The sequence below is a fragment of the Anguilla anguilla genome, chromosome 3 (genome assembly GCF_013347855.1).
Source record: "Anguilla anguilla isolate fAngAng1 chromosome 3, fAngAng1.pri, whole genome shotgun sequence".
NCBI classification, from domain to species: Eukaryota; Metazoa; Chordata; class Actinopteri; order Anguilliformes; family Anguillidae; genus Anguilla; species Anguilla anguilla.
Window position 1 is genome coordinate 56,079,250 of NC_049203.1, and position 144,179 is coordinate 56,223,428.

The following is a 144,179-nucleotide window of genomic DNA, read 5'->3' on the forward strand; positions in this document are numbered from 1 at the left end:
CTTGTGTATTATAAAACATTTATTGTCAATAGGTCAGATGTATGGTGAGCTATTTTGTGCTTTTGGAGTCATGTGACTTAGTTGTAGAATAGTAGTTAATAATAGAGTTATTTACGTTGTTGCTGAAAGGCATTAGCACCTGAATGCCATTGACAGCAGGGTTCTGTATTATGTTCCTGTGCTTTGCCTCCAGTCAATCCATTTTTCAAAAGGGTTCTGGGTTGATACTAACTACGATGCTGACAGGCTTCCTTTGAAAACAAGAAGTGAGCCTCACCAGACGTGTTCTGGCCCTCACCATTTTTATTATTTGTTTCCTTCATAAAAAACATTACTTTGATCTGATTACCCTGGAGGTCCTTGGCCTGAAAATGGATTTTGGCAGAATGCAAGCCAGAGAAGGTGGAAAAAAAAGAAATGGAAAGAAAAATGAAAAACAAAAGAATTCAAATAAAAGGGGGTGGGAGTGCTGGTGGTTCAGGAGTGTTTCTTCTCGGCTGTTTGAAGCACTGGAGTGGGTCAGCAGGACCAGGAACAATGGGAACATTCATGGTTGGCTTTTGGGGGGAGGCAGATGTTTCTGATCAATTACTTCCATGTGATAAGACTTCAGCCACGGAGCGCATAGTTCTTGATAAGATTAGAGTGTTCGGCGACGTGTGCTGCGTCAGTCCTCCCCCGTGCAGGCTTCTCTTCGGGCCACCGGAGTATCATGCTGGGCGGAGTGGCTTACACAAACATCCAAGCTGGCCCAGCTCCCTTTTGGGTGGGGGAAACCAGATGTGTAGGGGGCGTTTTTATATTTGAAGAAGAATAGGGCAGAGCATTGCAAAACCGGTATATGTTTCAACATCGGAATTGCACAGACTGGCCAGCACAGCTGTTAAAACTGCCTGCTCTTAAGCTTAGTGTTCTTTAGAGTGGTTTTACTCCATAGTTTATTGTTGCATTCACGTTCAGCTGAAAGAGTATCAGCAGATTTAATATGTAAAAGAGTGTGAGGGTTGTAGGATAGCCATGTCCTGAAGATGCAGCCAGAGCTGTGGTTATGGACAACCTACCTGGCTGGAGCAGGTTATGTTATTTGTATTCTTGGTTTATTAATTCTACTGCTCTGTAAGTCATCACGAACAAGGGCGTATTATCTTTATTGTTAAAACACTTAGCCTACTTTAGGCTCAAATGAAGGCTATTTAAAATAAAGTGAAATTACTTAAGTTTAATATGCGCTAGGAGATAGTATCCAAGCAAACAGCTATCATTTGGTCACACCCGCTTGATTTTGTATAAGCGATTTGCATTTCGCTCAGCAACGTAGCCAGCTCCTAACTGTTGCAGAAATACAGCTCAGCGCAAAGTCACGTTCAAAGTCTGGTATTCTACTATGCAGCTGTCGGAAGACATGGAGATTTGAAACTTACAGGTTTCGATTTGGAAGGAATGCGGCGTCCGCTGAAGAGAGCTCCGCGCAGTGGACAATCAATTGTAATGCAAAAACGAAAAAAATGAAAATACAGTACAGTAATCGCAATTCTTAGCGAGGTTCTCCAACAGCACCGCGAGCTTGTTGCGCCCGGAGTACTCGTGTTTTTCGGAGAGGGTACTTCGGGAAAGGCGGGAAAAAGATAGAAAATGCCTTTCTGCAAGAGGACAATAGTCCCGAAAGATGTCTGTAAAGGTGACACAAAGCGACAGAGCGCAATTTTCGGGGACTTGGTGGATGTATGCGGCTTCACTCTGTGCTCAATACTCAGGCAGCTTTCGGATTTATCAAGGCAGTCGGTCAGCATCTTGGAAGAGCTGGAAGGGGAACTTGTGTCCATTTATCACCGGTCGGGAACGCTTGAGAACAAAGTCATCAGTTTGCAAAAACACATTTCTGCACTGGCCACCAAACCACCACAAAAGAGTAAGAGATGCAATTTAATGCAAAGTAGCCTACTTTCCTCTTTTCAGCGTTTGCTTGTGGAATAATTTGTTCAGATTTTGTAAAATTTGGGTTGTTAATGTCTCGTTTTAAAATAACTGAATACAGCAGGACTACGTGTGGGTGTGGATATAAAATGTCATGCAGTCTAGGATTAGGCGAATCTACTTGTGTAGGCTACTCCAGTACCTGCAAGCTTTTTCTCATCGACTTTTTCTTTAGCAAGTGATGTTGAAAAGTAAGTAGAGAAATATTGTGTAACTTGCAGGTATTACAGCTGATCACAAACTTATAGTATAATATTTAGACCAGCTGCAGTGGCATTTTTATCCGCTGACAGTTTGTGCAGCATGTTGATTGCACGTTTACGTCACACACACACAAACCTTGAATAGATCAGTTACACACGTTCCTGCTAGTTAAAATCAAGTTCACTAAACTGGCATAACAAAACCATTACATGGAGAGTGCTACATAATTTACTTTGGTAATAAAACCAGCCCAAGACTCTGACAGGAAAGAAAGTGGGTAGGGTTATGTTTTATTAAACATAATTTGTTGTGAAAATAGGTATTATTGCAATACAAACAACAGCGGGGTTTTGCAAACTGACCCGTTTATAAGAATTGTCTCTATGGGTAGCCGAGTCATAGAATGATTAAATTCGAAGTCGTAGCCAATATTTACTACTTCGGCAGACGCAAATGTAGAAACTACCAATTCTTAATACAATTGAACATATCCGTGGATAGACCACTTTTTTTGCAATAGGCTACACAAATTCTTCGTAATATGGAATCAGAATTAATGCACGAGTAAAGCATATTTACAACATTCTCCCCAGCGGTGGTCTCATCGTGCGTATGCACTTTCTGTGAAGAGCAAATTGTGCATTTGGGTGTCCATGATGCGCGTGGGTGTTTCCTATTCACCAAGATGGGGAACCCAACTATTAGGTCAGTCGCCGCGAAATTACAAATGAATGTCACGTAATAATTTATTTTCCACAATCGTCTTGGTTGTTCTTAGAACACACAGGTCCTGTTCTATTTCAGTATAACTTTAAAAAACGCATTGCTTTGACCACTGATAAATTCAAAACTTTGCCAAAGGTGCATAGTGCTAATTACTGTAATGCATACCCTTGTTTATCAGTTTTCGTGATATGTTAACTGACACTTTTTCGTATTTCATTCTTGTAATTTTTCTCATTTTGCATTGCGGTACTTATGGTGGAACCGTGCAAAATGAAGATATCAAGAATATTTCTTTTGTCAACTTCCTTTTCCTTATCAGCCTTCAGGATGTGACTGGCTGAGCCTCACACAGCTATCCAGTTCTAAGCCAGATCAGGATTTTTGCTTTTATCTTCTTCCTGTAAATCACAACAAAAACAGAGCAGTGAGTTCTGTGTAAGGACAACGAGGAGGGGAAAGTGCTTTAATTGCACTTTTTTGAGTAGAAATCCATGGCATGATGTTCCTCTGTTGACAGCTGGTAACACCCCCTCTCCAAACCTCGTGGTGAAAGGATGAACTTGCCCCCAGTAGCTGTCTGTCAGAGTTAAACCAAAGGCTCAACGGCTTCTTATAGGTTTTCAGCCCATCTTGGCTGTTGGCTTAAGGCACAGGGTTCATGTGAATGTCAGAGAGAGGCTGAGTCACGAGACTCCAACAACCGTGTGGGAGACAGGATCAGATCCTCTTAACCCAACACCATCCTGACTTTCCCACGCCATCTACAGCAGGTTCTCCATGACTGGAAAAATTTTGTGTTTTTGTGTTTGGAAATCTGGTTTGAATATATCAATTATGACAGTCTGAACAGTTTCAAGCACTTCTGTGGTCTGTAGTGTTGTTATTAACCAAAACAGTGATATGCAGCATATACATTTTGGAGGCTTTTATGAAAACTTGGTTATACTGAAACCCACTTGTTGGAATACTGGATGTAAGAATAGCCCAGATGTAATGATTACAGTCCGTAGGCTGGAATCATTCCTATTCGAATGCTGTTTAAATACTCTGCTAGTTATAATAAAATTCTTTGTTTCAAAGAATCGTTTTCAGCCCAGTGAAAGCATTAACAGAAAGCGCAATCTATTAATGGCATCATAATTTTCCACTTTAATTTTCAGTATAATAAATGAGCTAATAGAAACCATTTCATTTGAAATGTGTGCCTTCTCTTGTGTAGCCTACTTACAATCTCATGGCCTCACATAACATGTTCAAGTAAACAAGGTCACATGGAATAAGTGTATGCTTTTCAACGAGGCAGCTAAAAGAAAGTTTCTCTGCCAATGAAAAGCCATCTTGAACAAATCAACAGTCTGTGAAAATGAACAGTAAAGCCGCTGAATCTTTGTGCATTCCCCAGGCAGGGACAAAAATTATGCTAAAACGAGGGAGACAGGGAAAAAGAAAATGATCGAGGACTGACAAGACTAGTTTGAGTGCATCAAAAAAACGCCTGAAGGATTGTCTTTAACACTGGACAGGCTTATCAGAGAGTAAAATTTACATCACATAATTATGCGTGTGAAATGGTTCATGTATGTTTGAAAAGTGGGAGTGGGAGCAGTGGTTTTTGGTCATACATCTAGAATAAGTTGTAAGTCCAGCGACATAGCTCTCAAATGCAATGATTTTATGCTTTACTTGAGTGAACTATGCATGTGGTTGATACATTTTGCTTTAATACATACAGTAAGTTCAGATGCAGCGTTGCCATGATGTTTTTATGCTAGAAATTCTCATTCCTACTAAGCGAGTGAGGTGGATTCATTATACAGTAATTGGTACATAACTACTGTATTCGCTTAAGGTTATGGCAGAAACAAGTACACCATTGTAGACTGATATTATATTAATAGACCATGCTTGTAATTGAGTTATAGATTTTCTTATAGAAATTCACTGATTCCATTGCTTTTGATTCACTCCCCTTCTATTACGTATACTGCTTGTAAGAATAAAACCGTGTGTGGTGTGGATGCTATTGTTACAAGGTGGTTGAATTCCATTTTATCCGTTTTATTTATTGTGGCCTCGTAAGGTTTTTAATAAATCCAGTTCTAATGTTTCTGATGAGAATTTGACACTTAGCTCCAACTGTTTTTGAGCTAGTGAGTTTCAGATTTCTTGGAGTTGCTGTCAGAGTGAGGTGGAGCAGTGTGTCTTCATGGGCTTTAGCATCAAGGATTAATTGCTGTTGCAAAGAGAGGGGTAAGTGGGGGGAATCTGGGGGAAAGATAAATTCAGGTGAAATGCTGCAGAAACTAGCCTACTAACAACTTCCTGTCTTAGCTCTGGGCCTTACCTTTCTCTAGAGATACAAAAAGTTTTTTGAAAATGTCATGCCTTTTCCTATCAACTCCCTCCTGACTTCTCCCTGGTTGTCATGGAAATGATCCAGATGTGAAGGCTGGAAGTGGAGCCCCCTCCCATTTTCATCATTTGTTTTCAATTGTGACTGGAGAAGGAAGTATGGTCAGCAGGGCCCATTGGTTTCGGGTTCATTCTCTCTGAACTTCAAATACTCAGTTTCTGTTGGTTCAGAACTTTGAGGAGGGGCAGATGTTCTCGTGTCATCTATTGTAATGGCCTTTTTTGATTTGTTTGTCCTGACACATCTGTTCCTTTAAAATAAAATAAAGGAACAGATGTGTCATTTGTCAATGAAAGCTGTAGTTGTGCAACTATTGTGATGTTTGAGAGCGCTCGCTTGTTCTGTTGTGTGTTTGGGAGACTCCCATGGGGTGGCAAGCCTGGGAACTGTGGTGAAACTGGATGTACACGGCAGGATGCTGTCCTGCTGTCTGGATGAGTCAGAATGGACTGAATTCAACCAGCCCCGTGGGGCTTTTCAGCATGTGATGTATTCTCTTGCTAGCAATCAGGTTTTGAGTTTGTCGTTCGGTTCTCCAGGTGAAATACTGCTCCATTTTCGTGCGAATAGCTCTTCTGGATTTATGTGTCCCGGGTCACCAGGGTCTCTGCGTGTGTGGAGCAGAAGACCAGCACACATTTCCATCCGGAAGTGTCCGCTCAAAGATTTTCGTTCAGCGACTGGCGTCCAGCAGCGGACTGCAGCACAGCTGTTCTTGGCCGTGGTTAGGGGTCTCTCGTCGCTGGTGGAGTTCGCCCATCCATGTGTTTTCCCGTACGGCCGCAGTTCTCCCGCGGCTTTGACGATTCCCGTTGGCCTGACTCCGAGCAGACTGGCAGGCTCTCTCGTGGAGGCGTCCATTTCCAAGGTTTACTCGAAGCCAAGCTCAGATGGGAGGAGGGGCTGGACTTCCTCTGGGTCGTCCTAGGTTTCCAATACACACTGTAATTGTTGACATATCCCCTCCGTGCCTTACGTCATGCCGAAAAGGCATTTGCGTAAGTGTGCCCCCACCCTCTGCTTTTTCTTCTTCTTCTTCTTCTTCTTTGTCTCTCTCTTTTTTGCGGCGAGGAGCCTGGCTGGTATTTTCTTTTTCCTCATGTGGCTCGTGGTCTTTGTTGCTCGCGGCATGCTGGAGGTGTTGTCGAACCAGCTGGATGGGGTGGCACTGTGAGCCTGGCCAAACTTTGGGAGAAACATTCTCTCCCACAGAGAATCCCAGATGTTGACAAACACCCTCAGGGTTTTCATCATGGCAGCAACAGGTCATGCTTTCGTTGCACTGGACTGTGAGAAAAGCACCGTTAAATTGAAAAAATTGCTGTTGTCTTTCACTTTTTAGTTGAGAGATGAGGCCTTCTCAAAGGTTCATATTTATGTGTGTGACCTCCCTCTGCTCTTCCTTATATGTGGTCTGGCAAGGGGACTGGAAACTCACATCATTTACATTACACACAGCATTTGTACAAGTCTTAGCACTGTGCCTAGATGGTGTTTAACCCTCCTCCAGCAGGATGATGGCAGAGAGAAAGGCAGTATGAGCCAAGACCTAAATCCACATACGCTCCTAATTCAACAAGGTAACTAAACGCAGGCCCAAGATGCATGTTGCCATGGAGACACCACGCAGCTGTGTGATAGTGTTGTGACAGCTGCGAACTGTAGAGACTGCTGCTCTGGCCTCATGGTGTTTGGATTTGGGCCCTGGGACAAGGCTGAGGAGCAGGGCAGATGTTTAGGAGAGCACATTCAGAGACACCGGCGGTCTCTCCAACTCTGCCACCTCCAACCACAGTCACTGTTGCCGTGGGGACTGTACTGAGTCAGGGTGCCAGACGAAAGTGGGTGTTAGCCCTATGCAGAGATGCACAGAGGCCCCTCCCCTATTTATTCCACTCTTACCATATGTGTCTGAAAGCATGCGGGGGGAAAGCCAATGAAAACACATCATCATATTATTCCCACACACAAGTTGAAAAAGTTAGAGCGAAGTTCATCCATAGCTGAAATACAAGAGAGAAAAATATGAAATTTAGGTACAGCACCATGTGCAGTGATACCTCATAGAGATGTTATCCCTGTGTGTTTTGAATCATAGATTTGTAATTGGCAGAGAAATTCTATCGGTGAAGAATGGCCCCTTGTTAATGTCAACAAACAGACTCGTCAGCCAGTGCCATAATAGGCTGGAGATTGTTTCCAGATGGAAGAGGTTTGAGACAGGAGAGAGCTGCTGCAAAGGTTGCTGGGAGGTTGACTGGAAACCTCGCAGAAAGGCCGGGCGCTTGCTACCGCATTGCATTGTGGTAAAAAAAAAAATGTGTGTGCTGGCAGCAGTGACGCACCCAGCCCTGTAATAGAAGACGTTAGCAAACAAGCTGGGCTGGAGTAGACGTGCTGGGTTTTAATTTGGCTGTGATTGGAGCGGCACGTGAAGCCCGCCGGCTTTGGCCTTCCGCCTCACCGGAACGCCGCGAGTGCTGCTTCGCCACCTCTGCGCGTATCCCGTGTGATGATTCACACTGCGAAAGCCTCTAATGTGAAGAACATTACATTATTTTGTTAAATTTCTATGCCTCATCTAATCTAATATACATTTTAATCAGTTGAGAAGAAAAGAATGTTCAAAATTACTGCATAAAGTAATCTTATATTTCCTTTCTATTGTCAGGGTATTGCACATTGCTATGCAAACATTTTGGAATACCAGGGTTTTGCTGTGTAAGTTATTTTAAGAATGTTCTGAAATGTCAATTGTGAAGATATATCAACACAGCTGGATGAGCAGTTGTGGCTCACGTGTGCATGCACATGTGTGCACGTAAACACACACACGCACACACACATGTACACGCAAACATATCCAGGCCAGCTTGGAACCGCAACCACAGAATGTTTCCCAACAATCTAAGTGACTTATGGTGGTACGGACTGACCTGGGAAGGGAGGCAAATGGTGGCAAATCTTTACGTAGCCTAACCTGTGTGTTAGTGTGGCTGCGTGGTATTGTTTGTGTGATTGTGTGTTTGTGTGTGAGTTTGAAGGCTGCCGTTGAACAATGTGTGTGCTCTCATGCGTGTAAGCAGCTTGAGTGTTTCACGGCAAGAGCGCCAACATGTGCGTCCGCTTGAGCCGGGCGTCGCGTTGCCTGCGGGTCTGCAGGTTCCGGACTCACGCAGCCTCAGCCTGACGAAGCAGAATGCGCAGTGTGGGGAGATGCGACGCCACGGAGGGACAGGCAGCCGACTCGCCGTCTTTTTATAAATGTGAGTGGGTGTGAGGAGTCTCTGCGGATTTGGCGACTTCCTTGGAAGGAGGGGACGGGGGAAGAAGAGGCGCTTGCGGCGTTGGAGCGCGTTTGCGTTCGGGGCTCCTGGCGCCGACCGCGGGCGCCATGCGATGGAGGCGGAGGAGAGCGACGGAACGGGAAGGGCAGGTGGAGGAGAAGAGGGCTGGCGCGTCGACCTCCATGCCTCTCCTCAGAGGTATTTCTGGCCAGCGTTCTGGTTAAGCGTGCTTGTGTTGAGGGAGCCGCCTTTTTTCTTGCCCCCGAGGACATTGGTCTGCGTTCTCTGGGGTGGTTCATTTCAAGTTTACTCAATTCAGTTTACTGTGGCAAATAGATGTTGTACCGTGGAAATCAGGAGCTAGGATGGCATTGGATGTTGCCGTGCCATCCGTAGAGTATTCTGTCCTGCGTTCTGTCCTGCATCCTCCCTTTCCACTGTGGGACAAATGATCGGTACTGCTGAAATTTTGTAGCGGGGCTTAGCCAGATGAAGAGGGAGCCTATAGCACCCAGCATTGATCAAAGATCCATTGCTTTTTTGAGATACAGCAATCTGAATAACCACATTTATTTAGCCTATTCCACAATACGCTTCATAGGAAACCCTTGACTGTCTCCTAACTGTCCTGCTGTGATCAAATTGTCTCAAAAGGCCAGAGAGGCCTTTATCATTGGCGCTTGTGCAGAATTAGAAGTTTAACGCTTGGATCACTTTAAAGAGGTCGGATGAAGTCTTGTGCGTTAACCTCTTTTCTGCTGATCCCTCTTTTTCAGCAGATTACATTCTCTGCACAATGCTGAAGTTTCTGTGATGTTTAACTGTGACTAATTTAAAACTGCAAGCAGGGCTTGGTGGTAAATTAGCTACAGTTACATTTTAATCTAGGTCACAGTATCAAGAGACAGGCTAACTCAAGAATTTAAATAATCTTAATAATTAAATCATATTGAATCCATATTTTGCTAATTTACATATTTGATAAACGAACACATATTTTTAATTGTAGTTCTAGTTTTGGGCAGTGAAATAAATGTAATATTTATACTGTAGGTATTTCACCTCTGTGTTTATCCTCATGGCTGACAGAGCTCTGGCCTTTTTCCACTGTTTGTAACTGCAGAGGTTTCTGGATACTTTCGCCTTGACTCACCAGCAGTAGCTATTTTTAATCCTTTTTCCATGTAAATACACCATAAAAGAGGACTTGTTTGTCCATTCCCTCAGGCGATAAGGAAGAGAAAAGCGACTCCATATTTGTGTGCTCGAATGACATTTGTGTAAAGTGCAGAGAAGGATCCAGATCCGGGCGAAGGCTCCCGAAAGAGACACAGGGCCGCCCGTCGGCGGACACACAGGTATCCGTCTGTCGATGTCGCCCTTCTTTTTGCTCAGGCTTTCACGTGCGTCTTTACGCCGTGCATTTGTACAGCTTGAACTCCGCCACGGGCACGCAGGAATCTGAGCCTAAGATTGTGAAAACAGCCGAAAACAAAACAAAGTTGTGAGAGGGGGGGGGCATCTCACGGGTGATCGAGGCCAGCTGCTCCCATCACCAAATACATTTTTCATGAAATGGTCTTTCTTCAAAGGCTGCGGTTTCTGGGGACAGGCTCCACTTCAGACAAATGGAGGGCATGCTGTTTTTAGGGGCCGTTTGTTTTTACTGCCAGAACATTTGTGTGAAAGGCGGCAGCATGCGCAGTTTTTCAGCTGCACGGAACAGTGAAAATCATGCTTTGCTAACGAGAGCAACTTCAGGACGTCCTAAACTTCAGGCCCTCGATGCGGGGATGGGATTGCCAAGACCCCTCATAGCTGAGTGAGTGGTCACAGTAAAGGAAGAGATGACACCCATTGCCAAAGTCAGGACTTGTTGATGCAACAGTACCTCTGTGATGGTTAGCTGTGGTTTGAGGACCCATGGGAAGTGGTTGTGTGGAGATAAACCCTGCATTTTCTTGGTACCATTAACTCTCGACAAGTCTAAATACCACCTGTAGTTGTGGACGCACCTGTAGGATCGGAGCTTTGTGCTATTTTGGTCTTTGTCCGCTGAGGTTGAGCGCGATACAGGTTCATCCGGAGTGGTATGAGTGCCACTGACATGCTGGTTGGCTGGACACAGCGCTGTGCGCTGGCTTATCTCTGCCTTGCTTCCAGCAGTGACTGAATCCTAGTGCCATGTTCTGCCTCTTCCTCATCCTGCCTGGGACCGCTGGGAGCAGGAAAGGAATTTCAAATGACATTTGGAAAGAGTGAACACCATGACAGAATGTTCTGCTGTGGAAATCTGTTTTGAACGCTTCACGGCTCGAGGGGTAACACTGGCCTCTTGATTTACAAAAAATAAATAAATAAATAAAACATGCCGTGGCCGATATTTCACGAACTCGATGCCATTTCTGCACTGTGATTTAATAAGTAAGATTAATAATGGTAGCTGTACTGGAAATGTTATTCCAGTTTTATCCTGTTGAAGTTATTATTTCCTGTCAGATTTACTGTGATAATCACTACGCCTCTTAGCTTTATATATAGAGCCGCGCACTTGACCGAGGCCTTGAACACTGTCCAAGACCACTCTCGCAATGGGAACAATTTACCGAATCGTCAACTCTGCACCGGGCTGAGTACATATTTAGGCGCAGTCTGAGGTGCGGCACGTGTCAAGGTTGGGTCTTTTCTGAGGAGGCAGTGAGGTATTTTGGTGCGGGTGGGAAGGTGGGGGATGGGGGGACAGGGAGAGGCCTGAGACAGATTCCGCTAACGGCGCGGCCGGCCTCTCGCACAGGAAATGAGCGCTGCGTCGACTGCGTCCGCGAGCACTGCGTCTGTGCGGGGTGAGTAAGAGGCGTCCCCGTAGCCCCGCGCCCCGTAATGAAGAGCAGATGTTTTCCACTTTCTTCCTCTTATTAATTCGGAGTCATGTGATCCGGAGGGAACTGTGCCAAAACAATAACTTCGACTCCAAATTTTCCCCTCTCCCTGCCCCATAACTCTGCTCTCAGACGCTCACCGTTCAGTTTGTCGGGATTTATTTACCCGTAAATCAGCGATAAACTTACGTGAGGGGCCGCAACGTGTGCAGCATTTTCTGCTGCTCCCGGGTTCTGAATGTGCCTACGCTAGTTATTATGTGGGGTTTGTTATTATGATCCCTGTGAGGGAGACTTGGAGAACATGGGCATCAGCGCAGTGGAGACACTGTAGGTCGGAACCGGTCTGGAGCCTGAGATCCAGCAGAAAACTGTTTTCCCAGAACATTCTGAGGTCTATTTCAGGGGGTTTCGGGTTTTGTCGTGTTTTGATTCCTCACATTGTGAGTGGCAGGAATGTTCTCCTGCGGGACTGCATGGCGGCTTTTTTATGTCAGATTTTCGGATCGTGTGCGAGTTCATCTCAAGAGCCGTGCTCTTTCTAGTTGTTTCAAGTCAATAACCCTAGATTCCCTCAAATTTTGTTGTTCTAGATTCTTAAGCAGATTTGGAATGTTTTACCGCCAGTGTGTGTTTACTTTCCTGCATGTGTGTGGCTGGACATGCGCTGTAGTGTTTTCACTGTAGCCGGTCTGGCAAATGAAGTCATTCTGAAGCCTGTAACCACACATTAGAGAAGGCTGGTGACCGCGCTGCACCTCCCACTACTACTGAGGCTCTGTGGGTAACGCGTCTTTGCCAGAACTACCACAATGAAACCCTGTTGCGTAACTGGCTGGCTTGGGTTCGCAGCAGTGGATGGATGTGATATAACCCCAGACCTGGTGCTATGCCGATTTGTTTATTCTCTTCCTTCAGAAAGACTGGCTTGTATGAAGATTGTGGAGTTTTGTGGCTCAGACTGAGTTGCGATTTTTTTGGAGGGGCAGGGTATTGACAGGTGGCTGTCCTGTAGTCGATGAAGCGTGATGTGACAGACAATGGCAGTCTTATTTCCTGCACGTCACTTCCTGTTTGCATCCAACCGCAGAATGCAGCCCTACCCAGTTATTCGTCCCTGAAGGTGTTTAAACAGGTGCATTCTGTGAACACTGCTGTGTAATGCTGCTTGGTTTTCCATTATTAAAGAGTTTCTGTTCATCAACCTGTGCTCAAAAACGGAGCCCCTGCCTCCACCCGCCCCTGTCAGTCACCTCTTTGATTTGATAGTGACGACAGGGCCCCTCACTACGAAAGCTGGTTTATACAGCATTTGGGTGGGAGGGGCCTCCATGTGCCTGGGGAGCCAGTGAGTATTGAGCACAGAGGCGGGATGCTCTGAAACAATGGGCTCTTTGGGGCGTCACTCAGCACGTTCTCCTTTAGATCTAGTTCAGAGGTAAGTGGCAGCGCTACAGTGCTCGGGACCACCGAGCCTGAGATCAGAGAGAGAGAGAGAGAATGACAGACTAAACACCGGTGACACTGCACAAGGCACGCAAGAAAGAGCCCTAATTCAAGTTCATATTGGATGTGTGAAGATTGAGCCAGTGAAGCTGAGGTTGTCAGGGCCAAGCTCTGCACTGGTTGGCTATTGCTGTATTAACAGGCCTTAGGCTTGACTATGGTAGCATGCCTGCTTGTCTGCTTGTGGTGTGGGCATGCTGCGATCCCACTAGAGAACCACACCGCCCTCTAGCCTACTGATTCAACCTGCTTAAGCTAAGCACGGCTATGCTTGGTCTGTACTCAGATTGGAGACCTCTTGTGAAATAATTCATTACTGCTGGAAGAGGTGCAGGTGTACCAGTAGGTGGCACCCTTCCCTCAGGACCAAATAAAATTCAGTGCCCCTGCACATTTCGAGGGCACTGTGATGTAGGTGCTGCCCTTTAAATGAGATGTTACACCAAGCCTGACTCTCTGTGGTCATTAAACATCCTGTGACACTTCTAGAAAGAGCAGGGATATTAATCCAGGTGTTCTGATCAAATATCTGCAACACTGGCTCTCTACATTTGTCTACCTAATCATCCCTCCATCTACATCTGACTGGCTGCAAAACCCCTTGAGTTCCTGTTCAGCTGTTTTAATTTCCTTAGTAATCACAGCCAGTGAAAATCTAGTTCTCAGTCGACCTGTCTAGTTGTATAAAAGATACATAAAAGATGAGTAATGAATTGATTTAATATCCAGTCTGTGTGAAGTGGACTGAATTATTGGGCGACTTTTCAGAAGTTTACTTTTGGGAAGGGGAAAGTCTGTGTGTGTGGAGCAGTGTGTGAGTGCCTGAGCGTATTTCCACCTAAATTCAAAAGACTGGTTCTGCTGAAACTGGGACTGAGGAATGTTACCTGTCTGGAACTGAAAAGAGAGCTGCACTTGACAAACACTAGCACGGAATTGCGCTCTTTGCCTGCTTTGTTTATCCAAATACAAAGCAAGATCTGCTCCTGACTCAACTTATCTGGGCACATATTATTTTTCTTTAGCATTGTCTGAAAAACAGTTCCCAGTGTAGCCACTCTGAAGGCTGTGCAGGAATTCACTGGTTAGTTTTCCATTTTGGTCTCTACGAGTGCTCCAGTCTGAAAGTGCATGAGAAGAGGACGGGAGTTGTTCTTTATGGGAATCTCATTCCAGGTGCAAATTCTGCTGCTGTACCCTGCAAGCAGGTAAATGCATTGATTGTACTGACTGATGGCAGAATCTTGTGGAGAAATGTACATTTCTTGGTTTGACTGTGGTACTGTCTGAAAAGAGGGTGTCACTGAGTGAAGCTAAAACCCAGGATTTTACGAATTAGCTTTGTGAGATCAATTGATTATTCCTCTGCTTGGTACATCCAACCTAGCGACCCGGGGTGCAGTTTTTGATACTATATTTTTTCCGAGAGCAAGTCAAAATTTATTTGGGCTTCTAAACAGCTATGCATGTTGAAGAGAACTTTACTTTACTTTACTTTATTCAGTTTATTTTTACAGGGACAATTCACATTAATAAACATTTCTGTAAATGTGCCACTTTGGCCAGCGTGGCTAATTTTCAACTGTAGTCCCTGGGCAGGTACATTAAAAACAACAAATACAAAATACAAATTCAGATATAATACAAATACGTTAAAACAAAAATTGTTATGGATAAAACAGACAGCACATATGTTGGGATTTTACAGAGCATTCATGAGAATGTAACACAATCAAGTTATATTTCTTATAATTTTACAGCAGAAAGTCCTGTATGCCATTTAAGTTCAAGTTGTAAAACTGTCTTTCAACTTGGCCTGTGACTGTTCTCCTGGTAGATTGTTGTCTTGTGGGTGCAGGCATTAATTGCCTCCTTGTCGCTAACCCCCCAACCCCACCCCATGAGTTGAAGGAGGGAGCAGGGGATGTTGGCATATGACCGTGACCACTCTTTTGTCCATATCAATGTCAAATAGTTGTTGTGCTAATGTTCTCTGAGTGATCTTTAAAACAGTCCTGATGCGCTTTCTTTTGAAGTTGCAGACCCACTTGGCAGCAGTATAGCATCAGAAACAAGTCAGGGGACAGAAAGTACTTCTGAAAATGGATGTGCTGTTGTTTGTCAGTGCTGGCTAACCGGCCAATCGGCATGCTGCGTTTGCTCCCGTGGGTCCCTCGCCTGAGGAGCGTTTGTTTCTTGCGAGCATAATTAAATTGATTACTGTGGGCAGATCCAAGACTGATAAATTATTTTGAGTTATAATCATGTGCATCTCAGAGCTGCCTGTGGCCCATCTGGATAGATGAGGGCCTGCGAAGCCTTCACAGGCTTACGTCATCGCCGTCAGGTCATTAATCTGCAGCCCTTTACATAAAACATCCCTTTTATTTTTAAGTTTGTACGCAAACATTGACTTATTTTTTCCAGATCTAGGATGACTGCCAACAAGACTCCTCCTAATATAAATGGCATTGAAATTCACACGCAGATGTGTTTTTTTTCTCTCTTCTTTTTGTGTGCGTGCGTGTGTTTAATTTTATAATAAGATAAACTGAACATGCTGCTCAAAGGTCAAAGGCCACACGAAAGCATAGCCTATGAGCAGGAGGACACAGTGAGAGGTGAAAAAGAAAGGGGCTTGATTTCATGCCAAGAGCCGAAACTCCAACTGTTTAACTCTTAAACTTATTTACACTGGTTTGGCGTTAGTTAATAAAAAGTGGGAGGAAAGACAGGGAGAAAGAGTGAGAGAAGGAGGGGGATGAAAGAGGGAGTGGGAGGGACAGAAGGGGAGGGGGAAAGAGTGAGTGAGTGGGAGAGGAAGAGAGAGAGAGAGATGGAAGTATGGAGGGAGACAAAGAGCAGTAACTGGCCTGCATTGAGCAGAAGCTGCCCGCTGAGAGGAGATAGTGGCATCTTTATGTGTGATGGGACAGACAGGCCCAGTGCTTTCTGAATGGGAGGCCAGCTGGGTGATGCTGTGGGTCCCCGTGAATGGCTGCCCTGAAAGGGGTGCATTAGAGACCCCTTCCTCTCTGACTGTGGGGAATGGGACCCAGCCACCGCCCTACACACACACGTGCGCGCACGTACACACACTCGCACACATACACACTCTCACACACAACCTGCTTTCTCTCCCCGGCCCTGTGTGTGCTCCCTCTCCCCCTGAACGCGTGCAGGGCTTAGTCTCCCTGGGTCTGGAACAGCGCACGGTTCTTAGGGCTGAGGAACTCCCAGCCGTTTGTCCCATCTTTCCTTGCTGAGGTCATCTGATATCTCCAGAGTGGCCGGACTGGCAATCTGTGAAGGGGGGCCAAGGTGAGGCAGCTATGCAGCTACGCGGTTTGCTATTTCTGTGTGGTGTAAGATCGTTATCTGTAAGATTTGTCTTCCGGTCAGTGGGGTGGCCAAACCTCCAGCTGGAAAGGCATGGCAATATCTGCTGAAGATATCTAGTGGGCAGTTGCTTTTCTGGATAAAGGTGCAGCGTAATCTATTCCCTGACACACTGAATTGGAAAGTTACGGGGGTGTAATTCAGACTGTGATGTGAGTAGTGATCTTTTTTCTGTTTTTTTCTTCTGAAAATTTTTCCTCATTTGCGAATTTTAAATGCACGATCACAAATCTCAGACCGGAGCTGGAGCAGAGGGTCATATAGGGATATAAAATATCACTTTAGGATTCCCCTGCCTTGTTTGGCTGTGTTTGTCGGGTCACTGCCTCTCTTATCTCCCATTTGGCAGCTGCTTGTTATCCCTGAGATAAGACAGAGGCAGAGTCCAGTGTTCCAGAGGGAATTAGGGCTGTCCCAGTAGTGGTGCTGATAGATGGAGAGCTGAGGGCATCCAGTGCTGACTCCTGCACTCTGTGTATGCTGGGTCTTATATCACCTGTTGAAGGCGAAACAAAATGGCGATCCAGGATTTAAGTGCCTGTCCCTGCAGGCTTGAGAGCAAGTGCTAATGCTAACTTATTTTCTGTCAAGGTAAATTTTTCTGTTGTTGTTGTTGTAATTCTGGATGCCTCTTACGGGCTGTTCAGAATGACAGGTGAGAGTATTTGGGCCAAGTTTAAAAAAGGAATCACATTTCCTCTTTGTAGTGCCTTCTACAGCACCTTGAAGTGAAAGACTACTCTTCATGCGCAGCTGCCAGAGACTGACTGACTGGCCAGAGAAGTTTGTGTTTGGTGAGATGAGTACAGTCCCACTAACTGAAACCTTCCCTCCCTCCATGGGGATGTGAAGCACTTGGTAATATGACTCTGGTTCATTTGCTTTTCATCTTAAATAAGATGAAGCTCTGTTTTTACTCTGTTTGCAGATACTAGCACTAGGACGCAGCCATCTTGGAAAAAGCTAGGTTGTGACGTCACTAGGTTGGTTTGTCTTGCCTGCTGAAACTATTCCTATTTTACTTGACTGCTGACTTTCAATGAGCTCATTGATATGTGAGGAAAAAACAAAGGCGTTGCTCTATGTGCTAACTGAAGAAATATTTTAGCAGCACATCTACTGATAGGGATGTATTAGTGTGCTCCTAATTTTTTTTTTAACCTTAGATCTTATCTAAGGTAAAAAGCAAATGAGCCAGAGTCATATTACAGAATACATCATGTCCCCTTTAAGTGACACTGTAGCTGTGCGTTCCCTGTAGGGCTGCTGACCTAAGCTGGCACCGTCATGGTCAGAATTTTACAGTCTGTGGAGTCCATGCCGACATGGTGTTTTTAGCAGAGTTAAGCATTCCGCTGCCCTTGTCAGTCTCACAGAATTACAACCAGTCAACTGTTAGTGGATGGAGGCACTAGGTTTGCTTTGCCCAAGGCGGCTGTGGGTCGCCTCAGCGTGGCCTGACTTCTGTCCTGTGTTAGGACACAATAATGACATTTGCTACATCAGTATCTCTCAACAGAAGACTGTTTGTGAAGCCTCTGAAAGAGCTCTTATGGCTTCCAGGAATGGAAGAGTTAAGCGCGTATTGTAGGAAAATCAATTAAGCGGGAGGGACAGCGTGAGAGAGAAAGAGAGAGGGAGGCTGCAGTTGTCTTCAGCCATTCAATGCTGTGCAGTGCGTTCCTCCTCCACGCTTGTACATGCCTCAGAAATAATTCTATACAACTATATAGAATCAATACATCGTTCATTCAGTTTGACAGAATGGGCTGAGGTTTTCACCCAACACTGTTTATTCAGCTGTAGATGATCAGGCAGTGACTTGTGTTTCAGTCAGTTGTTCAGGTGCCCATGTTGTGAACAACTGAGCCTCTGTTGAGAGTCTATGTTTACAGCTGAGCACAAAGATGGATGCCATGTATTGACAGATTGAAAAATATGTGCGGTTCTACACTTGGCCACTAGGGGCCATGAGTGCATAATAAATTGTCTGAGGGTTGCCTATGGCATTGGCTACTTTGTTGGTTACCATGCTGGGAGTTATTGTCTGATGGTGAAAGTCATTGTGGGCAGTTGTGTGGGTAATTAAGATCATGTGCTTTATTTCTACAGATAATTCTTTTTTTTTTTCTATTATTTTGTTCTCCCAATGGAGAAAGTTTCAAAATCTGAATTCACATCGTTTGCACAGACCTCTGTGTTAGTGGGCACATAGGGCAGACTGTTATGGTTTAAAAAAAAACTGTTTTAAGGGTTTTTCATAAATTGCAGAAAGAGCTGGCTTTGAGATTGGGTCCAAAGTAGAGGTGAATTAGGAAGAGATGAAAGGCTCTTCATGTGAGATTTAACTGAGGTTGCTTTTTTGTCAGAAGGAGCGTTGCATATTTATTTGGCTCTTTAAAATAGTTTTAATTGCATTTCATATTCTGCCAGCGTTTCGCCTCCCAATATCATTGGATCCTGATGTGCTATGTCTATGTGTCTTAAAGCTCAGCAGAAAATCTGCAAAGATGGAAATCTGCAGAACTGTAGCAGGATGGCAAGCTGTCTGGCTTTGCACTATAATTCTCCCAAAGTCAGGAAAGGGAGAGAGAAAGAAATGGAAGAGGGAGAAGGAGGAGAGGCTTTTAATTCCTCCTCCTCTCTCTTTTTTCAGTGGGTCATCCGCGGTCACCTGATTGGAGACTGGGGTAGAGGAGAGTAGGAGAAGAGGGCAGAGGACAGCTATGACCCCCCAGGGCCCTGTAGCGCATATCCAGAACTTTCCTGGCAAATTTACAGGATGCTGCCATGGTGTCTGCTTTTGACATCTGTTAATGTAACCTTCAAAGTAAATATGCTAAAGCAGCTCCCTCTGAGTACAGTGGAGATAAAGAACATCTCATGTAAAGATGAAATGTTGGCAAAGTTACAGACAACAGGTCTTGTACATGGCTGTACAAATGCTATAATTGAAATTATGACATTCGAGCCTCACTTTCTTACAAGGATAATATTTTTGTGTAGATCCATATATTTTCAATCTGATACATTCAAGTCTTAAGGTTGAAAATTATCTCATGACTGAAAAACATCCTGGATACATACCCAGGTGTTTTTAAAGTTCATTAGGCTGTAATTAAGTATATTGATGCATATTTTGCCACATAGAATCCACGTTTAATCACCCAGTGTAAGATTGAAATAACAAATACACTATTCTTTTGGATAGCTAAGTAACAGCAAAAAACAGCATTTTAATAGTTTTTTTTTTTTTTTGCCGGTAGGGAAAATCTTTAGTGACAGTGGCCTGTGTGTCAGTCCCCCGTGTGGAGTTACAGGTGTGACCAGCGCCCCACGCCTCGTCTGCATCCTGAATTGTCCACTCGTCTCCCATAGAGGTGCAGACTCTGGACTCACAGTCTGGACTCACGGTCTTTATAACCATAAAGATGGAGATGAAAGGGTCATGTGGTCCCGGCGTCACCGCCCTGACCGAGCGGAACCATGGTCTCTGGCTGTTGCTTTTGTTTTCTCTCTCTTTTCACTCGCTCTCGCTCTTTCTCTCTCTCTGAATGGTTTTCCTATCCGAGTCCTCGGGGGGCCTCTTGGGGATATGGCGCTCTGGCGCTGTTAAAATTGCCCGTCCCGAGGAGCACAAACCCACCCTGGTTTAAAACATTCCAACATCTGGGCTTTGCATGGCGGTGGCTTACACTTTCTGAAAAAGAAAATGTAACCCAATGAGGCTTGGGGTTTCATAGACAAGAAAAAGAAAATGAGAAAGATATGGGATATTTGCATTCTGGGTTACTGGCATACAGTTGTGCGGACAGGCATGTAAATCAGTGTTCTGGGGTCAATGTTGCAGCCGAGATGCAGTCCTTCACGCATAAGGGATTAACCTTATAACTTCAGAGAGTAACGGTTGGCTTGAGGGCAGGTTAATGAAATGCCAAGCTGGCGAGAGAGTCGCTGCAGGTGTTGCACGCATGTGGGTGAACTGGTCTTGCAACTCCATGGTTGTAGGTTTGATTCCCAGGAAAGACACTGCCTTGTTGTACCCTGAAAAAAAGACATAAGCATTGTAAGTTGCACTGAATCAATCTTGCAGATGTGATGTATGTTGCTTGGATCTGAGTGTTCCATTTTAAATGCTAAAAAAAATAGGATGCTTTCATTTGACATTGATTTTCAATGATTCTATAACTGATCATGTGTACTTTTATCTGCACTTACCATGTGTCCATCAAAGGTGTACCACAGAGGCAGTGTTGGCCTGCATTAAATGTGCGTGCCCCCGACCCCAGAGCAGGCTTTAGTCCAGGCAGACTAGTGAATATAATTTAGTACCACTCAGCCGCTTGTTCATTCTCTCTTTCCCTTGCTCATATTTCCTCCCTCCCTACCTGGTGAGAGATGGATAGGGGTTGAGAGCTGTGCTGTGGGAAGATGTGCGCCGCGGAACTCGGCCCCACCTCTCACGCGGTTTGGTTTGCCAGGTTCCCACATGCCCTCCCTCTCTCGAATTAACAGCGCCATAACCCCCGTAACACCGAATGCGAGGACCCCTCCCCCCCACGGCTGGCAGGGCGTTCTCCACATGGAACCATGGGCGATACCGGGAATTCATCTCTGGTTGCCAAACGCAACGCTGCTGGCTCCTAGCGTGACGGGCTTCTCGGATATGCCAACCCCTGTATGGCAGAACCAGTCTCGCGGGCTGTTAATACTCTCTCACCGCCGTGCTTTCTGAGCGCTTCATGTTTCTCAGCCTGTGTTTCTTCTGGAATGGCCCCTTGATGAAGCAACATCACGCTTCCATGCGGAGCGGATGAAACGATGTCAGTGGAAGGCAAATAGCATATTGGCCTGCCAGCTGTGGCAGAAAATGTACGAGCTCTGCAGAAACAGAGGATTCCGATCCACGCTAGAAAAGTGAAGGGAAAAGGGGGACCGAGCTCACGTATCGCAACAGTGCAGTAACAGCGGTGCGGTGTGTCAGAAGAGCGCTGCGTGCGCGCTGTGTTCCTACAGGTGTGCTGCCGAGCTTGAGTTTGCCGCCCTGGTTTGTCATTTATTTTTTGTTGTGAGGGGGTTTGAGCGACTCATTTCTCAAACCCACCTATAATACCCTCTCGGTATTGTCAGGAAACGGCTCGCTTGGATAGAAGGAGGGAGAGGCAGAGAGAAAGGGAGAGAGGGAGAGGGGGGGAGGCTGTGGAACAGCCGTTCTTCTCCTTCAGCTGTGTTCCTGTGGGATTTGGAAGTCTGGGTTGAGTTAGGAAAGCAGAAAAGAGGCGGAGCTTTCCCTCCCGCCCCCTCCCCCTCCCTCCAGCAGCCCCCCGACTTTAGCTCTCCCTGTCTTTGCGTTGTCCCCTCCATTCTGAAATTCAGGGACGGGAGACCTGCCTTCTTTCCGCACCCCCTTCTTCATCCTCTCTTTGTGTTACGGTTTGGCCAGGTTGCCCTTGGAAGCTGGAGCAGCAGCACAGGTACGTGGTGCCAGGTGGCTTCTCCTGCACGTGTCTTCTCATTGGTGGCTAATGCTGTTGTAGACCCCGGGCCTGAAATAAGATCTGAGGACAGCCACTTTTGAGTTGTACATTCACCCTTGCATTAGAGTGTGGTTTGGTCTCCACAACTGCAGAAAATTGCACTGATCAAATTGCACTGATCATTAGAGTCTGTGGAAACTGTCATTAGCATTGTTACGATGCACTCCGAGATGAATTAGGTCATTCTGAAATATGTGGCTAAATGAGAAATGTTTAAAAAAAACTCACCAACCCACAGGATTTTAACAAAACAGACGTGGGATAATGGATGTTGTGATTACTCCATTAAGGCAGTGGCTTCCACCAGTACCGAGAATCCATTTGCGAAGTTTACTGTGTATTTTAAGCAGACACAGCATATATAGCTAAGGGGCATACTGGCTGGCCTTGAGCACATATGAAACGTCATTTATTGAGGAACAGTAAGATTGATGGTTATATTTTCATTTTGTTAGGGTCTAACAGATGGGTTCTAAAAGTAGAGATTCTTCTTGGCCTTTTACGTGTGTGACCCAGGGTAGTAGCCACGGTTAACATCCCAGTTATGACAAGAATGGCAATGATGTACCTCAAGGACAGATTTCAGATGGGTTGTTGCTGTGCATTACTGTGTTATTACTGCAACCTAAATACTTTGAGTTGAGTCACAGTTGGTGTTGTGTGATAAAGTTGGGCAGTAAGTACTCTGAACTAAAATGTTATTTCTGTTCAGTGCCTCAGTGTTATGTACTTTGCGTTAATAATACATGCTTTTATAAATATTGATTAATATCTTCGCTCTTTAAATGTTTAAATGCAGTTTCTTCAAGAGGGTTCTATTTTGCATGATGGATCTGTAAGTCAGCCTTATTATTTTTTCCTGTAAAAATAAAGGAACTTAATAAGTACCCCGGGGCACTGTATTTGACATAAGGCTATACGATGGCATCTTTGGGAGCAATAGCAGTGTCTTACCATTAAAGTCTTTGTAGAGTTGGTTGTATTGGTCTTGGGGGTCTGATTGTACTTGTTTACTGTTGGATGTTTGATGATTGATGTTTACAGTTGTGGAAAACATCTTGTTTACCGCTGGATAAATGTTTTCAGACATGAACGTGAGGAGTACTGGGTACTTCTTTCAGCAGCTCACGCTTCCCTGTCAGTGCAGTTTTGGCAGGACCAGACAGCGGAACCATCGGTTCCTCAGGTCTCCTATTGAAGTTGTCCTCATTAAACGGTAATGCTGTTAGAATGCCAGTGGAGGCCATCTGCAGCCTAGGCTGCGTCCTGCTAAGCCAGGCAGCTGGGTGCTTAGCACCAGGGAGCTTTGCCCGTCTCTAGCTGGCACACTAAGGACATCTTTATGCTTCAGTGCTTTAACTCACTGCGCTGCCCTCCAGGCAAAGCCCTTTGGAGCACAATATAGACTGCATGGTCGACTAATGGCTAACGACTAGACTAATAATTGCTTTTCAGTTGTTACTGCTACAACCTGTGTAATATTAAACGGAAGTGTTTTTCCTTGATAATTGGCGTAAGCATTTGCTTAGCGGTATCGCCATGTCTTATGTCCTAGATTAGTCACATTCTCTGAAAATAAGCAACTGAATTATAGTAGAACAGTGCAGAGCAGTATCAGTTGCTGAAACGACAATATGTATATTGTATGTACTGTGTATTAATATTTACAAATGCAAAGCATTGCTATGATTATACAAATGTGTCTTGTGACTGTAACTGAACACATGGTGAGCTGGTGAGATGTTACTAGGTCCTGAAAGGCGAGTTGTCTGGTTATGGTGTCCACAGCAACAGAGAGGGGAGATAAACAAAGAGGATGCTGGGAGGTGAGGCATTTCTCTCTTTGCTGTGCTGGCTCAGTATGTTTTCAGCAGCCATTGAGAAATGATGGAGAGGATGGATAAAAGGACACACCCACAGGGACTCTTGAGCAAGTTGGCCAAGAAAAAGCTGTCATGCAGTCATGCAGAAAGACACCGACCACAGAACATGGAGGTCACTCTCTCTCTCTCTCTCTCTCTCTCTCTCTCTTTCTCTGTCTGCCTGTCTCACATATTCAATCAGCATTTGACCACCCATTCTTTTACACTCAGAATACAATTACTGGGGTTAATGTGAGAGCAGAGTGAATGTGAGACGCTGGAATTCTGGCCCTCTCCCAAAATGGTGGATTTATAAAGGAATCCTTTACTACAATAATTCTTAGCAGAAAGTTCTGCAGTCTGCTAAGAATAGTACTGTAGAAATGTATTTAAAAGATTTTTGTCAGATAAAATAGGCAATTGATGGAAACTTAAAATATGTTCAAATATTGTGGATTTTAGGGCTGTTTGGTGCCTTAAAAAGCTACAAGGACATAGCAAGTTATCACTAATCAGACTACAAAGCTTACAGTTCCTGACATGTAGCATTGGTTTATAATGTGGCCTAGCATTATCCCGCTTATCCACACAAAAGAACAATACCTCCAAATTTGGCTACATTTACTCATATTTCTTTCCCGTATACAGATAAGAGATAAGCTCATAAAAATGACAGAATTCTGCACAGCCCATATGCATGCTGGGAACCATAGGTCAACATGGAAACTGCATCATGTACCTCACTGATAGAAAATATTTAGCATTTTACCAACGTGTAGCAACATTTTTCGCACCTCGTTTCACACCCCGAGTGAGTGATACATCGGAAAGCAGTAATACTGAATTTGAATGGCATATGTGAGTGTTCTCATTAATGTACCATTTCCTGACAGAACGATGATAAACCATGATGAACAGAATATGATGCTACTGATTTAAATTATGGACTTGCCATTGTTTCACATCTGGAGTAACACATGCATTATTAAGATCAAGACATATCTTACCTTCTCATTTTTAATGGTTGTTTGTTTACATATTTGTTTGGAGCGTAAACAAAACACCAGCTGACCTCAGAGTAGTCAGGGACACAACCTTCTGTCTTTTCTTCTTGGTTGTCATTCAGGTATGAATTTGACTGAAAACATCTAGAGACATTTGATCCTCACCATGAAGTGGTTGATGATTTCATGATTTCCTTTGTAACTATGGGTTCAGAATGCAAACTGAACCACTAGCGTGGAGTAGAGCTGAGGGAATTATGATGAAGAAGGAGACGGAGAGATCAGATGAGAAGGCATAATGGACTGAATGTATTTCCTGTGAATGGCCCTGGTTAAGGCCTCCATGCAGCCCTTGCATTAAGAGATTAAAGCCCTGTACATCCTACAGGGCGCCATGCAGGGGACGCGTAAAAGCCTGTTTAAAGACGGTACCTCTCGTCTCCCCCACTGCGGAGTGATGGCCGCTCCTCTGCAGTCTCCCTCAAGGACATCTCATCATCATCATCATCATCAGAATCAATCAAAGTGGCATGCGTGGAGTTTCCACTCCTGTATGCCCAGGAGCAGCGCAATTCTTTAACGCGGTTGTTGGAGTGGCTAAGGAAATTAGCGCCATTTCCCTAGGAGACCTCTGTGCCCTGCTTGGACAACCTGATGAAGATCACGACATTAGAGACATTTATCCTCCAGCAAATTCTGCTTTGTTAGTTTGGGGAACCAGTGGAAGATCCATAGATGAGCAAATGTCCTTGTGTTTAGTATCTCACTGTGGTAAACACATAAGATGAGTCTCCAGTGGTGAGGTGGGAAACTGAGGTCAAAGACTGTGGTCATTCTGACACGGTCAAATGAAGTAGGTGTCAAGAGCACTACAACTGAAAGCTTTGGAAGGGTATTTTGAGTCATTTTACATTGTACTCTTAGTTACCTTAATCCTTTAATTGCCCTTTTCTGCCTAAAAAAATGCACCCAAGCATCAAAAGCAAACATGTTGTCAGCAACTGGACACGTATTACAAACCACAGTTTATTTTTCAGAATAGAATTTGCTCAGATGTGCCCCTGAAAAAAACAGGAATTACACAGCTGTAATCCACTGCTGTGGGGGGTGGGGCGGATTTGAGAGGGAGATAAATAAATAAACAAATGGAACCGAAATAAATAAATAAATAAATGGAATGGGATTACAGAGTAGGAATTTGCGGGGCGGTTTGTAATCCAGGGCGTAATCTCCGGGAGGTTTCCAGCTCTGTGGGCCGGCGAGCGAAGCTGCATTATTAAAACGCAACTAATTGCCCGTAATCCCAGGAGGCCAGATGTCTGCGGCTCTGAGTTCTCTGAAACGGGGCGATACCGCACGGATCCACACTCGTCGTCAGGGAACCCGCGCGACAGGCCACCTTCTCAGCTGCACCTTCAACGGCAGAACGTATACCGACACGCAACAGTCTTCTGGAGCCAAGGTATCTGTAGATGATTACCGAAGTAGTCGAAAGTCTGTTCTGTTGTCCTGGAGAATCGTGCAATCACTACTGAGATTAGGGGCAACTGTTAGAATTACTCCGCTCTGTGGTTAGCTTTCCAGAAATTAACTGAGATGTACAGCAGAATAGTTTTTTTAGTGCAGAAGGTTGTTTAGTGCAGAAGGATGTTCTGGAGTGCTGGTGTACGTTTCTGTTTTTTGCTGTTCGTGGATTTGACGTACCAGGATCTGGTGAGGAATAGCTTGGATTATACAAAGAAATATGTTGGCTGATCTTGCAGTCTTTGTGTCGAAAGTAAATCTGGTATACTGCAGTGGACTGTTATGATAATATTCAGTATGGGTGTTGACAGGAGTGGGTTGCATTGGAACAAAATGGTTTAAATTGGGTGAGCACCACATGCTTCCTAATCTTGGCAATCATTCATGTCTTGACAAGAATTGCGAAACATTGAAATGCTTTTGTGTCATGACTGTCCTATTTTAAAAGCTGCTTTGCATACTTTATGTACTTATCATCGCTAAGCAATTTTACAGAGAAATGCAATATTTTTTTCACCAGTGGCCCATGCACTTTATACACAAATGTCAAATTTGTATCCAAATTACTTTTTTCACATTTACATTCAATATGCAAATATACACAAAGATAAAAGGTCACAAAACTGGCTTGTTTTTTTTGTGTGCAGAAGTAGGCTTTTGCAACAGGAGGGAATGAGGTCAGAGCTCATTGTGTCTGTGACAGAAGTGTTAAGCACTGTAACTGGAGCCGAGGGTAAATACACACACTCGGGGGGTCTTTTCTGAGTGGGATTCTGGTTGTGATAGGCCCTACTTGTAAGGACTGTAATGCTTAGAAACAAAACAACTGCTGCTGTCTTACCAACTTTGACTTCGTTTATTTTGGTTCTGACCTGGTTGAGCTCTACCACAGTATTAGACATTAAAGACTGGTGAGCCCTGTTCAAAGCCTCTGAAGAACATTAGACTTACTCAGTTTGTGGATAAAACGTAACCTTTGTTAAGCTGCCTGTAATGGACTGTTAATGGAGTGGAGGCTGCCTTTCTCTGCTTTGAGGAGAAGCTATGGAGATTTAACTGGAATGACTCTATGCAGCTATGTATGGTTGACAGAGAAAGGGCTATCCTGTTCCACAATGACATGTAACTGACAGATGTGCCTGGTGCCTGTTGGAACCCACAACAACTGACCTCGTGAAGTACAGTCTCACTACTGTGGAAAGCAAATTTGTCAGTGTAGCATGATGACAACACGTTTGAAAACACATTTGTACACATTTACTTCTGTCCCCATCTTACCTGTCCCCTCCCTGTTCCCTCTTTCTTTTTGTTGAGAGGTGTGTGCACCTCTTTCAGCTTGGCCTGTTGCCAAAAGCCCATTCCATGAATTTATAACTTACAACATTGTTTATGTCGCCCTGCAAAACCTCCATAATTGAGGACATGGTTGTTGGGTGGTTCAGAACCCTGTACGTTTATGGTATTATTTCCTGGATTATAGCCTTTCGGTGCCTCACATGATTATTTTTCACATATTAATAATTTGCTGATCTGAAAGAGCATTTGCTGGGTATTAACCCTTTCCTGTTACGGCTTTAGTGATAGGTCAGTCAGAGCCAGTCGGAGTGATTTTTCCATGGTCGAGATCAGAGGTTATTCTCGTGAGGGAAAGGGCGGGGATTAATTTATTTGATGTTTAGGTGTCGGACGCATTGATTTCTGCAAGGTCAGAGGAGTGGGAGGAGGTGGTTGTGGATGAGTTTTGGGAGGTAGGGGGGGGGTGTGATGTGCTGAGTTCACATTGCTGTGATCCCTCTGCTGTGCGGGGAGCAGCAGCTGAGCAGCTGCCAAACAGGACGCCGGACCGGATGGGGCAGGCACCGCCCGACCTTATTTTCTTGTTTCGGAAAGCTGTTTACCCACGTTCACCTTAGCGAGGGGCGACGTTTGTGTGTAAACAGGGGGTCCGACTCGCCGAGTGACCTCACTTTGCCTCCCCTGATGCAAGATGTCCCGTGCCTCGGAAATGGCCGTTCTGCATGCTTTCAGCACCATTTCCTTCCTCCTCTCCCTGTTTGTTAAGGAAAGTTCATAGAATTTGTTGTGGGTTCCTTAGTGAAAGAGGAAGAGGATTGTGTAGAGAGCTTTTGTTTTCAACCAATTCATACCCCAATTTTTTTTTCTCTCTTAACTGGTCGCATAACTTTGACATAAAATCATCTGCATAGGCAAGTGTGCGATGCCTTCCAAAACACTGTGTGCTTGTATGGGAGCAGAAAGGAGAACTTCCTGGAGATCTCACACACCAACCCCAGTCTGAGAGAGTGCCAGAACACAGGCTAATGTGTGGATTATCTGGTTTATCCCAGCTACAGCTAATCTGTAAATAGATGCGTTAATGCATTCCTGAACTGTTTACTGAGACCGCTGGTGCAGCTCCAGGGAGCAGGTCACAGGTCTGACGCTCATCCATCACACCAGCGGGTGAGATCAGAGTCTCGTTATGTCGCATTGGCCCAGCCACTGTAATAACACGCCTACCGTACGCCCCTCCCAGGGGTTCGGTCCATTTAAAACAGGTGCGTGATCAGTGCCTTAAATCGAATCACAAATGAGCCCCCACCCCGCCAAGTCTCGACGCTTCAACCCTTTGCTGTCTTCCTCCCGATTATCAGCTCCTTCTCCCCCACCCCCCCCGCACGCGTGGTGGATGGATTCTCCCGTTCGCGGTGCCGATCGCTAACCCGCCGGCCCTGCAGCTGCCGCGCGCGCCCGGCTCCCGCGCTCGCGCACGCGCGCGTTTGAGGGATCTTGACCACCGACCGCTGCGAGTCACGTGGTGCTCGCCAGACAGATGCCTGTGATGAATTGATAATGGAGAGCGGCGGCGTGGTTCGGAATGCTAAAGCCAGCGTCTGCAGCAGAGGGTGCTGGCTGTGGGGGGGGGTTGGATGGGGGGGCGCGCTGGGGAGCTGTCCTCTGCTGCCTCCCTTCCCCTCCGCCGCAGAGCGTGGAGCGCGAGACGCAGCGCGGCACGTGCAGCCCGTTTATCGCCTCCTGCTGCCGCCGGTTATTTACGATCGCTCCTCTCCCCTCTTCCCTCCGTAACCACGCTCACGCGTCCTTGCAGCACGTCCTGCGACGGGCGGGCTGATCCCCTCATTTCTGCAAGCTTGCTGTTTTCTTAGTGACAAGGTGTTTGTGTTTGTGTGTCTGTGTCTGCGTGTGTGCGTTTGCTTCTGCGGTGACGTAGGAGAACACACATGCTCCTGCTGCCATCACCTTATTCCCTTCTGCTCTCTCTTCTCTTTCATCTTCATAATCTGTCTCCTCCCCTTTCTCTCCATCTTCTCTGTGCTTGTGCTTGTAGCCTGTCTATCTATTTTCTCATTTCTTCCTTCGCTCTCCCTCTCCCTCTCTCTCTCTTTCTCTGTCTCTCTCTTGCTCTCTCTCTCCCTCTCCCTCTCTTCCTCTCCCTCTCCCTCTCTCTCTCTCTCTCTCTCGCTGGGTACGGTGGCTCCTCCCCTCTTTGCTCCAGCCACACAGCCCCTCTCCCTCAGGATCACTCTTCACTGATAAGCCCCCCCCCCCCCCCCCCCCCCCCCCCCGAAGCACATACACCCCCCCCCTCCCCTACCCTCCTCCACCAATCCACACACACACACGCGCCACCTTCCCCGTCTTTCAATGAATCGCGCATCCACTACAGTGCGTAACCGGCCGGAGCCGAATGCGGAGGAGGACGGCACGCGTTCCCTCAGTCGCGCTCGCACGCAGCCCCCCGCCGAACGCCCCCGCCGCGCGGACGCACGCGCCGCTCTCTCGCTCTCTCGCCCGCGCCCTCGCTCGGGCTCCCGGTCACAGGAGGAGGCAGGAGCACGGGGGATGAGGTGATGTTCTGGGACAGGAAGCACGGACTCATGGGCAATTCCCAGCGCCGAGCCAAAGGGAGGCACAGAGCCAAGGGGGCAACAGGTACCGATTCCTCTGTTCCACACACCCCACCTCTCCCATCCCACTGCGACCCTAGCCTGTGGGAGCAGGAGGAGAGGGAGGGAGGGAGGGAGGAAGGGGGCTGGGGCTGGGGCTGGGGGTACGCTCTGGTCCTGCTATGGTCCAGTCCATGATTTTGTAACCCCAGCTTTGCAGCAGTTGTGAGGGGTGGGGGGGTGGTGGGGGGGGGGTGGTTGATATTAGTGGAAGGATGTGCTCTACTGCACTGTACTGCACCGCATGACTGAATTGGATTACTGTTGGGTTTTTTTATTAATTACATCTGAGCAATGGCTGTTCTCTGGAGTCTAATTGCTGCTTGCCGGGGTTTCTTGTTCAGGAATGTGCTCATCATTTTCTTGCCGGTGTAGCATGGAGGGAGAAAGGAATGAGAAAGGTGCTGACAGCCCCTTATAAGCGCGTCCCACGGCTCGTCGGGAGAGATGAGGGAGCTGTTGCAGGGGACAAAGAGGGGGGGTGTCGCTGAGGAGACGTCACAGTCGCTTTCCTCGTCTGTAGCGCTGTGGAGGTTCTGGAGTGCTTCACACACACACATAGGCGCACATTCACTCACACACATTAACGCACGCACACACGCGTTCACGCACGCACACGTGCAGGCACAGACCGGGGAATGGCGGTGACCTGCTCTGTGTCTGGGTAACCGACTCTTTGGGAACGGACACGTCCGCTTGTGCAGTCCTCCCTCCCTCAGTCCCCTTCTTCTCTCCAGGTCCCAGCCCCGCTGCCATTTCGCCATTCTGAAAATGTGCAGCTCCTGGACGTGGTGGGTACGTCCCCCACTCAGACGGCCGAGAGACAAAGAGCTCTGCTTATTTCCCACTCTCTCCTGTGAGGTCCTTCATTCATATTTTCTGTGGTCGATGACGTCACTCTCACAGAGAACCAGGCTGGCGGTGAGGAGTGCGGGGATGTAAGACCGGGATGTGGTTGTCACGGCGACTAACAGGTGTTGAAGCAGGCCGAGTAAACCTTTCTGCTCAAGCTTCTATATGTTCTTTACCACGCTGGCTGACCAGATCATCCAGTAAATTAGCCACAGCAGTAGACTTGGGACACCTTCAGTCCTCTGGGAAGGCAGGGAAACTACAGGGGAATATTGCATTGACAGACAATTTTCTGCCAGTAAAAAATTGAATCTCAGAGCTGCTGAATCAGCTTTACTTTGGGGCACAGTGTTTTTGCAGTGCTGGTCCTGGGTTTTTTGGAAGTGGCAATTGCCGTTGGCATGCACTGTCTGTGAGCACACCTGTATATTTGTCTGCTTGTGTGCATACAGGGTTATACTGTGTTTGTGTGCTGCACATGTGTGTTTCCACAGTCTGATTGGGTCCGTGGAGATTTCATACTCGGAAATGGGAAGTATACAGACACATCCCTTTCCGTTTTTCTTGGAACGTCTTGCCCTCGTGTGTCTGGTACGAGACCACTTGCTTGTAGGTTCAGCCAGCTGTCACGTCTCGCGTATACAGCTGTGGTCTGTTGGAGTGAGCCGCATCTTTAGGTGCAATATGAAAAATTGATCTCTGTGTAGCTGTCGCGTGTGAAAGAATTCATTAGCAACCTGGTGTAGGGCGGTGATGTTGCTGGGGCGACAAATCAGCTGTTTTTGTTATGTTTCTGTGAAACAGCGCCATGCGTGAGGTGCTGGTTTTCCGTTGGCCCCCGAAAGCCCAGAGTTCAGTTTCACACGCCTCTGCCCTTGCGACAGGTTTGCGCAGTCGCTCGCGTCCCATTGGCTGGCTCCCCCTCACCTCCAGTGCGGCAGGAAGGGGCTCCGGAGCGGGGAAGGAAAGAGCCGCAGGGCGCTGACAATGGAGCAGGAGGAGGGGGCGCGCAGAAACGCCGGCTCCCTGCTCGTTTCCTGCCTTTCTCCCCCAACGTGGTGAAGGAAGCATGCTCTCCTGCAGTCCCCTGCTCTCTCTCTCTCTCTCCCTCTCTCTCTCTCTCCCCCTCTCCCTCCCTCTCTCTCTCCCTCCCCCTGCCTCCTGCTCGATCAGCGACACACTCGCTTGCTCTCCCAGCCCCAGTGATTCTCCGGCTCTCCCGCCTCTGGTTCTCCTCTGTGGCCGGGGCTCGGACTCTTCCAGCGCAGGGTTCCAGCGTAGAGAGCCCGGCGGGCGTTCTAGTCGGGTAGCGGTGCGGGGCGCGCAAACATGGAGAAAATCGAACTTTTCAGGAGCAGGGGAGGTAAGCGAAAAGCCTACTATCTGTATCTCCCTTCCGTACGGACCGGAGCCCGGTCCCGGTTTTCTGAGGGGTGAAGGAGATAGCACGAGCGCAGTCCCTCAGATATCGTACCGTAGACTGTTTTAAAAGAAGTGAGCGTGTACTTTCTGTTTTGCTGTGGCATAGTCCTCCCTTTTTTAAACCGTTCGGTACGCCAGGGAAGGTCACCCTCAGGTATGTGGCAAAATCGGCAGGCAAACTCTGATGATGTTGATGTTGCTGTAATGAGGGTGTAAATGTTTTGGTAGCCGGCCAATAGGCTGTCATCATGCCGTGGTCTCACTACACGAGCAACAAGTTTCTGCGGCACATTACTAATATGCTGTGCGTCCGAACGAAACATGCGTGTTCTTCACATGACTGAGGGGAGCATGCGTGTTGGGCTGTGGGCGTTGATGGGCAAGCTCTACGCGCATGAGGAACAGGCTCGTTTTTTTCCCGTGGCAGCGGTGTTCTCACCCTGGAACATGGAATCTTGTCACCCCAGTGCGAGAATAACTCACGGTCTGCTGAGGGCAAAGCCAGCACGCAGCAAGATGCGATACAGCAGCAAGTCACTTCTGTTCAAACTCTCAACGCAAACCAGCAGCGCTGAGGTCTGATTTCGCTTCCACTGGCCTGATTTTTTTACCACAGAATTCCGTGAGCGCAGCTCAACTCCACGATAATAATAACCCGCTGGAATCCTGACTTTCCCGCGCATCGCCACGGCAGCAGAATATTTCACTCTGGACTCGGAGAGAAATTTTCCGAGGCGCGCTAATTGCCGGGGAATATGAATAGGAGGGAAATTAAACCTCGCCGAAATATTATGCAAATGAGCCTCCGAACGAAGGCTGTTTCACCGTGGCCCGGCGCCCGTGTCTGGCAGTGTTAATAACGCTGATGGGAAATAGTAATGAAATGAGAGCTGTCAGTCATGCCGCGCTCGCTTCAGTGGGGGTGCTGTGTGTTGCGGTTCGTGCAAAAACGTGTGAATAAATTCATAAACGGGAGTCCTGCGCCACGCGGAGGCTTCTTGCCCGGCCCACTCATCAGCTGAGCTTTCCAGAAGGTTCTAATTTAGGCTTGCATATTAATTCATTCCCTTAAAGGGACGCATAAACACATAAACGCGCTCTCTCCCTCTCAAACGCACATATCAATCGCATATCACGTGCTGTACTAATTTTGACAGTTTTGGGCGCTGTGTTGGCACAGCGCTGGGGAAAAGTGTGTATCGAGAAGATGGATTTGACCTTTCGGTGGCATGGTTTGGAATATGTATGCTTCTGGCTGAGCGTGTCGCGGAGTGTGCGAGCGAACACGCTGGGCTGTAATTGGAGCGGAAAGAAGTGGTCTCTCACTCGCGGCTCTTCAAGGCTGTCTGTGACTGGTAGACTGTACACTGTCACTCTTTCCATGCCCTCTCCTCTTCTTCTTCTTCTTCTTCTTGTATTCTGAGGCCTTCTTTTTTGGGTTTGCAGCGAGTTGTTTTATTTGCCTTTGTGACTCACCCTGGATTACTTTCAATAAATATTTCTCCTGAAGTTATGCAGCTGGGGTTTTTAAAGCTGCTTTGGTCAAGGAAAAGGTCAAGACAATTTAGCGATACCCGTCCCCATATCCCCCCTTCCCCTGTCCTCCACCCCGCTGCCCTTAGCTTCTACTCCTCTACTTATGCCAGAGGTGTGGAGCCATGCACCATCGGACAGGGGCGGCCGCACAAAGGCCTCAGATTTATTAAAGCTCTCTGCACTGTGGCAGGAAAGAGATGAAGTGCCGTTTCCCCTCAATTTCTGCCAGAGACAATGGGCCCTGGAAGTAATCAGGAGGGCTGCTCCCTCTGCCACATCCAATCTCACTGAGAGAGCCTGGAAGGTGCAGCAGGGTGGCCTGTGTGTGTGTGTGTGTGTGTGTATGCGTTGTACAATCGCTAATATTGCCTGAACATTTCCTTATATTGCCTGAACGCCAGCACCGGAACATTTAAGCTCCCCATTAGGAGTTTTCATTGTATTCTTTGTTTTGTGTTAGCTCACGGTGGTTTACATTTCATAGTTCTCCCTCATGGCAGGTTGTGTGTTTCATTGTTGCTTTAGCACCCGTGTTTGAGCAAATCAGGTTCTTTGAAAACTTCTTTTGACAGAGTCTATTGCTTACTTTGCTCGGTTCGCTTGGTATTGTTTGGATATTGCTTCCTTTTTGAGGGCTCCTCTGGGCGCTTTCTCTCAGACCTGGCCTGTTTTCTGTGGGTTTTTTTAATGTTCTTTCACCACAGCGTGTGATGTAGAAGGCGAGGGACTCTTTTCCCACGGGCTAATTAACTGCTCTGTGGCCAGCTGACTGGAAAACAGAGAGGGCGCGAGTATCAGGTTGCAGAAACCAGGGCCGATCGTCGACGGCGAGGGCTGTGGAAGCGTGGAGCGGCCCGGTGCCGCGGCCCGTGCGGTCAGCGCCGCGCTACAGGAAACAGCCAGGGATGACATCATTACAATGCTTTTCCTGGGGAATTGTTCTGGAAGCTTTGTGTAAACACATCCCGGGCGGGAAAGCTACCGACTCCGCCAGTCAGTCACCGTGGACTTTCACCCCAGTTTTGGCTTTTAAAAAAAAGATTCCGCCTGGGTTTTCTCATCTCCTGTAATGATTCTTCTAATCCACCGTGAACAATCCAAACTATGTTCTCAGTGTATTTTGCAGCTGTTTTTGGTCATGGGAGCATGATTTAACTGTGTACAATATTCACACGTGCAAAAAAAAAGGGATTGTGTTTGAAGTAGGCGGTAAATGACATTATCTTTGAAATCTTCCAGACAGCTTGCAGGAGCCCTTAAAATTATCTTCAGACAATAAAATTTTCTCACGTGACCGATGATGTCAAGGCCTTTACCAGCAGGAACTTGATACATAGCACTGTCAATCTCATTATTGCAGATGCTAATGGTGTTTACCACAGGAAAGTACAGCCTGTGTGTTTGGAACAGAATATCTTCAGTGTTTTGAATCTCTGTCTAATGCTGGAGTAATTTGGTCTTGTATAGTTGTGCTGCTATTTTTGCGTTGTTTACTACATCTCTCTTCTGACAGCAAGCAGGAACATGCACAGAAGGTAATGGTAATATTATTTCCCAGCCAGGTGAAGTTGTATTTCCTCACAAAGATGCTTTCTGCCAGGAAAAAAACACTAATCCCCAAATAAACAAACCAATATTAGCTTGGTACTTTGTATAAAAGTCTTACATAATGTATTTTTTAAAATCCACAACCAGGTCACTGAACATTTTGAATTTATTTGACCTGACATGATGTCCGTGTGTTCACAGGCATGTGGTTTCAGCTAGTTAATTTCTGTGGGATAAATGGTAATAATTTTTTTATTTAAAATGCCAAGCTATTAAATCTTGAACTATCTCCAATTTAACATGACCACATTGCTTGCAGGTGAAATGACATCAATATTTCATAGGTGATTAAAGCAGTCATTAGCTAGTATGCTTGCTTTAGCTTAAAATAACCTTAAAACACCCCTGAAGATGTCCCGAGGACACTTGTGGAAAGCTTAAATCACCATGGCAAGAAGCTGATCTTGGCAACGGCGTAGTCTATTTCTACAGCATAAATGCTTCCATTTGCAGTAGTGTGCGCATTTCAGTGTGGAAGCCACGTGACTCTGTAGGAAGAGCTGTAAGAACTGTAAGAAGATACAAAATGCAATTACAGTTCAAAATAACATTTCAAGACATCCTTGCCAGCACTTTCTCTACAGCAGCAGCAGGTGATGTCACCATGTAGAGGAACACTACACAAGAAAGGGGAGCTACATTAATTTGCAGATGTAGGGATGAGTTTCGAGCATTTATATAAGAGCGCTTGATATAGTATTTAACAAAAGGCTGACACCCTAATCAGGGCACTTGTGTGACTAAGCTAATGATAACCTTACATAGAGTCAGTTTTAATACCATTCAGCTACTCTTCACATACCAGAAGGAAGGCGTAGAGTCCTGTATTTGGAACATGCGGTCAATTTGTTTTTCTTGGAAGGACCTCCTTTCCTGTCTGATAAAGCCTAGCTGCCCGCCAGTCCAGGAACTGCCCAACACAGCCGGCAATGCATGCTGTTACCAATTGATTAAGCAGGCGTGCATCAGCTTTTAAGCACCATGAAACAGTATGATTGAACAGGCCGTCATACCAGAAACAGCTGTAAAGCTATCTAATTACTTTTCTTTCAGCAGAGACCACAGTTGTTTTATAGTGGTGTTGAAAGCCACATTTGTCTCCACAGAAGTCCCCCTTTTGATGCTGTGGGTAAAACTGCATCCCTGTGTTTTTCTGGGTTTTATTCTGAGGCTGAACTCTCATCGGTTTGCAAAGTTGTGTCAGAATTAGATTATTGAAGCTGAGACGGTGTTAAAGATGGAGGTGTGCTTTCGGATGAGTCATAATAGACTGTCTGGAGAAGATCGCGGATAAAAACGTGACTTCTTGTCCTCGGTGACTGCGGGTGACTCAATGTGCGATTCTTTCAGGTGGGTGCGAAAGCACGAGTGCATAACATTCCTCCACAAAGGCCAATGTGTTTTTTCACCTCACTGTGCTCAATGGCTGCTTGCAACTGGGACTGTGTATAAAAACACAGGTGTATAAAAACATGCTAAATTTAGTCACAATAATGGAGTGACTTGTGCACACAGCTTAACACAAAATGGAATCGTGTCCTAAAAAAATAAAGGTTGGTTGTTGAAACATACTTCTCCTTTTTTTATTGTACGGGCACTGTGTTGAAATGCACCAGCGCAAAGTATTGAAAAAATAAAACTGCGGGCTGTTTTGGAGCTTACGGTCACCTGGTTGGGCGATCCTGGCGGAGGTTAAACAGGTGAAGTCCAGTGCCATCTGTCCATGCCTGTGTGCAGCTGCCATCTGTGCAGCAGGCCATGCTGGCGGGGTCTCCCCTGTGAAGCCGGGTCAGGGAAAAGGTGCTTCCCCGAGGGCTTACTGCAAGCGCGTATCCTTACCCAAGGAGACCCTGCCCGGGTTCCTCAGGCTGTGCCGGGACGTATTCTCCTCCGGGCAGGCAGGGTTTTAGGTGTCACTGAGTGCGGTGGCAGGGACAGCCTTCTCTGTGGGCCTACAGGAAGTGTGTACGCCCTGCACTTCCTTTAGCACGGAAAAGACAGGGACGGGCGCCTGAGCGACCTGCAAGCTTGCACTACGCTAACGGGCATCTGCTCCACACGCGCATCACTTCCCCTTCTGTTCCAGCGCTGGCGAAAGTGTCAGCTGCTCGTTTTCGATTTTCAGAATTCGGGCGTTACTGAATGGAGGCGGTAGGAAGGCTGGTCCGTATACGGCAGTCTGCGTTTTAACCGCGGCGCTGTTTCTGCGTTGCCAGCTGAAACGTTTTGTCCCCATTGTCATTTCTTTTAAATGGAAATAATAATCCTTTTGTCGTGAGAAATTGGATTCACTTCATGCCCTCATTCAAATTAAAGAGGTGCTTTCTTCTATTAATGTGGATTATGAGAGACTTCAGCCACAAAGGGACATGTGTGCAAGTGGGTAGAGTCAGCATTGTGGTGTGGGTTTAGAACTGTATGGATATACAGAATGATCTATTTACATAACATGTTTGACGGCCACATATTATTAGTTTTGTGAATCTCCAACAGTGACTAACCAGACTAACAACTGATTTACACCATCATCATGCCCCAAATAAGAATGACCACATTCCTCCACTTCTGCATGTATTTTTTTTTTTTTTTTTACTTTTACAGCTGAAAAAGCCAAACAGAAACAATTCACAGAGTGAAGGGATGGAGCAGCTGTGTTGAAAAAAAATACATGGTATTGTTGTTATGTTCACTGGAGAAAAACATGAGCTTGTATTGTGACTTTATGATAAATTGAGTGCACAATATATTTGTTCCTACAATCTCCATTTAAAGCAAAACAAAAAGAAGAAAAGAAAAACTTCTGGCCAGTCCATTGCTTCAGATAGGCATTTTAATCAGTTGAATTCACAGTCTCTTGACCCACACAGTCTCTTGTTCACAGTGGAAAAATAAGTATGCACACTTTCTTTGTTGATAAAGTTGGAGTTTGAGAAAACAATAAGGTAAGAAATGCTTGTAAAAAAAGACTTCATGACAGGGCTCAATGCTAGCATTTTTTCCAAGGAGCACATATGCTCCTAAGTTGAAAATTTTAGGAGCACACTAATGCATTCCAGTTACTGTAGTAGATGTGCTTCAAAATAATTTTTCCAGTTAGCATACATAAATTTTCTGGAGCAAATGCTCCTAAATTGGGAGCACTGTAGATCCCTGCATGAAAGGGTAAACATGCCTTTCGTTAGTGCCGTCCATTTGACTGGATCATATGTGTACATCCTATTTTCCAGCCGTCCTCTGTTGCTCACTGAGTTTGACACATTAGCCCATGCCATCATCAAAACCCTGAAATCCGTCACACCGCCTAAGTATGTGCTGTCTAGTTGCTCCTTCTGCAGCTACAGTGAGCATTCACAAGATGAATGTGGCGCATAATATTGGCTAGTTCCGATTGCTTCACAAGCTGGCAGAGATACGGTTTTTTAAATGCTGTTGCCTTGACGATACTCCTATTTTTAACCGTGGTGACAGTTGAGTTGTTGTATTTACGTGCGTGTGATGTGATGAGTGTGACGTGATGACCAGCACTCCTCTCTCCATATAGCACAGCTCCTAGTCCAGGCCCCGGTGCTCTCCCGCCTTGACTATTACAGTTTCCTTCTCGCTGGTCTCTCTGCTTGCACCAGTAAACACCCTCAGCTGATACAGAATTCAGCCGCCCAACTAGCTTACAGCCTTCCCAAGTGCGCTCCTGTCACACCTCTCCTCATCTCACTCCAGTGGCTACCTGTTACAGCTCACATCAGGTTTAAAACTTTGGTACTAGCCTACAGGGCAGCGAATGGAACAGCTCCACCGTACTTCCAATCAGTCTTCATGTCTGACACCCTGACCATATCTCTCCCTGACGTCTCTCCATCACGATGCCTGTCTGTACTGGCCCCACAGCGGTTGAACGATATTCCCAAAGTGGTCAGTACAGCAGTACTATCTTCTATCTTCTGATGGAGACTGAAGACCCAATTCTGGAGTGGTTTCCCTCCCATCCACGCCCCATAACACCGCAAACTGTTTTCTGATTCAGGTTATGGTGCTTTTATGGTTTTTAGTTGTATTTTTTTGGTTTTGTGTTTCTCTTCTAAGGCCTTGTTATGGCTGCAGTCTGTTTGTATTTGGAAATATGTACTTTTGTTCATAGTTAGCATAGTAAACTTGCATTGGTGATTTAGTGATGTTGCATCTTTATATGCGCTGATCTGGGAATGTTGTTTGTCAGACCTGGCTCTATTGTTCATATTAATCAGGTGAGATGACTTATGTTTCTCCTATATTGTAAATCGTTCTGGATAAGAGAATCTCCTAAATGAATATAATGAATTGGAGAAAGAATAACTGCAGGACGGTCCATTGCTTTGGATAGGGAATTCACAGTCTATTGACCCACAGGAACAAAGAGCATGCAAGCTTATTTCGTTGTGATAAAGTTGGACTTGGAGCAAACAACGAGATAAATGCTCGTAGTGGGCCAGTTCTGGAAAAAAAAAACTTCATAAAATTTCATAGAAGGACATTGAGGGAAAGTCAGACTGAATTGTAGCATTTGGTAAAAAAATAAATAAATGTGATGTAATGAACTGGAGAAAGGTCAGTTTTTGATTCCACATGTGAAAGAGAATCATCAGATATTCCTACCTGTGCTGGCATTTCAGAAACTGGGTGGGTCTGTGTTTTCAAAAAGTTTCCAACTTCTGATGTCATGCTCTGGCACGGAGTTCTTCAAAATCATCTTTCACCTTTTTGTTTCATTTTAGCAGGCATGGCTGACCGTCTGTTCCCCACTCCTCCCAAACAGCTCATTTGAATACAGCATGACAGACAAGTGCATGTAAATTTTTTATTTTTATACATTCACAGTTGTATATAATTGCTTGTTGTAAAATTTTCTGTTAGATAAATTTGCATACATTACGTGATTAGAATTCAAGCTTTGCTCAATAATAATTTGTTTCAAATAGATATGTGTGCTTGCTTGAAGAAAATGACTGAATACAGCTGTTAAAGAACACTTTACACGCAGTCAGCAAAACATTCTTAATTGCAGCAGTGCTCACAAAAAACAGCTGTTTTATCCAATAACTTAATACCTTTCATTACATAATTCCGCAAAAATTCCTCAATGACATTCAACTGGAAAGAATATTAATTTTCAATTTGTCAACATGTGGAAAGTAAAACGTCCATATTTTACAAAGAGAGAACGAAACCACTTTGGTTCAGCTTGGTTTGGTCACATTTGAGCTCAAGGTCAGAAGGTTCACTACAGTGGCTTTTCTTGGCCCAGGCTGACCTGTATTTCAAGTGGTAGGAAAACCACTGCATGTGGAGTGGCTTTAGTTTGGCTGCTGTAAACACTGCATATTCTATTGTGGCTAAATGTTTTCAGAGATGCGGTCAAGGACAAATTTCCCTTTCATATGTAAGCAAACAAAAGAACCCCTTGCCTCACCACTTTTGTTTTCAGTGTTCCTGTCGGCATTGTTGAGATTAGGAATTACTGAAAGGCTGCAGGATGGAATTTCTAGTGTGACAGTGCTGTTATACCCATTGCATTGGCCTCAGTCTTGAGTGTCTTTAAGTAAATATCCCATTTTTGCATGTATAACATGTAATGTAAGTTGCTTTGTCCTCGGATATGTAATGCTGTGTAGGCCAGTCAAGTGGAATGATGTATGCCAGTTGAGTTGAATGGTCAGCTTTTAGCTGATCCACTAGGTGAACACTGGCGTAATTTGACTTGTAAAGTTTCTCACAGTCAATTGTAGTGCTGTTCACCAGATTTAACCAGCCCAGGGGATGAAATATCAAGATTAAGAAAAATCCCTGTTTCGTTTCACCACGCCTGTTGCTGAATTTCAGCTTCAAGTCCCATAAATGTCTTTATGTTGGTGGTAATTATGGGGTGGAGTGGTATAGTGGCTGGATTTGCAATCAGCACATTGGAAGTTTCTCTCTCAAATATGAGGCACTGCTCTTCTTCACGTGACCAAGACCCTTAACCTCTGTTGCTTAAAAAAAATTTGCAAATATGTGTCAGTGTCATCTACAGTATGTACATAGCCCTGGCTACATCTGGTCAGCCATACATGATGTAATGTCATCTCCCGTATTGTCTGAAATTGACCAGCAATGTTCCATTGTGGACCACACACCTGGAATGACTACCATTGCTGTCATATAGTCACTCCCCAATAGGGCCATTTTGGCTTACTCTGGAATGCCTGCTGTACTGCGTGTTCTATGGGATTTGGTTTTGAAGAGCACTTTGGAGTGGGGCTTAATTAAGTATCAGAGCTGACACAAATCATTTTGGGTTACTTAATCATACTGCTAATAGGCTGTAATACATTTGGTTAATTAGGTGTCACGTCTACTGTTAGGCACATGCATGGACACATCTCCAGTGTTGGGTGAGATGGAGAATAGAGGTAGGGCTATGGTATTGAAGAGGGTAGCCTATGTGAAGCCTAGTAATGTGGCATGATTTAGTGAAGCGTTCCCCTTAAACTCTCAGGTAGCTCATGCTTTTTTGTTTTTCTCTGTTAAAAAAAAACTAATTTGATCAAATTTCATGCTTTTACGCACATTTGCGCCTGAAAAATCTGTATGGTCAACACTATGGAAATTGTCATTGACCTATGCTTAGAGTATGAGTTTATACAGTATGTCTTCTCAGTACTCCAAACTCCAAATGTCCCTCTTGCTGTCCTCTGACCCATCTTAGGAACAATGAGGCCAATGGGAAAACAAAGTGAGTCGCATCAGAGCCGATCTGACCAAGAGTTGCCTTTAAAGGGATCGTCCAAGCTTTTTGGCAATCTTACCCATAGTGGGATGATAAGATCATAACCAATTTCATCCCTGTGCATACGGTACAAAAATATTAGGTGATATTTACACACTGCATGCTAACTGTGCTACTTCTATGAATGCTTGTGGATGGAAGCAACACTAGCTTTGCCATTAGTGATGGAAATACACATTCCAGCATCTCCAAAAGCTGAGTTATTTACACTTGCATCTTCTGTGATCATAACAAGTAAAAATAAAAACAGAAAAGCAAGACCTTGTTGGTTTAGAGGCAACTAAATTCAAAATTATCATTGACAAATAACCATGTATCCATCCACTAGGCACAGTAATTAGCTGTGCAGTGCCGCTTGAAGTGTGAGTTTGGGGTTGCCAGGTATGCAGCTCCATAGGCTGCAGTTGGAGTGGCAGCGAGAACGCAAGTTTACAATCAGTGACACACACCTGGCAACCCCCAACTAAGGCAGGTATTTCCGTCACTTAACTTTGCAAAGCTAACGTTGCTTCCATCTGCAGCCATTCATAGAGGTATTAGCACAGTTAGCATGCAGCTTGTAGATATACAGTAGCTCATTGTATACTATTTTTGTACTGAACGCACAGGGATAAAATTGTTATCGATCTTATTGTCCAACTATAAGTAAGATAGCCAGAGAGTGAATTTACCAAAATGTTGGACTATCCCTTTAACATGGCTTAATAACTTAATAACATCCCTATAACAGGCTTTTAGATGGCTTGCAATATATACCTGTCTTCTGCTTATCCATTCCTTACTCTGTGTTATGGGGCACAGTAAACACAAGTTTAATAGCTAATATTTATTTTGATCTGTGTCACCCTGACTACCTCACTGTCTCTGAAGTCTTTTTAAACTTTTGAGTTGCACAAAGGCACTTTCAAGCTGTTGAGAACTTTTCAGCTTCAAGTCCATTATTGAATTTTTATGCTCTGCATCATGTGTGCTGTGAAAAAGCACAAGGTGGAGTTACATTACAGGTCCTCACAGGCACCATAAAGCTTACTTAATGGTTTAATTCATTACTCATATAAAACAATGCTACGAAATGTGATAGGCTTGTGTGTGCTAACAGATCCCTTACTAAAATCAGGAGGCCACAATGCAGACTGTGTTGAATTTCACTTGCACTGTTTTGACCCTCTTTTAGTATGAGAAATGCAAATCCATTCAAAAAAAAAGGCTGTGGTGCATCACCTTGTGAAAACCTCAATTGAGCGATTAGTTGGTTAGTTATTTTTATTTGCCGGGCCCTGTTGACAGGCTCCTTCCCCATTTGCTTTGAATAATGAAAACAAGTAAGGTGTCCTACAAACATACGTACAATATGTAAGACCCATCCTTTTTTCCAGTTTATAAATGAAGTGGTAGCCTTACACGGGCCTGGCCTTAGAAAATTGGGGTGTGGTCTCAGAAGGAGAAGGTGAGGCAGGCACGTTTGGTCGCCCCTCAGATGTCTCTTTTCTTCAGAGGCGTGGGAGCTCTGGGGACGGACACCGCGCGGTGCAGTACCTGAGCCTCCATCCAGCGCCCGTCAGCGTGCTCCACACAGCCGCAGACAGGCTTGTTTTTCTTCCTCAATCAGAGGAAGGAAGTCAGTGAGAGGAAGGAAAAGCGCAATAATTCCTCTCTGGAGAGATGGTGCTGAAGCTGTGGTTACGTTCACACGGGGACTCACTTCCACGGGTTCTCATTTTTTAGAATTCGTTTCTGTCACTCTGACGGTTGCCCCCTGTACAAAGACTTTTGTGAAAGCCCAAATCGCTACGGAATGACATGGATTCTGCGCTGCTTTGCTTTGAGGCTGTGTCTGTGACTGGAAGAAACAGCTGCAGAAGTACTGATGTGTCTCACCTCACTCACTGACTGACCTACTGACTGACTGACTGACTGACTAATGTGCATTGATGGAGACTCTCCACCAGAGGCAGTAGAGGGAGAAAAGCGCGGCAGCGGTGGTGCTGTCAGAACGAAGAGTTCCGATTCTTTTTTTTTTTTTTTTCCTTTGGAGCCGTGATTAAGTCTAATACAAATCACAATTCCTGACAGCTGCAAGCTAGTGTGCTGCAGTGTGCGGGAACTTGGGCCACTGCGGAGTCAGAGATGTCAGGGTAGATGCGCCGCACGTTTTAAACCAGGGGAATGGCATTGAGTGCCGCCGTTGCAGGGCTTGCTGGTGATCTTGGAGTTGGTCAGTGATGTTGTCCTATAAGCAGGCTTGCAGAAATGTTTTTATTTTTTTAATTTTTTTTTTACTGGAACCACTTGCCTTCTGGGTGCACTTTCTTTCCGATCAGGATAATTGTGTTCAATACTCCACTAAATTCAGATACACCAAATTCGCACCTGTCAATCAGCTGATCATTTCAAAAGTATTCTGCATTGATGGACTCATTGTGTAATCGTTTCAGATGGAATGTTTCCTGCAGTGCATAGCTGCAGTTATGACTTCTACAGATTACTTACAACAGAGGTCATAATTTGTGTTTCAAGCTGTCAGTGAGAATATTTTACATATCTCATATAGCATCATCCTGCAAAACAGCATATTTCAGCTCTTACCATTGCAGGTAATGAAAGATGATGAAAGTTTGTCCTAGTACATGATGTGAATGTGGTTTGGGTTAGTGTTGTGAAATAGTGGTAGAGATTCGAACAGAATGTAACCGTGGCTGTTATCAATGCTGCTTTGAGCCATGCATTTCTCTGTAGTTACAGGAATTTTCCTCTCTACAATCTGATTGGCTGACATTTTCCCACCACATGCAGTTACCACACCTGCAGCTGCGTGTGTTACTCAGTGCCTGAAAAACATACCACACCTCTATTTATTAAACTGTTACTGTAGTTGTGATTATCTGTATTATTTTTTTCTGTCATTCGCAAACTAGTTAGAAATTTATTTAGAAGGTAAATACGTCCTACCATTTCTATGGTACCTCCCCTACAATTCTGCATTATCTAACAGCTGTCCCCTGGTATTAGTTATGCAAATTCCACGTATTTATATTTATGTCTGTCTCTCTCTCTCTCTCTCTCTCTCTCTCTCTCCCCCTCTCTCTCCCTCCCTCTCTCTCTCTCTCTCCCTCTCTCTCTTCCTCTCTCTCTCTCTCTCTCTTCCTCTCTCTCTCTCTCTCTCTCTCTCTCTCTCCCCCCCTCCTTTCCCAGCCACCACCAACTTGGACTCGGAGAACAAGCGAACGGCCCACTTCCGATCGTCATGGCAACAGCATGTGAATGTGTTCGGCTCGTGGAGTAGGCCGGAGTGCGTGCAGGAGCTGCATCAGGAGGCGCAGCTCAATCTCCAGAGCCTGCTGCAAGGTAGGGGCGGACACAGGGGGCCGGCTTGCTTTTCACCGGCGAGCTCCGCGGTTCGGGGGGCTCCGCGCTCCCTTTCCCCTTCATCCATTTTATTTTTTTTCCCTCCGACCAGCGATGTATACGCGGGCGTGTTCGCGCGAGCGTGTGTATTAGTCTTGCATGTACTGTGTGTGTTTACGTGAGTGTGTGTTTGTGTATGCGCGTGCGTGCGCACGTATGTGTGTGCATTTATATGCATATGTACATACACTGTTAATGAATGTTCCCTGTCTTCGTTCCTCTCTCATCCGTTTCTCCAGTCGTTCGGGAGACATGCGGGGACTGCCTCTTTTACCTTCAGATTTTTATCTCTCTTCCCTCCTCCCTCTTTCTCTGACTCAGTTTACCCTGTGCCTGCCCTTCCCTCTCATCAGTTTGATGTATTTTGATTGGCATGTCAAATCGTTTTTGAAGGACCTATGCGTTTATTCATTCACCCATCCGTTCCCTGTACATGTATCTATTCTCTCGTGCACGTGAGTGAATGAATGAATAAATCACTGACTGAATGAATGAATGCAGATGCTCCATAGAGCACCTCTACTTGTGCGTTCGGGCTGAATTTCCCTCTGCTCTCTCTCTCCCTTTACTGTGCTCGTCGGCGATAGCACGGAAAATTTCGAACGCTCGGTCCGTCCGTGCATGTGAGCTGTGTCGTGGGCTTCGCTTTGTAAATTTTACTGCCCTCTGTCTCGATGAGACTTGCCGTGCTTCCATCGGCAGAGCCGATCGTTTCTCACCCCGTTTTTGTGTATGTGTGCGTGAGGGTGTATGTGCATAGTAAGTACAGTACTGCTCCTGTGCCTAACAGGAATGTGGAACTGACTGCTTGATTACCTGCTTCATTCAGCGCCTTCTACATTACATGCTGCCTACTTCAGACCACCGCCGCTGCAAAACCTTTTTTTGTGTTTTCAGTGTTTCACTTTGTCCGGATTCAGATTTTGGAGACGAGCGGTGAAATGGCACTGAATTTACTGTTGAATTTACTGCTTGTTCACTCGTGTTCCTCCTTCTCGTTGGCTCGGATTGCTCTGTTTACAGATTAGTGTTGAAACAAAGTGTTCTGAATGCGGGGAAAGAGAGGTTGTGGGAACGCAGTGCGTGGGCTGTGGGCTCCGCACGCAGTTGTAACGTTGTCTGACCCCTGCCCAGTCGTTGGCAGAGTCGCGTGTCGGTCTGTAGCACCTGCTGTGCGTTCGTGTGTACGCGACGTTGCGGTGGTCATAACCTGCTATAAGCGCATGTGGAGCCAATGTGTGACAGATGAAAGTGGGAGGGGACAGGAAATACTTTAAACAAAGAGGGGGAGATGACATCAAATGAGACGAAACAAAAAACGCGATCGCTTTCGATTTTCACGCTTGTCGCTGATCCCTCGGTGTCCTGTCAGATTTCGATGGCAAAGTCTTTCATCTCGCCGTACTAGAATGGCCGTCCATCACAAGGGTAGTCGGGTAAAGTGTGAAAAACATCTGCCCGTTAATCCTCTGAAGTTGCTTTCAGGGGGTTTCTTCTACCAGGTACACGCGCCCTAGCACGGCTCCTCTTATCTACCCGGATTGGAAATGGCCAGAGGGCCAGTGTCCACTGAGGCCAGCGTGTTTTGTGAAGAAGGTGCCCCGGGGTCCACTGTGAAGCACAAACAGCGCCTTGCGAAGCATTGCGTGGACGGGGTGGGGGGCGGAGCCATTGTGGGCAGCTCTGTGGAGCGCCGCCTTGGTGAAGTGAGTTCCCAGTGGCCTTCTCTGGATTTTAAATGACACGCCTGCAATCTGTAGACGGCTCTGCGAAAGGAGCTGGCTGGTTGAAAAGGTCAAGTATCTAAGTTATGCAGAGGAATAAAGCGGCGCGAATGTTCTCCCCCTTTTGGCACGGGGACGCGAGCCTTCGGAGGGACCCGGACGCTCGGAGAATGAGCCCGCTTGTCCGGCTGGGCAGGTGGGCAGCACCGGCCACGAAAAACGTGAGACTTATTTGTCAAGCGTTTATAAATAGCCCCGTTCACGTCTCGGATATTGCAGAGGGAGCAAAATCCAAACAACCCCAACCAGCAAAAAAAAAAAAAAAGAAAAAAAAAAAGGGGGCTATTGTTTTCCCCCTCATTCCTTCTCTGGAGGACAAGAAAAGATGACCCATTTTAGAAGGGAGGGGGTGCATCTTGTTAGGCGCTTTAGTGCTTATTAATGAAAGGGCAGTGCTGGCGGGGTGTTATTAACGCATGAGCGCAGCCGCGTCGGCTAGCAGCTTGTTGGGACGCGAGGGCTGATTGGAGCAGAGTTGTTTGTGTGTCATTAGCGCTGCTCTGACAGGGCTCATGTTTTGTCTTGCTGGGTCAGGAGAGTGGCAGTCAGTGAAGGTTTGGTGGAATACCTTAACACAGCGCCGCTCACCTCCACTGGACCCTCTCTCTCTCCTTCTGTCTTTCAAAATCCTGCTCCACCGTCTCTCAGAGGAACTGCTTTACTTGCATTTGTGCGCCTCTTGTGAGTTTTCCTTTTCTTTTCTACATATGTGTACAGATTGCTTGTCTTTTACTGCGAACTGCAGAAGTTCACGGAAGTGTGCGTGACTAATCCAACTGTACCATTGCACTTAAGGTCTGCATTTTAGATTCTGGTTCAGTGAATTACTCAAGTGTGCTCCCATTAAGTGGACAATGTTAATTAAAATTTGATTAAATGAGTTTCCACAGGAATTCTAGCCTGAAGGTGAGCAGGGATAGCCCTTTGGCTGAACATATCTGTAATACAAAAAAATGTATGTTATATGGGAAAACTGTGTGCTAGTACCTGCTAACACTCAGACATGTTATGCATTCGGTCAAGATTTCATTCTTTCTCTATATAAGCATGCACATCGACATGCATTTTTATTGACATCAACATAGTGAAGCTGGTGAAAGACATTTGGAAAGAAGCAGATACATGCATGAAACATATTCTCTTCTTATAAGGAAAGAAGAAGGTACTGCTACTATGTAATGATTTACAAGCTTTCCAAAGATATGGCATCAGAATGGTGCCAAAGGGCTTTACTGGTGTCAAAATATTTCACACACTTTGCCAAACTAAAACAGCCTGCACGCTGTGTAGCTCCTCCCCATATTCCAAAGACAAACAAATGCAACCCTGTCAAAAGACATAGTATTTTGTCCCAGCCCAGTACAAGAGACAGGTCCTCTCAAAGTAACCTGGGGCTTTGCTAGAGGCTTTTGTTGACTCAAGTGGTTTGCCATTGTCTCCGAGCGCCCAACATTGCTAGGCAACCTGGCACTAGGAGCCAGGCATCCATATTTTTCCAGAGAGCAAGTTCATTTCTCCGTGAACTGTCTGAGGGAGTGGGAGGCATGTGAGGGCACTCGGTGGGGGTGTAAGTTGGGGGCTGTGGGGTAAGTGTGGGGGTAGAATGGCGAGTGGGGGTGGGGGAGTTTCTCTGGGGGTGTGGGGAGTGAAATGTGAATCAGATTGTTTACAGGGCCCTGAGGGCAGCCCTGTAAGTTTCCATACTGAAATGGAGGGAGAGCGGACAGACTAGACTCTAGACACTAAAGAGAGGCAGATGCAGAGGAAGTCAGTATGGAGGTGGATGCCATTTTCTCTCATTGATGTGTGTTTTTGTGTCCTCTATGTGCTGGGAAGACTTTGAGGAGCAGCTCTATGACCCCAAAGTTACGGGACAGACTTTTCGACAGCCCTCTTCGCCGGGTTCAGAGGACACTTCGCAGAGCAGATCTCCCATTGCAGCCAACAGCAAGAGACCGGAGTTTGTCTTCCTGGTGAATGTTAACTTCATTCTTGTGCTTTTTGATTTGTACAAACCTTTTTCTTGATCTGCTCACTAAACTACTAAGTTGGTGAATTTTTTTTGCTATTGTTTATAACTTTGTGTTTTGCAGGCTGTCCCATTGTAATCAGTGGGTCCGAAACTCTTTTCACGCCACAATCATTTGACAACCATGAATAATTAACAGCAGCTGAATGCTAGAAATGCTAATGAAGGCCCCTTGCTCAGTTATATTTGTCTTTGGTCTGTCTGTAGTGGTGTTTACATGCATTCTGGGTAGTCAAAAACTGTAGGGTGAACGATAATTAAAATGCAGCTTATAATTGTTTTGCACTTTGTATGAGTCTTGTATTGGTCTCAAATGGTGTCCTGTTGGAGCCTACTTGTTTTTTAGAAAACTGTGATCATGAAGTTTGCTTTTAGCCATCAAAGCATAACATATTTCAAGTACGAGTCAAAGTGAAATATTTGGCAGTTGAATTTTAATGTTAAAATTTTATATAATGTGTATAATGTAAAAATAAAATGACAGGGTGTTAAATGATATATTAGATATAACTATTCCTGACTCTGTTTTAATAATTTCTAATTCTTGAGAAGGACTTTTCCACAAAATGCAATTTAATATTATATAATATAGAAATTACGTCCCTAGATGAATTATTCAGTTTACGGTACTTTCATAGTTTTACTTTTATCTTTTTTTAGGCCTTGTCATTTATGAATTGTGAATTTGTATTTTGCATCCTGGTTAGCATAGTTAACTTGCTAGGGTGCTTTAATGATTTTGCATACAAAATTTTGATAACCAGGTTTTCACTCTTACTCATATAAATAATGCCAACACACATGATGATCTCTTGCACTGTAAATCCCTTTTGATAAGAGCATCTGGTAAATGAATGATAAGTAGATAGGCTGAATGCCCTGTTCTGGTCATTATTCAACTTTATATTTTTATGTTCTTAAAATGTAAATGGCAGTGCATGCAAAGACGTGCTATATGGCTTGTTCACATGATCAGTCTGCACCTTGTCTGCTTCAACTTGACTGTTAAATTGATGTTCCCACCCACAGCCAGCTTCCAAGCAGGTGTGTGAGGATGAGACCACATCATTAGGGATCCGGGCCCAGGATCCATCGTCAGGCTGTGGGTCAGAGCGCCCCCTACTGGGCTGGAGCTCCTCGGCGGGCCCGCCTGTTGCTGAGAAACCCCGCTGGTACCTGGGTCGCCACACCCCAGCACACCTGGTGCCCATCGATGTAACAGGTATTCCATAACTAGCTCTTCACTGCCATGGGGCTTTTGCTCGTGTCCCTGTGCTACGTCAGGACTTTCAAGACTATTTTTGTTATTTCGCCTTTCATCTCTTTTATCTATGTCTCTGTTGTAGTAGTCTCTTGTTTCCTTGTTAATCCTGCGCAGTGTGTACCTCCCTTCATTCTCTTTCTTGTGATTCTTTGATTCTGTTTGTACCGTTCCATTTCTCTTTTTCGTTCCATGTGGACAATTTTCTTTTCATGCTTATTTTCTGATACCAATTCTCTCACCGTTTCATGAAGCCGCCCTGTCTTTTTCCTCCATCCTGTCCTTCTCTCTTGCCCTTTTCTTCCCCTTTACCTTGTATAGTACAGTAGGTCAGGTACACAAACAGAATCGATACCGCCATGGTCTTCCTGGGGCCTGGTTCTCAGGAAGTGTCGTTCTGCTCCCTGGTTGCGACCAATGATGAACAGGTAGTTGTTGCCATGGCAACCTCTAGCTCTTCCTTTGTCAGGCGAGGACAGAGGGAGGCTGCAGTTAGACAGGGGGATATTTTTTTCCTCCCTTTTTCTCTCACTCTTTTCATGAATGGAGCAGGCACATACACAGACATGTAATGAGTCTCCAAAGGCAGGAAGCTGATTCATTTATTTTTCTTTGCGGCAATTACATATAAAAAAACACATTGGGAATATTAGCGCACGGTGAATGCATCGTATTGTTACAATATCATAAAATGCAGTGGAAAACACTTCTGCACGTTTTAAAATGGATTCACGTGGTAGATTCCTTGTGCTTTTGAAGAGATGAGTCATGCAAGGAATATTAGGAAATGAAAACTACAATGTTTCAAACACAATCAGCAGCGTGGATTAGATCAGGTAGAAAATGGCCACAATCAGTGGAAGCTGTCATGTTTCCTGCAGTCACTGTGCCTCATTCTTGCATCTGATTTTGTTCATGAGGCCACACCCCAAGTTTAACAACTAACCCGCCATCCCATGCAAGCCGTAGCTTTTCCCTAAACACAGAGGTATGATAACAATGCCATTGCATTTAGAAATATCTCATGTCTCAATTCAGGACAGAGCTTTGATAAGCATGCCTGTGTGCTCCAGTCCCTATTTAACATTGAGACTGCAGTCAACCCAAAGACTGCCTACAGGAGGAGGCGGAGCCTGATTGGAGGCCCTGACATCATACTGCAACATCAAGGTGACTCCATAGCTCAGACAGGAACTCCCTAAATGGCCAAGGTTCAATTTCTTTTCACCTGTACCCAGTATACATTTATATGTCTACTTTGACCGGCACTGACATGTTGGGAGTAATGGAAACTCATAGAATGGGTTCTTCTGAGTTTTCCTTAAAAAATACATATTGGTATGTCCACTTTGGTATTTGCACCAAAGTTATCTCCAATACCATTTTCATTTATCTGGAATGACAAAATGAACTGGTGAAGTCAGATGAACAGCATAGTCAGATGAGTATGTCTTCAATGGGATTCATGATTGATTTGAGTCTGCTTGTGCCCACTCAGATGATGGGAAAATTCTGGCTGTTGACCTGATTGAAGGCACCTGTTCCCCTGGAGCCTCGCACCCCAGACTTCTAACACCATCGTCTGAAACCCTGAGTCACCATTTACCGCTGAGGAAAACCTGCAGTAACTTGGACCAAAGTCTGCCTCAGTCACCTGAGAGTTCCTTAGGCACGATGGAGCAGGCCACGCTGATGTGCGCCAGTCCTTCCTGGAACGGGCCCAAGGGCTCCACCTTCTCCCCGGCGTGGAACAACTCCTTCAACTACGTGCTGGCGCCCAGCCCCGTCGCCAAAACGCCTTCGTCCCAACACGAGGCCGGCGTGCTCGCCTGCCCCTCCCAGGGCAGCTCAGGCCTGTCCATGAGCTCAGGGTCACATTCCAGCTCCTTCACCTCCATATCAATGGAGCCGTCCGCCAGGGCCCAGCACGCTGCGGCCGCTGCCGCCGCAGCCGCCTCTGTGGGTAAGAGGATGGAGATGGAAGGAGACACGGCGAGCCCCGGAGAGCGGGAGAAGAGGTACACGCGCGCCAACGTCTTCAAGTTCCGGGAGCGCTCCCTCTCCACGCCCACCGAGCCCCCTCGGGAGGGCGAGAGCTACGCCCTCCTGTACCCAAGCGGCAGCTCCGAGGGCAGCGCCAGCACCGACAACGTCTCTGTGACGGCGGCCGACTTCTTGCCTGACGGCCGGCTTCGGATGAGGTCCCGCAGCATCTCCCTGAAGAAGCCAAAGAAGAAGCCGCCGCCGCCGGTGCGCAGCGTGTCTCTAATGAAGAACCTTGGCGGCGAAAGCCCCCGTACGGAGGGGCACTTCCGCGACGGCCGGCCCAAGAGCCTGTTCATTCCCAGGGACCACTTGGAGGACGCCTTCCAGCCAGACTTCCTTGTTAGCTCCAAACCCCTGCAGGAGGAGCAGGACCTAGCTATGTCTGGCGGGCAGACGGTTGCAGACTCACAGGCACCGGACAGAGAGCCTGAGCTGTCGTACCCTGGCCACTGGCAGCTGAATGACTGGAAGGCCAATGACCCCTACAGGTCGCTGTCAGGCTCTAGCACGGCTACAGGAACCACAGTGATTGAGTGCATGAAAGTACGTGGCAGCTCCGAGTCCCTCAATTCTCCCTCCACCTCCCGTGCTACCTCGCCCTCACAGCTCTCTGTAGAAGCAGAGGCCAAAATCTCCCCCTTCAAACCTCTTGGCTTGATGTCTCCCTCCAGTGGCTACTCTAGCCAGTCTGAGACTCCAACCCCCACCATACCCAACTCCCTCACTTCCGGACCCTCATCGCTGGGCTGCAAGATGCGACCGAAGATTCCAGAGAGGAAGTCCTCCCTGCCGGCCACTTCCCCCGGAGAGAGGGCTGCCAGGTCACGTCTTTCCTTTGAGCTGCCTGTGACTTCCCACCTGGATCTGTCCTCCGTCAAAGCCAAGCCCAAAGCCAGCAGGAGGCACTCTGACTCCTCCACTGCCGGTAAGCCGGTGCAGAAGCTCAGTCCAAGCCAGTCGGTGATGCCCATGGTGACCCAGACCGACCTCAGGAACATCCGCCTGCGTTCGGTCAGCCGCTCAGAAGCCGACGACAGCCCCGATGGCTCTTCTGACATCATCGAAGAGGAGCAAGGCAGAGACCTCAGCCCCCCTGTCAGTCCCGAGCTGAAACCCAAGCCTCCGGTGGCCGTGAAGCCACCTCTACCCAAACGCCCCCTCAATCTCATGCTGAAGTACCCCTCTTCTATTCCTCCTGCCCCAGAGTCCCCTCCGCCCTCCCCAGTGGATCGGCCCATGCCGCTGGGGAACATCTACAAGGTGATGAAGAAACCCAAACCTAAGAAGCTGGCACAGTCTCCAATCAGTCCTGGGGTGCCCCAGGAGGCCCCCAAACCACAGGTGCAGGAGCAGCCCGTTGTGGACTACCAGCAAGGGGCTGACCAGTGTGAGTTACCTTCCCCCAGCAGCCCTGAGAGGCAAGACAAGAGCAAGACCTTGCCCAGCAGGATGACTATCTCCTGTCTGGCTGAGCTGGATAAGAAGCGCCCCAAGGTACCCCCTCCAGTCCCCAAGAAGCCTAATGTCCTCCTGTTGCCTAGCAATGCCGTCCATACCAATGGGACCACAGACAGGCAAGTCATCTCATTGGACAGTGGCTCGCAGTCCCCTGTTAGTGCTCCTCTGTCTGAAGAGCCTACTGTTAATGAGGAAAACCATGTCCCCACGAATGAAGTCGAAGAAAAGGATTCCGAACAAGAGTCTGATGTAAAGGCCCCCACTACTGAGCCTTTGATAGGTATGAAACACAGGAGCCCCTATTAGAATATGAATGTCAAGATACTCACCTGGCTGTGTGCAAGCTACCATTAGTTACACTAGTTAATAGTGATGCTTGTGTAATGCCTAAACACAAATAAATAATGTTAAGATTATTTCTTTCTTTTTGTGCATGGTTAATGATTATTAACAGAATTAACAGTGGAAGAATTAATTCAAAAGCAGAGATATGTCAGAAATGTAAATTGTCCATGTCTAAGCAATCGTTATGATTGTGCCAACAGAAAACTTGCTTGATGAAAGCGTTGTGGAGAGCAGCTCAGTCAGCGAGAAGAATGCTTTGCACATCACAGAGGAAGCAGAAGAGGATGCGATTCCCCAGCCATCCACCCCCCACACCACTGAGGACCTGTTCACCATCATTCACAGGTACTGAGTATGGGACTATATGGATGGGTACTGGAGACCTTCTGCACTTTATTTCCTGGTAGCCAGGATGTGTGGGAGGTGAAGCTTGTGATTTTTTCAGCTGAAGACAGTTACTGTGTTGTATCTTAAGAGGTATTCAGTTCATTCTGGGGAAAAAAAGATTCAGCTTTGTTCGGTATTTATTAGTTCCCTGCCAAAGGCATGCCACACTGTAAGAGTTTGGCTGCATTCGGAATGGCTCCCTATACAGTTTATAGTGCACTGTTTAGGGATCGGCCATTTTGTTGGGTGCCTGGATTTTTGAACTTGCGGTTGCCTTTTTGATCTAGCAAGCTAGCTACTTATTTTAGCCTAAATTTAACTTCAGATTATATCTAACATAGGTAGATTGATACATGGCTATCTAGCTGTCCACATTTGAAGTCATCCTTTCATTGTGTAGCAGGGGCAGATGAATATGTGTAGTGGCTGATTAAGCTGAGGGCAGAGAGGAACAGCCTCTTCTCCAGGTATCGCAACGCAGCTCAGCCAGGAGTGAATTCATGCACAATGAAGTTTGAAATTATTCATAACTTGTTAATTAGCTAAAATTTGTTTTAGCAGTATGTAGTGTAAAGGGAGGGAGTGATTGAGTGAACCATTCCAAACACAGCCTTTGTCTTATGTGTAAATCAGTTTTGACCAAGGCAGCATTAGGTACATCAGGTACATAAAGTCCCAACCTGCAAAATCTTGTTTGAGTGCTCCTTTTATTTTAATTTTTTTTTTTTACCATTTTGCCTGCGTATTTATTTCTCCTCATGGTAGTACCCTGTCTCTTCCACTGTCCAGGTCGAAGCGCAAAGTCCTGGGCCGCAAGGAAGTGGCGGACTCGTTCGGCAGCCGGCAGAGCTTGGTGTCCCCGGTCAAGAGCAGCAGCGACCTGAGGACCCTGACCCTGGGCAGCACGCCCAGGTCCAGCTCCCGCAACGAGAACTTCATGGCGCTGCTGCAGAAGAAGGGCCACAAGCCCAGCACGGGGGCCCGAGTTTCCGCCATGGAGCTCCTGAAGAGCACAAACCCGCTGGCCCGCAGGGTGACCGAGTTCTCGCAGCCCGACTCGGAGTCCGCCAGCGCCCCCAAACCGCCCCCGGACCACTGACTGCCCCGCTGCGCTGGGATCCGTGCTGGGATTTTTTTTTTCCTTGTGTCCTTGTGAGGGTTTTATTTACCGCCATCTTCCTTCACCGAGCTATAAGCCAGGGGTGTGTTTTTGAATCCTGATTTTGAACAAAGCATTTTTTTATTATTGTTTGCTGTTTGAGCAACAGTTGACATCGGCTAAAACAGGGGACATGGAATCCAGGAGTGTCACGTAGGTTGGGGCTGCCTGCTATTCAGGAAATTAGAACACAGGACTCCTGAAAGTTCTGTGTGGAAATCAGAAACCCTGGAGCAGTCACTATGGCATACAGAAGGAAATGGCCAATGGCTGATTACAAGAACACCGGTTTACACATACAGATTCCATGGAGGTACATGCGTATATGCTGGACAGAGCTTGATGGAATAACGTAAAGCAAAGTAGGGACAGCTTCATTTAACTTTTTCATTAAAAAAACAATATAAAACTTGCTGAATATGTGTCTTTTGAAGACATAGCGCAAGGCTCATTTGAAGCTCTGCAAAAAAAGAAAAAAAACAAATGAGTAATCGAAAACATTCCACAAATTAGCAAGCAGGACCTGGTATCCCTCTCGTTTGGAATAAGCACTTTCATTACAACAAGGAACATATCCGGATCTAGCATTTTTGTTTGATTGTCCGTTTTGTTTGTATAAAAAATTTTTGATGATGTGATTTAACCTGTATATAGCTATACATAAGTACATACATAAATATATTCAAAGTATATACATCCATATAAATACATATATAGGTGTAACCAGGCCTGCTAAAACTGCCTACATGGTATTCGCTGCATTACACTTGGGATCAAAGAGTGCCGCCCTGCAAGACAGCTTGAATCGTTGCTGAGGATCTCCACACTGCCTAGACACATACTGTGCAGCGCGTGTGTAACACACAAGTTTGTACAGAACCAAACTCACCAAAAATCAAAGGGTCAATAAGGGTATGGCTCTCCTTTGAACTCTCGAGATCAGACGGGACAGGACGGGGAGAGGTCGCGGCGAAACGGAAGTGACGCGCGCGGAGGCGGGAGATGCGCCGCGGACGCGTTCGGACGACCGCGGCCGTCTTGTGTTGCTGTACGCTCAGGTGTTCCTTACGCTCAGGAGGCCCTTTCAGTTTTGGTGTGGATGTGCGTCATCTCTATAGTACATGCGCTTGAGCTACAAAGTTTCAGGTGGTAGAAAGACACTCGTCTATGGTCAACAAAATGGCTGGTGTCTGAAGTTGGACTCCCACCCGAACCCGTTCGCACTGCATTGGGATTTGGGGTGATGAGGCAGACTGTTACATCCACACTTCATCGTAATCTCACAGTGTACTCACCTGCAACATGTGTCTATGCCTCAGTGCAGTCACTTCACTGCCATTAAGACTATGCATCAAAGCTGGACGGACGGCCATGTCTACACTAAGAGACTGGTGAATGTAAACAAATGTCAAGAGGGGATGCGACCTTCAACAGCATTCGGCTCAGATTTGATTTTAATTTCATTCATGGGACGAGGTGGGTGGGGGGAGGTGGGTTTGGGGAAGGGAGTGTCATGATGTGGTGCGATTTGGGTGGGTCCGTACAGCGCAGGAACGTTAAAGAACACCGCTATTTCCATTGAAGAAAAGACAAGGAGGCGGCTCAAATTCTGAAATGCGAGCACTGGAGACCTGTGGAGAACCGGGCTGGTCTGTCAGAGCTTGGGAAAGGGTGCGTTTGGCCAGCATTCCTGGAGGGTGACGAGTGGACTTGGTGACTGCTCTCACAGACCCTTCCCCATCCATTCCTTGAACAGCGCTTCTATGGAGGACTGCTTCTGGCTCTCAATCAGAAAATAGACAAAGTCCTGGTGCTATCGAGCCAGAATGCCACCCTCATTCAAGACAGAGCGCCCCAACTGGCTCAGATCTGTTTTGACTTTGTAACAGAGACTTGGAGAGACAGTGCTCCAGATTGGATTCTGGACGTTCTTCATTTTTCAGTCTTTCAGGTAATCCGACGACTCATAAAGACTTAAAAAAGAAACATGAAATTATTACGTAAAAACAGTGAGTGACGCTTGTTTTAAATATTTAGTGAATGAAACAAAAAAGAAAACCAGTGTTTGTTTGCCTTGTACTCTGGCGTGATGCCTTTGTGTTTTTTAAATGCCTTGGTATTGCACTTTCTTAGGAGTATGCAGAGTTTTGTTATTATGATTACTATTATTATAGTCATTACTACTCTTGTGTACTCTGTACTGTTCCTCCATCATTCATCGACCCTCTTACAGGTACAAGTATTACAGTGGAGGTAGGCATAGCTGTAATGATGTAGAGGTAAAGAATGGGGAGAGGCAGGAAAAACATAATGGCAGGGGGTTAGGGGGTTTCTGAAGCCATGGTTGATTTTTTAGTTCCAAGTGCATGTCAAAATTGAACATGGCTGCTGGTGACACTTTCTGACCTTATCTCCATTAAACCTGGAGTAGATTACCTGTGTCCTTTCAAACAGCAATTTGACTCTCCTCAAGATTGCTTCAAAGTAGAGAAATACGGCACTGCTAATCCGTGAGTTTTGCAAATGCCCCCACCCCCGTCTCCCCATCCCACTCAATACTCCTTCCTTGTGAGTGGATAGAGCATAATGTGCTCTATTGTCCGATCAACTGTGTCTGGGAATTAGAACCTTACGATTGTCAGACACTTTTAAAAAGTGGGGGAAGGGTTTTTCTTCTGGTAACCTGAACAAGTACTGACTGCACACTCTAGTGGCTGACTGCAGTGACAGTACAAGGCTAAATAAACCACTGGGTGTTTAATTCTGTTCAACCTGGGGACCACTTCAGCTTTGTGCCAGCCTCATCTGCCACCATTTCCTGTTGTCCTCCTCTTCCTGTTTGGTGCAACCCCCAGGGCTGAAATTTTAAAGCTTTTCTTAAAGGGCACCTTGGGCTTGTCTGGTGGGAAATAAATAATAAAAGGCTATAATTATTTGAAAGTAAACTCCTATGACATTGCTTGATTAGATGGACCAAGAACAGTCTACAAAAATGGCCCTTACAATGCATATTTATTAATACTTGGTACAATAATACCAGCCAGACACTTTCCCTGGCTTTTAAGTTCTCCTAGAATAACCCTGGGTGCCTTTTAACTCTCAGGAGGGATATTCTCCATAGCAGGCAAAGTAAAAAAGTGGGGAAAAGCAAGCAAATAGACTCAAAACAACACAGACCAGTTTAGTTCAGTGTCACATGACTAGAGATGAGATATTTATGGCCACTAGGTTGTCGTGGTTCAGAAAAACTTTGACTACGTCAAAGACAGTTGCTATGTAAAGTGTAATTGTGTACATAAAAAAATGTAAGTGAAGCTGCAGTCATCATGATTAATGTAAAGGTAGTATGGAGAAGTGCTGTGGTTCATTCCTTTTGCTGTAAGACTGCACCAAGTGCTCTGTGAAGTCTGACAGACTGCCAGAACTGAAAAGCTTTAAAAAAAAGGCCCCCTCCCCCATGGGAATGGATGGCAAGCTAGGCGGGTTCATAAATGAAAACTGGGAATTATATTTTTGTTATTTTTCATTGGAAGGACATTTTCAAAAATTATAAACCACAGTCTCCAGCAGTATGAAATGTGGCTGCGGGTCTGTAAGCAGCCATGTCTTGCCGATGTAATGAAATTATATCATTAAAATAAATTATTTTTCTTGCTTATTGCTTGCTTTCTGCTTTCTCTTTTGTTCCTTTTGCAGAGTCAAAGTGCTTCACATTAAATTTTGCTTCCTGAAAATAAAGCCGACTGAAATTGCAGACAGAAACAGATGTGAATGGATTGACATGTATAAACAAGATGATTAAAAAATCGTATGTATATTAACCTACCACCGGAGAAATTTGTTGATGAGTTATCACCTTTTTAGGACCCACTGAACAGGGAAATAATTTGCATTTTCTCTGGTAGTCAGGAATACATATAAATATTGTATTTACATTTTCATGCTGGTATTTTTTGTTAAATTGAACCTAAAACAGGAGTAACCAGAATGCACTGATATATAAAATCTGTCATGGGGCAGTGCAGTTCATTCCTGACTCCACCACAGGCTTATGTAAGTGTTTCAATGCAAGGACTATATGTGGTTACACTGCCCTCTTGTGGTAGTGGGATTTTTAGTGACGATAAACAAAGTCTTTTTTTTTTTTTTTTTTTTTTGGTAAAACCTGTTCCAGGACCGGTTTCTGTCTCATGTTTAAATTTCATAACATTGTATTACAGGAGCTGTAATCACACAGTATATTTACTCGTCAATATTTTTCTAGATTTCATTATAAAAAATGTTGTTTCATTCCTTATAACAGCAATTTGGAATTAAAACCTAGTACTGTCAAGTTTAAGTTTACCCCTTGGTTGAAATTAAGGCATGATATATCAGTTGTACATGAGACTGTATCGCAGAATTTTGTGTGTGGGTATATGTGTTAATGTGATTCAATTCAGCCTACACATATCTGTGTGTCTGCTTTGAGATAACATAAGTATCTTTCTGGTGGAAGGGAATCAATACTATTTATATTTTAATGTGTTCAAACTCAGAGACTGGGTAATTGGATGGTAAAATAGAATCAATCTTGCTTGAAATCAAAGCAGCTCATGCACAGAAATTCCTCTGACTGTTTTGTCCTGGCACTAGTTGCAGAGCTAGGCTAAGCATTAAATACAGTGGTGGAATAGCTCATGCTATAGTCATTCCTCAGATGCAAATGTGAGGTCTCATATTGGTAGGACACACCTCCTCTCCTCCTTTCATTGGCTCATCTGTTATCATTGCCATGGTCATCTCCTAGCAGTCAGCCACACCCTCACACTGCAATATGCCACATCATGAAATTTTGATGATCAGGCCGCCTGTTTCCCATCCCCTTCTCCCCCCCCCCCCCCCCCCCCCACCCCCTCTTTTGGTCCCCATATCACAACGTGCAGGAGACCAGGCTCAAAAACGTGATCGCCATCCGAACTCTGATCCATCACATGTTCGGCTGTTATCCCTGTAAAAGCCATGCATTCCTCCGCTGGTATTAATGCCCCCTGCGTCACACCGGAGGTCCATGTGCATGTGTTTTCCCTCCTGCGAGAGGATTACTCCTCCGTACTCCAGGGCAGTGGTGCGGCTGAAGACCTGCTCCCGCTCTTCCCGCCGCTTCGGGAGACAGGAACGAGCTCGTCAGGGACGAGCTGCCAGCTCCACGCTTCCTGTTGCTGACAGGCTGAGCGGCAGCGGCTTCTTAGAACGGCTCACTTTATCAGTGGCAGCGCACACGCAGCACAGGAAAGAGCGCTATCACCGCCGAGGAAAGGCACGCCAACAGAGCAACAAACAACCCAGCTGCTTCTCTCTCAACTGATGGGTTATAACTTTAGATTAATCGTCTAAGAGGGGTGGGGAACAAGGCTTTCCCCCTTTTTTGTATTGGTAGAACAGCAGAGAAAGATTAAGCCTGCGCTGCACTTTTTTTTTTGGTGTGTTTTTATTTTTTGATGGATTGTATGGCTTGAAATCTACGGTGATGCAACCAGAAGATCTTGTACGCCAAGACATGCAGTTTTATTATGTGGTGAGTCTGGGAAAAAAAATTCTGTAAAAGTTCTTCTGATGGCTTATCTATATTCTGTGGGGGTCCCAATGGGTCTTTTGGACACTGGTTGGAAACCAAACAATGAGGCCAGGATTCTGCCAAATTTAATTGACCCTGATCATGGTGGTGGGATGTCTGGATCCTGCCCTACAACCCAATGCATATTCCTCATTGTTCTCACAATCTTCTCATCTGCACGGTGATTTGTCAATGTGTCAATCCATCAAGACAATGAGGCGGTGGGTTAGCTTTAGAGAAAATCTCAACCAATGTAACAAAGGACTTTGGGATCTACTGAACGTTATTGCCTTTGACTCCACGAAGGCACCTGCTATGCCAAAATCTGTGTAATTATTTCAAGTCCAGTAAATAACTTTGTTGTTTGAATTATATGTTTTCTCCCTGATAATCTGGTTTGGGTTTTGGTTCTAGTCTTATATCTGTATTCTAACAGAAAAGAGTGCAATTGTACAATTTAAACACAATAATACTGCTGTATTGCATATTATAAAGTATAAGTATCTATATTTTTCTACATTGCATTATCTTTGTAAACCTTAAAAGTTATTTAAACTCTATGGTGGATGCAGAATGATAGATCATATGCATTCCTCAATTATTATATAATTCTAGTAGTGCTAGACAAGTACAGTGCAAGACAGCTGCCCCTTGTTTGTTCTTACAATGAAGTAGTATGAAATTCAATTCACATAACAATGATAAAACTACAATCCACTAAAATATTTTCTAATAACTAACTTTTATTTAAATATTTTCAAAAGTAATGTTTTGGGGAGCACATGCCTGCCCAAGATCTATTAGTCAAAGGACATGGGATGGTAGAATGGTCTAAAGAGGGTGTGTTTTGGCTTATAAATGATAATACTTCATGCAATCCTCTAGTTTTGGGACCATTGCCCAATGTCTTGGATTAAGCATGATGTAATTAATGCCATATGTTATGGAGAAGCGGGGAAGGGTTTTACACTGATTTATATGGCTGTCAGCTTTAGTAACATTTCATTCACCAACTGCATGAATCTTATTACAGTCAGGTGCCAGAATTTCGTTTTATTTCTATCTACTGCAATGCTGGATTCATGAGATGCATTCAGAGAATTAGCATAAAAAAATATCTAAGTCACGTACAGAGATTCATGAATTAGGCCCAGATTTTATGTGATGCAGCTAATGTCCAGATCTGTCAGAATATCACTTCCTAAATGTTGCCTCTTGTATAGACAGTAAAGTAGAGTTCTCATATACTAACAATGCAGATTTGAATGGAACTGTTAAGCTCAGTCCTTTGAGTTGTTTTTAGCTAGGCTGCCATTAAATGATGCATGTATTAGTTGCTTCTCCTGGGTTTCTCCTGTGCTTATAGCCAATCGGTCAACTGCATTTATTTTAATTTAGCAATTTTATCAAATGAATTGTCATAGAGTGCTCTTGAAAGCACAGTTAACAGAGTGACTGCAAGAAATCTTTTGTAATTATATTTCTATTATTATTTCAGTATAATTATATTGTTGGAAAGATGGCAGTTAGCTAGATATCACTACAGATGGGAGTAAATGATGAATGAGTCAGTCAGGACTGCAGAGTGATTGAATGCTACAGTAACAACAGACAAAGCCACATCTGATTAAAACTGGATGACTAACCAATTGCATTATGGGACAGGAGGAAATGATGGAATGGTACATGACTGAGCATTATGCAGGAAGAAAAGAAAAGAAAAGCAAAGTGGCAGAGAAAAAAGTTTTTTTTTTTAAATCGCAATGGAATAAAGTATTTATATTGTATGATTTTTACAAAGGTAATAACAAATTTAAAAATAATTGAAAAAAATTTAAGCTGCAACCAGATCACATAAAGCTATATTTACAAGCATCAATTTCAGCACTGTAAGATGCCATTATTTTGGTGACATAAGATGAAGGTTAAGAAAGTTAAGTTGAAAGCAAACACTAATGAAAACCCCAGTGAGTCAGTGATGTGGCAGAGTATCTGCCAAAGGAAAGGAATATCCCCCTCCCTCATCTCAGTGATGCCTGATCCAGGCTGGATCCTCACAAGGACAGACCAAGTGTATTTAATCCCAGATGGAGGAAATAGCAACATTCCCCGACTATATATGACTAAAATGTGTTTGCGCAAATCTGTAACTGCAAACAAAACCATGGAGATTGGATGGCAAGGTGCAATAAATAAATGCTCATTTTTAAATGGAAAAAATGCAAAACCATTTTTTATTATGGTGAAAACTCAAGCACCAGGGATCTGTCTGTCCTTGCAAAATTAATGGCGATTTCAGTTGACTTAAAATACACATTTGCTACAAATGCCCAGAAGTTATTTTGGCTACATTGGGATAGCTCTTCCATGACTCATGGACTTCATCAAGAGGCATTTATTTGCTTGCGTTAAAGGCATAATTCATTTTAAAAACAAATGCTATTCATTAATTTTATTGGCCCAATGATGAGCTCTCTGCAGTGTCTTTTTGCAGATTAGCTTAGCCCATCAGAAAGACTCTTCAAAACCCCATTACAAAATAAAACTAAGCTATGGATGATGAAAATCCAGCTATGGATCCGCTTTAAAATCTTATTGAAATACCATAAATAATAAATATGAAGTCTATTGTTTGTGGAAAATCGTAATTCAAGGGCTGTTTGTGCAGTTACACCATTGAATAATGATATAACCTCTTACATTATTTAGAAACTGGTGAAATCAATAATTGATTACAAAGATATTGTACTAGTGTAGGTCACATACCTCTATGAAACAAAACTGCTTTCTTTCAATTTGAACAAGCAAAAGAGCTTCAACACAAACAAATAATGAACCCTGGGTGTGTCTAAATGTTAACAAACAGGGCATTAAGGGAACAGTCCAAATGTTATGCAAGACCTGTGTGCAGCCTACAAATGGACAGCTTCAAAGCTGAGCACCAGCTTCCCATTTCCTCTCAAATCCCACAGAAAGAAATATAACAGGCCAGCGAAATGGGTCCTTTCAGAGCTGTTATCACAAGATGGATGAATGAGGGCACAAAAGGAAGGGGTGCCAGTTCCGTTACCTTTCACACTTCCTGCCGTAGATTGCCACGTTTCAGGTTTCTCCTGCAAAATATTCACATGCTATACACTTATCACCGTTGATTATAGTGCAGAATGGTGTTGCATGTTAAGCAGAATGTCCCTGTAACAGTGATTTTTCAACTGGACAATTTCAAAGCAAAACATGTTATTATGTTCTCATTTTTCTCTTGTTTCTTTGAAAGACAGGATACTGTAATGTGAATAAAGCTGACTATGGTCAGACGTGCCCCAATCTTAATTATGGGATCATCTTACTGCTATTTTTTGGCTCATAAATAAAGACAGGGTAATTTATGGGTGATTGTAGAAACTCCATTATGAACTCAACACATAGACAGTGTAAAAATGTTTTACTACATCTGAAGTTCTTTCTATCCATTGTTGGATTACCATTAGCTAGAGTCCCAAACGGACAACTGGTATTTGTGATTGGTGTGTTTTCCAGAAAAAACTAAAGTGAAAGTGATGGCATAGGATATCATAGTGCTGGTATAACAAGTGGCGCTGTAGCCAAAGTCCAACTGCTACTGTCCATCAGAAACTGCATATGACAGGATAATGGAGCGTTTGATGATTATATGACTTGACAAGGAATCAAAATGCACTGACCTGCTCCATTATTTATGATGTGAGGGCCAATATTTTAATGAACTCGTATCCAAGGAATAGTGTAAGCTGACAACATTGATTCTTGTTGAACAGAACAAAACATATTATTATGAAAGCGATGTTTTCTTTGCCCTGTTTCAATTATCTAAATTAATTCAACTATTTATTGATTTGGTTTTCAATTCAAAACCTCACCTCAAATTTTTGTTTTAGTTGGAGCAATGTCATGTGGAAGTCAGAATGAAGTCTGAACGTAAATGTTTCATGCAGCTTCTGGGTCTGTATTTTGGGGGATGTATCTAGTTCAGGCATTATCCCTTGATGCAGTGATGCACCACATTGTCTGGAGCTGACTCATCCTGGCCATGCCAGTGCTAATTGTTGGGTGATGCATTATTAATTATAGTGCAGCACAGGTAGTGAGGTTGTCAGGACGGCAAGGTGGGTATTTCAGACCTTGTCATGCATCATCATCTCCTCGAGTCGTCAGTCACCTGCAGACTGCTTGTGTCAGCTGCTTAAAAAGTGCAGTCCTCCAGCACAACGGCTGCCCAGCTCAGCTCTAGAACTTCAGAGTGAAAACTGGTTTAATGGCTGCACAGGGTTTGGGTGACCTGCTTCCTTGTTATTTCCTTGCTTGCACTTTTCCAAATTGATTTTGGATGCTGTAACTTTGGGATGGGTTCAAAACTACAATTAGGCATTTCAAATTGGGACCAATTTGAATAGGGATGTTTTGGCCATGAGGATTGATGTGGGGGGGCTATTGTTGTGCTGTGCCTCCCAGAAAGTCTAAAACTCAGAGTCAGACATTAAACAGATGTTGTATTATACTGTAGTAAGATATGAATGAATCAAATCTTCATAGCTTGTCTGAATGTGCTGCTAAAAGGCATACTGTAATGGAGGGAGTTAGACTGTAATAGGTTCTATTGTTTTAGTATATAATATGAAATATGACATCAGTCCATAATCATACTGTATTCTGGTCATGGTCAAGGACCAGGGTGGGCTTGAGTTCCATTTCAATTCAGTCAAATCAGGATCCAATCTGAAATGCCAAATATTGTTTAATTTACTAATTGTCTCTCAATTGATTTTTCACTCCTAATTTAACTTAATTGAAATGGAATTGAACTCAGTTCTGCTAATATTATCAACATGCAAATAGCCAAAACCGATATTTGGCTATTTTTGGAGCATACACTCTCTAACACTTAAAAAACTGCCATGACCACATCAAAAATTGTGTCTTAGTGTGAATAAGAATTAATCAAGAATTATTTGTTGTCTCCAATTTGTTCCTACACCCTAAATTGCTCAGCATTGACATTGTGGAGGACAATTACATTGGCCGAGAGAGAATTAATTTGGTCTATAATAATAATAATAATAATAATAATAATAATAATAATAATAATAATAACTAATTAATTAATTAATTAATAGAATAAAAAATAAAACTGAATAAAAAATAATAACCTCAAGATAGCAGAGAAACTTTAGATGTTGATGTTGAGCTTTGCTGTATACTAGTCTGCAAAAAGGACCTCATGCCTCATAGTCCAGTCACGATGGCCAGAAGGCTGCAGATTGAATCCTGAATCAAGATTGGTTGTGTGATTAGTTCCTTAAGCTGGGGACCTTGCACTTGAGCCCTTTAGCTTAGTCTTCTAATTGTAGGTCTTGCTGTGCTAGGCAGATGGTGTGTGCCTCTGTACCCTATTTGAAAACCCACAGTAAACCGCTGTTACATGATGCTGCTTTAAGCACTGGATGATGGTGCAGTCTGTTCCAGCATGTTTGCAGGGGGTGGACCATATATCACAGATACACTGAGAGGTACAATCCATGTTGACTTGCACAAGTGAACCAGTCGTAGGTGTTCTGGACTGCAATACAATGGAGATGGAGGCCAAACTTGGTTTATTCATGGTTTTTTCGCAATATTCCAGACCTTTCACAATACCTTAAATGTGTCAACAGGCCCAAGCTTCTTATTTTCGAAACAACTTAGGTGCTATGTAATCAGATCACCATAAATCTTTTTCGTGAGGTGATAAACACAGTGTTAAAAATTGGTAAAAGCATAATGAGAGAGGCTTTGACACATCAGTCTGAATGCATTCTCTGCTTTCCCTGTGCAGCAATAGTCATAGTTATTTGTCTTTTGCCCTGTTGTGATGAGTATTTTCATAGTTTGTTCTACACTCAATGACTACTTGTAAATAATTACAGTAAATAGCTGTTTGCATACATGATCACTCCTATTTGTATATCATTTATATTGGTCATCAAGCATTTATCCACTGGCCTGCGCCCACACATGCACATAAGAATTCTGAATAACACTTATTTTCACCATTGCAACAGACATCGCTTGTGCTTGTGAATTTGTGCGTTTTTGATGATGGACTGGTCAGAATAATCACGCAACAGAAAAACATGTGAGATACTCTATGTTCTCTCATCTACGTACAATACTTAATTCCTTTTAAATCTAGAATAAGATACTCTGAAATTATAGTGTTTTATTGTTTCCATACAAACAAATTATTCAAAAAGATCCCATAATGAAACAGATAGCACAGTACATGGCATATTGAATGGATCCATTGAGGCGACCCAATACACTGGAAAAACCAGTACAAATAATGACAATAATAAAATGAAAATTTTTTTGTGGAATGCAGTTGCTACTGTCGAGACTGATATTTGACACATCTATTTCAGGCAATGACAATATTAGCAGCAGTTCAAATGATTGATGCTTGCTGGCATGATGTATCTAGAGTAATAAATGAAGTGTGTGAAGTGTTCTCTGATCTTCACTCTTGCAATATGCCCACATACTTACAGTTGTTCTTTTCCTGTAGCCCAGGTGTACAGCACTGTCTAGTTTACTGCAACACACTCTGCATTTATGAATTGTCAAGAGAAAGGAGATCTGCAGTCAGGCGGAACAGAGAGGGCACTGTCGGTGGGTGGAGAATGTCCTGTTTAGAAAACTGTGGCATTCTCAGTGGAGGTCTGTTGTAAATGGCATTTCCTGTGTTTGGCCTTTGGAAGTTGTTGCAAGAGCCGGATAATGAGAAATACGTTTTTTTTTTTAAATTTCATGTGCTATGTGTCAAGCCTCTTACCTCGATTGTGTTGTTTACCTGAACAGGTATCGCTTAGCCGGAGACAATAGGGAACCAAGAATTGGTTAAACATTGTCAATTTTAGGGATTGGGAATGCTGACACAGTTTTACGTTCTCGTGTGTTTTTCTCTTGTAGTAATGGGTTACTTCCTCTGTGAATAGTTTACTGTGGAGAACCTTCCAGATTTTCTCCAGTTTTTCAGCAAGTGCTGATATCCTGAATACTGCATCGTCATGGTTAGTTTGTTATGCATTGTCCTTAATGGAATTTTAATTTAAAACATTAAGTACATCAATACATCAATAATCTAGCAGACAGGATTTTGAAGGAGGAACTTGGGGGGAACTATCTAATCATTGATGATTTCTTAAACTGATTCATTCATAGAATTCATTCATTTTCGAATTCATTTTTTCATTTCTACGCTAATCGATAACCAGCCCACTACTGAGAAAACCTGAATTGACGTAGTTTGGCTTAATTTTTAGAGTACATAAGAGGACATAAGAGACCTCCTGAGCCCGCAGGTAGAGGGAGGCAAACAGCCAAAACATTATGTGCATGGTGAGCCAATGGTTAGCCATGCTGAAAGATAATAGATCCAGAAAAGATATGCGTGTTGGCACTCAGTGCTGTTTTTACCCATGGTATGTTGATCCAGTTTCTTGGAGCTCAAAGTCTCTGGGTTCTGTGTCCACCCCCGTTTTCCCCCCACTGTAATTAGTTTATAATTCAGGCTCATTTTAACTAATTTCCCCACAGGAAGGCAATGCAAGGAAGACATGCTGCTTGTGCAAGGAAGTCACACTGCACTGCAGGAGACTGACATCAGGATGTGTTGATGTAAAGATTATGGCCTAATTGGTGTTATTGAACACAATCAGAAAATGAATTAATGGCTTATGGACAACTGTTTATTTTAAGATTTTTTTCTCTCCCTCACACAGAAACTCTTGGATGTGATTTGTGTGGGTTTTTGTGTCTCTCTGGAGCAATGTAGACAAAGCATCTCCCTCACAGGCACTGCAATTTTTCCATGTCCTCTCATCTTGAATTTGCCTGCAATCCACTCCACAAACCATGTTTATTGCTTGCTGTTATTTTGACTGCTGTTATGCAGTATTGGAGAAGGTCAAAACTTGATTATGATTAATGATTTACCTGTTATGCTGAATTTTGGTCCTCACACACATGAACATAGTTATATAGATTAGAGATCTACTAAAAAAGCTTATAGTAATGAAGAAATGCATGGAAGGTGCATACTCCTGTTGCATTTACTGTCTCTTTGACTGCAGTTAAAGCATGTCGACTGCAGTACATTGCAGAGGAAACAGACACAGTGACTCAAATCACTGGAGGAAGGCATCGTGATACATTTAGAATGTGAGTTCAACAGTGTTTTGTTTCTGAAGTCATGCTGACAAATACGGGAGAGGTTGAGCAATTCACTGATTAGCTGTTGTCCTTTCACCCCTGCAAGTCCGTACAGAGTCTTCTGTAGAAATTTCCTGAATTTCCCTTGTGAGTGGAAAGTGGGTGTGATTTTTTCCATCCCAGAAACAAAGGCCAATTGGAAGCAGTCTATAGAGAAACATTGGTTTCAAAACTGAGGATTACTTAGTATAGCATTAGATATTGTACATCTCTCCCAGGGTTTACTCTTTAGCCAGGATGTGCCATTATTGCTCTTGTAAAGACATAGTATTTTCTGTAGAGGGCACCAAAGGCAACAATCTCACCCTGGTCTTCATTAAAACTGCTGTCACGGTTGTGCACATTCTGTCTCACTACATCTGTCCAGGGTTATTCACACTAATCAAATACAGCCCCCTTTCCTTTTCATGATTAATTATGGGATTCTTGGGGTAGAGGTTTTGCAGGAAATACAGGGAAAATAAATAAAAGCGCCTCAGTTGCATTACTGAAACTCTGCATCAGGCCCCAGACTCCTCAGAAACAGAGCTGTGCATTTCCTATTACTGCCTGCTCAACTTCTTTGTGCAGTTTTTGTTTGTTTTTTAAAGTGGTGAATAGGAATGTGGGAGGCTCAACATAAAGCCAGGTATACCTTTCAGGGACCAACTAAAGCATACAAACTAGCAAAATAACTAGCAAAAATGTATGTGCATGTGTGTGCTTGTGTTCCTGTGTGCAAACGTGTACGTGTGTGTGTGTGTAATCATGTGAGGAGATATTTTGGTGTCAGTGATAGATAACAAAACTTCACAAGAAAACATGGCTCTTGAAGTTATATCCCTGTTTCTTGGTGCTAGATAACTTGTCTTTCACATAACTCAAATCTTAATTATGCCTATTTCAAAGCAACTTCAGGTAATATTGTGTCCATTCAGCTAGACAGCAGAGGTGCTATGTTCATCCTATATCCCCTGTGTCCGGGTCATCTGATTTTCCTGTACCCACCATGTCCCCAGTCTTTGGGGGAAAACAGGATGACTGGGACTTGGCTGCATGGTGAGGGGTATGAAAATATACAGTCGTCGAGTTTGTGTTGAACTTGGGGCAGGATATGAGAGATTAACTGGAAAATGTTTCAGTCTGTAGAGCAGGGAGGCCAAGGTTTTGTATGCCACTATTTCTTTCGGGAGACCTTATCAGTTATATGTTCCAAAGAATCGGTCCTCCACCTCTGATTTCAGCAGTAGAAGTCCATGTAAGGTACACTTAGATGTCATACAGTTTATGAAAGTCATTTTTTATGCATGCAGATACAGCAAAGTTAAAATTGACACTAATGTTCCCTAAAGCATGCTAAAATGTTTTTCTTTGTGGCTTTCTCTTGTAGATCGTTGGTTTTTGATCAAATGTGTTTCACTGCTGTTTTTCATCTGCGGGTCATGTCCGAAAGCACTTGTGACTGGCGTCATGGTCCTTCCTCCAAAATAGCAACATAGACAGATATAATGAAAGCCACCTCCTCTCACTTTCCCCTCATGTGACTTCAGAGACAGTTCAGGACAGGGTGGTTTGTGATACCTGAGCGAGGCTCTGCATCAAGAGCAAACCGCAAAGGTGGAACGGCACCAGCAGAACGGAGGCCGCGTGACGCGGTCCCTGACGTGGAACTGCAGCCCTTGTGCGCATCTGGAGTGCATTTCAGTTCTGACGAGATGGAAGAGACCCCGGAGAGTTGCGGCAGGTCCCAGTCGACATACGAAAATCTCATCTGCGACTCAGCCATGCAGCAGAGACGCTTTGCCTGCTGTTGTTGTTTGTCAGATTTTTAGGCGAAGTCCCTTTACTGCATGCCAATTTGCATGTTTTTTTAATGCACACACTTTACCTTTGGGCCAAGGAGTATCAGGCAGGAGGGCCTTCTAATCCCTGCAATCTGACTGCCAACAGGAGCTATGAGCCGTGATGAGAATATTAGGTGAATGAACCAGTGGCAAACAAATAGGCACGCGTGCTGGACAGGATGACAGTGCTCTCTCTCTTTTTTTTCCCTCTGCGAAAGGAAAGTAGTTCATGCTCCCTGTTGCCAGGGCAAGGGTTCATTGATGTCATTTGGACATGTGAGATATGTGGATGTCCTGTTGCTCCATTTCAAATGTTGGAGATCAATCTTGCACATTCCAAAGGTCAGTATAGGTAAAACCAAAACATTTTCAGTGATTGTCAGAAGTTTTCGGGCTCTAGCAGTGACAGCATATTTCCACCTATGTCAGAACATCTGGTCAGGAAGCCTGAGCTGGAATTTTCCAGCAGGCGATTTTGAATAGATAAATGCATTAATTTATGCTTTGCTTCTTCACTTTTGTTCCTGAAGGATTTGTCAGAAATTCCATCGCCTTCTTTGAAGTGAGCTCCATCTACAAATCTAACCCTTTCAGGGATGAAACGGGTGTCTATTTTTTTTTAAATCATAAAAGAATATGAAATATATTTCCCTTTGCAAGCTAACATACAAAAAAGACAAATCCAGCAACTAAATGATTGCCAGAGCAAATTGAACATAAAGCTTGGAAGACTGGTGTTTGTGTGTCTGTGTCTTTGACGGGGTGTGTGTGTGTGTGTGTGTGTGTGTGTGTGTGCGCGCGTGTGTTGATGTGCAATAGGAGGTGCTCGCTGTCTCTGTTATTGCTGGGAAGAGGTCTCTTGCTGCGTGGATAACAGTCAGAGGCTGGAGTGGCCCCTCCCCCTCCTCCTCCTGTACCCTACTCTGTTTACTTCAAGACTGCTCTTGGCAGTGGGACCAGCGTGTGCTGCTTCACTTGGAGAGGTAGCAGATGGAGAGAGCAGACCCCTCCCGGCCTCCTTCCTTTGTGCAGTGCGCGACCCCTCATTCCCTTCTTCTTCTTTATATTCCATTCATTCTTCTACAATACCTTCTTCCCTCACCAGCTCCCAGGGCAATCCTTGGAACTCGCTACATTTTCTGTGGTTTCACCCTCCACCCTGAGAAAGTCCTCCTCATACCAGGTATAGTAATTGCTTTGTGAGAGTCTTTGGTTACAGTGTTGTGATCTGTAAGCGGTGCATGGGACTCTATCCAAGGTTTGCCATGGTGGGTCTCAATGCACATCAAGGATACCTGTCAAATGAAGAGCTTGAGTTGAGTTTCAATTTGTGTCAGTGGTCAGCACACTTCATTGGATGAAGTACTAGTTGTCTTTTTCCTTCATGAAGGAGAATAATAGTTAATAGTTAAGCAATAAATAGATATGTTTTTGCCTCTAGCAGGAATAATTTAGGTACAGTTGAACACATTTACATTACAGGCATTTGGCAGACGCTCTTATCCAGAGCGACGTAGAACAAAGTGTATAACCATTTAAAGTTAAAGTCATTGGAATCTGCCATTGCTGTGTTTGTTTTCATCTTAGAAAAAGCACTTAGCTCATGAAAAGGCTGTATTATCCATGCATAGCTCTCATGCCTTTGAAACTCAATTTCCTCCTTTCCAGAAATAGCTCTGCACAAAGTGGACTTTTCCCTCAATTTGGTGCACTCCTGCATGCCTTGATTGCCTTCCATAATGTCCTGATGCAGTTTCTAAATTACATTAAGTAAGATGGTTCACGTCAGCCATAATTATTCTTGGTGGGATCACCTTGTTTCCTGTTGATCAAGGCTGTATTAGATTGTGACTGTGAAAACTGTCAGATTTTAAGAACCACTTTGATATCCTGAATCTTAATATATCTTTTTGTTAGTGCTGCAGTATACACTAAGCAGTGACAAGTAATCCATTCACTTTCTCTTACTATGTAGTTCTGTCATCTTTTTAGTTAAGCAGACCTTAAATTGACATGGCTCTGCTAAGGTTTAACATCTTAATGTATTGATAGTTGAACTATGTACGTCAATAGTACAGTATGTCTCCAAATTTAGCAACAGTAGGTGGTTTTTGCATGGATTTGTGGATGTGAGGTTTTGGAGATTTAAAACAAGATGTTGGTGCAGTTTATTGGTCCCATAGGCTATACCAATCTCTTTGTTTAGAAAACTAGAAAGTCTTCCATATGTTTGGATGGTTTGAAGGCATACTCAATCACATCCAATTTGGATGAGCATATATAGTCTGGCGCAGAGGAAAATATTTCTATCTAGGGATGAGTTTGAATTTGTCTCTGCTGCAAAAGGTCCTCCCAAACATTTTAATACAGAGAAGAATCATTTTACTGGGAGATGTGTTATTCAATTTGTAAATATCCAAATATTTATAAATGTTAAATTCCTCATCAGACAAGTAATGTTAACTTTCTGAATCAAGAGTGAATTTCATAGCAAAAAATAGACATTTTGTCAGCACTGAACTAGGAAAGGAACGCAGAGATACTTGCTTGTTGATTAGTTTGCCAGTTGCAGGAACACAACAAAATTACTTTTGTTAAATAAACTAGTATTGTTAAATCAAATCTGAGTTAAAGCTACCAGAGTTGATTTTACACTGAAGATTTTGCTCTGAAGGAAGCAGTAAGTAAGTTTAACTGATAGTAGTCCAGCATGCTGGTTTGCCAATTACCATGATGCAGTGAAGATAGTAGTTCCTTGATGTGTTGTTTACAAACATTAATACAATTCTGGCCTATTATTAATTTAGTAGTCCATGATCTGATTTGGATTAGGTACACTTAATTTCTTCAGGTTACAGATTTCACAGATCTGAGATGTACTAAGATGGACTAAAAGTTTTTTTTATTTTTTTATTTTTTATTCTGGGGCTATAAGTCTAGTCTGACAAATGGTATTGGTACCCAAGGTTTTTTAAGATGACTCATTGGCGGCTGGCAAGATAAGGATTTGTTTAGATCTCTTTTTTTGCCGTCAAAATAATGTTGTGTGACTACATCTATTTAGAATTGAAATTATTTAATGAGAAGAACAAAAAGTGGCAATGCAGCAACCTTTGCTAGTACATTTTCAGCTTGGTCATCATTAAACACAGGTTTAGGACAGTGATCAGCTCCAGCTTCCATTATTCCTTGCTTAGTGTCTGACCTCTCCCCTATCCCACCCCACTTCCACCCTTTTTAATGTTTGTCCCACAACAACAAGAATCAATCACTCCCTGTCAGCCACCCACTGGTGCATGAATTGTAGTGCCTTTTATGGGTGCCTGATCTTTAAATGAACCTATCAAAAGCATAGAGCCTGTCACTGTTGTTATCACTGTAGGACAACGTTTGTGGCTTACGCATGCTCCTTGAATAAACTTGCTTCTTTAGAAAGCAGTGAGTCATCCTATTCCAGTTAATACAATAAATATGGTCTGATATACAGTCAAATCCAAAAGTATTGGGACAGTGGCTCAATTTTTAGTCTTTTTTTAGCTTTGTACTCCAGCACATTGGATCTGAAATAAAACAATGAATATGACATTAAAGTGTAGACTGCCTTCTTTGAGTGTATTTACATCTATATCGGGTGATTGGAGTAGGAATTACAAACCTTTTTTTCCATTTTGCAAATTGGACCAATTAACAATTTGAGATAAAGTCATTATATTTAGTACTAGAGTGTAAATCCTTTGCATTCAATGACTGTCTGAAGTCTGCAACTCATACATATCACAATGCAGTGGGTATCTTCCCTGGTAATTCCTTGGTAAACCAATCTTCAGTTCCTGTTTGTTTCTGGGGTGTTTTGTCTTCAGTCTGGTCTTAAACAAGTGAAACGCATGTTCGGATTCAGGTTGTCTGATTGACTTGTCCTATCAAGAACAGTCTACTTTTTGGCAGATAAAAACTCATTGGTTGCTGTAGTAGTATGTTTGTGGTCATTGATCTGCTTACATCATCAATGAAGACAAGTGAGCCAGTTCCAGTGGCAGCCAAACATTCCCAAGCCATAACACCACCTCCACCATGTTTAACAGATGAGGGGGACTTTGGATCACGTGCTGTTCCTTTCTTTCTTCACACTTTTCTCTTTGGTACACTTTGGTACTGGTTATTACTAATCTCATCTGTCCATAAGGCTAAAAACTCTATAGTTTTTCAATGTACTTGTTAGAAAACTCTAACCTGGCTATTCCGCTCTTGAAGGTTACCAGTGGTATGAATCTTGTGGTAAACCCTCAGGAGTTATGTTGGTGTAGTCTTTTCTTTATAGTGGCTTTTGAAACATCTATGCCTTCACCTTGGAGAGTGTTCCTCATCTGTTCAACAGTTGAAAATATTATTTTGTCATACACTACAGTGGTCTTCCTTGGTCTACCAGGCCATTTGCAATTGCTGAGCTCACCAGTGTGCTCTTGCTTCTAAATAATGTAACAAAACTTTTACTTTTGACTTTTACACACCCAATGTTTTGACCTTCTTTAATGGCATTGACACTTACTAGGTCCCCGTGGTAAGAGACAACAGCAACAGAATCCAAATGCAAATTCCACACCTTGAATCAACTCTAGACCTTTGCCTAACTTTCGTTTACATGAACTAATGATGCAAAGACAAACAGTTGGCCAAGAAAAATCTGAACAGCCAATTGTCCAATTACTTTTGCTCCCCTAAAATGGGTTTAAACTTGGAGGAATCCAATCCATGTTATACTTTCGTGGGTTTTGTTGTTGGTACTACTACACTTCATCTTACTTCTATCTCTCAGCATTCCTGCCAATGAGATGAACGTAACATACTATTTCATATGTCCATTAGTTTGAAATGAAGCCCTTCTTAACTTAAGCTGAGTACAAAAAAACATATAGAGTTACCTGTATGAATCAGTGCAATCTTTGGTGTTCGGTATCAAAGTCAATGTGTTCTGTATCAAGTTTTGCTTTCAAGAACAAAGATGTGCACATGCACACACTTTCACACGCGTATGCACACACTCACACACACAAACACAAACAACACATGTACACACACACAGGCACACACATACACACACACACACACGCACATGCACACACAAACACAACACAAATACAAACAGGCACAGGAACAGAAATAAAACAACCAGTCCTTAGGTTAAATGTACAACAGATGTGCTTGTGGTTCCAAGAAAACTTTTTGTTTTTTGATGAATTAGTCTTTCTTCCTGGCTGTCGTCAGTTCTTTGTCTGTTTCACAATACTGTCACTTCCTGAGATTCAGTTTAGCTCTCTGAGGGAAGCAGAGGGAAGTGGCAGTCAAAGCATGTGAGTCACCCAAGTGCTGCTAACAAAAAAGCCTTCCTGACAATTGTTTTCTCTTCCATTTCCACTGGTACAATGATATAATTAATAGTGCAATAATGATATAATTTGATATTAATAATATTTCAAATACAAGAATATTTTCTGCTATTTTTGATGATTGTTTCTGAGGTTAGATGATGTTTACATGAACTTGACCACATATGAATGAATTAAGGGGTGTTTATGACAGGACATCTTATTGCCCTCCGGCAAAATGATCGTAGGACTCAAAGGTTCACTGGTGACAGTCCCTCTGTAAAATCTCGATTTTTATAAGAGCTGACCAATTCTAGGCAGAGAATGTGTGCCTATGGTCTTAATCACATTGGTAGTCTGCCACAGACCATTAGTGATGCTCAGACCTGAGGCTAATTTGATGCAGTGGTCTGTGGTTTATTTACTTCCTACCTACAAATGTGGTGGTAAAGGTTAAGTGGTTCTTTTTTTGTTTTATTGCACCAGCACAACAGAAAGTGGTGGAAAACTGCCACAGTTCACAAACTGGCCTGAAGCAGTGCAATCTGTGGTACAGCTGAAACCTCCAAGTCATTCAGTGAGAGAGGCAAAGTAATTTAGAGAGGGAAATTGATGGTGACTTAGTTGGTATGAATGTAGTAAACATGGCTGGCTCAAGCAACAGCCATAGAACCTTTCCAGATATACGCAACAGGCTACTGTGTTGCAGACTGGGCCATGAGATGCACATAAAGGCTTGACCACATTTGTTTGATAATGTTAAAGATCTGACCTTGTGCTTACCGGTATAGCTTCATTGACCCCAATGTGTTGCTGCATTTATTTATTGCTGGCCTGGGAGCATTCCCCAGACTCACCCATGGGTCACCTCAAGCCGCAGCCACTTTCATCATGTTTCCAGTACAAAGACCCTGGATGCTGCTCCCAGCCTCTGAATCTTTACTGCCCCCGTCATACATTCCTCTGGGGTCCATAAAAGGAGGACCACCAGACTGAGCAGAAAATGCAGTCTGTTTTCTGTTAAGGAGGCTGTGGAGGCTGGTATGGAAATGGTTGCAGCAGCACGGAGCACCAGAAAATGTCCACCAAACCCAACACTAGACACATCAACACGACAAAAAAATTACTAAAATGTGTAACGTTACTATTTTTAATTATATTGCTGACTAGCTAGCAAACTTCACTTTGTTTGATTTATTGACATCCGTAGATGTGGATAATATCCACATTAGCTCCCATATGAGGAAATATCAACCGTACTTTCTCCTTGCCTGTCTTAATTCCTTCATCTGCTCTCCCCCATTCTCTCTCACCGCCAGTATTCTATATAAGGTTCTTGCTGGGTTTATTATGATAACCAAATATTGTACACGTCGTCACCGTGTCTGAAATAACTGGGTCAACTATATAAATCACAGTTATTCAAATCGTAGTAACATTAAACTCATGCAATTTGCCCCACTGAAGTGGCATTCTCTTTCTATTAGGACTTAAGCAGTAAAAACAGAACACATAAACCTAGATTTCTTTCTTTAGCTTAGCGAGTAATGTTCCCTTCTCTTCAGACAAAGTAGTAATGCTAACCCCCTCTGTCTGTATTCAGTAGGAGTGGCAACCTCTAACTGGCGTTGTCTGGCGCCTGCCCATGGACAGAAAGTACCTGCCCATTGCAGTCTTTAGTAAAATGCAGGGAACCTGGAGCATGCGCAATAATTTGGGGCTATATCACTGCACTCACTACAGGTAGAGTAGCTGGCTGAGAGCTCATTTTAATCAGGAGGACAGCTACTCTTCTACAAGTAAAAGTTAATTTAACGGTGGAATTCCCTTTATGATCATTAGTTGTAAAACAGAACTTAATGTTTTTACATAATATTTATTCAGCTGAGCATTTGCAATAGCAATTCAAATTAAGTGCTAAGTAGACCTCTTCTAGAAAATAATGCTTGAGATCTTCCCTATGTCCACTCCATGTTGAACATAGCTAAAACTGAAATTTACATAAATCTCCTGTTCTAAATAAAATCAGCCTGGGAGTGCTTGAGAATGCTTCTGCTTTTCAGTGCTTATTTTACTCTGACTCTAATCACATTGCAAGTGACCCAGACCCTAAAGGAATTCACTCAGACCCCTGCAGTTGCACAGTGCCGTGTGTTTGACCTTTCTATAAAAAGCAAAACAAGAGTGTATTTCCTCCAACTAGTTTTCAGCCCTCTGGATGCCAGGGATGGGTGAAGTCCTCCTCTGTAGGTGTGTGGATTCTAGTGATTATTATTTGATTTCAACTAAAAGCTTGATAGATTAACATATGAAGTATTGGACTTGTGATTTGTGAATAGAAATAGGTGGAGTTCCACTGCCTGACTACATGAGAAAGTAGCATTTGCATGGAATTTCTCCACCCAAAGTTTATGCCAAGTGACTGTTCATGCTTACACAAGGGATTTGTTAAAAAATAGTACACCCAATAATAGCTTTTGGCAGCATCTAGCATGCGTGAGTGTTGCACATGTAAACATTTCTTCCATTTTGATACATTAATTTGGTTGGGAAGCTCATAATTATTCCAACTGATATACCAAACAGAAAATAAAATCAGAAATTCGTTCTTCAGATGGTATTAACAATTTATGCAAATAGTGGTTATGTTTAAACCTAATTTAAATTATCTGATGATGCCAAACTCATGGGAGAATCAGTTTGGGAAAGAGGAAAAGGGGGGTCCAGCAGCCATATCTAACATTTAACACAAATTTTATGGACCACAAAATAATTTTCAAACTTAGACATAGTAGAAATGGACATTAGTTAAAGTATAATTCACACTGGACAGCATGTCTTATCACATACAGATATTAATGCATGAAGTCTTTAAGTTGGCAAAAGATGAATTTCCTCCTCCTATGGAACCATATGCTTACCCAAGTAACTGAGAAAAAAGAGGTTTTGTTATGTGACAGGTAAAACCTGTGGAAAGGTAAGACCCTTCAGTCAACACATTTTCTGTGCATTGTTGTTTCACTGTACCCCTCTCTGACGGACCTCCTCGGTTCTCCTCCCCGTGGGTCTCTTAGGGTGAGCACACCTGGGCCACCATGCTGGGGCAGAGCGTGAGGCTGCAGCCAGTGCCCATCCAGAGCCTGTCTGAGCTGGAGCGTGCCCGTCTGCAGGAGGTGGCCTTCTACCACCTGGAGGAGCGTGACCTCAACCTCAACATCAGCATTCCACGAGGTACCATGTTGACTGCGTGTTGACCATGTTGATTTTGCTTTGTTTTTTAAAAACAAAGGGGGAGGGGTCAGTGTTGTTGTAGAAAACATGCATAATTACACATATTGGTTCATCTTTTGGCTTAATTCCGCAAAGCCTCTTTTACAACCAAAGCAGTATCTTAGGGAAACATGGCAAATGAAACAAAGCAAAAGCACATATTCTAATTTCCCCACATACACATCCTCCATTTTCTTTTCTTCTTGGCATAATTTTTCCTCACCATATTTCACACCCACATTCCATTTTTGTCCGCTTTTGAACAGGTTTTGTCTGATTGTCTCCGTATGTGTGAATCACATTGCCTGGGAATGTGAACAAGAAGCCAACGGTGTTATATAATGCTGTGAGCCGCAGGTGGGACTTCAGTAGGGCTGTCACAGCAAGCACAGAAGCACTGGGCCACTGTAGAGCAGCTTTAACTGGTCTGAGAACAGCCAGGGGCTTGTGACACAGGTCATTTTACTGTGTGGGAATATTTACAGATACCTCCCCCTGGATATCACCCTGGTGCTCTGTCATGGTCTGATTGGTCACCTCTTCTGGCTCATTGTCTCTGTGTCCATTGACGTTATTCTGGGGTTAGTTTTTGCTCTTTAGGGAAAACCACTGTCCTCACCCAACCTCTTTCCAGTCTAGACCCATTATCTATTTATTTAAGAGCTATTTTACAAGAATATTGTCAGAAACTGTTATTGTCCTTCTTGACTTCTTTGCTTCCGTTCCTCTGTCAAACATTTATGTTTGGTCTTCTGATTTTTGCAACCCTTTTTGTTTTCTCCCTCTTGGCTCACACTTCCCCTCTCCTTTTGGCTCAAACCTCTCTCTCTCTCTCTCTCTCTCTCTCTCTCTCTCCCTCCCTCCCTCTCTCTCTCTCTCTCTCCCTCCCTCCCTCCCCTTCTCTCTCTCTCTCTCTCTCTCCCTCTGTCACACACACAGTAGGGGCACACTCGCCCCTGGCTTGCATGCCGAGCAGCTCCAACTGATGAGCCGAGGATACTGCAGCGTGTGTGGGAGGGGGAGGGGTAGTGACTGTGAAAATAAACTTTAATTTCCTGCAGTCATGGGAATTTGACCTCTACTAAGCCTTTCTACATGGAGACTCCAAGCATGGTGCAGAATCAAAGTCCTCTGTGCTTCTATCTCATAAGTCTCCCCACAAAAGTTGTCCTACATCTGGGAGCAACAGATCCAGAGGACGGAATTCTAAACATATAAAGCACCCAGCTGGGCTCTGTAAATACCCACAATGGGGCCTGACATAAGTTCCAGTAAAGAGAGCAAGCTCTTCTCATAAAATAGACAACTTAAGTCACGCGGGACCTGATATGTCAGCCATGAGTAATGCTAGGCACTAATAAATGTGTGGTTTAAAGCAACAAAGGCCTTTGTTTTCAGCTATTATATTTTGGTCATTTGAATTCTTGAGGAAAAGCAGAGGTTACAGAGAGAAGGAGGGACAATAGTAGGCATTTTATTTGGCCAATGACTTTTTAATCAGTTAGGACAGCTGAAGCCTGTTTGTCTGGCTGAATTGCACCCAATGTGCATGTGCTGTCTATACTACAACCCTGCAGGCACACATTCACTGAGAAAGTTCCCTCTCAAAGGCAGTCTGGCTGCAGAGTATGACACTCACATGAACTGTGAGAATCTGTATGACAGTAACTCATGTTGCATCCCTATTTTTGTATTGCCTCACAAATCTCTTGAAAGCGGTGAAGCTGATTAGCATCTTGTATACAGTAAATCACAGTGGTTTTAAGATTGTGCTTGATTGAAATACCTTACTGTAATGTGTGTTCTTAAGACATACACGCTCTTCACAGTTGGGTCACTGTAACCTCTGCACTCCTCCCACCCTCAGAGACTCGAAAGAGAAGGAAGTCCTTGCGGAGAAAGTTTGACTCCTTCTCAAAAGAGAAAAAAGAACGAGGTAAGATCTCCACGCACACTAGCACCGGCTCTCTGACTTCCCTCTCCCCTGCCCCCCCCCCCCCCCCCAAATGCCACAACCATCTGATCTCCCTCAGTTATGAAGACAGTTGTTGTTTTGTGGAGTCCATATATAATGGGCTTGTTTCTTCTTATTGTCAAGTGCAAGACCACAGTAGACAGCTTCAGGGGCTATAGTGGGCAGTGTATTATTCTGTGTCCTTCGTGTAGCAAAAAGCCTCACATTGTATCCCTGAATGTCTACAAGTACCCCGGAAATATGTGTTCCTGCCTTCATCAGAAAACCAACAAAACATTTGGTTCTGCATAAATTTAATGTTTTGTTCCATTTAGTATTTTTACCAGTGCTTTCTCTGAATTTTTTTTAATTTAAAAGCACTGAAGCCAAATAGGATTTCTTCCATTTATTTGTGTAATTGGATTAAAAGCACTGATGATGCACCAGATCCTATTTTATCACTGAATGACCAGCACCATCCATCATTTTGATCGTATAACCTGAAATTAGATTTTCACATTTTTAAAATTTCTCTCTACAACTTCTTGTAAACACTGAAAAACATGTGGGAATGTATACTGGAAAGCATTAATCCACAGGTGTGTGCATGATGGGCCAAATTCAGACAGGGTCAGCCTTATTCTCTGGAACACGTCTTAACGAAATACTGATGGCCAACACAACACAGCTGTATCCACCTGAGGTGAAGCAGGACCCTTGGGATTGCCTGATAGGGCATGGATATACAGAATTCTGAACCAATGGGTAATTGTTTTATTAGCTGCTAGCTACCTGCATTGTAGCTCCAGAAGTCTTTATAGTGCATTTCAAATGTGTGTGCCCCAGTGAAGGAAGCACCTCTCCATGTGGCTTCCTCTCTGACAAATAAGCAGTCAACCAAGCAAATTTCATTGACTCCAGACTAGGCCATTTTCATCTGACTTCTGGCTTTTTGACAAACAGCAGTTCTGTGACTAGGCCAGAAGTCTGTTCTGCTGCCTGAACTCCCTCCACATATACAGGGTAGTTCTCTTAATCAGCAGGGCTCTACCTCCAAACTGCTGCATGGTAAAGAGGGCATCAGGGCCCTTGGTCGCAGGAGGTGGTGTTATTAGAACAGAAGGCATGGAGCGGCTTGATGACAGTTTGATGTTGACTTTAAGAAGCTAAGAACTGGACACTGAGAGAGCACTCAGACCAGATTACAGCAAATAGGCAGGACTGGCCTACAGCAAACCCCCATGGTTAAGATTCCAGGAAGGAGACTGAGATGCCTAATGTCTGATGAGAAACTCACAGCATGGCATTGCAAGCATGGGTTTTCATTCTTCATACAGCTATCCTCATTGGCTATATCCACTGGGTGTACTGTGTCTGGATGGCTGACTGGATTCTCTCCTTAACCTCTCATTGTGAAGTCCAACAGCTATTCTTCCTGATTTTATATCATGATTACACTGAACATATGTTTGAATTATAGTGGCAGTTAGGTACAAGACTGTAGCTCTATGCATTGTTTACCAGAGCACTTCCCTACAAAGAGCTTGTAGCTTATGCATAATGTAATGAAATGCCCCCTCTCATAAACTAATGGATTAGCACTAATAAATTTGTGGCTAGCAAACCTGTTCCTGTTTCTGTCAAATAAATAAAATGCTGATTATTATTATGCTATTGCGCAAGTACACATAATCATATTCAGATTTTGAATAAAATACAATCTATCAAACAAAATTAAACCGAACTAATTAAACACAATTGTTATACACCCCAGAGACGGCCCCCAAGGCATTCGGCATCGCCCTGTCACAAGTCATCACAAACGACCGAGCGCGTAAGCAGCGTCAGGATGCCCTGAAGGAGAGCCGTCGGGACTGCTTGGACCTGGAAGCCAGCGTCCTGCGATTCCGAGCGGAGAAACGGCAGCACGACAACGGAAACAACCCACCTCGCAGCACCGCCTCCACCCCTGCCGCCACCTCCACCCTGGAGCTCCACAACAAGCCACTGTCTCCCACCTTCCAGGACAAAACTTCCAGGGCCCACCGCAGGGTAAGGAAATGCTGGCACAGTCACGTAGGCTACTCAATGTGCGCGTAGCATTCTGAAAGCCAAGAAAGTGAATTGGTGCAACAAACCTCACTTTGCTTCGGAGAAACAACATTCGACTTACATAGACTAAAATTATGCATTCATTGTATTACAAAATAATATCACAGCATAATAATAGAATATTTATTGCATTAAATTATTCACATAACCTTTGAATGCTAGCTGTCTCCAGGGGCTTTTGATTTTTGATAACTTAATAAACTTAGCTTTCACTTAATAAAACATGCACATATAAAACACACAAAACCAGTAACGTTTTAAAAGTGATTTTTTGAACTTGTTCGCTTAGATGTTGAGAGTATTTACCATTTTGCTCCTACACGGATTTGCCCTTTATTAGGACAATTCGATTTTTCACTTATTGGTTGGAGCAGTTAGACCAGTGTGAGATGCTCTTTCTCGCTCTCAGTGTCTGATGGTGCTGCTGCATTCCATGTGGAGCTTCTGAAGGCCAGAGAGATTCAAATCTTTTCCCAAGTAGTAGCTACTGTTGGCGTACAGGATGATAAGAAATATTTTCCAGGACAGGAAACGTTTATGACCCTTTGCCAATGCACAAGAATGCAAGGAGTGCATAAGAGTTTTAGTTTGCTCGCCATTTAGTTTGCAGCACAGAAATTATGTGGAAATTGAACGGTTTCATTCGGTTTCATGAAATTTTCATTTGTGTATTTGCAAGAATTACATTTGTACATGTAAGGTCAACTTGATGCCTGCTCCAGTTAAACGATTACAGCTTAGGTTAGAAAATATATTTAAAATGCAATCGAATAACAATTAAGTGGATTTTGTGTTCAAAATATTTCTATAAGTAGTTTCCGTAAATTCAATTAAGGTGACTAGACTTTTTTAAATGGACCATATTATGCAAGAAAATGAAATTCTTAATAAAAATGGATTTTAGTTGCCAATGTTTTTCTTTGTTTTTGTAATCCATGTTTCTATGGTAGCAATTCATTCTGAGCATTTGATCTCTCATTGTCAGAAAGCCACCTCTTGAGGTTTTGGTAAAAATCCTCTCAGCCATTGGTTATATGGTTGATAAATACATCTTTAATATAAAACATTTATCAAGATCATCCCCCTGATTAATGTCTGGCAACACACCACAGCCTGAGTACACTCTGGAAAGTGGAAAATATGATTTAGTTTTGTGACTAATTCAGTGATTTGGAACCTTGCCACACACGAAAGGAACTATGAAACTGTTTTCTCTGGTTTCCAATGTGACCATTTCAATACCAGTTCCTGAAAAAAGGGAAACTTTCATAAACAGCTGAAACTTTCCATAAAAATAAGGAGCTGGAGCCAAAAGGCACATTTGTCAGATTAATAGCTCATTAAAACAGTGCTGTTCAAATTGTTAGATAGAAATGTATAGAAAATCCATTAGCCTACTTAAAACTCCTTGGTGGCATATCCAGACAAGATACTTGTTCTATGTGCATTGATGCATACTGCCACGAGGCCCTTACTGAATCTGGAAACAAATTAAGGTGTGTGCACATTGAAATAAAGTACAATGTAATGACAAAGAGAACAATAAGGAGAAATAAAACCAGCGTACCTCTATTGCCTCCAAATAGGATGCTTTATTTTGCAATCTAAATGTTCAGCCACAGAGGTTTCTCCTCTGATCTTTGCCATGCAGAATCCTGGCTGTGGACAAATGTCCCACAAGGTGAACAATAACTGCCACTGGCATTATCCAGGAAGGAAGAAGGGGTTTCTGTTGGCAGGGTGTTGCCTAGCAGAGTATTCTCCGCCATATCTCGCAATAGTGTAGTGGTCAATCAGTCTGCCTGTGCCACCTGCACAGTCGTCCGGTGCAGTATCTGTCCACCCTAGTTGGTGGATTGCAGAAAAAACGTAAAGAACCAACAGCTGTTTTCAGATGATGTGTGTTAGTGGCTGAGCTTACAATTACAATGGCGTCCTCTAAATGTGGAAGAAAAGGAAACAAGGGAATGAAAAAAATGCCAAATGTTTACATTTTCCTGGCCTTCTTTCAAATATGTGCAGTGTATTTACATTAGGAAATGAAACAATGCTTCCACTTTTGTGTGAGCAGGCAGGAAATGCATTCACGTACATCCACCAATGCTTTGACATTGCGGAAATGATTAGCCGTGATAACACGCATAGTCCACATGTCCTTTCTGTCTTAACCACGTTTTACATCACAGCAATCTTATCATCCACAAAGCACAGAAGTTTAAATGTGATGAACCTTACACAATTCAGAGGCTTAAGTTTGCTTTTTTTTAACAAAATCTTCATTAATGAAAGAATTTGTGCAGGTAGGAGCCAGAAAGTTTTCGTCCACCAAAAAACGTTAATTTCATTACCTGAATATGTATGATTTAGCAATATTCAGAGAATCACATATTGCTTAAAGTACCAAATACAATAACTTTTCACTGTTAACCCTTCAAATAAAACTTTTTACTGTGTGGTAAACCCATGATTCATTGAAGGAGAAGGACACTGCAAAAAATGCAATGACACACTTTTCCGGAATGAGTATTATAAATGTACATTCAGACAATAATTCTTGTTTTTAGAGTTTTAAGATTAAAATTTGATAACTAAGTTTATTTTACTCAGTCACATATTATATTACTTTTTAAAGAAATCTTATAAAGTACCTTTTTCTTATCCCATTGCTAGCTAATTCTGCTTAAATTACACAATTTCCTTTTCAAACCAAGCTTTCAAACCATCTATTTTTCAATTTTTTTTTTCCAAGTTGCTTTTTTTTTTTTTACAATGTACATGTAGATGGGCCTAAATCATAACCTCCCTGCCTGATCCCCCCACCCCTGCAGGGAGGCCTGTCGGTGGACTCCATCTCTGACCTGGTGGAGAGCCAGTCTCGGCTGCTGGAGGCCTTGCAGCTCTCCCACCCAAACGAGCTGGACATCAAGAAGGCGACAGGCCGCGCCCAGACCAAGCTCAGCCTCAACCCCATCTACAGGCAGGTGCCCCGCGTGGTGGAGCGCTGCTGCTGCCACATCGAGGCCTACGGTGAGTCAAGCCCACGGGGCAGCCGCAGCTGCCGGAACAAGAGAGGCCCCACACAGCAAGATCCAAAATGGCTCGGGGGGGCAGGCTAATTTACTGATAATGAGTTTTGGATAGCAAGCATGTGTCCAGTAAATAGACTGCAACTCAATTGTGTGTGCGCGTGCATGTGTTTGTTTGCTTACTACATGTGTTTGTTTGCTGTCCTCGGACTTTGGAACTCCCTCCTCTCAGGGCTGCAGACTGTGGGGATCTTTCGTGTTGGAAGCTCAAAGAAGAGAGTCCGGCAGGTGAGATGTTCCAAGATGTCAATCTTTTCATCTCTTGTTGGAAATGACTACAGCAGACTACTTTCCCTTGTTAAAAAAACATCAGGTTTACTTTATAATTTTGTATTTATATGCATGTGTGCTTTTGCAAACTTGCATGTGTGTGTGTGTGTGTGCAAGCGTGTGTATGTGCATTTGCGTGTGTGTGGTGTGTGTGTGTGTGTGTGTACAGTATGTGTGTGTGTGTGTGTGTGTGTGTGTGTGTGGATGCGTGGGGCTTTGTGTTCTGCATGTTTAACATGGAAGCTGATGTCTGTGCTTTTGTGTGTTCTAGCTGAGGGAAGAGTTTGACCAGGGGAACGATGTCTTTCTGGATGACGAGCAAAGTGTTCACGATGTTGCAGCCCTGTTGAAAGAGTTCCTGAGGGATATGCCTGATCCCCTGCTGCCCCGCGAGCTCTACTCTGCATTCCTGCATGCCAACAGTACTTTTTTTTACTTGCTTTTTTTTAACTCTATAATAATCATTATTATCGGCATCACGTTTAAAGATGTTAAAAAAATCCACAGAGGATTCATGACCTGAAGGCTCAGATATGGGGGTTTCACAATGATCATTTATCAGCCAATAGGAAAGTACTTCCTGCATGGAGAGAGGCACTTCCTGTCTGGAGAGAAAAAAATCTAGAGATTGTACAGGGTTCTCTAATCACCTCACACCAGCAATCACTGGTTTAGGGGAGCAGGAAGCAATGTAATGGGACCCAGCCCCACAGTGTAGATGGGCATGCTGTGTGCCCTGTGACTACCTGTAACTCCTCCCACTGCTGTCTCCCCTGTCCCAGGCCTGAGGGGAGAGGACCAGCTCACGTACCTGCAGCAGCTGATCTACCTGCTGCCGCCATGCAACTGCGACACTCTCTTCCGGCTGCTAACACTTCTGCACACCGTGCAGAGTCATGCCCAGGACAGCATGAGCCCAGAAAACCAAGAGGTCGGTCTCAATGAGCCTCAGCCACACAATTACCTACTTTTAATGCAGTAGTATCTTCAATCAACACACCTTAATATAAAACATTGCTTCTTTTCAGAGCTTTTAAAAAGTGAACCGTGGGGTCATACTCATATTATTTGCTGAGATTGTATTTGGTCGGACCAATCAAGTCATGTCAAGGCTGATGATTGGTCTCTCATGCCATTTTTCTTGGTTTTGGACCTCAGAGTCATTTAATACAGCAAATGAGAGAGAGAGATGCATTTAAATCATATTTTCTGTACACTGTGCCATATGATGCTATTTTTATAGATTAATAAGAATGAATGGTAAATATATGTTTTTTGTAGTTTATGTGGCAGCTCACTCACACTATACCTCAAATATTTCATTATGCCACACTCCTAGAATAGTGGAAATCTTCATCATTGTGATTTTGCTGTCATCGGGAATTAATATACCCCAGGGATGCTTTGCCTATTATTTTTTATTTTTTACTATTTTTAGTTGTTCCTCTGAAACAGGAATGCAGCCATTTTTTTAGTTAGCTCACCCATCTATGTGCTTATCCCAGTCATGAGCCAGGAATCCTCCCCATTTCCTTCTGCACCTCATTTTCTGGTTTTCTGGAAGATTCCAGGAAACAAAATGACCGCGGCTAACTTGGCGGTGATATTTGGACCCAACCTGCTCCAGAGGGAATACAGCACAGAGAAAGAGTCCAGCTCACAGGCCCTGGGAATCGAGGACAGCGCGGCTGTCATATCCGTCACACTGCTGCTCATCCAGAACTACAAAAACCTGTTTACGGTGAGGGAAGAGAGGACAGCAGAGTTACTGTGTTTGTATGTTAGTGCATGTGTCTGCGTGTAGTAGCGTGTGAGTGTGTATGTGTGAGGAAGAGAAGAATAAATACTGTGGGTTTATTTTTCACCATGCTCTGGTATTCCGGTTGTTTCTAGGTTTCTGCAGAGCTCCAGCAGGAGGTGCTAATGAGCCTCATCCAGACGGACCCCGACATCATTGATTACCTCCTGCGAAGGAAACTCAGGTGGGCCACAGGTTTTCTTTCTCTTGCAGCGCATAGCTACACGATAGACAAGGTTGCATGTGTGTATGTGCACACGCTCGCTGTACGTGCTACGTGCTCAGTAGCAGGCAGCCCTCCACCGTCTGCTCATGTCTACCCCCGTCCGCTGCAGTCATCTGACCAATGAGGTGGACGCAGGAGGCAGGCGAGACAAGGCGTCGATGGACTCGGTGGGTCATTCCAGCGAGGACCTGTCGTCCCTGGAGGCCCCTTCTCCACTGTTCCCTGAGGACCAGGAGGACGGCAGCCTGTGCAGCGAGGTGTTCCTCAACGTGCTGCGGCTCAACCAGAACAGGAACCGTGAGTCACAGCGCAATGCGGGGAGAGCGACGTCTCTCACCATTTACCACTGCTGACAGAGAGCGGTTACTGGTCGTGCACATGCATAAAAATGCACAAGTTCATACCTATCATGAGGAAAATGTAATTACTATTACTGTAATCAGGACTGTGACTCTCTGATTTTTGTTTGTTTTCACTGAAAGAATATGATCCACTTGTTGTTTTCCCATGTTGCTCTTATGGAGTATATCACATACATGTTTTTCCAACCGTCTATCTACCTCTGATAACTTCCAGGGGTCGTCTGTGTTAATCTGCTCCCTGCTGGTCTGTTTGGCCAGGGTCCTCTGAGGACGGGCCAGGGAAGTGCGTCGGCCACATCAGGCATTTCCACTCCCACCACAACCTGCTGAGCCTGGGCCAAGCCTTGCCCCAGTCCACCTCTGAGGACAGGGACCCCCGGGACAGGCCAGCACCGGAGGGGGGGCAGGCGTGCGAGGGGGGGAGCGCCGTTTACAGCCAGGGTCAGGGCCCCGGTGCAGCAAAAACTCAGTCCCCCGGGGACAGCATATGGGTGAGGCAGAGCAGCACAGACGAGGGCAAACCTCAGCCCACAAACTTCTGGGACTTTTTCACCGGAACCGTCACCGGATCAGAAACCATCGTATGATCTGGCAATGCAGCGCGAGAGACACTTTGGACTATCCATCCGCCCAATTCAAAGACACACAAAGACACAGTCATACAGAGTTGCACCCATTCATGTGAACACACGTACGCACGGAGGTAGACAAATATAAATTTTTACAATTACCATTGGAATTGGGGTCACAGTGGCACTTGGTTCTTTTAATCATGTGCAAGCCAATATCTATGTGCTCCTTCAAAAGACTAGTTGATCACGTTGTGATTGCATGTAATTATGCGTTTAAGATATGAAGGACATACATGTACATGAAACTGATAAGAAGTTGTAAATATCACATAGGCTTTTCCCAGACTTTAGTTGTCTATTTGTTTTTTTGTTTAGCATAGAGAACAGTCACAACCAATATGACAGAAATGCAACAAAAATCATTTGGAGCTTTGGGAGGTTACTCAGAGATAAAATCTCTCCTTTCTCTTTCTCTTTTAAATATCAAACTTGCCTGCCACGGATTCCCCTCTTAAGGCAGCTGTCAATAGCCACATGTTCTGCAATTGCATGAATTCTGCAAGTTCAAAAGCAACACCCAAGACACACAAACTCTTCATTCTCAGAAAACTTGCTCCAAAAATGTGCATCTCTTTGCTGAATTAAAAGCATAATGGTAGTCTAAATAAATAAAATGGTTTTATCAAATCTGTGTGGTAACAATTTTGTTTGATCAGGATCAACAATCACACTTATTGTTGTAACACGTTGGTCCTCAAGGGGGTGCCATTTACCATATAATAATACTAAACAGCGGGCGTGTATTTTACTGAATCGGGAGTGTGGAACGTCAATGTCGAGAACTCGTGACAACATGAAGGCTGAATTCGTACCGATTGCAATTAGCTAGCTAGGTATCTTGGTACTGTTTGTCAAATATATTTATTACTGTGTAAAACTGAATTCTGATAAATATTTCGTTTATTTACGTAGCAGTGTTTATATTCTTCCCAGTACTACGCGATATTATCTTGTTAGCTTCAAGTGGTGTTGAAAATATTCGTCTCCTTACACTGGTGAAGACGCATGATGATGACAACTCCGACGGGATTCAAATTTAGCATCAAGATCGACACAGTGAAATAACCATCTGCAGTTATTAGGCTGCCTTTGTCTTCACGCATTTGTGCATGCTTCGTTCTTTCCCGACACGACTCGAGGTGTTCCGTGTAGGGCGGAGGATGGCACTGCAGTGATGCAATTTTATTTTTTAACAATAACGTAGCGTATTTAGAATACGACTAATTGCTCTGCAATAAAATATTCTACTGGATGGTAACACGCTTTTCTACATCGGCTATCTGGAAGAAGTCCCAACGCGAAATATAAACAATGCGTTCACGTCAGTATTAAAATCTTTTCTTTTTTTGTGGTTTATCCCATGAAGCACGTGTTGCCTATTCAAGGAAGCAACAAATACAGTGTATTGGCCCCACAAGAAAATATCTTTCACTGCGTTTACAGGGAGGTCATCATAGAAAATGCTATGATTTTTTTTAAATGAGAAAGAAAAATGAAGGTAGGCTACTCGATGGGTGTTTTTATGAAATGTGTGGAACGCCTGGCTCACGTTCTGGAACACTGTTTTCAAGGTCATAGGTAACAAATATAAACGAAGGTATAGCATGAGGTTAATTTTTGTAATGAGAAATATAAGTTTGTAATTTAATGTAATTTTGAAAGAAAACTACTAAACAAAATTATACATTTAGTTACACAAACCCCAGTCACTAGCAATGTTGAGGTTGACTTTTGGCGAGGGAGGTAGACATTTTCCTGCACGTCAGTAGCTCTGCATGAGTTCCATCTACACTCAGTTCTACATCTTAGGTGCTTGGAACGTTCAGCAGTAGATTGAGGAACTGCAGCAGTGATGAAATCCAACCCAGTCCTCTGCTGGATTTCCACTCTGTATCCAGAAAACAAGAATACCAAACAAATATAGCTATACTGTAAACAAATGCCTCTTTAGGGAGCAGAATTGCAGATCATTGACACAGATGTCAGAGGGCCAGTCTGACTTCCTGCAGGGCGTCAGGCTGTGGCCCCTGTCCAGTTCAGATGACCATTCTGGGAGGAGGGGAGTGTTTGTTGATTTAGTGCATTCCAGGTTAATGACCCAACAGTTGGAGCTGCCCAAGTTGAAAGGACGCAAACGACATTATTAGGTTGGAAAGAACTAGAACAACATGCAAAATCAGAGGGGCTTGCATTTCTCAGTGTAGTCCTCAAGTCTTGCTCTCTGTCTTATTTAGAATCCCAAGATGCAAACTTCCTTTTCAGGAGAAATGGTTATAATTTTAATTAATCCTGCTTGGAGTTTGCCAAGCTACTACCACTAAGATGCAATAATTGTAATTCATTGCTTTTGACACACATACAACGTGAGAAAAAACATTAGTCATTTTAAATACCAAACTTAACTGGTTTACATGACAAATTCTCAGCTCAGCTACGCTTTTAAAGACTTTATTAACAAGCTACAACAGGAAAATGGTGATTGGACAGAATTAATATTCCACACAAAAAGAAAGCAAAATTGCACTTTTTTCCCCATAGTTGTTCTTATTTATTGGATACAGGCTAGAATCCATTCACATTCTCTTCCATCAAAATATTACTGCATCCCATGACTCCATCTACCCCATTTCCTCACATAGGAATTAAGCTGTTTTACAATTAGTCTTAAAGTCTTATCAAAAAGTGCACTTTTTACTTTATGCAATCAATAATATAACCATCTTACAAGGTTTAGAGGGAAGAAACAAATGAAAGAAATGGGAAAAACGATTTGAAATTGCTCATGGTTTCACTGTGCATTGACTTTTCTTGTTCTATTACAGCACTGCAGGCGAACAATTTAAGGACATTCCATATGACTCACAAATGTAATGAACCATATTGTGTGCACACCTCTGGTTACTCTAAGCAAGCAAAATCCCCCAATAATATCTTTACATTTACAAATGTTGTCTCTTAGCGTCTACACAATCTCTCTCCTATTAATCCAGTACTTTGGCGGCCTACATAGGACTGGTGGACTAGGAATAATAATTATTATAATAACCATAATAATAGTTATAATAAAATGAGTTAACATCTAGGAAAATAAAAAGAACTATATGCATCTTTTAATAAAATCGAAATAGACACCAGGTTAAACACCAGTTCCCTGCTTCTTTCATCAGCCACTCCAGATAGCTCTTGGTTTTGTGGTACGTTAAGATTTAGAGATTTTACAGGAAACATAATACACAGCAGCTCAGTTGCAATTCCACCCCCTCCCCAAAAACAAAACGGTACACTGGTTAAAAAGCACAACTGTGATGTACACATGTAGGGGCTTAGCTTTGACAGTTTTCACTTGTTTTGCCAGCGTAAAAGTAGTAATGATGAAAATACATCATTGATAACCTACCTTAAGCTACGCACGAGAGTGCACTGTGTCTGGCTATGCTCATTTTGGGGTTTTCCCACTTTAAGTCCAGATCACGACCTTCCAAGTCTTCAAAGAGAGATCTGTGCATTGCTGACAGTTGGGACACACTGCTCCTCTGAATGATGTTACACTCAGGCGTGTGGAAACAGGAGTCAGTTAAGAGGCAAGTGAATACAGAAGAAAAGACTGAACAGATAGCAAACCAAAAGCAGTTTAGGGTAGCACAAGGTAGCCTATAAGTTATTCAATCATTAATATCTAGGCAGGGCTGCTTGTGGTTAAGTCAGAAAAAGAAAGCCAGCACAAGTTGTAATTTTTGTCATTTAAAATTCAAAATAAGCCATAAATCATTACATAAATCATGGTTAAGTGTCCAAAAAACCTAGCAGCACCCATTCTTATAATATGCAAATGCTATTATTTGCAGGAATATAGTTGCACACCATGGCCTATGTGCATTTTGGTACAAGACATCCTCAAAGCCTAGTTTACCTAATGGTGGTATAAATGTAAATGACTGTATGGTTAGAAGACTTAGAGGGCCTCTCAAGGGTATGGGCACAAGAACCAGACATTCACTCACCTTTACTCAAGAGTGTTCTACATTCACTTAATACTGGCCCTACATGAACCTAATGCCTTTAAACATACACAAACTCCACATTCTCTCCTGCTCCATTGATCGCAAGTCTATTTCAACCATGGCAGCTCGAATACCCTTTTTGTGCTTGTTTATACTATAATTCTATGTTCAGGAACATGTGCGTCCAAAAGCAAATTAGCCAGGTCACCTTTGAAATTCTGAATTTACTGCAGAGACTGCTGCAGGGGGAAGTGCCTATTCAGTAACGGAATAACATAGTGATGACAACAAATGAGGAACTTGCACACAAGACACACTAAACATAAATATCTGGTTGGTAGGCATTCATAGTGTAGTTTTGCGTTTCCACCCCCCTCCCTTGTTTGAAAGAGAAAATATCCACAGGACATTACATACAGGAGTCTGCTGGACTGATAGGAGCATTCCTGGTTTCCTGCACTGCCTCACACCCAACAGTATGGATATACGGCATCTGTGTCAGACCCTGCTTTACCACAATGCTCTGCATTTCTGCACTAGCTCCAAACAAACACACCATCAAGACTCCTGTGCAGTCATTTTCCCCCCTGCTGCCATGTCTGTGTGTTGCTTAGTCTGATTTTTACACCTTAAACAAGAGCTGGAACAGTGCTGTAATATATAGTCAACCAAAAGAGACAACCGGTGGATGACAGCTTATGATGGGGGTTGCCATATCAGGGTTGGCCACTGCTTTGCTCCCATTTGAAGATCTGTTGACACTCCAGTGCAATTCTCCATGGCATGGGATGAGGGGGGCGGGGTGTGCACAGCCCAAACCCCTCACAAAGTTACAGTACCATTCCTTCTTTCCCACTCTGTCAGTCTCTGGACTGGTAGAAGAGGATGTACCCAGACTCAGAATTCTTGGAGATGTCCGATGTCAGGCCGTAGAACTCCTCAATTGCCTGGGCATCAATTTTCTGCATAACAGAGGGGGGGAGGGGTGCATGATGAGGGTTTCTGCGGCAACACAACAGGGTTGACAGGTATGATCAGACTGGAAGCTTGCATGCTCCATGGCCAAAGAAAGCAAAACCACAGGAATCCATATACGTCCACACAAATCAGCTGGATAAGTATTTCAGAGGAGTGGAAACTTCACACGTCAGCCAGTACTTTCCAACAGTGGCCCACGGCCCACTCCACAGCCAAACAAAAAGCAGAGGATATTTTCCATAGTGGGAAAAGCAGACTGAACGTGCCTCTCAGCTTTAGTTTATGGAAAGAGTCTTAGTGGGCTACTTTCTCTCCAAAAGTGGTATAACAAATTAGCCCTGGTATTTTTGTTGAAGCATCATCCAATTTTTCAAAACGTTTTACATCTTGGTGAAACTTGCGTGGCTTAATACACATGTATGATATTTTAGCTTGATGGAAATAACCAGTGCCAGGCAACGCATGTCGGCTGACTGGAATTCCCAGTGGCAGAGAAGTTTTCTTTGCACTTGAGTGACAGAGCAGACCACAAGCGTCTCTACTGCTAAACATTAATCCACACAAAGCTCCTCTGCCATAGACAAAAGCACACCTCCCCCACCTACTCTCCCTTCAGCCTCTGCCACACACCACTCGACAATTCCAACTAAGAATGCCAAGACACATCTGCGCTAATCCTTCAATAAAGAAAAAACTAAATAAACTTCAGTGTGCAAAAAGAGAACTTCAGGGAAGTATCCACATTGAGCAATTTACAATCCAATGCCTTTCTTTCAATTACTGAGTACAGGCATTGCTCCCCATGCACCACTAAATTAATGACTTTAAACACCCCCCCCCAACATTTCAATATTAATTTCATGAACCATATAAATGTTAAAGAATTACAGACTCCTAAATAATTTATTTACTTTTACTTTTTAACTATTTATTTTTGTACTTTTCTGAATCTGTTTGAGATCGTAGTTAGCAGTAGCGGTGGAAGTGGCCGTATAAATGGAAGTAGCCTTACCTCCACAATGTCGTCATCAAACAGAAGCCAGAAGCCGTGGCTCTTCACTATGGTGATGTAGTGGCCACGATTTGGGCCACTGTGAAAAGGGGACAAAGAAACAGTTATTCCAGACCGTGACTAATCTGCATAATAACCAGGACCATGCTGTATATCAATGGACATGAATGGTATGGTTCATGCATGTCTGGAGTTCATGTCACGCCTGATGTTTGGTCATCAGACATTGGCCAATCTCAGCCCCTGCCGCGTGCCACATACCTGCCGCAGTGCACCACCACGGCCACCAGGTCGTACATGCGATCGGGGTTGGTGGCGTCGCCCGAGGTGTTGAAGAGTCGCAGCTCCAGGGGGAAGACCACGCGGTAGGACAGCTTGGTATAGCGGTGCAGCTGGTCCATGTACTTAAACCTCTTCAGGTGCAGAGCCAGAATCATGGGCAGCTTCTTCACCCTCATCCTGAAGACCAGACACAGCAGATACAGAACACACATCTGAGACCAGGACACCACAGAATAGCCACAGTATGGAGGGAGAAATACAAGCTACAAAACATTTATGCCTAAACAACTATTGATCTAACTATTTGTTTTAGTCAGTCTTAATTAATTCATGTCAGTCTGCTAAAAAAATATTTAATTGTAGCAAAGACAGTACACATTGCCGCCATTTCAAACTTTCCCATGGAATCTGCTTGTCACACTGAGTCAGCATTAATGATCTAGCCTTGGAACAACAAAGAAATGCAATGACTACATTTTTTAATTGTTGCATTTTTAAAACTCAATTTTTCACTGCAACCTTCATTTTAATATTGATGTGTTAAAACCGCCTATACCCAAAATAAGATTTAAAAATGTTCCTGTGCAAATGCCTTGCAGTCTATAAGTACTGTTTCTGAAGCACGGACATTCATCAATATTTCTTTCATGTCCACCAATCAGCCACCGCTTCAGAGGGTCAAATCTTCACCTCACCTTTTCTGTGCTTCCTGCTTGCTTCGACACTGCTCACAGTAGTACTTATATTCGCTACATAACGTCTCCGTGTTGCTGAAGCCCCTGAAAATGCGAGAAGGAAGAAGAAAAGATTGGATTTCAATTCTGTGGCAATGCCAGGAGGAAGACCATTGAGTCACATGACCTACAGGCGTGTCCAGATACCTGAGACAGTGCGTGATGGAGGTGTTCTGCTCGACATCCACAGAGAGGTCCAAGAAGTCCTCATCTTTGCTGCTCACCTGGGAGAAGAAAAACAGGAGTGCATACAAATCATACTGCCACTGACAGGGTGGCACAGGTAGAACAGATGCGCCTCTAGACTGCATCCTACTCTTCCCTTAATTCTACAGGCTTTCTTACCGCTTCGCAGTTGAGACAGCGCGTCTCATTGGTTAACGTGCCCTGGAAGATCTCGTGGACCCAGGTCTGCTGAGTCTTCTCAGCTTCCTCTCCCTCCGCTGCACTCCCTCCTCCTCCTCCTCCTCCTCCACCACCACTGCCGCCGCCACCTCCACCGCCACCACCTCCTCCTCCTCCTCCTCCCCCTCCACCGCCTCCTCCACCCCCATTCTGCACCAGCTTGCCGTTCTGCTGGCGCTCCTGGCCCTTCTCCTCCTGCAGCAGGTCGGCAATGGTGTTGAGCAGGTAGTTGAGGAACTCGTGAGCATCCTGCTGCATGTAGTTATCAAACAGTTCTGGAGATGGAGCATTCAGGGTGGAAGACAGGAGGAAACAAGAGAAGAATGTCACAAGATGTTTGTTTGGAGTTTCCCACTCAAGCCCAAGCAGCTACTTGCGGGCTTTACATGTAAAACCAAGAAATGTTGGCTTCATAAGTATTACTTTGATTTTACTCCTGTTAAAAAGCTTTTTATGTGGCTTAGACAAAGTGAAAGTTACTGCGCAACACAAAAAATAAATTACCTGCCAATGGTCACCAATAATCCCTAAAAGTGTCAGGTTTGTAATTCATCCAATAAAATGCAAATACTTTGAGAACTTTGAGTCTCTGCCATTACGTTCAAGGATATCATACATTTAAAAAAAGGTTTCAAAACAGCATGCACTTTAGATGTTGGCAGAACAAAGTAATAAACTCGGCCCAGTTGCTGTATGCCATAAATCCACATGAAAAAGTACACGCTTGGCTAATTCTGTTGTAAGCAAAAAAATGATGACAAAGAGTGGGGCAATGCCACCAAAGTGACGAAGCTAACAGTAGCTAAACACTGCACTCTTTCGGGGCCGACTTGCACAAGGATGGCTATGCCAATTAAAAAATTATGTTTTAATAGTAGAGATATACAATATTTACAGTTCATAAATAGTGGGCTATCAATGTGGTCACATTCAAGTATTTATTCAAACATGTATGCCATTTTAACTTGCCTCTGTATTACCCATGTGAATGACATTTTTAAATCAACTACATCAGTACTGCATACAACACCATTGTGGTTTTAATTCCATGGCCAATAGGACTGTCCTATTTATTCCACCTTTTTCTCTGGGAAAAATGCTGCATAAGTAAAACTACATAGAAAAAGTACACAAGTATGAATCCAGGATTCAGTGGGACACACATTCATTGAGATTCTACTCCAAATGTGCATCTATCACACCCCCCCCCCCATTTCATTCACCCAGGATGCATGTGTAGAGGGGGGAAAAAAGTGCTAGGCTTTGAAATTTGAGTTAAGTACACGTGCATCTCAAACGAGAATTGGGTCCTAAATCCCAGGCTTTACCTCCTTCCAAAAATAAGTCCTTTCCCTTCTTTGTGTCCAGCGTGGAACAAAAAAAGCACATGAACAACTGCCAATCACCCTCTGAGCTCCGCCCTCCCTCTGTAGTTCACTCCCGGAAAACTCACCGTTTTCCTTCCTCAGCCTCGAGATGAACTTCTTGGGTGGGATGACGCCCACCTTCTTCTTCTGTGTGGCGATGCTGTTGAAGAGGTCGGCCAGGCAGGTGAGCAAGCTCTCTTTACGCCGAGGCTGGACCTTGTAGGCCAGCACCTTCTCCCGAAACGGCCGACAAAAGTACAGGGCCTGCAGCACTGAATTGCAGTAGCAGGTGTTTCCAAACTAGGGTTTTGTGCGTGCAAGAGACAGACAAACACAGGAAGAGAAAAGACGTCAACTTTTACCGAGGTTCGGAAACTAACACAGAAACAAAGGAAAGGGCAAAAAATGTCAGTTAAAAAAACATGTTCAAATACTTTACACATGGTACTGCAGGTACTGATTTTAAATGTGTAACACAAGCAACAGGGGCTCTGCCCTGTGCCCCAAAATGTGATTCTGTTCTGATTCTGGCATGAAGCAGGGCTTACAGAAACAACACTGAACATCTGCATTCATTCTACGCCACCATTTAATTCCATTTAATGCAATGCTGATTTATGATAATTATATGTACAATGCACATACAGATGTCACTGTGTAAGAGCCAAAGCTGCATATGAGACTGCACAGGAAATCTTATAGCTCCTACAGTTTCACTCAACCCCACTGCTAGAAATGACTTCTGGTGAGACTTGTGCTTCAGCAGGCTATATGAATTAATTTTTTTTAAATAACAACAAAACACCTGAGGTTACATCAACATCACAATGAAATATTGCTCAAGAGTTAATTAGGGGACATTTTTAAAGACTTCAAAGCAGAAATTATTCATCAAAAATGCCATTTATTAAAATTCATACAGTTGATTTCAAGGCACACAATGTCATATTCAGTCACAAATGAAGTACACCAATAACAGAGATCAGGCGTCTAGTGGTTCCACTACATGCCATAAAAATGTGAGGCTAGATAAATGGGAGAGCAGTGCCGGGGGCCTCTTACATTGACCAATCCAAAGTAGTGTTCATTTACGGGAAACTGTTCCGGTCCAATCTCCTTCTCCAAAGCAGAGGCATTGGCGCCCTAAAACAGAAGTAAATGCACGTTACTGCTTAACTGATCTTATTTGTCACAGTTCACTGTCACCACGTTGACGTTAAACGAAAACACTCCCAGTGCAGTATAGCGCAAACGTAGTTAACATACTGGGACACTGTGGCTCCTGAGAACAAAAGGCACCCATTCCTGGAATAGCACTGCAGCTCAGGCTATTGTCCAGAACAGAGAGAGTTTTGATTATTTCCATCAACTGCTAATACAGCAAACTTTCAAAAAGCAGATCCTACATGCATAATTCTTCAAGACTGCTTACTGGCAGCACATTTTCAGGCTGTAGTGACCGATGACCTTAATTAACTGAAGGACTATTGGATTTTAGAGGAGTTTCTCATTTCATATACAATACTGCACTCACTGTACAAATGATGGAAAAGTACAAGATTTTTACCGCATAAACTGATGGCAGTTGCTCACAGCTGTCCCAGTTTGGTAAAGCAGCTACCCTAGTGAGTGTGGACTAGCGAGCCAATTAATCGGCAGTATACGAAGTGATGAAAGAGGAAGCAATGCTCCACCACTGAACTGGTCCACTTTGATAGCGTTTAGTGACCCATGACTTACAAATATTGGGAAAAGGTGTGAAATGTTACTGAACTGAACTGAATGTACAGAATAAACAACTTTGCTAAATTAAAAATAAGCCTGGACACCATATCACTTTGATCAGCCTGTCAAATTTCATGTGTGTTTTTGTTTCAATGTTTTTCAGTTTGGCAACTGAATAAACCGGTTTCATGAGTTTCTTCACTCTTCACTTCACTGTGACCGTTGAAGTACAGCCATTTTAATTCTAGCAACAGCATTGATCATCTACAACACTGCTAATATTCATCATTACAGAATTCTGCTCATATTTGCATTATTAAAAGCATGACATGTCTTATGTCGTCTTATTCTATTGAAAAACCTACATAATGTACTATAATACAAAATTAAGAAGAGACATTTGAACAGTGTGTTTGCCTCATCCGGGGCAATACTACATATCTGCACTTAGATAGCAGCCAAGCTGACTGAGTAAACAGGGCACTGATAATTTTGTTCCACTGTTAAGGAATGGACCATTGCGTCACTGCTGATTACACTAAGGACAGTGTACATTAAAGCAGTTAACACACTATTCATAAGTTTTAAAATTCAGACACACTTAAACCTAATTCAGAACAAGTGCAAATACAGTCACATACAGTCTGTAGCCACATCTTATTCACAACTCAATTTATTTGATACAACCAAATTATCACCTCCATGGTTATTATAAAACCATGCAATCCTCTTTCTCACTGTACAGGCCATCATCTTGGAGAAAGCTTCACTCGCATAGGCAATATTCATGCCAAAGGTGGCTGTGTCACATAACATGAAATTTACTTCACATGCGGAGGGGGCAAAGGCAGTCTGTGACATTCAACCAATTGGTATAAGGCCACGTGAGGGAGATTTGTATTAGCGAGTTAAGGATGATACCACGTGAAAATAATGACTGAGGTATGAAGAATGAAGCAGAACTGGAAATTTTGTCGTTTTGAGTATGATATGAAGACTTTAGGGATGAGGAATTTTCTGATTTAGGCAACTTAACCTGACAATACTTTGATAACTCTGCTTTTATTAGTATGCCAAATGTCCTAAAAGGGACATTAAGCAAGAGTTAATTGTCTATTGCAAAACTGCAACCAACATTACATTAGCAAACACTGGTTATAATGAATACATTAACAGTCAGGAGACTATATATAGTATATCCAAAACAAACTAATCCATTCATGCTCCCACTCTTGCTTGCAACCAGAAATCTTGTGAGATTTAAGCAACCAACGTTAAACTTTCAGATTAATTTCATTACTACTGCACGCATATTGTGGCAAGTTACAGGTTTGTGGGTATACCACCCACCTATACTCTTCAGGATGACAGGGTGTATGAATAAGACAGCTGTCCCTTGGTATTTTTTTCACACTGCATTATGGAAATATATTTGGTTGGCATGTATCTTTCAACATCTGCAATAAATTAACTACTGTAGCATCTGATATTTGTTTTGATCAATACTGTAGCTAGTATGATTACAGGTTAATCACTTTACAGCAGAAATGAGTAAATGCATACCAAGGACATATTCCTCAAAGTCTTATCCATCTAGCTCTTTAATTTAGTTACGTGATAAAAAATGAAGGTGTGTGTGTGTGTTCAGCCCGAATATTGTGAAACTATATTTTCTTGTCAATTTTGCTTTGTTTTGATATTGATCGTTCAATTACAGATCTATTTTGACAAGTAATGATCAATGAACATAGCAAGCTGTGCTTCCGATTGTGCATAACTTTTGGTGTTACGAAACGTACATGGTGGGTTACAGTATCAACGTTATCTGCCTGGTAGCAAGCAACACCGCTCCAAGAGACACTGCCTGGAAATAAGTCCAGAGCACATTAAGCAATTGCTAACGTTACAAAACAATGACGCATGTATCTAGTTCCGAAGCTTGTAGATTTATGAGACATGTAGACCTAGTTAATGATAGCTATACTATAGAAACATATGACACTTTAGCTTGCAAAGGCAATTTGTACCGACTGTAGCTTACTAGCTAGCTAATTAGCTGAAAACTACCATTTGCCAACAGGCTCATGCTCCAATCTACAGCTATATGCTAGTTGGCTAGCTAGTAAACAAACGTACGCAGTTAGCTTCCCATCTAGCTACCAATTAATATCCAACAACGAAACGTCAGCATAACCAGAAAACTTAAACTTAAATTGTGCGTAATTATAAAAATCACGCTGATTATTACAGTGATCGGAGTAACTTGCATAGCCAAGATGTTGCTCGCTAGCTAATAATGATTCCTGGCTAGCTAAGCTGATCGCCCCTGCCTCGCCCACACATTAGTCATTGCTAACCAGATATATTAGCAAGTAATAAGACCAGTCGAACCTTTATAGTAAATACCTCATTGCAACCACATTCTTCGTTTAAAAAATCAGTTTATGTTTACAAGATAGCTAGCCAGCGAAACGGCGAAAATGTTAGCTAGCGCGCTAACTTCCTGGAAAACATGTCCCGCAGTCCATCTGAACGTAAGCTGGGGGCTGGAACTGACATGGCTAACTATCTTGTAGCCGCAATGGAAAGGGCAGCGCCAACTTCACTGCGGCAGAAAGTAACGTTCTAATAAGAAAAAACATGCCTTACCATCGTACAAATCGAGGCGATCTTTCGGACTGTCATCAGTATTTCCATCCGTCTGCCGCCATATTGGACCGAACCCCAACTTAAAGCACTGACAGCCGCGGCGGCTAGAGTTCCTGGGAAACCTTTTGCCCGTCCAACCCTAAATAAAACGAGGGAGTGTCACTGAGGTAGGCGTCCGACGCAACCTGCAGTATTTTTCATAGGCCCTTCCCCTGAGAGCGGCCATTTTTTAAAATCAAAACGAGGCTATAACTACGGTTAGAAACGCATACGTATGCAAAAAAATCATGCATTGTGCAACTTGAGATGAATTGTAGGAACAGATGATGGTATTTTTTCATTGAAATGGCTGCTTTGCAGGACTTAAAACAGTTTTGTGTAAACACTTCTACTGCCATAGCTTACAGAATTTGTTTTGAATACACGCAACATTGCCTTGATCTGGTATCCAACTGTGCTTTTGCGTGTGCAGGTGATGAGCGTCAGTAAACAAAAGCCAGCTATTTAGGCTAAACCAGGTGAGGTTCTGTCATAACAGCTAACGTGATATGATAGCCCTATGATGTAAATTCATTGATACACTCCTAGTGGTTAAAGCTTGTTGTTTTGATACTGTTTCTTCTCTATCTCCTTGTTACCCTTTTATTCTAGACCAATCCCATTGACAAAATCATTTGATTGATATCAGTAAAATTGACAGAATTGTCCAGGGTCCCAGGCTTCAAAAAAGTAGCCTCCAATCACACTGCTCAGTCTTCACTCAACTGTTCAACTTTGCCTCTGAAAGCTCACCTAACAGCAGGACAGAACACATCTGGGCTCAAGTTATTTTGTAAAGTTACATTACGCTGTTTTTGCTGGGTTTAGGACTCGGAAAGTTTAATCTGAGATTCCTACAGATTTAATGTGCTTGACCTTTTACAGTCAGTTTCCTTTTTCAGACCAACAATGCCATAAAGGTGACCACAAACGGCAATTGAATAGTTTTGTCATGTAGGTTGCCATGTGAACTATTTTGTATTTATGACAAGTTTCCATGCAGGGGCAGTGTTGAAAATTATACCTGGTCAAAATGAAATACTGTGCACATGTGCTCAGTTTTCTTCAGATATTGCAGCATGTAATACAGAATGGAAAAATTGTGCTTCACTGCTTTTTAACTGAAACTGAAAGCACAAGAGGTCCTGTCAGATCGGTTAAGACTTTTTCTTAACAGTTTCTAGATTTTTTAAATATGGTCAACAGAACCAACACAAATATAATGGTCACATTTAATCAGATGTAATCTGGAATATTTATCATTAATAATGCTAAAATATGTCAGAGATATTATTTATCATTACAGATGATCAAAACTGTTTTCCACAAGTCCATAGCATAGCCACAGTCATTAATTTATTCCTCTCATGTTTGATATGTTCTTCAGCCCTACACTGTTAGGTACTGATATCTGTTCAAGGTTCTAGGGCAGTAGTGATGTCCAGCCATGCCCAATATGGTAACACTCTATGGTTCTCGCTTTCAAAAGTGCACAACTCCAGTCTTGGAGGGCCAGTGTGTAGGTCTTGTTCCAACAAGTTGTAACGGCTAAGCTTTCAAAATTGTTGTATACTGATTGCTTGTTCCTTTGTGTTGGACAACAAAAAACACAGTTTTACAGCAATAGTGTATGATTTGTCGAAAATGCCAGATCAAATAAATGATTGAGCTAATTAAATAATTAAGCAGAGAAGATGGCTTTGAAGTCCCAAAATGGATTGGCCCTTGAGCACATCTGCCTTAGACGCACATGTCATTTTTCTACACCAAGCCTTATTCATTGTATTTGTATTAATAGAAGTCATCAGATTGAAAGTCTTGCAACCTGTGTATATTTTCTCTCAGTTTGTTTTATCATTACATTTTTAATGTTGAAGAGCTAATTTAAAGGCACATGAATCAATTTAAAATTAATTATAATTTTCCCTGTTAAAAATAGCGCATGCTTACACATTCTGGATTTTTAATGGATAATTGATAATGCATAGGCTACAGAGAAATGTATGTTGAAAATGCATTTGGTTCAAAATATGTTTCCATGAGCTGTAGCCTTTGTGTTGCTATTTTACTTTCAACTATTCATTTAAATTGTGCAACAATTGTATTAATTCAGTTCACAATATCTCTTGTGGGAGATTGGTCTGGTTTATTTATTTATTTATTTATTTATTTATTCAGTTGGGGTTTCACATTTTTCTAACGATTTAAACTATAATCTTTATTCATAAAAAGTCGTTTTGTCCTCATTAAAAAATATCTGACAACGAGCTGTAGGCTACTATAGGCTTACTATTTACTATCTCTCTTTAGTTGTGTTATCAGCGGAACAGGGCTGTGCGGGCTGTGTACTTATCAGAAATCTCCCCCCACGCTGGTTTACGCACGCCCCAGCATCATTCTTCAGTGCGTCTGTCGCCTTGTCCTCTTTCCACGGAGTAAGGCGGTTGTAATATGCAACAAGACGTATGTTTTTGACTTTTAGTTTGTTGAACGTTTGCGGTCCGCCCTTATGGTTAAATATTATAAACGAGTAACGACAACATGCGGTGTCCTTAATTTTAGGCGCTTTTTCAGGGCAAACACTGTCAGTTGACATTTTTCTTGTTAGAAGAGGACATTGCACTAGGATCATAATGGACGAAACGCAGAAACCCGCCGAAGTAGGCTATTCTGAAATTCGTACCAAGGGACTTGGAGTGAAATGTGCGAGCCGAATCTCAACACAGTACAGTTAAGGATATAGCTTGCTAAATGCGTCTTCTCGTCGACTCTCCAAGAACAATGAGCAGCGGCTCAAGCAACTTTTTACTTGTCCCTATACCGGAGTATCCCGTTCTGGACTGCGTGCCCAACAAAAACGTTAAACTTGTTGTTCTGGGTGCTAGTAACGTTGGGAAAACAGGTAAGATTTAATAAGAAATATCCAAATGCGTAGCATATTTACTTAGCAAATACCCTGGGTGGAATGTATCTATGTGCAGTTATTCAAGGTTCACTCTACAACTTGGCTGCCCCTTAGTGATCTCTGCCAAAATTAGAATATTTGAGCGAGTACTTCGGCACCCTGTTCAGGATAAGCGTAATGTAGTATTGGCGTAATAATTAACACTTTACTGATTTAAATTATTTGATATCACTTCCACAAATTACAAAACGAGGATGTCGCCGTACGTCAGTATAATGATTAATAGTTAACCGTTAAAATGTCTAGAACTAGCGGATATTCCTGGGGGTCCTTAACAGTTGCATAATAATAGCGTATGCCTACCGTAATACCGGCGTTTCTGTAGCAGAGTACAAGTGGTAGAGAAAATTATGATCGTTAAGATTAGTGTTAGTCATCACATGTAGGCTACCGATTCAGAAAAAAACTGCATTTCATTCAAAACGAGAGAAATTCGCATGGCCACTAGAGAGCACTATATAAATCACATCAAACACAAATGGTCTGTGTTTTTGACGAATGTATTTTTAATGTGCATGTAAAATGAAGTTATCTTTTCGATATTTCCAGCTTTGATTGTGAGATTTCTGACCAAGAGATTCATTGGTGACTATGAAGCAAATACAGGTGGGTTCTCATTTAATTTTTTATCTCGTTGAATTAATTTATTTTTTCATTTTCAACACGTGAGAACATTTGTCTCTTTCTTTTCTCTCATATCAGGAGCCCTGTATTCAAGAAAAATTAATCTAGATGGAGAGCAGGTATCCTTACAGATTCAGGACACTCCTTGTGTTGCACTACAGGTAAATTAATCCAGGAAGTACACAGACAAGGGAAAGACTTGATACAACATTCCTGGTTCTCACTTATACCAAAATGTAAAAATGACTGACTGTATCTTTTTTGCTTTCATCATTAAGTTTCCATATCTTCTGAGAATTTATTATTTCTCAATGTTTTCCTCAAAGGCTTGGTCAGTAAATGCAGCATGTAGACATTGGTGATAAGAGTGTGCTGCTTCATAATCTCTGTATGGGGTTAAAAAAAGAACAACCAAAGGCTGGACAACAACTGAAATGGGCTCTTGCTGGCATGTGTTTGAGTTATGCTATGTTTTGGTATGGAATTTTTGGATGGAATGAAAACAGATTTTTCTTTTGTTTGGCCCATTTATTATTATTATTATTATTATTATTATTATTATTATTATTATTATTATGATGATGTAACCACAACCATATGTCTAACAAAATACCAGAAAAATACCACTCAATTTACTGATAAAAATAGTTTTGATATTGCAATCATATAGTGGTTTCACAGCTGTCTTCTTGAAGTGGATATTGCATGTTTTGGAATTACTTGAAACATATTTTCTTGCCTTAAACTGCAGTGCGCGAATGCCCCCGTACCCACCATTGTAAATGCGGCTGGTTGTCATAAACTTGTGTAAGGGTCAGATATATACTTAACTGATATACTTAATTGTTGTGGTCAGTTGAAAACATACACTGATACTGGAATTATATTTTTTAAAAATCCAGAAAGAAAAATATCACTTTAAGCTTATTGCCAGGCTCTCTCTCTGGGACAGGATGATGCAGAGGGCCTGTACTGTCAGGAGCAGATCAACCGCTCAATCTACTGGGCAGATGGCTATGTGCTGGTCTTCTCCATCACGGACCACAGCAGCTACCGCACCATCCAGCCATTGTACCAGCACGTGCGCCGCATCCATCCCAGCGGCAACATTCCCATCATACTGGTGGGCAACAAGAGCGACCTCCTGCGGGCACGGCAAGTTCCAGCTGGCGAGGGGGAGGCGCTGGCCACCGAGCTGGGCGGGGCCTACTTTGAGGCTTCCGCGCGGGAGAATCACGAGGGGGTGCACGCCGCCTTCCTGCACCTGTGCCAGGAAGTGAGTCGAGCGCTGGGCGGCAGCAACGGGGAAAAGAGGCGAGCCGGGCTCCATCTGGCCCGGCCCAAATCACCCAACATGCAGGAGCTGAAGAGGAGGTTCAGGCAGGTCCTCTCCTCTAAGGTCAAATCCTCCACCACCCTGTGACGTTACCTCCAGGTGGGAGAGGAGCTGCTTTGAGAAAACTGGATTCAGAGAAACCTGAGGGGGCAAACGGTATGTGTCACTGGGCCACGCCTGTCGCTGTATGTGCAGGTCTAATGAGGAATCTGTCTGGAAGTGCAGACAAGTGAGAACAACTGTCTGGAGAGACAGATAGGCAATGGTCTGACAGACAGTTTTGTTCCAGTGGTCCATACACACCAATGTATTTCTGGATTGGGAGCTACTACCTTCATTATTCAGTATAATTTTAGTTCATCTCTCCAACTCCCTGGGACACAGAGAAAGTCAGTATCTCCTCCCTTCCCCATATGGAGTTTTGGTTTATTTCTTAATGAACTGTCATATATTTTTGATTCAGGTTAAGTAAAGAATTAGAAGCAGACAAGAACTCACACTCAAACTACAGGATATGCTATTAATGTAGTCTCAAAGGGACTCTTTAGAAGGGAAAGTATCATGCACAGTTTAATGCTCCCAAGTGCATTTTTTTGGCTACAAGACAAAGACAACATTTTGACCAAGTATGTCCTCATCACATTGAAACTTTACTTAAGCATATCTCTGACCTCATTTTAATGACAACTAGAACAACATGTAGTGCCTAATATGGACAAACATTAAACTGTGAAAAACAGAAATAATTAAACTTTTGTCATTCAGTAAACCACAATTTGGTTAATGTTCTATAGATTGAATAATTTCTAATTTTGGCATGTGCTTTTAAGTTAGGAATGTTGTATCAGTGTGTATAAACCACAGAAGGAGATCCATTAGAAAATAATCAATTATAGTACTTTTGTCAATTATAATTCACAGTAAATATACAATATACCTGTATACAGTGCAGAACATATGGGACAGCCTGTGTAGACTCTTCCATTGTTTCTTTTGAACATTCTTTGGGATCGCAATGCTTTAGTAATATGTGACATGGACACATACTGTCTGTGAAATAGACAAAAGTGCCTGCTTTCTAAACATCCTGCGTGGCTAGATACCATCAGTCAGGGCTTTCTTATTCTTACATAAACTCTGGCATAATTAAATAAATAAATGATTTAAACAATTAATTTCTGAAGTGAGACTACAGGGACATATGTCATATCGCTGGAGTTTTTTTAATCCTTCATGTATAAATTTAGGCCTTTTCGCCAATGAGCGGTCTGTTACATACTCTACATACAGTCCACAAAGACAGTGGGCACACAAACCCATGTCGTTTTTTTTCACTTTCTGTTTATGGATCAATTAATGGTGCTCCTTTCCACAAGGTATGAGAATTTGCATATTCTTTGCATCATTAAAAATCTTGTGTATAAGTATTTCAGTTTGGTACATAAATAAAAATGTGCCTTATCCTTCAAATACTGTCACTACGTTATAGATGTATGACTAATGAAGTTTGTTCTGAACACCTTTCTACTTCCCTGTAATAAAATTAATTGTTCTCATTTCCTGAATAGTTGCAGTTTTGGAGATACAAGTTTTTATGATCCTGGCAATATGCATGTTTATTTAAATTATGCTGGATTTCTATATTAAAGAATAAGAATGTGCCTGGAAAAATTGAAATAACAGTCATATAGTAATGGTGAAATTAGTAGGCTATGTGTATTTACCCCCTGGGCTATGATAAATTGACACCAGCTTGGCCATCTGAACTGTTATGGTGTACTTCTTCAGAAGTCTATTTTCTATCTGTTTTAAACCTCAGGGAAATAAACCAACCTTGATTCCAGTTTCTTGTGTCTTCCCACTGATTCCCACTGTCATAGTTTAAATACTCTGTGAAATCCTTGAATTTTTGTCTAATACCCACACATATTACTTGTGGGTGCCAGTGTGTGTGTTCCTTTGGTGAGGATGCATTCCTTAAAGCTGTTGTGGAGACTGAACCAGACATACTCCACAAGTGACAGGAAGCTTGTCTCTTTTCTGGGTCAGTGTATCAGTGGTGGTGTTTAAAACTAAATTGAGTTATTTATTAAAGTGCCTTGCCTTCAACCTGGCTGTTGCCCCAAATAGATTCTGCTCATGTTATTCTTGCACTCATGTCTCTTAAATTAAAAGTAATTGTCATTGAAACATATTTTAATGTTTTTCATGTGTTCTTATATTAACCCTTCCAGTATTTATGGGAACTTGAAAATTTATTCCATTTATTTTATTTGCAAATTATGAAATATTATATTTGGTTCTGGAAAAAATGTCTTGAAATATGTTCGATAGTCCCAATGCTGAAATGAATTCTTAAGAAAAATCTTTTAATTTGTCTACTTTGGATTCAAATGATTGAACTCCATATTTTTGAGCTTCCATTGTAACTTTGACTGCTCCCTAAGTAAATTCGAACTTATAATATTTTTTTAAATATGTAAATGAAAAATTTAATGATCATTTATTTTGCCTGCTAAAACATCATCAGGAACCCCTACAAATGAGTTTATCTGGAGCATCCAGACTGAGGGAGAGGTCTTGCTGAGGGGAGGAATTGGAGGGAATGTCAAACATCTGTCTTTGCCAGATTTAGCTTCAGGCGATGCTTTGCCATCCAGCCCAAGATGGCCTTCAGGCAAGCTGAGATGTGTGTTGAGACCTGTGTGTCTGATGGGGGAAGAGAAAGGAAAAGTTCACCAGCACAGAAGTTGCATGAAAAACTATGTGAGGAGATCAGAAAACCCAGAGATTACATGTCTGTTGGTCAAAGAGGAGGGGACCATGTGTGGAGCCTTGGGGTAAGCATTTCAGGATCATTCTTGACATCTGGAGTCATAAAGGTCTTGACACACTGCCATCCCAAGAAACAGAGGAGCATCCAGAGAGGCAGAAGTTTAGCCTGGATCGCAAAGAGCAATTTTCCTTTTGTTTGTTACAAATTGCCAAACTCCTACTTGGCAAGACTAATGTGTATATGTCCAAATTGGTGTAATGTTAAACAAAGGAGGAAAAGATTTTAGGAAGGCCAATCTTGCTTGAATGTTGCGGGGCACTGAAAGTTTTTTGGACCATTAGCAGAGCTCTATCTGCAAAGAATCGAATTTGGTAGCTTAAGGGTCCTTGAAAACATGCATGCTTCTAAACATGGATAAACATGCTCACACTCATCCATATGCACGCACACACACACACATACAGCAGAAACATGCTGCTTCTCATCTGGAAAATAGAAGTCATACGGAAGACATTAATTCTCAACAGGTAAGCAGCCAGGGAGAATGTTTCCATGAGACTAATGAGGGAAAAGGCTCTCTGCTCGTCTCCAAAAACAGAGTGGCACAAACACCCTGTCTAAAACACCATAGAGTCTTAACACAATCTACTCCTTCCACAGAATAATTTATGTGTGACTTTTTCATACAGCAACAAAGAAATTTGCTGATGGTAACTGCTGTTTTCTGTCCCTGAGGACTATATGGGGGATGAAGTGGAGCTGTGGATGTCCTCTCTGTACCAAGCTATTAGACTCACCCTTCGACCTTAGTGCTGCTGGGATTCACATTGCTGAAATTTCTGTGTCCATCTGAAGTCTAATATGTCCTCTGTGCATGACTCTGTGTGGGAGGGTGGCCTTACTGGCCACTCAGAGACACAGAGAGGAGGTTCCTCTCCTTGTAATCCCCAGGATGGCCTTTTCATTCTCATTTCCAGATGAATCTTTCCAGTGTACAGCAGGAGTGTCTCTTTCACAGAAATTTCACTAGAGCACCACTTCAGGGAGGTTAGAATCCAGCTGCCTGCGCCATTTGTGCTTACATGGTGTGTTTTTGAGGGGTTATTTGGTCTCATGGAGATTATCATGCACAGATCAAGTCTCCCACTGCTCGCTGCTAAAGGGCAGCAGGAAAATCAAATGCATCTGAAGCAACAGAAAAGGCTAACAAACATCTGGTGAACACCTTTGTCTGTGGGGGAAAGGCCGTTTGCACGGACTACCTAAGATGTGCTTGAATCAAGCAATGATTTCAGCAGAAAGAGTCCAGTACAGTTGGCAGAAAAGTGCAAAGTAATTACATGCAGTAAATTTCCTTGGGACAGTTTTACTCTTAAATACATCAGTAAACCAAACAGCTTTTTCATGTCACCGCGACCGTGTGACGGTACGGGTGCTGGGACCCAGGCGCAGAGTGGAAAAAACACGAAACTCAAAGGGGAGAAAATTAACAAAGACTTTACTTACAGAAAGGCAAACACACGGAACAGAAAAGGACACGAAGGGCAAAAACACAAACTCAAAAAATCTAAATAAGGCAAACAAACAGGGAACAGAAAGGACACGAAGGGCAAAAACACAAACTCAAAAAATATCTAAATAAAACAGAAAACAAGAGGAACTCACAAACATGGGCAGGGCAGAACACAGGCAGGTAGCAGACAAGGGCAGGTCAAACAAAACACAAGTCAGAACAAACACAGGCAGGTACATACGCTTGAAACCAACAGATATCGGGAACAAACACAAGGAACCAGCACCCGAGTCAAGGGAACAGAGAACTTAAATAGACAGGGGTAACAAGACACAGGTGAACTCAAAAAACAATCGAACCAGAAGGAGGGGATAAGACAGGTGGGAACAATGATGGGATAACGAGACAATGAAACAATCATACAATTAACAGGGGGGGAGCAGGACACAAAACAGAAGTGCCGCCATCTGGCGGCCCAACAGGGGAAACACAGACAGGAAAACAGGACCATGACAGTACCCCCCCCCCCAAGGGACGGCTCCTGACGTCCCAGGAGGCCGACCCGGGGAGGGAGTCAACAGAGGGTGGGGGCTAGAGACAAGACTCAGACAGGAACAGGGACTAGACACAGAACTGGGGCAGGAACAGGACTGGACTGGACAGGACAAGACTCAGGGCTGGACTGGACAGGACAGGAACAAGACAAGAACAAGACTCGGGGCTGGACGGGAACTCGGGGCTGGACGGGAACTCGGGGCTGGACGGGAACTCGGGGCTGGACGGGAACTCGGGGCTGGACGGGAACTCGGGGCTGGAAACAGGACTCAGGGCAGAAACAGGACTGGACAGGAACAGGACGGGACACAGGACTGGAACGGGACGCAGGACTCGGGACTGGAACGGGACGCAGGACTCGGGACTGGAACGGGACGCAGGACTCGGGACTGGACTAGGACGGGGGAAACAGGACTCGGGACTGGGCAGGACCCGGGCAACACGGGGAGACTCAGGGCTGGGCAGGACCCGGGCGACACGGGGAGACTCAGGGCTGGGCAGGCCTCGGGGAAACTCAGGGCCCGCACATCAGGCGACACGGGGAAATTCAGGGCCCGCACATCGGGCGACACGGGGGAAACTCAGGGCCCGCACATCGGGCGACACGGGGGAAACTCAGGGCCCGCACATCGGGCGACACGGGGGAAACTCAGGGCCCGCACATCGGGCGACACGGGGGAAACTCAGGACCCGCACTTCTCGGGCGACACGGGGAAATTCAGGGCCCGCACTCGGGCGACACGGGGAAATTCAGGAAACCAGGGGGGACTTGGACAGGGGCAAGGCAGACATACAGGACTGGACTGGGGTGAGGTGGACACAGGACTGGACTGGGGCGAGGTAGACAGGACAGCAACGAGACGGGGCACGACAACACAGGACTGGGTTGGACAAGACTGAGGGGGAAACAGACTGCCAGATACTGGCACAATCGGGAGACCTACAAGGACAGACACAGGGACAAGCAGGCGGGGAGGCACACGGCGACACCGACGGACACACAAAGGGACAGGCAGACAGGGAAGGCGAGGGGGGAGCCCAACAACTGACATAGGGACTGACACACAGGCAAACAAGACAAAACACACGCGGACTGGCACACTGACAGACAGGCAGACAGGCGGGCAAACACGTTGGCCGATGGGCTGACGGCTTGGGGGGCAGACAAACAGGCCAACAAACTGGCTGACACACATACGGGTAGACCAACAGACAAACAGGCGGGCAGACAATTAGACAGGGGGGCCGGGGAACACACGGACACACGGTTGGGAGGACGAACACCAAAGGGAGAATGGACACCAGGGGGAGTGACGAGGCCGGGGGAGGGACGACCACTGGGGGGAGGACGGACTCCGGGGAAGAGACGATCACTGGGGGAAGGACCGACACCGGGGGAGAGACGACCACTGGGGGGAGCGACGAGACCGGGGGAGGGACGACCACTGGGGGGAGGACAGACTCCGGGGAAGAGGCGACCACTGGGGGAAGCGACGATACCGGGGGAGAGACGATCACTGGGGGAAGGGCGAACACTAGGGGGAGCGAGAACACTAGGGGAAGCACGAACGCCAGGGGAAGCACGAACGCCAGGGGGCAAGGTGTGGACACTAGGGGGAGCGAGAACACTAGGGAAAGAATGGACACTGGGGGGCGTGAGAACACTAGGGGAAGCACAAACGCCAGGGGGAGCACGAACGCCAGGGGAAGCATGAACGCCAGGGGAAGCACGAACGCCAGGGGGCAAGGTGTGGACACTAGGGGGAGCGAGAACACTAGGGAAAGAACGGACACTGGGGGGCGCGAGAACACTAGGGGGAGCACGAACGCCAGGGGGAGCACGAACGCCAGGGGGCAAGGTGTGGACACTAGGGAGAGCAAGAACACTAGGGGAAGAACGGACACTGGGGGGCGCGAGAACACTAGGGGGAGCACGAACGCTAGGGGGAGAACGAACGCCAGGGGGAGCACGAACGCCAGGGGGAGCACGAACGCCAGGGGGAGCACGAACGCCAGGGGGAGCACGAACGCCAGGGGGAGCACGAACGCTAGGGGGCAAGGCAGGCGGCTTAGCCTGCGGGGCGGCCAGAGCAGTCTGCGGCGGCCCCTGCGGGACAACACATGGGACCGTTGTCCTCTCCGGGGCTCTGGACGGCTCTGGAGGCCTCTCCGGAGCTCTGGACGGCTCCGGAGGCCCCCCCGGGACTCGAGGCGGCTGCGGAGGCTCCCCTGGGGCTTGAGGCGGCTCCGGAGGCCCCCCCGGGGCTCGAGGCACAAGTACAGCCCGAAACTTGGGTGTAGCAGGCGGCCTCCGCGGAAGGGTCAGAGCAGGCGAGGCCTCCGGGGCTGGAGGCTGCTCTGGGGGCCTCTCCGGGGCTCGAGGCGGGTCTGGGGGCCTCTCCGGGGCTCGAGGCGGCTCTGGGGGCCTCTCCGGGGCTCGAGGCGGCTCTGGGGGCCTCTCCGGGGCTCGAGGCGGCTCTGGGGGCCTCTCCGGGGCTCGAGGCGGCTCTGGGGGCCTCTCCGGGGCTCGAGGCGGATCTGGGGGCCTCTCCGGGGCTCGAGGCGGATCTGGGGGCCTCTCCGGGGCTCGAGGCGGATCTGGGGGCCTCTCCGGGGCTCGAGGCGGTTCTGGGGGCCCCTCCGGGACTTGAGGCAGAGCAGGCCGTGATGGCCGCTCCGGGACTTGAGGCAGAGCAGGCCGTGAAGGCCGCTCCGGGACTTGAGGCAGAGCAGGCCGTGAAGGCCGCTCCGGGACTTGAGGCAGAGCAGGCCGTGAAGGCCGCTCCGGGACTTGAGGCAGAGCAGGCCGTGAAGGCCGCTCCGGGACTTGAGGCAGAGCAGGCCGTGAAGGCCGCTCCGGGACTTGAGGCAGAGCAGGCCGTGAAGGCCGCTCCGGGACTTGAGGCAGAGCAGGCCGTGAAGGCCGCTCCGGGACTCTGGGCAGAGCAGGCCGTGAAGGTCCCTCCGGCACTCGGGGCCGAGCAGGCCGTGAAGGTCCCTCCGGCACTCGGGGCCGAGCAGGCCGTGAAGGTCCCTCCGGCACTCGGGGCCGAGCAGGCCGTGAAGGTCCCTCCGGCACTCGGGGCCGAGCAGGCCGTGAAGGTCCCTCCGGCACTCGGGGCAGAGCAGGCCGTGAAGGTCCCTCTGGGACTTGGGGTGGAGCAGGCCGAGGGCCCTGCCATCTGGGCTGGGCAGGGGACAGGAACACAGACCACAGCTGTAGGGAACCCGGCTGGGCAGCCGGACGGGACCGGCGGGACCCCCGCGGGCCGGACCCTGGGAAGATTGCAAGCCGCGACCCCTCAAAAGGGTCAGGATCCGCCGGCTGATCAGCTGGAGGTCTGGCTGATCGGGAGGCAGCCCGACCACGGCGCCTCCGCGACCGCCCGCCCCGGGCACTGGGAGGTTGAAGCTCCCACCACCCCGATGGCATTTTAAACAAAAAAAAAAAAAAAAAAAAAAAAAAAAAAAAAAAAACCTCTGCTGGGTCCCAAACTGGCTGGTTCCTTCTGTGACGGTACGCTACAGGCGCAGAGTGGAAAAAACACGAAACTCAAAGGGGAGAAAATTAACAAAGACTTTACTTACAGAAAGGCAAACACACGGAACAGAAAAGGACACGAAGGGCAAAAACACAAACTCAAAAAATCTAAATAAGGCAAACAAACAGGGAACAGAAAGGACACGAAGGGCAAAAACACAAACTCAAAAAATATCTAAATAAAACAGAAAACAAGAGGAACTCACAAACATGGGCAGGGCAGAACACAGGCAGGTAGCAGACAAGGGCAGGTCAAACAAAACACAAGTCAGAACAAACACAGGCAGGTACATACGCTTGAAACCAACAGATATCGGGAACAAACACAAGGAACCAGCACCCGAGTCAAGGGAACAGAGAACTTAAATAGACAGGGGTAACAAGACACAGGTGAACTCAAAAAACAATCGAACCAGAAGGAGGGGATAAGACAGGTGGGAACAATGATGGGATAACGAGACAATGAAACAATCATACAATTAACAGGGGGGGAGCAGGACACAAAACAGAAGTGCCGCCATCTGGCGGCCCAACAGGGGAAACACAGACAGGAAAACAGGACCATGACAGACCGTCCACCATGGATGAGATCACTGACACATGGAAATGAATGATTTCCTCTCTGATAAAGCATTTGGCCTTTTCTCCCAAAATAAATAACAATGCAGTGGAAAAAAGAGAAGGTAATTCTAGTGAAGAAAGTAAAAAAAAAAAACACCCAGTTAATTTATAATAACACAGCAGAAATAGGGATCACAGGCTCATAATAAATTCACTAAAATCAAAGTTCTGAGCAAGGAAGAGACTGCATTATATGGAAGCTTAATTTTTTTCCTTTGAATCATCTAGTTTTTAGAAAGTATGACTGGCCTGGGAGCACTTCCATGGTGAAAATCCCCAGTCTGGAGGGCTGCGTCGCCAAGTCAGCTCAGATTGCAGGACTGGGAACAGCTGTCTAAGCCAACATTTTCTCTGATTGGTGATTGCTTTCTGCAATAGCCCGATTCAAATATCTAAGTCTGTTGAGATATTTTATTGACGCACACTGAAGAAAAGTCTGAACTTTGCAAAAATTGCCCCAAGTAGTTGCAAGCAATTACACCAAGTAGCTAATCAGTGCATTACCATAATGTTCACATTCTTATAAATACAACACACTGCCTTTGTATTAACAAATCCACAGATCCCTTCCAGGGTGGCACAGAAACAAATGCCTTTCCCAGCATTTTCCACAAATGAAAGCATCAGAAAATCTTTCCGCAGATGCATGTTGATTAACGTATTAATTTTGAGGAAAATATTATTCATTTAAAACATCAAGCTTGCAACTTAATTCAATTCAACCTACTGCAAAAAAAAGTATGCAACTGCTTTAGAGTTGAATTGTTTCAATATTTTCTGAGTGGCACTTTGACTAATTAATTATGGGAGGGTAGTGAGCATTTTAAAAGGAAAAATACATTTGCTGTTCATTTAAACAGAATCAAGCCACGGCTTCAACTTTTTCCATAGTCAATAGTAACAAAAGCTGGTATCAGATTGATAATCTTTTCAAATTTGTTGAATGGTTTTGATTTAAAGAATGGAATTAGGTTGAACCCTTTTGGCAAATTAGCATTCTTGTTGTGCCCAGTTGCCTTGATAAATAAGTAGATAGCCTAGTCAGCTTGCCCGTGGGACAGCCCAGCCAGCCTGGACAAGTCAGTGACGTGTTTTCCTTTTAAAAAAAAACTTAAACATAACATCTCATGTCTGCTTCACTGTCTGTGGTGAAGAGCTTTCATTCAGTAGACCAAGGATACTCAAATATGGCTCTCAGGGCTGACCATACTACTGGTTTTCATTCCTCCTTTCGATCTGGGACTGATTTGAACCTGATGCACCAGGCGAGTGTAATTTCTGGCACCGTCATCAGTGACTATTGAATTATAGACTATCAGGCAGAAAAGAAAACTAACAGTACTACTGACCTGGAGGGCTAGATCTGAGCGTCCCTGTAGCAGACAGAATGTTATGTTTAATTTTTAAATGTTCATTTAATGGTTTGCTGCCCTTGAATAGGCTACACTACATTTTGTGGTTGGAATGCCCATTAGTTGGATGGCCATTCCAATTATTTCTTCAATTGAAAATATAGCCAATTTGCCCAATGCTACTAGTGCTCATAAAAACAAATCTGTAAATACAGCCAAAAAATATAAAGCCTTCTCTTAGTGGTGAATCAAAGTCTGTGCAAGCTACCATGACATTGTTGATGAGGTTTGCCGCAAAATAAAAATAAACTGCTGAATAAAACAAATTGAACTGCTTGGTAAAACTTGTCTCATTTCGGTCAGGTGAAAAGGTGGTAACCCTACACATATAATTATTGGGCTTCTTTTTTTCTTTTTTTTTAAAGTGAGCAGACAGTCTGCTCTTGTTTATTTTATTCAGACAGGGAGAGAGCAGGTGTTCAAGGCCCCCATCTGTGGGAAGAGACTGTGGACTGTGCCACGCATCTCCCTCCCCTCTAGTTTTAGTTCTTGGTTCTTCATGTACGCAGAGAGTATAAACAGCGACATATCTCCACCAGACTGTTTGTTCACAACTAGTCCACTTAGCTTCAGAGCTATATTAGGTTATAACAGGACTTTGGAATGTTGACCAAATAAAAGATGTTATCTTTGTAAGCTTTATTGACTTTAATAACACAACTGAATCCAAGAATAATTTCATACAACTAGTCAAGTTTATTTAGCCTTGAATTGGAGTCAGCATTGATGTTTTGAAGAAACATAAATCTATTTTTACTCAGCATGTCTCCCCAAACAACCCATTATAATGTATATTTTCTCATAATTACCAGGCCTCTCACACAGGGATCTTTTTCATATATAGTAACTGCATTATTTATTTCTTTATTTATGTTTTTTTTTCACGATATATTAGATTCATTTTCCATTGCAAACGATAAATACAGCATAAAGTCTGCATTTGGCTGAATTTCACAAAAGGGGGACTTAGGAGAATGAATGTTTCTTAAAATTATCTAGTTTTATTGTTGTGTGTTTTGTCATTATGAATAGCCACCTTATGTAAGCTCTTATTGCTTTGTGTGTTGTCATTTCTTGGTGGCCAAGGCAAACAAACAAAAATGTCCAGGATGTGATCATTTATATTATACCAGTAATCTCTCTGTGCAACACATGGATGGTTTGGAAAGAATTATTTCAGTATCAGGAACACTGCGTTTGAGGCAGATGCAGCGGAAATTACTTTCAGGTGCACAAAATTTCTGTTATTTTCAGAGATGCACTAAATTTTAGAGATTGTTTTGACATTCACATGAGTTTGGCTGCCATAATGTAATATGTAGCACCTGTTTTTGTTCACATAAAAAATTCCCATTCGATATATGCAATGTATGCACAGCATATATTATATTTTTGAAAAATGTAAAATGTCGGTGCAGACTGGTCGCAAATGCAGCGGACTGGCAATTGAAATAGTGGCACCCAGGGAAACAGGGAGGGTTTCGTTTGGCAGGGGGTTCCTCTGTCTCTACGGTTCAATTTAACCTAATGGTGTTTTGTTCAAACGCTGCATAAGGCCATCTGAAATCCGTCCAAGTTTTATGACTCAGTCTTAATGGCTTGTTATTTTTACAGGCAGTAGAACAAGAAAAGCCAGAAAAGAAGAACTAAAATGTTTATCTTCCACAAATGCCCTTAAGCCCCCTAATAATCACTACACCCTATAAGTTCAGAAATGTCATGCTTTGGAATAAGGATTTAATGGCTCAGCTGAGGTAATGTTGTCTGTGTCAGAGCATTCACAAAATAATACGATCGCCATCATCTTATTCCTTCCTGTTCCCTTCCCCCTCTTCTCCGCTAGCTTAACAAAATAAGTCACTACCAAAGAGAGTAAAATGGGTGTGCACATGTTTACTTGTTCTTGGGCTTGGAGCATTTCCTGTAAAGGCAACAGCGGCTGGCAAAGTAGATATGATTGCTGCGCAGAGGCCTCCAGCTTGTTCCCAGAAATATACTTTTCACAATTTCCCACCCTCTGAAATACAGGCCTTCGTGTTCCCACAGTGACGAAAACTGGGAAAAGGAGGGGAAAGAAAGAGTGGGGGAGGGGTTGTGTGACGACAGTGTCTAGCAAGATGAGAGATTGTGGCTTGTGGTGAGGTTATGCTAAATGTGTGAAACAATGCCATTTGGGCTTGTTTTGTTTACACACCACACCAACCACCCTTGCTCCTCTGAGTCAATGAATTCATTGGAAGTATACGCCCTGATCTGAATGGGGAAGGGGAGACCGTCGGCATCCCATTGCCTCTCTCCCAGCTCTTTCATTCTCCTGCAGTGGAGTGGAACTGTAAACTTCCTGAAGGGCTTTTGGCCCAGTCTGCTCTCTCTTCAAAGGGTATCAGAGCTCACACAAGGCCCTTCCACATCTGACACTCAGACACTAATATTTTTCCTGTGTATTTTGGTGATATGCCGCTCCATTTTTGCACACTATTCTCCAGAAAAAACATATCCTATTTGTAACTTTATGAGATTGTGAAATGCTGTACGTTACGCGGTTACATCACAAATTCAGAACTGTTTTATAGTTTCCTTCAGGGTGGGATGGTTTGCCCACAATTCTGCATACCTATGAATGTTCAGTATAGTTGGTTGAAAAGGCCCTTTCAGTGTTTTTCTTTTCCTGCAAATTAATTTTTACCTCTAGACTGTTTGTAAGTGCACTGTCATGGTGGAATGATTTGCACTGAGCATGTACTTCCAAGTAATTTCCAAGAAAAAGCAACACAAAGTTGTGAAAATTGTATACTTACATTCTCCTGAACTGTTATCATCTGTAGCACCCATTCAAAATAAAACAAAAACTTTTTCTAATCTAGCTGTTTTTCATTTGGGAAATAATAAATCAGCAAAAGATACATACATGTGTGAATCTTTTGGGCTCTGAGCTAGGCTGAGCAGTTGAATGCAACTCTGGAAATGAGTCTGCCTATTGGCTCATTTCCTTTGGCAGGAGCAAAGCATTATGAAAGAAAGATGAGAATGGGGGAGCACAGAGGGTCAGTGTATGAGTGCTTAATGTGGGGACCTGGAATGGTCTTTCTTCATGGCTTCCAATAGGGACCCCTAACCAGTAAATTATATTTCCATCCCCATACCTAATGCCTCAGGTCTGGGTCAGGTTTGTCAGCATAAGTTGAATATTTCTGGGAGCGTGGTTTCTGATAAATAGAATCCATGCTTAATGTAACACTCTATCCACGGAGAGATACAGGTGCTAATTTCTATGGTTAAAAGTGAAAGGACTGTCCCATTTAATTTCCCCCTGATTTAAAATGTATTTTATTTTATTTTATTTTATTTTATTTTATTTTATTTTATTTTATTTTATTTTATTTTATTTTATTTTGTTTTATTTTTGCCACAGACAGCCACAGAAAGTTATTGGGGCAAAATCAAAAGTACAAAGTTCATAAAAGGGAATGAACATGTTTGTCCATAAATTTTTCAGGATCAGAGACCAGTTGGGGGTGGGTGGATGTGGGGTCGTAGTGTAGGCTGTATGGGGGCAGAGTCAGAAGAGACAGCCGAATGATATGTATATTCTGATTAGGAGTGGCGTTCTTTGTTGGAATTTTGTCTCAGTTATTTTTGTAAAAAAAAAACCTATCAATTGGTGCGGATGCACAATTCCTTGATGCTGAAGCAAACTGCATGTAGAATCAGAAGCAGTCCTGCATAATTACAGTTGAGGTTCATTTTTTAATTTTTAAAAATATTTTTTTGAGTATACTCCCAGTTATTCTGAGGTCAGAGTATCTATGTTACACTGCCCCCTGGACGTGAGAAGACATACTACCAGTACAATGTTCTGTCCACTTGCAGTTGAACTACATCAGGCAGCCAGGATATTGAGATATCAAATTTAATATGTCCTGGCTCATTCTGCTTACACCACAAGTCAAGTGACAAATTTGTTCACATTCCAGATTTTAATGATCCAAAAATAAGGTGTTTGTACAATTTTTGGACTGCCAAGGCAAGCACATACAAAAACAAATGATCATAACAACTACAAATACATTGGTTTAATTTGGTTTCATGTACAGTTAAAATAAAATCATTAGAATTCATTATTCTTTCTTCACAGTCAGACAGACAGTCATCATCTGTAACATAATTTTTACTTCTGTTAGTAAAGACAATGGTTATTAGCTATTATACAAAGAAGAAGAAGAAGAAAAAGAGGGAACTGATCTCATTAATGACTGATTTTAACATGAAATGAATGACAGGGGGAGTGGAAAAAGAGTTGAATACGAGATTCAGATATGCCTACATTATGATCTGCAATGGGTGTGCAGTGCATTGCACAATTACATAACATCAAATTTTTGATTGGACAATCCCATAATTAGGTTCAAATGATTTAATATGGCATTGTTATTAAGAACAACAATGCACCATTGGGTCTTTGTCAATGGGATTTAATTTGAGTAATCTTTAGGCAACTCAATCTAGGTCAATTGTTATGTGATACACTTGATACAGTATGACTTTGAGGAGATTATGCATATCCCAAGTATTCTTCTAGCCTGGGCCTGCCTTCAGGCTAGTGTTATAATTCTCACCAAGGCTGCTTATCTTACATGTCCTTCGTTTGTTTTTTAATATGCATATACTCACATGGTTTGAGCTATTTGTAGATAATTCAATTTAACGTTTACAGAATGCCTCTATGTTTGCTTATTAGAAGCCAGCATATTGAGTGAAGTGCTACCTAGGGGAATAACATTAATTGAATTAAGAAATCTTCCCAGCTTTACAAGCTACTTCACCAGGGGAAAGAATGCTGCTGCATGCTTTCTGTCATATATGGTTAGTAAATATTTTACAGCATATTTTATTGTCTAAATGTGCAGTGATGGCATGTGATTTAAATTACCTAATGACACAGTATGAAGAAAGTTTGGTTTCAGATACCTGCAGAACATACACTTATTTGTTTTAAATGTGAGGCCAGAAAATTTAGTTCTGGGATGGATTTATATATGGTATGGGCATAATTCAATCTGATCAATTATCAATTTAACATGGAATTGTAATGCAATCAAGGTGTATAATTAATTGACTTTCTTCAAGAAAGCTTTTGATAAACTTAGTATACATTTTTGTAAATATGCATATCTTTCATTAGTTCATTTCTGAATCATTTAGAAATATTATTTTTAAAATTCTGTACCAAAGATGTATTTAGTTTGTTTGTTTGGAATTATGATGTGAACTGGTTTGGAATTGTGATCTGAACACAACTAAACTGAGATAATCCTTTTTGAGTATTATTACGCAGCTGCAGCTATATGTTCCCATAGCTGCCATAATGGACAATTCATGCATTTTTTATTATGTCGTTTTTTAGTGGCCATTCCTGCTGCTGTAATGATTAGGATATATTCTGGCTGGTGGTATAAATTAATATATTTATATAAAGGGGTGTGTGTGTGTTCTGTTTTCAGGGCCCCGTGTGGCAAGCATTGTGGGGCTGACCATGCCCTGATACTGCCTGTTTGGGGACACAGTCACCACAGCCTCCCGGATGGAATCCACAGGCCTGTGTGAGTTCTGCACTCTCTCGTTATCTTGAGGAGAACTAGGAAGGGTCGACTGAAAATAGAAATCCCAGTGCTGGAGTCTACAAACAGCAGTGGAACAGGTGGAATAGTTGTTCCAGTGCAATAGAACATTTGTGTTCCTTATTCTTTAATACAGAGGAGAGCAGAACAGTCTACAGTGATTGTGGTTGCAAGGCAGTAACCTCAAGGTCTTATATTTCTGAAAGCGACAGCCTATACATCAGTGGGAGTTGTATGTCATGTGCAGACCCCTGGATGATGAGAATGTAACTGTTATCCTTGCCACATACTATGTTCTCTTTGGCTTAGCTTAATTCTTTGATACGACAAAAAGGCCAGGTGGATTTGTTTAAAATATGTTTTGGTGGTTACATGGCCAAGGGGATACATACCATTTTACACAGCATAAGCTACAAAAATTATTTTAAATTATTATTATTTTTCTTCATGTATTTATTTGGACAGTGGGGTGGGGTCTGGGGGTCTTCCTCTCAGAAGAACAGGGCACTACCATATATTCACTTTTAAATGCTGTCGTTCAAAATACAAATGCTTCTTTGGTGTTGTTGTGTCATTGCCATTCAATTCCCATCACTTACATAGAAAAAGAATGGCGATATCATTTACCATGTTCATTGCTCCTCTACAACCCTCTCTGAAGTACAATAATTCATATGTTGAGTCGCTGTAATAATTAAATTACATTGTTTGATTGACGGTTTTGTAGCATACCGCATACACACCAGCCGCAGCTCTGTGAAAATCCTACTGGAGCTGAAGGCAGGATACCAAGTCCAGCGGACAGAGAGGACAGAAATGAAGGTGAGCCAAAAGCTCACCTGGCACCTGCAGACGGTGCCATTGTAGGCACATCTTAGCATTATAAAGCCTGGCCTGAACTGGATGTAAAGATCATGAACTGGCCAGAGTGTCTGTGCTGGCTTTTTAACACAACAGCAGCAAGCAAGAAATATAGTTTAGTGCAGGCTGTTACTGGTTGTATTTATGAGTCCTGGAAAGACAAAATAGCAACAGATGTCTTTGAAGTGATTATATACAACGCAGCAAAAACTACCAAACCTCCAATATCTATAATATACTTAATCATTTTTTCAACCAAATAGTTATTTGCAAATATGGTCTTATAGTTTTTTGAGCTTAGATTTATCAATCCTTTTATGGTCCCAAGAAAAACATCTAGCACAATAATTAGCTTTTATCTACATTTGGCATTCTGTGCTAACAACAAAAGGGTGATGAGCTAAAGTGCAGAGGGCCAAAGTTACTGACCGAATTCATCAAGAAACAGACCACCAAGAGCAAGAATCTCAAATTAACAAATAACAGGCTTCAGACAATTGGTCTGAAGTCACAGTTAAATCCCAAACATATCACTTTTTTCTCAATCATTATGAGTTGTAACAGCACCACTCTGTTTTAGTAAGTGGTACTATGAACCTGGGTTGACTTAATTTCATGATTGTTAAATATATTCCCGCAAACAGGATTCCAAGATCCTATCAGATTATTTATAAAGATTCCGTGCACTGATAGCAATCATGGCTACGTCAGTATAGGAAATGAGTTCTCCCTGTCAAAGACAACCACTCCCTTCCCTCACTTTCATGTTCTCCTCTCCACAGGGGAAAGATTTGGAGGAGACATACTGGCTAATAGTCCGGACCGGCTTCACCAAGTCTTTACCAGTGCCACCGGAGCTCAAGTCAGGGTAAGGAGCACCTTGCTGATATGCGCCATCTTACCTCAATGCTGTGCTTGCCTTGTTTATGGTACTTATTTAATGTATTTTGCAGGCAAATTGCGTATGGCTTACAGATGGGGGAAAATAGCCCAATTCAAGAGGCGGAAAGCAGAAAAACAACAACCTGCCAAGAAGAATAACTCAGGCAATGTTATGCATGGAAAATGTATAACATTTCTTACTGTTTATGCTTCTAACATTGCCCGGTGAAGATTTTTTCCATTTGCTCTCCAAGGACTCCTCAAGTCCTTCTCTATTTGAAGGCACCGGACTGCTTAATAATCTCGTACCTCATTCTGTGTTATTGAGCAGCTGAACAGCCTTGTCATTCAAATTTTTTTTTTAATGGCATATCTGCAAATGTACACTGGCTCTAGGCGGAACACAGGTTCTGAAGAATTTTCTGTGGTTTTTTGAAAGTTAATTTAATATTCAAACATATAAGAATGCATATTTAAGAATGTAAGGACATAAGAAAACAGTCTTAGAGAATGAAAAATTGTTTTTAAAAATTCTGTGAACCATCAGAGAGAATGTCAATGAAATGAATCCCCTCATTTAAAAATGCTGAATTGAAGGTAATCTACAAATGGAATCTGCACTTTCGAATAATAAAAAATCTATGAGGATGCCAGTCATGAACCACTTTACACATGGATTTTCAACTTCAAATTACCAACCTATTATTGTGAAGGAAGACTTGAAGAAAATTCTGTTTCATTTTTATCTACACCGTCAACGTGGATGAGGACACCTGAACATCACACCCATATGTACTTGAACTTCTCATTCCAAAACCATGAGCATTAATATGGAGTTGGATCCCCTTTGCTGCTGCAAGAGCCTCCACTCTTCTGAGAAGGCTTTCCTGTTGAATTTGGATCATGGCTGTAGCGATTCGCTTCCATTCAGCCACAAGAGCATTAGTGAGGTTGGGCACTGATGTCATGCCTGGTTCTCAGTCGGCATTCCAATTCACCACAAAGGTATTTGACGGGGTAGAGGTCAGGGCTCTGTGAAGGCTAGCCAAGTTCTTCCCTCAGGACTCCCGTTCTGTGAGCTTGTGTGGCCTACCGCTTCGAGGCTGAGCAATTGTTGCTCCTAGACGTTTCCACTTCACAGTAACAGCACTCACAGTTGACCGAGGCAGCCCTAGCAGCACAGAAATTTGACAAACTGACTTGTTGAAAGGGTGGCATGCTATGACAGTGCCACGTTGAAAGTCACTGAGCTCTTCAGTACGACTCAATCTACTGCCAATGTTTGTCTGCATGGCTGTATGGCTGTATTCTTGATTTTATGCACCTGGCAAGAGATAACAAGAGTCATAGGAGAGTAAACTGCCTATGCTGGCTATGTAGAGATTAGATGATTTTTTAAATATGAAACACTTTGTAAGATGAAGTAGTCTGTAGAGTTATAAATAGCCTGTGGGATTCCATTACTCAGCTTGAAAAGGATCAAACCTTTCACCAGTCTCACACCACTAAGGTGATTTGTTGTGGAGTGGGGAAACAGTCTTTATCCACCCACTGCTGCTGCAGCAGAAACCCTACATTAAAGGATTAATACATTTGTAAAACATATATATAACCGCATCAGCCACTGCAAAGAGAAAATTCTTGCATATTCTTTAAACAGATTCATATAGGAGAATATTTACTCTGAAGGTAATAAACATTAATGACTGTTCTTCTACCAAAAGAAACACTTAAGTGTATCTGTGCCCTGAATATGTAGTCTGCTATAGCATAACCCTGGCTTTAGTGAAAAGTACACTTCTGCTGATTAACAAACTATGCGACTCCACCCATAAATAACATCCTGAAAAAAACAAATGCCATACATACCCATTATATATCCATAAACATGAGAAAATCTGTGCACACGCCAATTTTCAACTACCTAAACAGTCACAAATGGAAAAATAATGCCCTCTAGTGGGTGAGCAAACAGGCACACCAGATGGTGACTGCAACGTTTCCTGGATTATCCAGAACAAGCCATCTTCAAGAAGGATGTTGACAAGGGAGGTCATTACTAACCAGATTATTATCTCCCTCAGACCTGCTTATCACCAGTGCACAGATTAAAATCAATGCCAGGTATATTTTAATATATAATCACAGCCACTATAATCAGGCAAGCATGACGCATTCTTACAAGTTGTATTGTGTCAAGTGTACTTAATACTCGAAGCACCCTGGCAGAGGTCCCATCCCACATATCACAATGGCCAGTACATTACATGAGAAGGAGAGAAAGAGAGAGAGAGAGAGAGAGAGAGAGAGAGAGAGACAGACAGACAGACAGACAGAGAGAGATGTGTATGAGTGTGGTCAAGTTTGTGGGGCAGAGGGGGGTTGCAGGAAAAAAACAGTGTATTGTGAGGTTAAAGAATTCAACAACAGGAAAATCTGTCAACATTAATTTACTTGTATGAATGAGAAAAGGCCACACATAAATGCTGAAATTGCTACCAGCACGCAGCAACACTTTGAGCATGCAGTACAGCATGCAGTTCAGTGTCCTCACCACATGAGGAAGTCCTAGCTTCACACAAAGGTACATACTGGTTCATCAGTGCTGAAGGGAAATTCTCAATGCAAAATCAGAGAACGCACATGATAAACTGTAACAGAATTCAGGTACATTGTGGTAAAACTTTGGAGTCAGTTGTGCTCCTAACATACTCAGATTTACGAGCCTCTTCCAAGCTCCCACTGATGTCAACATTATGCAGGAAAGGCTATCCTGTAATAATACAATTTTGCTTTAGGCTCCATGAATTTTGTTGTGCGGGCTCTGATACATATACAGATTTCACTATATACGTACACATCTATATAATGAATGAAAGAATATGAAAGTTCCAGTGTCTGTTGGATGCTGTGATTAATTACAGTGCATCTGCACAAGTTTTAAACTTTTTTGTTTGTTTGTTTGTTTGTTTTACAGTTGTATATATATATATATATATATATATATATATATATATATATATATATATATATACATTTTTTGAACTCATGAAATGTCTTTAGGAAAATGTAATTCAGATGTATGCAGTTGCAGTTTCAGTGGGCAGAATGTGCCTTAGAGAATTTGGTTCTGAGATACCTGACCATGCGCCAATTCAGATATCAAGGTTAATCTGACTGAATCCTGAAGGCAGCATGTGCAGGGTGACTGGTACCATCAAGAACACTGAATACAGATATTAGTTAAAAATTGTTATTTTGTATTTAATTCCCAGTTATCAGTGGGATCTTTGTTTTGCAATGATTTATGAGTTAATGTACTGAACAATAAACAGTACGCTTGCTCTTGTTGTTACGTTAAGTAGCTAGTCAGGACAGAAGAAAATAGGCTACGCCCACAAATAACTAAACACACGATATCTTGCTTCAATATAATTCTGGTGATTGGATGTAATGTACAGCCACGTTTCTTTATTTCATCATTCTATCTTTTTTATTGAACAGATCATTACAAACAACAAACACCATCGCCATGTTGTAGCCTACATAATGGCATATACACACGTACACATCTACAACACCTAAATGAAGGTTTAAGAAGTAGATATTTTTAATCTTTCTATCTTGCACTGACAATGTAACTTTCCTATCCACCCGACATTTGGTCTTCGAGATTAAAAAAAAAAAACCTATGCCAAGCCAATGTAAATCTTCCGACGAAGAACATATGAACACAGCTATTGGACACAAAAAAAGTCGGTTATACCTTTTGTCCATTCATCGCAGTACATTTAACGACCGCCTACTTCGCTGCAGTATACAACTGGATAGATGACTGTCAATCAGTTCAGAACGCCTTCGTCCTCACTACTTAAATGAAACTCCGTGTACTGTCATTGCACGACCGAATTGACGTATAACCTATTAGTTAACAGACATTGGATATTAATAGTGTCCATTATTTTCAATGTCTCAATTCCTCCAATTGAAAAACTCAACTATCATATTATCCCACCTTCTCCTGTGTGACGAAAGAGTCACGTGTTGTTTTTGCCTTGGTCTGTGGAGATGTGTACAGAGAGGGAGAGGGGCACAGATAGCTAGCTAGCCTGCTAGCTCGATAGACTTGGTCGTGGAAACGGCTGAAAGCGGTTATGTAGCAATTGCAGAATTTGTTTTCGTGAAGACCGGACTGGAGGTGGCAAATAAATAACGTTAAGAAATAATATATCGCCACGGAGTCACAATTCCCCTGACAAGAATGGGGTCTGCGTCCATAAGGCTAAGGTAAAGTGACCTTTATTTGTTTCGCTCATGGCAAATTTGATGAATTATCAAGAAAGCAACGCCGCTATGTTGATGTTGGAGACACAGCAGCGCGCAATTGGGACAAAAACAACGACAGCGACAGCCAACGGCGACACCTCTGCCGGGGAACCCCCCTCGCCTTTAATTAAAATCGGCGGCGCTCGGGTCCACCAACACTTGCCGCCCCCTTATCATCACGCTCTGCAGTCGAAGGAACATCAGCAGCAACACCACTGCCGGGCGCAGCATTTTCCGGAGGATAATATCCAGGAAACGCCGGTGAGAAAAATTCCCTCCTCTTGCATTAACGTTATACACCAAAACGCTGCTGCTAGTCAAGCACTTGCTGCCTCATCAACCGCTACCACTACGTTAGCAGCCACTGCTAGCGCTAGTACCGACGTGGTGGATGACATACGTAAATGTGGCTACCTTAGGAAACAGAAACACGGTCACAAAAGGTTTTTCGTGTTGAGAGGGCCAAGTCATCTGGGCCCCAGTCGATTGGAATACTATGACAGCGAGAAGAAATTTCGAAATACCCTCCGTTCTGCTGCTGCTACTGCTGCTGCTACCACTACTTCTCCCAAGCGGGTAATTTATCTTTACCAGTGCTTCACTGTAAACAAAAGGGCGGATTCTAAGAACAAATACCTCATTGCCCTGTACACTAAAGATGAGTACTTTGCCATTGTGGCTGAGAATGAGCAGGAGCAGGATGACTGGTACCTGGCTGTGAGTGACCTGATGAACGAGGGTAAGAAAAGCCACCTGGATGCAGACGAGGTGGATGATGGCTACGGGACTGTCACTCCTGGCACTGTTTTCAAAGAGGTGTGGCAGGTGAACGTGAAGCCTAAAGGGTTGGGACAGACTAAGAATCTGACAGGTGTTTACCGACTGTGCCTGTCTACCAAGACCATCCACTTGGTGAAATTGAACTCCGAAACCCCCTGTGTGAATCTGCAGCTGATGAACATTCGGCGCTGTGGTCACTCTGAGAGCTTCTTCTTCATCGAAGTAGGCCGCTCCTCATCCATTGGACCCGGAGAGATCTGGATGCAAGTGGATGACTCGGTAGTGGCCCAGAACATGCACGAGACAATCTTGGAGACCATGAAAGCACTGAAAGCCTTTACTGAGTTTAGGCCGAGAAGCAAAAGCCAGTCGTCGGGGTCAAACCCCATGGCTTTCATCACCACCCGTCGCCACCTGGGCAATCTCCCGCCCAGCCAAACAGGGCTACAACGGCGATCCAGAACAGAGAGCATTGTGGGCACACCGCCCACTAGCAAGAGCAGCGGCATGAGTGGTTATCGCTTCCGCACGTCGAGTGAAGGCGAGGGCACGATGAATAGGCCGTTTCGTTCAGTGACGGGTAGTTTGGTTCACCTCAGCGCGGCTCGCATCAACTTAGGCCGACAAGAGGGAGGTGGCCGCTATGTGCGGGCTTTGCCCGGCTCCACATACCACACACGCTCTGCCTCACTCCCTGTCTCTCACTTCCCCTCCACCACCAGCCCAGTCAGTGTTTCCAGCAGCAGTGGCCATGGATCAGCGTCTGACACGCTGACGCGGCCCTCCAGTGCCTCTATCTGTGGCTCCCCCAGCGATGGTGGCTTTAACTCTTCTGATGAGTATGGCTCCAGCCCTGGTGACTTCCGATATTTCCGGGTGAGGAGCAACACTCCTGACTCCCTGGGTAACACGCCGCCCATCCGTGAAGAGAACTGCCTGAACGACTACATGGCTATGGGCAGATATCGTGAGGTAACGATCGGCGGGGCTGAGACGCTGCAGGACGAAAGTGCAGATGAAGAAAAGGCCATCCGCAAAAGAACACACTCCTTCTCCAGGCCAACAGGTGGCAGTAACGGAGTCACCATGTACCAGAAGATGACGCAGACCACCTCCTCGCTGGACGAGTCCTTGCCAGAGGCCAGCCCTCTGGGCAGCAAGGAACACCTGACCTGCCAAGTCAAGCCCCCTTCACCCCATGCTGATGAGCACAGGAAGCCCTCCAAGGACGACGGCTACATGCCCATGATGCCCGGTGTGGTGCCGTCTCGTGATGGAGATTACATGCCTATGCAACCCAGTGCACACCTCACTGCATCTCAGCAAGGCCAGGGTGCTGCAACACAACAAGTGGATTCCCAGGGTTACATGATGATGCTCCCTGGCGGTGGCTCCTCTCCGCAGCGGGCTAGCCCTCGGCATAGTGGTGACCACAGACAGAATGGTGAGTACATGGACATGTCCCAAAGCTGTGGCACTGCCCTTCAAAAGCCCACGAATGAAGCTTATTATCTACAGACGACACCTGAAACCCCCAAGTCTTACAGCCCTTACTTCTCACTCCCGCGGTCTTACAAAGCCCCCCTCCGAGAGAACCGCGAGCACAACGAGTACGTGCCCATGAGTTCCCCAGTTAAGCCTGCCTACACCTCCACCGAATGCAGCAGGAATCCTGCCAGTAACCCCCCAGCCCATCTGGGCCTGTCCGACGGATGTGGCGAGCTGCAGCACGTGGACAGGCTAGCAGTGCGGCCCACTCGGCTTCCCTTGGGTCGACACAGCTTCCACAGCTCCCCCACGGTGAGTGAAGCAGCGGAGCCCGCGTCCAGCCCGGGTGAATACATCAACATTGAGTTTGGGGACCGACACGTGTACACGCCCTGCTCCCTGTCAGCTGAGGGCTCCCCCTCTTCGCTGGGCTCCAGCAGCGAGCACCGCCGCTCCCCTCTGCATGATGATTATATGGGCATGGATTTGGACAAAGGTCACCCGCCGAAGGGTCACTCTCCACGGCCCTCACTCGTTGCTCCATGGAACCCCCCTAGCTACATCCGGCCCTTGGCATCAGCCTCCTCCCTGGGTGGACGGATGGACACAGAAATGAGCTTTGGCCTTGGGGCAGAGGTCAAAAGCCCAACAGCGATGCTGCAGCACCTGTGTGTCATGGAGCAGCACTACCCCTCCCAACCCCCTCCCAGCCCCCCCGTGGAACCGCGGGTGATCCGGGCCGACCCCCAGGGCAGACGGAGACACAGCTCCGAGACCTTCTCCTCCTCCCCTCCCAGCAGTGGCAACCCTGCGACACCCACTAGCCCCCACCTGGTGGATGGCACCAAGTGGCAGAGCTCGACCTCCTTTGACAGCGTCTGGCTGCACATGGATGGCGCTGCCTCCCCCGGCGCTGCAGCTGTGCCTCTCCCCACCGACGCAGGTTGCAGTGCTGCCGGGCAGATGTGCCGGAACGGCTCCGCTGGCCACCAGAACGGCCTGAACTACATCGCTCTCGACTTGAGGGAAGACCCCCGTGCCGTCGACCCTTCGTGCCCATCTCCTCTCCCCCACCCAGAGAACGGGGCCTACGCCAGCATAGACTTCGTCAAATCGGACGGACTGACCGCTGCCTCACAAGGTGAGTTTTGTTTCTGTCTTCTCTTTTTCTGCAAAAGTTTGTCCGAGGACTGTTTCTTTTCTTTTGTTTAATTCTTGGACTAAACTCATTAATCAGAAGGAAATGAAAAGTTATGGCAAAAACTCTGGTTGAGAAATGAAAAGCACTTTAACCTCTATCATAAGTTTTTAAAATGTGTCCTGTTTATTTTTTGTTAATATTTTTCACAGGTGCTAGTATTTCAACACTACTTTCGCTCAGATGAGAGAATGCGAATCAGTGGCAGCACCAGTATTGCATTTTCAACTGGGTTATATTTTGTTACCCGTTATCCTTAGTTGCTTAGACTGCTTGAAGTTGTGTGAAACAGCAGGCAGTTCCAGAGTCGTAACACACTGCACAGAGCTACTTTCTGCAGAGCAAAAGGTGATAATGATCATAAGTAGGGGTTCTCACCCTCTCAACTTGGGTGTTGATGTGTTAAATGTGGTTATGAATATATCAGGTCAAAGTTGGCTGGTTGTTTTGCAAGGGATTCCTATTTCATATTTGCTTCCTGTGTCATCCCTTGTTACATATAGAAATATTTCAAATCTAGTTTTTTTTTTCTTTTGTCTTTCCTGGGTGGGTTTCTATTATGTTACAGTGCATAATTTGCAATGTGTCCAAATAATACAATACCTTGATTTCTGTGACATAGTTCAGAAGGAGCGTTTTGCACCAAAAAAAAAAAACGTTTTGTGTGGTTGTTATTTGAAATGTCGGAAATTTATCATGTGGTGTCGATCAAGTGTCAAGTTTGATGGCGTCGGAATCATTTTATTATCAGCCTCAGCCCAGATCCAAATATGGCAGTCTTATATCGTAAAAGGATCAGCTTCCTTGTGTGATGTTGTCTGGTAACCATGTGTTTGTTTGCACTGGAGATGATGGCCTCTGTCCACTGTCAAATTTTGAGATGACATATCTTATTGCAGACACTGAGACTCTAAAGTTTGCTAAAGTCAGGGTTTTGCTAACAGCATATGAATTGTTTCAGCCAGATGCTTGCTTGTAATCACCAAGTGTATCAACTTCAAAAAGTTATTGCAGTTCAGAAATTAATAAGCTTATGTTGCGGTTGAAGGTAAAAAAAAACTAAATACTGGTCATGTTTTGTCCAAGGAAGCTTGTGGTTTTCTGAAACTCCATTTTTTGAAGGTGTACAAGGGCATTGATTTCTTGTCCTGAAGAGCAGTTCATGTCACAGGACAAATGTTTCAAAGAGTAGGACATTTAGATGAACTTTTGCACTATTGGTAACCCATGTCAATCTAGCATTTTTTTCTGTATTTAATTTACCTCTCGTGTTCTTCAAGCCCTTTCTATCCCTTGCATCTCTCTTCCCAAATCCTTCATTTTCTTGATCTCCCTCTGAATCTGTTATCTGTCTCTGCTCGTCTGCCCCCCCCCCCCCCCCCCCAACCCCCACCATTGTTTCCTGCTTAGGGAGTGCGCTTGGCTGAGTGAGTGAGTGTGAGAATGAGGTGAGAGTGAGTCAGTTTTCATGGCGAGGCCCGTCTGACTCATTTGTTTACCATGGAGCTAAAGCACAGATGGAGGGGTGTGTGTGTGTGTGTGCATGTTAGCGTGCGTCTTGTGCGTGTGGCTGAAAGGCAGAGATTTTGGGGCAGATGAGAATGGGGATGTCTGTAGAAACAAGGTGACACTACAGGAGTCTCTGCATCAGAGTAGCACTGGTGCTTTCAGAAACATTGCTTGCCGTATCTGGATGTGCGCCATTCTCCCAAAGCTGATGTGTTGCTGGTGCTGCCGTTCTTCCACCTGGATTGTAAAATCCAATATAATGTACATGTGGAATTTTTTGGATTTGTGTTTGTGGCTTCGGTGGAATGTGTGTAGGGGGTGGGAGGGGAGAAAAATAAGGAATAATGAAAGAATTATTCACAGAAGGGAGTCACGGTCACACAGATTGCAGCATTTTTGTTTCCCACAGCTGTGTCTGTACTTGCCTCCCAGTCTTAGGTTTATGGAGAACCGCTGAAATTTACTGCATCAAGGCAAACAAGTATTCTCTGGCTTTATTGGAATGGGTTGTTGAAAGAACCTTTTGGCTCAAAGTGGTTTAGCTCTTTTGTTGAAAGTGCAACACTGACAGGGGATGGACTGTGACTGACATTTCAGTTCTTACAACAGTGTGACGGCTTGTCTGTGCCCCTCTACAGAAGGAGTACAAACTTCATGATGTTATTTTTCTCTTCTAACAGGTAGTAGCCTATATGCCCAAGCTGCTGTACTGCATATTATGTTATCCCAGTCTGAATTAAAGAGACGTTGTTTGCTGTTTGGAGTCTGGAGACTCAGGCTCAAGATATATAGGCCATTCGGTCCTTCGTTGTTGAAAGCGGAGTTTTTGCTCCGGTGCACTGACTCATGTTTTGGAGCGGTATGATGTTGTTAATTGGTAAGACATGTCAGGGCGTACAACAGGGCCGTGGCTGAGGGAAGTGGGTCATTGCTGAGGAATCAACTTCCTGTCATCCAAGCCCATGCACCTGGAGGCCCTGACAGCGCTCAACCTGGCTTTTGTGTTTGCTTTCACTCAGTGCCTGGTTTGCTCCCGGCCCTCTGAGGGCTGTTTGGGCTTCAGTGTGACGATGTGCCCGACTGCCAAAAAAAGGAAAAAGCTGATCATTCAATCAGGTGATAGCGCGCATGGAGCAAACCATTTGGGACGATTACCAGAAGACAGCTCCAGTGGGCAAATATGGGTGTTTGGAGTAACTGGGCCAGAAATTGCATAGGCCTGCTAGCGCCAGTGGATTTGAGGCTGGGAATGGGCTGAAACATGACCTGAATACATCAGGGGCCAGTGACCACGTGCTGAGGTGGGTCCGTGCCAGTCTCCAGGCCATGAGACTGCATTGGTCTAGAACGAAGTAGCCTAATGAGGGAAGGACTGACTGTGACCAAGCCATTGTAATTTTTGTTTTTGTGCATGGGACATTATGATGGAACAAAAGATTGGGATTGTTGCTTCTGAATGGCTGAGTCACTTTGAGAAACTGGGCATGGGTGGCCCGCTATATTTTTCAAAGAAGGCAAAGAAAGCAGTTGTCCCGTACTACCTGCTAGGACCTCTCTATGGGCTGGAGAAATGGAAATGTAAACTCTCAGGGTTTGTGGCTGTTACTGGGGTGAGTTGTAGACATTGCGGTGGTATTTCGCCTAAGCCCCACAGATCCTCAGTTGAGTCTCAGAGCTGCTCAGGGGTGAGTTAAATGGCATTTTGGAGCAGAACCAGGCTGAGGAGTTACAGAGGTCCCAACAGCTCTGTGGAGACTGTCAGCACAGACCACAAGCAAAGGTGTTAAAATGTCCCTGAAATGGGACTGGAAAACAAGTGGAGTCTTTGTATCCCACAGCACCATTAGCTTTATCCTCAGGGTACCATTTATTCAGGAATATCCCTGCTGCACAGTGTGACCCTCACACCTGTAGGCCATTTTATAAAGTATGTGAACTGCTGTCTAAAAACACCTGTTTATTTACCATCATGGTTTTACCTGAGCTGCTAGATTGTAGACCATGTTCACCAAAGGTCCCAGTAGTCAGAAGATCAAAGGTATCATATGCTGTACACGTCAGACGGGTGGCTTGGCATTGCTGAGTAAATGTTGTAGAAGGTGATGACATTTTTCTGTGAACTTCATTTGGGGTGCCACAGAAAGAGATGACAGAGTCCATGAAACACCACTGCTGTCGTAGAATTCCTGTGTGCGGTGCCCCACGGTTCCTAAAACAGAGGGATGTAGCAACTTGTGCGATCCATGCATTCATTTCCTGCCCTTTTTGGAATTCCATTGCATGCAGCTTTTAGCCGTGCAAAGGTTGTACGGTTACGTATTTTGTTTTGTAACCGTGCAACCAAATGAGCTTTGTGGTAAAGCTGAAAAGCAGGGGGAGGGGTGCAGGGGGTAATGACTGACACAGAATAGGGAAATTAAAGTGCTGGGGGAGAAGAGAAAAACAGTCCAGAGTCCAGGACATTTCTTAACTCTGTTCTAAGTATAATGATTTCCCTTGCATCTGAATGCTGATCTAACATTAATGAGTAATTATGGGGCACTAATCAGCAAAAATGGTTTATACAAAAAACACCTTGTAAAAACAATCTGTACTGCATAAACACACCTGCACTATCCTTGCCAAATTGATAAAGAGGTCAGCTGGCAGGAAAATAACTAGCTATGGCTACCCAGGCCCCGGGCTGAGACCAACTAGTGTAGGATTAATTCCAACTAACGTCAAAGTTGAACTGGGTTAAAGTCATGCTGGGAAGCAACATGCCCTTTCAGTATATCACATACATCTATATTTACTACTTTATTTTGAGACTAACACTTATTTACGACCATGGCATGCACAGAACAGTACTGCATGTATAGCAAGAAATGAAACAAGATCTCTTTCCTGTGTTGGAGAGAGACCTCCCATCACAGAACATAATTTTTAGGCGATAGGTTTACATCTGGTATATTACACCTTTTTACAACACTTCTTAGTGTTGTAAAGGAATTTTATGGACAGTCAACAGGGTAACATGGTTGTTTGATAGGGTTTATGGTGGGTGGAAGTATTTCATTTAAAGCAGAGCATTGCTGTAATTTAATTCATCCTGTTGATATAGCTTCTTAGATGTGTGGTTGTATGACCACTTTAAGTTCTTGAAAATGTTGAGTGAAGTGAGTTCTGCAGCTTCCTCAAATATTGCCTGGAATGAAATGGAAAACAAAACTTTGACCTACTCACTAATCCCAAATAACAAAGCCAGTCTGGAATTAAATAAAAACTTTGACCCACTTGCTGATCAGAAAAGACAAGCCTGGCGCCAATAGCAAGATGTCACGATTAGAACCAACTACCCACAACCTTAGTGGGCCTATAATCTTAGTGGGGAGCACCTATCAACTTTGGTATTGTTTGTGGGCCAGTAATTGTGGTTGGTGGGTGGGGGAGTTTTTCCACCTCATCACCCTGAGGGTATGTCTCACCAGATATCTTCTGCAGGACATGCTTGGGTTCTATTTTGATCATAACCCCCCGGAGAAAACAAGTTGTAACCCAATGCAATGATGTGTTGATGGAGGAGGAAACTTTCAGATAACTCTCTAAATCAATGTCTCAAGTCACTGTGGTCACTTAAGATCTCATTGTCACTTGTAAGAGAAGCGGTGTTACCCCAGTGCCATGGCTGAATCCAGCGCATGCCTCAATCCTGGTCTAATTAGCCTATCAATATCCTCGCTGCTGCAAGTGGGTTCCACTGAGGAGGGAGAAATTGTCCTTTAACATTTCACATTGGTGTGATTGCAGGTGAAGCATGTATGAGGGTACTGTATTAAACTCCTAATGCTATGTCACTAAACCTTAATTAAAAATAAGCATAATATGATTGATGTTTTTATTTAATACAGTGAAAATAAACCTTCCCATTGTGGAATATGGCTTCCCTTCAGTATCTGAAGTCAAAGTTAAAATGCTGTAGTTGTGCCTACAGCTTGCCGAGATGGCACAAACATTCTCATTGTTCTGCCAAAGCCAACAGACTACCTCCTGAGATGGTTGCACAACTGTAGGCAGAGGGTTTGCTCAGTAATGTTAGTATGTAAGCTGTGGAAATCACAATGGATAAGCACATATGCAAAGCACATTAATAATGTTAGTAATGTAGTGGTTGCAATATGGCTTTAAGTCCAGTCTTCTTGCGAATATCACCAAATGTCCTCCATAGGTGCAAACTCCAGTTTTAGGTTCTGGGATGAAAGGCACTATGAAAATGCAAGTCATTGTTGGTTGTATCATACATGTTAATGATTTAGCCGAGTCTGAAATTGGGTCTAGAAATTGCATGGTAGCCTATATTCCATGCTTGAGAATTTGTTTTATTCAATGTGTTTCATGTAGTTTCATATGTCCCTGTACTGAATAGCCTATGTAGTATCATATTTTTTGTATCCCCTTTTCTACATTCATGTTCCATGTAAACCCCATCCCAGTCCCTCCAGTCAACATTATTGCCAGTTAACATTTTTCTTAATGGTGTGTGCTCTGGTTTTGACTGGCCTACACATCATTAATCACTTTAAGTGCCATATTTGGTGCATTTGTTGTGTTAAATGGCTGGCATATAGCATTAATCTGGTTAATCTTATGCTCTATCAGTAGCACTGTGTGGAAAATAAGAAATTATGGGTTCTACTCTACTAATCTAATCTAAATGTAAACTTTGGGGTGACCTTAAGCATTAATATGGGTTAAAACAAACATAATAAAACAGAACTATTTTGGTTCAACTGATAACTGTATGGACAGCTTGCATTTTGGTATAGATATTGATCCATAGTGTTCTTGATGTGGATGAAAACATAGCCTATATCTAGGTTGCCAAGTAATGCAGGAAGAATCCGTAAGCAAAGAAGTAAAATGTGCAGGAAATAATCATAAACAAGCTGTAAAATCGGTATGGAATCAAGTTGCGCTACCATCTCTGTGACCAAGTGTTACAATAGGCAGTGCCAGATCAGTTGGGCCTATCGGCACAAGTGATGACCTAGGCTTTGAAATGTTTATACTATGCTTGGATGTATAAGCCTGTTGTCGATGTTTTCAGAGTGCTGTTGGAAGGACTCCAAGATCAGATGGCTTTGGTGGTTGGCAGCTTTGTGATGGTGAGCTCTGTTGGTGAAGCTGTTTATTCACATGACCCCAGAAAGCCAGACAGTTCTTTCCTGCTCTGTTTATGCTAATATTTCAGGGTCACTGGTGGTGTGGATGAGGTCCCTCAATTATCCTTTAATTGGAATGTGATTTTTTCAGGAACGCTAATAAGCTTTCACCCCTCTAAGTGTTTGCAAAGGTAAATCTGTAATTTGCTTTCGTCTACATTATATGGAGTTATTATGGTACGTATTAAGCATCACCAACAGTACAAGAAATCGGTTGCATTGCAGTTTTGACCTATATCAGTCTATCCATTTCCATTCATTCCTATGTGGGGATTAAATGGGGTGGAGTTGAATTTATCATCAGGCCAGAGTCTGAGCCAAACACTAGTTTAATTGTCCACATTATCAGTAGAATCATAATAGCTTAGCTGCAATTTTGCTATTTTCCTATTCTTAATCCCTGTACCAACCTTATCCCCTTCCCAGTCTTCTTCTGTAACCTGCTCTTTCTCCTACCTCCTCCATCCCTTTGTGGTGGTGCTACCTAGCTGGCTAGCTAGCTAGGCTGATTGTATTAGCCCTAGAGCTATAGAGCTATAATTTTCATTATGGGGCCTCCATTTGCATTGCAAGCATGCCGAATTTACCCTGTGTATGTGCCATCTCTGGATTTTCGTAAAATCCAAAAATAGGAAAAATAAAACAGAATTTGAGAAATGATAAAACTGATTTTATGAGGCCCTATATATGGGACAATGGTGGTTAAGTAGTCAAATGTTAAGGGAAAGATGGATTCAACATTATTTATAGCTGTTTGGCCAAACAGCTTGAAGCTGTAGGCTATGTTGGACAGTAGCGTAGTGCTGGGGTCTATTGTTTAATTTGTACAGGTTTTGCTAGCTTGCTAGCTGTAACATTAGCTAAGGTTACTCACTAAAACTCACCATTCTGTAACAATTTTTGAGGAAAGTTGATTTGGTCACTCCTGTGCCACCTCTTAAAGCTGGTTGAGGGTCCTCTTTGGGCTCAGGCATTGTAGGGCCGTATTTGCCCCATTGCTCCTGCTGCCATGAAGCCCTCTGCCATTCTCAATAAATAGATGTAGCTGTTGCCACGCTATCCATGTGTGTTTGGTTACTTGTGGGTGGTGCATTTTGGGACGTGTTGAGTGGGAGGTTGTGTGGCAGGGCGACCATTCCAATACAATACTGAGATGTGCGTTGTTATAGTTATTGTGATTACTTTGAATAGATATTTGGTGGATGTGTAGCAGATACATCCCTCTTATTTTAACTATTTTCAGCCTCTTTACAGTCTGTTTAAGCTCTTCAGAGGGTTGGGTATAATCCTGTAAGGTTTTCAAGCTTCTACGAGTCGAACTGTGGTGCTTATTTTTGAATTGCTACATAAACCGCAGTTGTTCACAATGTATGAGTCAGTGTTATTGAAACCTGTGCTATATTTGCAGTTTTTATCTGTTTATATTTCAAGAGCTTACCCTATATGTTCAGTTCTTCCTCATGTGACTCAGGTGTGATTGGAGGGTAGTGGTGTGACTGCAGGGCCATTAGTTGCTACTGCAAGTGGAAAGCTGAGTCCATGCTCCTGAACAAGGAAGTTCGCCTGTATTTATGCAGCTCACACTTAACTTAGAGCCTGTACTATTCCGTGATCACGGAACCTGGAGTTCAAATTTTATTCTTGCACTGACTCGACGACAGGGCCAGTTGAGGCTGTGTCAGTATTTATCAGTGTACTTTGTTATAAATGCCCATTTATGCAAATGAGTGCAAATTCCATCAAGTTTCTGGTGGATGGCCTGGTATAGCCTACTACTGGTGCAACCTCAGCACTGATGCAGTTGCCATGCTGTTTTCAGCATGCACAAGTGTGTTTTCATGCAAAACAAACTGCTGACTTTCATTTTAAGGGCAGATCATTTGGCCACGGCAAGAGGAGAAGAGTGGGAAAAACTTTAAAAGAGTGCCATGGCAACTTACCATTAAAAAAGAAACCTTGCAAAGTTTGCACCAAGTGGAAGGTGATTATATTCAGCCTACTAATACTCATTACATGGCCATTAACTACTGTTTAATTTTAGCTAGTGGAGTTGTGTTCGGAAGTTATTAAAAGTATTGTGTAATAGTGAAAGGCTATACTTTCTAATGTTAGGCTAGTAGATGTGACTGATCATCTCTGCCAGTTGCAGTTTGCATCTTGGATTGGGTTTCTCGGGTTTGCATGTGTGATTGATGTTTTCTGCAGTTATTGTGATATTAAAAATTGCTGTACTTAATTAAGTCAATGTTCAAGAAACACCGGCAGTATTGGTAGAAATGCCTATCTTAAAGATTTTTTCCTTTTTGTTCACTGTCTCTTCCTGCCACTGCTGATCTACTGTCACTGTAGCATGGCATTAATATTTCTATAGTTAGAATGTAATTTGCTTGAACTGGAAAAGGTACTGTACATTCATTTTTTTGATTTTGCTTTGGGTGTGGCATGGCAATCCAGATTGCCAGTGTCCTTGTGCTGTTACAGTAATTTAACGTGAGGGCTCATAATTTATTTTATTGCGGCGCAGTTAGCTGTGCGTCATACTTTCCTTGACCCCCACTCATTAGTGGATGGAGTGAAAGGAGCAATGCCTTTGTTTGCCCTGGTCTGCTTGAAAAAGAATGAAGTTTACAGT

At 43.7% G+C, this 144,179-nt stretch overlaps 5 protein-coding genes across 9 annotated transcripts in view; 4 read left to right on the forward strand and 1 right to left on the reverse strand.

Annotated features, from left to right (window-relative positions):
• The first annotated feature begins 1,089 nt into the window (after nucleotides 1-1,089).
• On the forward strand, nucleotides 1,090-60,032 carry nhsl2 (NHS-like 2). 2 transcript variants are annotated; one of them, XM_035409670.1, is made up of 8 exons: nucleotides 1,090-1,909; nucleotides 45,693-45,845; nucleotides 49,526-49,662; nucleotides 50,748-50,940; nucleotides 52,018-52,149; nucleotides 52,478-54,763; nucleotides 55,029-55,173; nucleotides 56,005-60,032. In XM_035409670.1, exons 1-8 carry the CDS (start codon nucleotides 1,633-1,635, stop codon nucleotides 56,312-56,314), a joined length of 3,633 nt encoding a protein of 1,210 aa, XP_035265561.1. In that variant the 5' UTR covers nucleotides 1,090-1,632; the 3' UTR covers nucleotides 56,315-60,032. The 2 variants fall into 2 exon arrangements, with proteins under 2 accessions (XP_035265561.1, XP_035265562.1); XM_035409671.1 differs by lacking the exon at nucleotides 52,018-52,149 and having other exon boundaries at nucleotides 1,094-1,909.
• Nucleotides 60,033-61,554: 1,522 nt separating this feature from the next.
• Nucleotides 61,555-91,776, forward strand: arhgap36 (Rho GTPase activating protein 36). Of its 3 annotated transcripts, none has more exons than XM_035411820.1 (12): nucleotides 61,555-61,931; nucleotides 80,514-80,670; nucleotides 82,577-82,645; nucleotides 84,438-84,715; nucleotides 87,604-87,802; nucleotides 88,034-88,089; nucleotides 88,403-88,553; nucleotides 88,914-89,062; nucleotides 89,696-89,872; nucleotides 90,025-90,113; nucleotides 90,265-90,452; nucleotides 90,732-90,984. In XM_035411820.1, the coding sequence occupies exons 1-12, from the start codon at nucleotides 61,884-61,886 to the stop codon at nucleotides 90,845-90,847; spliced, it is 1,677 nt and encodes a 558-aa protein (XP_035267711.1). In that variant the 5' UTR covers nucleotides 61,555-61,883; the 3' UTR covers nucleotides 90,848-90,984. The 3 variants fall into 3 exon arrangements, with proteins under 3 accessions (XP_035267711.1, XP_035267710.1, XP_035267712.1); XM_035411819.1 differs by having other exon boundaries at nucleotides 61,573-61,931; nucleotides 90,776-91,776; XM_035411821.1 differs by lacking the exon at nucleotides 61,555-61,931 and adding an exon at nucleotides 73,025-73,259 and having other exon boundaries at nucleotides 90,776-91,776.
• Nucleotides 91,777-93,581: 1,805 nt separating this feature from the next.
• Nucleotides 93,582-104,512, reverse strand: usp12b (ubiquitin specific peptidase 12b). Its single transcript, XM_035409413.1, has 10 exons — nucleotides 104,303-104,512; nucleotides 100,991-101,071; nucleotides 100,015-100,228; nucleotides 98,693-98,836; nucleotides 98,502-98,626; nucleotides 98,304-98,380; nucleotides 98,118-98,201; nucleotides 97,402-97,599; nucleotides 97,141-97,219; nucleotides 93,582-96,112 (listed from the first exon to the last, which is right to left on the reverse strand). Exons 1-10 carry the CDS (start codon nucleotides 104,348-104,350, stop codon nucleotides 96,011-96,013), a joined length of 1,152 nt encoding a protein of 383 aa, XP_035265304.1. The 5' UTR covers nucleotides 104,351-104,512; the 3' UTR covers nucleotides 93,582-96,010.
• A 2,196-nt stretch (nucleotides 104,513-106,708) lies between these two features.
• On the forward strand, nucleotides 106,709-111,109 carry rasl11a (RAS-like, family 11, member A). The gene is made up of 4 exons (XM_035409412.1): nucleotides 106,709-107,243; nucleotides 107,856-107,912; nucleotides 108,009-108,091; nucleotides 108,883-111,109. The coding sequence occupies exons 1-4, from the start codon at nucleotides 107,093-107,095 to the stop codon at nucleotides 109,351-109,353; spliced, it is 762 nt and encodes a 253-aa protein (XP_035265303.1). The 5' UTR covers nucleotides 106,709-107,092; the 3' UTR covers nucleotides 109,354-111,109.
• A 19,850-nt stretch (nucleotides 111,110-130,959) lies between these two features.
• The window catches only part of LOC118223117 (insulin receptor substrate 2-B), an 18,265-nt gene continuing 5,045 nt past the window's right edge, over nucleotides 130,960-144,179 (forward strand). Inside the window, exons 1-2 of one of the 2 annotated variants that reach the window (XM_035409280.1) lie at nucleotides 130,960-134,780; nucleotides 141,433-141,490. In XM_035409280.1, coding sequence (XP_035265171.1) covers nucleotides 131,360-134,780; nucleotides 141,433-141,488 — 3,477 coding nt within the window. In that variant the 5' untranslated portion in view covers nucleotides 130,960-131,359 and the 3' untranslated portion in view covers nucleotides 141,489-141,490. The remainder of the gene's footprint in view (nucleotides 134,781-141,432; nucleotides 141,491-144,179) is intronic. The other variant, XM_035409281.1, reaches the window with a different exon arrangement.

Excerpts from the sequence above, each read along its gene's own strand:
- rasl11a (XM_035409412.1), top strand. The coding sequence starts at position 107,093 with ATGCGTCTTCTCGTCGACTCTCCAAGAACAATGAGCAGCGGCTCAAGC. Across the intron at positions 107,244-107,855 it reads TAGTAACGTTGGGAAAACAG|CTTTGATTGTGAGATTTCTG; the intron begins GTAAGATTTAAT and ends CGATATTTCCAG. Across the intron at positions 108,092-108,882 it reads CTCCTTGTGTTGCACTACAG|GATGATGCAGAGGGCCTGTA; the intron begins GTAAATTAATCC and ends TCTCTGGGACAG.
- usp12b (XM_035409413.1), bottom strand. The coding sequence starts at position 104,350 with ATGGAAATACTGATGACAGTCCGAAAGATCGCCTCGATTTGTACGATG. Across the intron at positions 98,627-98,692 it reads GAATGGGGGTGGAGGAGGCG|GAGGAGGAGGAGGAGGAGGG; the intron begins GTGGAGGGGGAG and ends GTGGTGGTGGAG. Across the intron at positions 97,220-97,401 it reads GTGGTGGTGCACTGCGGCAG|TGGCCCAAATCGTGGCCACT; the intron begins GTATGTGGCACG and ends CCCTTTTCACAG.
- arhgap36 (XM_035411819.1), top strand. The coding sequence starts at position 61,884 with ATGCAACCAGAAGATCTTGTACGCCAAGACATGCAGTTTTATTATGTG. Across the intron at positions 82,646-84,437 it reads AAAAGAGAAAAAAGAACGAG|AGACGGCCCCCAAGGCATTC; the intron begins GTAAGATCTCCA and ends TATACACCCCAG. Across the intron at positions 89,063-89,695 it reads TGAGCCCAGAAAACCAAGAG|ATTCCAGGAAACAAAATGAC; the intron begins GTCGGTCTCAAT and ends GTTTTCTGGAAG.
- nhsl2 (XM_035409670.1), top strand. The coding sequence starts at position 1,633 with ATGCCTTTCTGCAAGAGGACAATAGTCCCGAAAGATGTCTGTAAAGGT. Across the intron at positions 45,846-49,525 it reads TCTCCAGAGCCTGCTGCAAG|ACTTTGAGGAGCAGCTCTAT; the intron begins GTAGGGGCGGAC and ends TGTGCTGGGAAG. Across the intron at positions 54,764-55,028 it reads CACTACTGAGCCTTTGATAG|AAAACTTGCTTGATGAAAGC; the intron begins GTATGAAACACA and ends TTGTGCCAACAG.